Source organism: Culex quinquefasciatus, chromosome 1, assembly GCF_015732765.1.
Source record: "Culex quinquefasciatus strain JHB chromosome 1, VPISU_Cqui_1.0_pri_paternal, whole genome shotgun sequence".
Classification (NCBI taxonomy): Eukaryota; Metazoa; Arthropoda; class Insecta; order Diptera; family Culicidae; genus Culex; species Culex quinquefasciatus.
The window spans coordinates 100,725,056-100,860,726 of NC_051861.1; the positions used below are offsets into that span (position 1 = coordinate 100,725,056).

Consider the following 135,671-nt stretch of genomic DNA (forward strand, 5'->3'; position numbering starts at 1 on the left):
ATGGTGAATTATGAGATCGTTCTCGGGTGTGTGTGAAGCTACCAATTCTAATATTGTTGATGAAAATTTGAGGCTTGGATTTGTTACAGTTAGAATTTGTAGTTGTTGTAAAAGATGGTGAACATTAGCTTCTAACAAGTAATGAATATATTTTTCTCATAACAAGTGATACAAAAGGTGAATGGACATATGGTTGTTTTGGCTCTTGTTAAGAGTGTTGCCACAAGAGCAGTGAATTTTAGTGTAACAAGCGGAACAGTATATAGTAGAGTCTTATCAGACGGAATGAGACACAATTAAGTCATCGCTCTCTAGCAATGTTAAACATCTTGCAATATATTTAATTTAAATTTGATCATTTAGCTCAGACGATGTTACATAGTTTTTAATGGTTGAATCCTGTGTGAATGTCAAACATACCTGCCTGCCATACCTAGATAATCTGACTACATTATTTGAGTATATGTGAGTGTATCTCTTTCGAGGTCATGTTAATTATTATCGTAGTTAGCGAATTAATTGTTAAATGTTTATTGTTTAAGTAGAGTGGCACAAATGTTCATGTAATGTTATGTTACATTAGTTTGGAGTAAGGTGGAAGATTTGGGAAGACATTTTAGTCAAACGAATCTGTTGTTAAGAGGTTTTGAGAGCTCTCGTTGGTTTATCTTGGAGTGTTGGACTGATATTAGACGATATTGCGTTACACTTGATCAACACACCAACAGTTGTGTGAGTGTTCTTTATACACACTTTGTTAGGACTCTTGTAAGAATGGCCAAACACTCAACTTCTCGAAGGTTAACTATTTGATCGGATTATACTGTGTGGTCCTTATTATACTGATAAAAGTGAACGGATTAGTTTATTGTTGGTTGTCTATTAGACATCCCATACATATTGATTTATTTGATGTGTCTTAAGGTGTAGGTTGTATGATTGAGTAAAATTAATAGAATTGGAAATATTATGTTTGCAAAAAGAAGGTGGATTTATTGGTTATTGAATTCATTCGAAGTTGAGATGAACTGAAATCAACAGTATCCAGTAGTCATTCCTACTACTAGAAGACACGCTAGTGGGTTTAATTAGAGAGTTTAAATGATTACTGTTACTTCATGCATCGTTATGTTTTTTAACAATTTACTAAAATTTTGAACAACCTAGATTTAAGTTAAAACTGGTGTTAAGCAATGATAAATATTATTGATTATTGTTAGGTACACATGAAATTGCAAGTTGGGTACTTAGCAGATCCGTCCATTGTTAAAGATTAGGAAAAGTTTTTAGGATAAATTTTAATGCTTCGAAAGGTACCAATTCAAGTCGACCAATTGGCGGTCATGCTTTTCAGAAGACAACATCAAAATCTTGATTCAGAATTATTGACAGTAATTGCTCCAAGAATGAATGACATCAACTGCGATCTTGAACAATTTAAGGTAGCCATATTTTCAGAAGAGTCAATCATAATGGATTTGTGTAAGAGTTTAACCTAATGTGTACCGTCCCATTAAGGCAAAAGCATTATTTAGTTTGGCAGTAACCATTTACAAAACGTAAGTGTGAAGCTGCTATACGCTGTGGATTCACAATACACATAATTTTTGCAGAAAATCGCGGTAGTTTGGAAGTACAATATTATGGTAGTTTTTAAGTGTTTTTAAAAATCTATTTTATTGTTGTTAGATTGCTAGCGTAGCTTAAACTTTCTTAATGATTGTTCTCAGAATAAAACGTAAAGTTAGGAAAAAAAAATGAATGAAATAATAAACTTTTTACTTTTGAATTAATGTAGTAGCTTCAGGATGTTATGTTAAATGAATAGACAAAATTGATAAGGGACTCAGTTAATACATGAAAATGTTCTGGTTCAAGCTTCCTTGTTTTGAGATAAGTTAAATGTTATTTAATTATATTTAAAATATCATTCATTTGCACTTTAGAGATCAAAAGGAATACAAAAGGTCTCAAACATCGAGGTAACGTCGATGTGACATGACTATATTGTTAAGTAAATTCAAAATTTCGTGTTCATTGAATTGTGTCGTTGTTTGTTACAATATAAATGAATTATTATTTCACTAGCTTCTCCTCTGTATTGTTGTGTAGCTGGAATGTAAATAGCAATTAAATCACTTACAGCTAATGTGTTGTTTTGAAAATACTCTAGAAACCATAAAAAAAAGCTTTGTTAGTTGTAATTTATGTATTAAAGATTATGTTAAAGGATTAGTATTTATTAGAACAACAAGCTGAGAAGATGAATTTAAAATTCGGGCGAGCATATCGAATTGATATTGAAGTAAGGTAACAAGACAGAACTCTTATAAAATCAAGACGCATTAGGATATATTTGCGATTGTTAAGTCATAAACAAAAAGGACTCAAAGCTTAGATTCATGACGAATGTTAAAATCGTGAATTAAAAAAAAAAGTGAAAAGGGAGGAAGAGGTATCGAAGCTAAATATTGGTGTTCTACCAAGTATAGCGGTCTACGCACTTCGGAAGGAATCGGTCAAGAAAATTCAAATGGGCAACAGCGGCAGAGTAAGCAAACCAGAGAGGGTAAAGAAAAGCCCCAAGAAGTCGCTCCTCTCTTTGTTCTGCTGTTCGTAAAGCTGTTCCTTGACCCCTTCCTTCCGGTCAGCGTACTAGCCTTATTCGGTAAAACGATATTTATGAGTTTGTCTCAAGTCACCGCAATGCAAGTTAAGTTAACAAAAACCTAAATCATCTTGAGACCAAGGATAATCGATCAGAGTAGCAGTTATTCAATTTTTAGGATTGAAAAGATTGTATATTTTATTCTAGGTCCTAAATTAAATCCATCTAGGAGAAAATAACTTTAATTGCTAAAGGATGAATACCGGGCACATATTTCAAAATAAAACCAAGGGGGGATTGTAGGGTCTGACCCTTTCCGAGTGTGCCGCCCGTTGGCACAAGTGTAGCGGTGTGAAAGGAACGACGGTAAGAGCAGGAAGATAGAACGGGAGAGGATCAGTCTGGTAGGGACAGTGAGCGAGGACACGTGAAGTGACGCGAGTGGTTCGAGAGGCGCTGGAGATATGGTCCGGAGCGACCGGCGGAGGCTCGGCAACGGACACCAGGTCAGAGGGCGGTCGGGAGGATGACCGGCAGCTACCGAGCTGCCTCCGTTGCGCCGAGACCCTACAGTGACCAACCACCGGGGGTTGAGTGAATAGTGAATCGATGTTTTAATAGATTAATTTGCGTGTACGTACACGAAATTAAAGTGAGGTCAATTGGGTCCTAAAATGAAGCTTAGATTGCTGATATTATTGTTTACAGCGATAAAGCTTATTTTTCTGAGTACAATGACCCTTTGTACGACCACAAAGAGTTTAAAATGGATTTTTAAATCAATTTTGAAAAATTAACCTCGCGGTCCTTCTTGACAGAAAAGCTCCTACTTGACAGCTCTTTCCAAGGGGACCATAGTTGATCCATCGAAAAAATGTTGTCTTGTCAAAAAAAATTTTTGCATTAAAATGAAAAATAGTGATTAGAAATGGTTTTTAATCGTGTTTTTTACCGTTGTACATAAAAATTTACATAGGGCTTTAGTACCCAATTTTGTCAGCCAGCAAAATCAAATGTCATAAAGCTATATTATTATTCAAACATTAATTCGTGTAATGGCTTCTGATTTTACTCAATTTCTCCACCAAACACCACGTGCTCCATTCCGCATTCCAAAACTACCGTGCACCTCCACAGCTTTGGCACGGTTTCTGCAAACACGCCAATCCCGCACAACTCAGCACAGTTCCGCAAACAATCCCACACTTGCGGCCGTCCGACGTTCTCTCGTTCCAGAACCGTCGTCGTCGTTCCCTTTCATCAATCGCGGCCGTTTCGTACTTGCTGCCTGCATGCCTAAGCAAAAGTTTCAAATTACTAAAAAGACCCGCGTGCGGTTGTATTGGTCGGTTAGTTGCTCGATTCAACTCCACCACACTAAGCTCGGGGGTCTCCACCAACCAACACTGATTTGCCTTGGGACGCCTGTATTGGTGAGCAGGTCTCCGCCGCGGTGTTCATTCCGCGACCTGTGAGTGGGGCCGTTACTCGCCGCTCGTCGTAGATTTCTCTCTCGGGGCGGTAGTTGCTTTCCGATCGCCGCCTGGTGAAGAATGTGTCAAGTTTGCCGTTTACCTCGTCCACGTCCACGCGCCGCGCAAACGAATCTCGCCGTCAACCGTGTTGTTGCTAAAGTGTGTTGTGGTGTCGTAGTTGTTGCTGAATAGCGCTGAAAACGTCGTGTCCGTAGTCAGCAAAACGGAGTCGTTCGCGGGATTGCTGCAAGAGTTGTTGCTTGAAAGTGGACTGCGGCCTCTCCTTAATCAAGTGGTGCAGGGTTGACCAAGATCCGCCGTCCCCCTTCCTCTCACGGCGCTGGATCCAGCAGTGACCGTCCAGCAGTCGGAATTGTTGCGGTGTTGCAGTGCTGTTGTTGTTGGTGTGTATTAGAGTTGTTGTTGCAGGGGGGAGTTGTGTGCCTCCTAACCAGTTGACGACGGCGACAGCGATCAAGAGCCGAGAGAACCGTGTTTGAAAACTCCAACTTTAGCCAGTCGAAGAAAGAAAACGGCGAAGGTTTCTTCGACGCGGGCAAACTCCACGCGGCACAGTGGGGAAAGGTGGTGGGAAACGGGTGGTCAAAATTGAAGTTTCAATTCGCGTATTTTTAATATTGTATTAGAAGCTTTTTTGCAAGCCAAATCCTGAGGGCAGATTCAGATTCGGCGGACAAAATTACGCAGAAAAACATATAGTTGGACGATTTTTGAGGTGTCTTTGAAAAAAATAAACATACAAAGAAGTTACGGTTATTTAGAAAAACGTAGCTTCTAAGACCTGCCTGGCCAAGACCTTTTATCAGGCACCCACTTTCGACAGCGCCATTGACGCCATCGTGTCACACACGAGAAAAAAAAAACGGGTGTCAACATGTGCCATGTGAAACTCCCCTTTAAAAGTTGCGAAACTAGCCACCGATAACGCCAGGCAGCAGCCAGCTCTGTGCTATCGAACTCCAAAAACACACACGTCTATCTCCAAACTCCACCAACCCCAACTCTCTCTCTCCCTTCAAAACATCAGGCTCCTAATCGCGGTATGTAGTACAACTAGCGGGCGCCAAGAGGGATAAACACTGAAACACTTTGTCCACACTCCCCGTCGTTGAGCGCGACGACGACAACTTCGAAGTGAGCCGGAGGAAAAAGAGGGAGAGAGAGAGAAAAACTCGAAAGTATGCAAAAGCCTGGGCCCTGGGTCTGAGCCCGGGCATGAAAGAAAACTAGTTTCCTCCTAAATATGCAGCAGCCAGCAAAAGCAACAGCAGTGGGCACCCCCTCGGCAACTCCCCCGGCTCCACCGCGGTTCCTGACCTTCTCTGTTGGTGTGGAGGTGCCGTGGGGATAGTGGGGAAAAGTGGGAGGTCAAAAAACCAATATACTGCTCATTTTAATTAAATTTGCCTTCGATTCCCCGCCGCGCACGATTTTTTTTAAAGATTTAACTTAAATTATGGGAAATTGGATGAGCTTTCCGGTAAAAACAGATACTAAAAAATCTAGAGTAAATTTTCAAAACAACCTATGAGTCATGGGTGTCCTATGCAGAAAGGACCTTTTGAACATTAAACGCTCAAATTTCAAAATTTTCATAATTTTTTTTTTTAAATAAAATTTTCCAAATTTTTCAGAATTTTGAAACTCTCTAAATTCTACACTTTCTCCAAAATTCAAAATTCTGATGCTCTTCAAATTCCCAAGTTTTCTTTTCAAAATTATCATAAATCCCCAGATTTTCAAAATTTCAGTTTTCTTAAAGTTAAACTCTCCAAACTATCCAAATTCACCAAATTTTCCAAATTCTTAATATTTACAAATAAAGTAAAACTTTTCAGTTTTTTAAAACAATTCAAAATTCTCTAAATATACAAAATTTAAAAAAATCTAGATTTTCATATTTCCAAAATATCAAAACATGAATCATTTTCAAATTTTTAAAATTCTTTAAATTTTGTAAAATTCTCAAAGTTTTCCAGATTTTCAAAAATTCTACAAATATTCAAAGTTCTAAAAAAAAAATTAAATTCTCAAATAAAAAAAACTTTTTTGGAGAGATATACCATCCTGAATTTGTCGTGAGCCTTTTTGTAACACCTTAATATATTTCCTCATTTTTTTCATGGCGTGTTTTTTATTTCAGTGTTTTTTGTTGAAAGCCCGTCCAATTTCCTGCAAGCTTGTCTTTGACCACTATTTGACACGATGCAGCGGTTTCGAGATACACTAATATTAAAAATTCCAAAATACAAAAATATTTAAATAACTTACGCCCTTCTCAAATGTCATTTTCGAGTGGCCAATTCTCCATATACCCAAAAATGGTTCATATTAGCCTAGGATAACAAAAAAAAACTAAGAATAAAAGTTTCCTCAATTTTTAGATTTTTGGAAACTAGTGATTGCAAAACAACTGGACTGGTAACTATACAATCAATTTTAAAACACTTTTTTCATTGAAATTGTGAAACTTTGATATAGTGTACCGTTTTCGAGTTATATTTTTTTAGGTATCATTTCTATTAAAAAATATCTCAACAAAAAATACTTTAAGGTTCTTTCAACTGGTGAGAATTATTTTTTTCAAATGGCTTGCAAAATTATCTGCAATTTTCGTTTTCACTTTGTTGATTCAACTTTTTGTAGCTTACATAAGACATATTTTAAAGTTAGAAAAAAAGTGTTTCTATGTTTTAACCCAATAAGCTCTCATTTTTAAATCAGCTCTATCTTGAAAACTATTCATCTATTAAAAAAAAAATTGCGGCTTCAAAAATCAGGAGTAATTTGTTCATTAGCAATGTTTGTTTTGATTTTGAAATTCCTGTAATTTTTTTATTTATTTTACAATTTTCGGAATTTCTGCAAATACATATTTTTTAAATTGGCTCAATAAAACACATAAAAAAAAACAGTGGACGTAAAGTTAATCAAAATCGAGATTTTGCAATAAAATGTGCAAAGTGGTCTGGTTAATCGACGTGCATTTGTAGCATTTTTAATATTTTAGAAACCAAATTTAACCATTTGGAAATTGCAGTAAATTTCATCTATTGAAAATGTTGGAAATCACACAAAACTCTGCACAGTTCTAGACTTTTTAAAAAAAAAAAAAATAGGACCTTTTTTTTTAAAAAAAAACGATATAATTATACTAACTCCAAACCCAAAGGTGGTAAAAATACGACCAAAGTTGACTCCTCTATAAATGTTGCCGCAATTTACGTTGAAAATGTATTTTTGAGGTGGTTTTTCTCTATTTAACTACTGTGAAATTTAAATTTTAATACAGTTTTTCTGAATTTATGATACACAAAAAATAATTAAAATAAAAAAAAAATAGTTTTAATATGCGCAGTTTGCGCGTGATTTCAATCTCAACTTCAAAAGATGTCTGCACCCTCTGTTTTTGACGTTCAGAGAAAAATGCGTTTCAATATTTGACCTTGAATAAACCTTAACTAGAGCGCGCAATGTAAACAATAACAATCACGTTTTGTTGGGCTGACCATTTGGTGCATTGTCAAATGCATCGTAGTTTGGTTAGATTTATTCGCCGAAATCCCGAGTTACAATTCGGACATGTACGTGTGTCAAACGCGTTCTGACGTGAAATCCCTTTGGCCAGTTGTCGCACCCACAGTAATTTTCAAGGTGTTTTTAGACAGCACGACAAGATTGAAACTGCTTTTTTCTTCTTATTATGAAGAGTGACAACAATGCAAGGTTTTTTTCGGGTTTTATTGAAAATCTCAGAACTTTCAATTTTTGATGATCTGTGAGGTGTACAAAATGGCGTTCTTAACTTAATTTGGCCTTTATTAAACTCAATGCATTTTTTAATGTTTTTCATCTGATTCCACCCATTTGATCGCCAAGCCTGTCCAAAACGTCCAAGGTGGCAAACACCTCCGACTCTGGGCCAACTTGGCCTCTGTTGCAGACTATTTGGGCAAGGTATGGCTATATCTTCTCTGCCGCGCACGGCGAGAAGCAGCAGCAAAAAAAGAAGGTTGGAATGTTCAACATTCTTCTCGTCGTCTATATGTCAATCGAACGAGGGGGGCGTCATTTACAGGCCAGCAGAGGTGGGTGGGGCACACCCCCTCGCCCTGAGAGTTGGTTCATGCGAGCCAAGAATTGCAACAAACATGGCAAAAATATAATCTGCAGCGGTTAAGCCACAAACACACACTCACTCAGCCCGACTGGCTACTCAGTGAGCGCGTAGAAAGGAGAGAGAAAGGGTGAGCGCGAAAGAACGAACAAGAAAGAGAGAAAGGGAAGAAAAAAAAACGAGTATAAAATGCCATGAAATGCTGATTATAAAATAGCTGTAAATAATTTAAATATTTTCTACAATTTTACGCCGTTGTCGCAGGCCGTAGGAGAGTGGGCGAGCGAAAGAGATAGAGAACGGGAGAGAGTGTGTCAGAGCAAGAAAGAGCCGATGTGGTGTGTTGTTGGGCATACGGAGATTGCGAGTTGGAAAAAGTGTCTGGTGAGATTGTATGCAAAAATGTACGTCGCGGTTTCTGTGTGTCATTTTGAAAATTCTTTTCAAGTTTCAAAAGAAACAAATCAACATTTGGAGAACTACTTAGTAGTAATCTAGATTTGAAAGTTAATTTTGAGTATAGTAAACATATTTTTGAATAAAAAAACCTGGCTACGTTCTGATTTAAATTATAAAACGCTGGTAAACAATATGAAAGGAGGATTAAACCAACGAAATTTTCTACATAAAAAATCAATTTTTAGCTGTTTAGCCTGAGCCCCGAGTTTCCTTAAGAAATGTAAACAATAGATTGCACGCCAAATTGTCAAACTGTATCTGACTAAAATTTCCACAGAAATGTCACTTTTGATCGCAAAATATGGTCGAAACTACATTTTATATGAAGTGTGTCAATATTGCGCAAAATGTTTAGGGGCCGTCCATAAACCACGTGGTCACATTTTAGAAATTTAAAAATTTTGATCAAGAGTGTTAATTGTGAGCAATTTTCTTTGAACTTTTTATGACGGTTCGGTTATCTGAGCAAGAAATCCATATTTTATCCTACAGTTGCCAAGGGGGTCTACGCGCGCGCGGCTGGAATTTAAATAAATGTGTTCTCAGTACCGTCCGACAAAAAAAGCAAACAAACACAAACACCAGAATCTCTTCGTCGATGGAATTCTACCACCAACCGCGCCGCACGCCATAGTAAATAAATAAACAAATCAAGCTTCGCCGAGTCGTGATTTGCTGGCTGGCCAAAACGACTTTCGACCCGGTTGGCGAGGTTCGATCCTGCTCTGCTGTTGAGCAATGTTTGTGTGTGAAATCGCCAAATCGCGCCGATTAATGCCGCAAGAATGTCAACCACCACACACGTTTGGAATTTGGCACACGCTGTCAAAGCTCTGACTTTTGACAGACAGACGACGACGGGAGGTGGTCATTTCCCATAAAATTTTTCGAAACCATAAAATGTTCAGTGAATTAGGTCTACAATGCTTTTGTTTACAAGAAAAGTTAAAACTGAAGAAAATTTGAAACTTTTGACAGCTGGAAATGCAAAACAAACTTTCGGTGAAATGACCCAACCGTGCTCACACTTTGCATGCGCCACTGTGACTTAAGTCGCCGTCACCACTACAGCAACAGGGCGCAGTTGCGCAAACGCAAACACCAATACCAACTTAAGCCGATGCGCCTGTATTAGTGGCGCGCGCCGTGCGTATTAAGTCGCTTAAGTCGGACTCACACAAGCGCCTGGCCTAGTCGGAGTCAGAGTCAGAGTCAGTCAGTCAGCAGTCAGCAAAAGAGTGTGTAGCACGACGACGACGGTTCGCCAGAAAGAAGGAAAAAACATTGGAATTTCAATTTAATTCAATATGGCTACGCCACTGAAATAGTTTTCACCGTGCGCTGTGCACTGATTGCGAGCGAGTGAGTGCGTGAGTGAGCGAGAATTATCACGAGTGAGCGCGCTTCAGGGGAAGAAGATCGTTCGCGTCAACTTGGTACGCCAGAAGTCACGAATTGGTGCAGTTTTCAGGCGAAAAAATGTCTCTAATTTTCTTCTTCTTCTTTCTCTTTCTTTTCATTAAATCGCAGCAGGCAGAGAACGTGAAAAAGATCGGCCCGAGTTTTCAAACGTGAAAGAATCAACGATCAGTGAGTGAGAAAGAGATCGAATCGCGGGTGAGAGGAAAAAAAAGGAAAAGTTACAACCGTCAAGGGGCATAGTGTTGTGTGTGTGTGCGGATGCGTCTCTGATTGGAAAATCAAAGTTATTAAGGTGAAACAGAAGCAACTTGTGAGCACAAAAAAAAGAATAGTGAAAAGAATCAAATGCTGGAAATGTGAGCGCTCGCAGAGCCGTGAAGCGTCGTGAGTGAAAAGTGTGAGCGCCAAGTGAGCATGAGCACCGTGAGCGCACCTTAAAGGCAAACCAGTCAAGTCCAGGCATTGTCACTGACCGGAAGTGAAGATTGTCTGGCAGAAAAAGAAGAGTGTAGAGTGAAGAAAGTGCAGGCCATGCACGCCGGCAAAGCGGGCGGTTCTCAAAAGTGAAATCTCGTGAGTGAGCGCAAGTGTGAGCAGCTCGAAGAGTCACCCTGGAGCAGCGGACCACCGGAAGCAGAAGGGCCGAATTATGCCAAAAATTTCCAGCAATGCAGACTTACCACTCGGCTGGGAGATTAACACCGACTTTGATGGGAAGGTTTATTTTATTGATCATATTAACAAGAAGACCACATGGATCGATCCCCGTGACAAGTGAGTGTGCACCTTTGCTACCTATTACCGTCTAAGAAAAGATAAAAAATAGTATTGTAAGGAATTTCAACCTTCCGTTATCAGGAGCCGGTTGGCAAATATTTACGCAGTTTTGTGCTCCGAGGCGTAGCTAATGGAATGTGATAAGGGTCGGGTAAAGATTGTTTAGTGTCAGCTGTTTCTGATATATGGCATCGGTAATCTTTTCGAAATAAGTGTACAAAAGAACATGTTTACGATCGGAGATTATCGCTGATCAAGCGATAATACAATTGGAGCAAGCTTTATAAATTTGGAAGACTTTGCCAAACAACAACTTAATCTTTGCCTTTATGAATCTCAAAAACCGAGTTTAGTCGAACCAGATCATACACCCAAAGCACCGCAGTACTCATTCGAGAGGAAAATTTCTTCTAACCGGGAGTAAAAATATTCAGCGAATGGAGTGAGAGAGAGTCTGACAATTTCACTGCCAATCTCTTAAAAAAGTTTACTAATTCAAAAAAAAATATCGAAAAATGACAATCAATCCCCAGACCTTCTCAACAAGTCAGTGCCCAAACAGTATCTTCCTTGACTCGATAAGATAACGAGAGCCATGCGTCGGTACAGGTGTAATGCCGAGAGCGTTATCCTCTCACAATTACCATTTTCCTCTCAGTCAAATCTGAGGCCGTTTTGCTCTCGATAGTCTGTTGTGACTGTTTTCTCCTAACGTCCTTTTAATCTAAAATCACTCATAATTCGTATAAAACCGAACTTTCTCAAAAATGAGTTTTGATTCAATATTGTTTTTGTTGATGTAAATTTCACATAAATTATATTAAATTTAGTTGATTTTTCTTTCCATTTTTTGGTTTATATTTAACGAGAAACTCATTTACTTGAAAACTTTCAAATGCTATATTTTTCAGCAGTTAAATTCCTTTTTATTTAATTAGAATCCATTTAAAATAAAAATAACTTACCCAAGTTACGATTTTAAACTAGCTAGCCACCGCCTAGTTTTATTGAGGTTTTATTGTAGCATCTTGATTGCTAGTAAGTTTTATGTTGGCTTTCACAGCAACCAATAAGCATGAGCTGATCTAAAGGTTCTAAGAAGGTTTTATGCCTCGGACATAAAACCAGGTGGCAATCAAAGCCAAATGGCTGTTAATAAGGTCTTATGAAAGTTTTAAGAGAGTCTTGAAATCCCGATGACAATGTCATCATGCCTAATTGTTTCATGTCATGTAGTTGTCAATTTTCTCTAGGCATGCAAAAATTTTACTTAAAACCATAAGCTCCCAAAAAAGCATTTAATGCGGCCAAATAGCATTGCATAAATATGGCGCTAAACGCGTGGTTTGATTGATTGTGATTGACCGTCATCATGATAGAAAAAGTTGAAAAGGCAGTAAATTTGATTAGCATTTTATGAAAACACACAATTATGATGAATTTCTGACATAACATAACTAGTATAACCATCGACGTTCAAAAATGTGTTGAACATTGTTTGAAAAAAACTGCAAAAAATATTTTTTTTAAATTAAGAAATGTAATTACAAAATATTTTATTATGAAACGAGTTGATTTTTCCACATTTATCGATAAAATGTTAACCGCACCCGAAATTAAGTCACCAACTACGAGAAATATTCTTTCAAATTTTTATAAATACCTTCTATATATATTAATTTATCATCGCCATTTTTGCAAACCATCTCCATCATTTGGCAAAACAAAGACTATTTTTTGCCAGAATAAAATCTGTCTGGCATAAGACGTTTGAAGACGTATCAAATGTAATTTTTCCATAACTCCTGACTGGGTTTTAACGAAGGTTTTATTATGGCTTTGAGGAAGTTGTTAGGATTCAATTTTAAAGCCTTGAACTCCTATGTAGGTTTTATAAATAGGCCGTGCCAACCTTTTGCGGAGGTCCTTTTGGGTTTTATCAGAGCTTTATCAGGGTTCTGGGGAGGCTGTTACGACTAAGTAGTGTTAATGCTGGTTTTGGCTGATAGGTTTTATAGCGGTTGTGACAGCTTCGATAAAGCTTCAAATGTTACTTGGGTAGTTTTGTGTCATCGTAGATTTCTTTAAAAGATTTAACCCATTTAATTAACAATTAATGAAAAAAAAGTTGATGAAGTTCATCGAATGCTTTTGAACCCCTTAGAACCCTTTGAAACTTCGAAAGAGAATTTGAATATTAATCAATGGTTTTGAGTTCTTTTTTTAGCTTTTTTTAGCTTTATTATAGCTGTTTTGTTCATTGAAATATATTGCACAGTTTGCCATTTCTTGAATTTTATTGAATCTCTTTTTATCTGAACTCTATCTTTTTGAGAATGTTAATATATTTCGTTTTCGAAAATCTTAAAAGTTATGGGATTCCCAGGGCCCCAGGGTCTGAAATTAGCTACCGAACAACATTGACAATATGGCGTCATTTGTTTACAAACATGAGCCATGTGCAACAATTTCCACTTCACCCGTGCGGAAAACCGATAAAGGAGTAATTCATGTGTCCGTGGTGAATAATCAAAATACCTTCCCAACGCGTCCAAATGATAGAAGATCTGATAATCCAATCAAGTTACCATAATTAATTTGATAAAAATCTGAAATACTACCATTGGATAGAATTTTAAAAGACCTGGTCAATGAGCTAGAAATATTGAAGGTCTGAAACCCCTATTAAAAGTAATGAGTGATAGAGTTAATTTGCTACACATGTTTATGAGGGATAGTGAATACAAGGAAGGCAAGAAAGGTGGTATAAGGAAGGCACCAATCACATAAACATGGATTAAGTAACGTTTTTAAACTCTAACTTTAAAATGCACTAATTCATTGATTCAGAAACGAAAATTTGAATCTGATTTATGTAGTCTAATTTAATGAATAACTGGATTTTTATTTTTGTTCATCTGGATTCGGAGTTTCTTTTGGCTATTTTTGAATTCTTTTGAAATTGAATTCCGTTGTAAATATTTTTTGAAGTTTATGTCCCTCGGCTCTGGCTAAAGTTGAGGGGAGGAGGCAAAAAAAATACAAATTGCAATTACAAGGTCCAGATTTTCAGTTCGAAAATCAAAAATCACTCACTCAACGCCGAACGAATCTTTGCCGACTCGACTCGAGTGCGCAACCATTCGCGAGCGAACACGACAGGCTGGCGGCTCGCAGGCTTGCTCAATTGCTTCACTCCGCGTATGCTCAGAAAAGATAGAGCCAAACATAACTAGCGCGGTGCTCATTTGGCATGCACTACCACAGTTTGCCGTCAATTGGAATTTTGTATGGTGGAAATTGCTATTTCTTAAATGATTAAAGCAAAGCCGATCGCAAACTATTCTCAGTCAGCTTTGAGCGACTTAACGGAATCGGTCTCTCTGAAGCATACGCTGTACTACCCGTTTGGAGTGAGAGTGAGAGCAAAGAGAGCGTGTTCAGTAGCGATTGGTGTGGAAGTGACAAAAGATAGGAATACATCTGAGCAGTTTTTCGTCGCTCTAGATTTGTGCTCGCGAATGACTGAGACTTTTTGGAGCAATCAGGACCCTTGAATTATAATTAGTCCATCCAAATTTATTTTATTGGTGATAACAGAAAATTAAAACTTTTTAGAAAATAATTCAAAGAGTTAAATTTAGACAAAGGAATTGTATTTTGCTGCGATAAAAAATAACGTATGCCTATTTAAATTTTCAAAAATTTTCAGAATAATGTTTTTTTATTTGAAAACATTAATTGCAAAATTGCTCAGATAGATTTCAAAAGATTTTCAAAAGAACATTCTCATGTTTGGAAAATTTGTTCGACTTGATTTGTGATATTAAAACTTTTTTTGTCAAAACATGAAAAGAGTTATACGCTCATATTAACTAGTTATTCCCAGTAATTTACAAATTTTCGTTGCTTGAAACATCCGAGATAATGGTGACTTTGAGTTTGACTCTTTGAATGTGATTTTTTTAGAATCTTTTCTGTAAAATATTCTAGTAATTGAATTCAAACCGGTTAAAAGATTCTCATTTTAATCGAATTTTAAATTTTTAAATCCCACAAACTTAACTTACAACATTAGCAACGTTTAGCGTTGCATCATCCCAAGTTGTATTTCCTCCACATTCCGCTGATAACAATAGAGAAAGTGCGATATAAATAAAGGCCCAGTATGAGTCAGTGGTGATTGGCTAAACATCCTGCGCACAAAAGAGTCCATTAAAACAGCGTTAGTACAAATTGCACCCATCTAATGTGACGGAGGTCGTTATTATCGTTGCTGAGTGAGTGCGTACTTCTACACAAAAGAAAATTTTGTCGGTTGTTGCTCGGGCACTTTTTTTTTGATAACAACAACAATATCAAATTTGCTACAAAGTTTTTTTTTAATGCTTGAATTTGCCAAATTACATTTTAAAATATTTTTAACGATTTGCTCAAAATGTACGCCATGTGCGCGCAAACATTTGTCTGATTTCATGCTTTGCAAAAGTCACGGCACATATTTTCATATCGCCAGCTAATCACCTGAGGAATTTTTATTATCTTTGCAAATAAGCGTTGCGCCACCAGGCACCATCACCACCACCTTGGTTGGTTGGTACCTTTCAGTTCAGTTTGGTTTGTGGTACTGTTTGCCGAAAGGTGTTTACAGGGTACTTGAATGTGTGTGAGTGTTACGTGTAAGTGTACTATGAACATTCTAATGTTGTGACCCAGGTGGAATTCACTTTCTCAATGAATGATGATGCATTAAGTGTTAGTGAATCATTGCTTTACTTGTGTGGTTTGTGGTTACTTTTTTGTTTGAGAAAGGTGACTTTTCAAACAAATGTCTGCTTGTGGTAGTAGAACTACATCGTACTATTGATTGGCGAATTGTGGAGGTCTCCCCGTTATGGACTAAAGAGTTTGATGTTTGATTTAATTCTGTGTTTTTTTTTTCTTCTTTTTGTTAAGGATTATTTTAAACTATTTAGATTCATTTCACACCCCTCGTCGTCTAGGTTATGGCATAACCCAATTTTGACCACTATTTCGTGCCGATGTTGGCAACACCAGTTTTTTTTCGTATGCTGGTTCTTATGTATGATGATTCAATTTAACCAATATGTTGAAAAATATTTTTGTCATTGAAAGAATTTCGAGAACCACTTTAAATATTGTAAAAAGTAATTGGAAAGAATATTATGTTGTAAAATATAAATCAAAAGTTACAAGAAAAATGTTAGGCCGTTGCAAACTTTGAAAAATATTCGAGATTTTCATTGAAAAAAAAAAAAAAAAAAACAAACAAACAAACAAAAACTTGTGCAATCGATTGTAGTGGAAATATACCCTTTCTAATCAAACACCTATCTTCGTCATATGGAGAGTTTGATGCTCGATTAAAGCTCCAAAAATACTATTTAGGCTGTAAACTTACCAGCAACAGCACCGCCTCGAGTAAGCACGCAAGTTTATGCCACTCACTGGCCAAAAAGATCAAATTTAATGCACTTTTGATCATAATTTCTATTTCTCATCATTTTGGTGGCACACACATCCACACGCAAGATCAGAGGTTGACTGCTTAACGAAAGTCGCCATCAATATCATTTCACTTGCGCTAACGATTTTAAAGCGCTTAAAATATAAAATTGCTTTCAACTACCGGCAACATGTTCCTTTCACCATTACTTAGTCACTAACTTGAAAAATAATCCCGAAAAATGTGAATAATTAGCAAGCACCATCAAAAAAACAAACGCGCTATGTCTTTTGACGTTTCAATTTTGACCACCCATTCCAAACGAAGGCTGAAGAAAACCGAGCGAGAAGCGAAGGCAAATAAAGAACAAGGGTGGCCACCAACACCACCAGCAGCGCTTGTGGTGTTGCCAGAAACTTTCTCTATAAATGCTACTTTTCGTGAGAGTTCGCTCAAAATTTCATCAATTTTGGCAGCACGAAGCAGACCCAAACGAGCGTTGGAAGAAAAAAAGAACTAAGCTGAAAATACAAAAATGGGCGTGGTCTAATGCACACGACTGATTAGAATGCGTTTTTGAAATATTTTTTTAAAATGCTTGTAAAAGGAATAGCATAACTTTTAATAAAAGTGAAAATAAACAGAAATGTTCACAAAAAGTTGCTCTACTCGTTGGTGTACTTGGTTTTACTGAATTTCAAGGAACACTCCAGATTATCCAGCATCATTCAAACAGGACCGCTTATTAGGCTTAAAATGGGTTTATTTCCCCTAGTTTACTAGAATACATTAGAAAACTTTCAGCCTCTTTAAGTTTTGAATTAAATTATAAATTAAATAATTAAAATACAGTTGTCTCAGCAGCCGCTTCCGATGGCTTAGCTTGAGAATAAAATCAGAAACCATTTAATATGCAAATAATATTTACATTTAAACGCGAACTATCTCAACAGCAGCATCCGATTACGTGGCTTGAGAATAACTCTTCAAAACATTAAAAATTTTAATTTTAAAATTAACTAAACAAGAATTTTCTCGACATAAGCGTTGAAAAATATTTGCAACGGCCTTACTATTTAGGAACCATATACATAGTTTTGAAAAAAAAATCATGGTAATATTACATCATTTATGTCAGAAAAAATGTGTAATTTTACCTTTGAAAAAGTGTAATTTTACCACTTTTCTGGTATAATGTCACATTTCAGTCTAAATTGAGGTAAAATTACATCATAGTTGAGGTAATATTCAACCTTTAAATTTTACACAGTTTTTACTGTGTATAAATATGACTTAACCCTCGACAACCTAATCGCCTTTAGACGGGCTCCGATTTAAAGAAAGCGGCGAAAATCCATTTTTCAACCAATTTTTGATCATTAAAAAGCAGTGGAAAGAAGAACCCTTAAAATTTTAGAAAATTTAGAAAGTTTTATGTTACTTTGCCAAAGTTTTAAAAAAAATAATTTTTTAGAGGTCAACTAACATTTCCTATATTTTAAGTAAAAAGAAGTATGAAGTATTTTTTCTAGTGTCCAGGACATGAAAAAATAAATAGGCAAAATGTAATGATAGGACGTGGTAGAATAGACCAAATACTACCAAAAATAATCATTAACTAAACAAGATAAATACAAATTAAAATACTAAAAATGAAACAAGAAAGACATAAAACAAAGGAAGTAAAGTTTTTAGTAAAACAAAAGTTGTTCAAAATGACCTCCTGAACACGGGATTAATAAAAAATTTCGAAAAAAAAAATTGGGCAGTAGAAGGTTAAACAATAATTAAATTTTCCACTCTCTTTTGTTTTGTGTGAAATCATCGTGATGAAACTGTAATGGATCACAGTTTAAAAAATGTGCAAATGAAGAAGGATTAAATAATAAGGTGAAATATTATCTATATTTTAATGAAAATTAACTTGGATTTAAATTGGATTTTGGATTTAAAATTTGCATTACATCGAAAAAGAGTTAAATTTAAACATTTTTAGAGGTAAAATTTGGGTAAAATAAGACTTTAAAAATGTACTCAATCAGGTTTAAGATTACCATGATTTTATTTAGTGTGCATTTTTTTTAAATTAAATTCGTTTGCGTTTTTTTTTTAGATTTTTTTCTCAATATAAAAAAATCAACCTTTATTGTTTACGAAAAAATGAAGGTTGGAATTGGAATTAGGAACTTTTGCAAGCGATTACATGTTTACTTAATGGGAACAACACTGTTTTTTGCTTTTTTATTGAATGGAAACATAAAGTTTTTTTATGGTTTATGAATGATCTCTAAACCAGTCTAAATTAATACATATATTTTATATTTTTAAAACTGATTAAATAAACCCCTTTGATGTGATGGTTTTTTTTTCAAATAATATTTGAAACAAACATAACCAAATGAACCTTAAAGTTTTTTTTCTAAACTGATCTCTTGATTTTTTTTTCGTTTTCGTAAATAGCAATGGTGAACTTAATGAATAAAAAAAAAGATTTTATATACGTTCAAAGGAAATTTTGTGAAAAGTTCATTATTGAGAACAATTTCATGTTAAATTTGCTGGGTGAAGTACACTACTTCGGAAGTAATTCGGAAATCGTGAAAATCGTACTATTTGAACTATGCATTTCGGGCACGAATAATCCAGGAACTGTGAATAAATATGCATGATTAGGTATGGTAGAATACATTTGTAAACGAAAATTAATTTCATGATTTGATAAATTTGTTTCATCAGTTCATGAAATTTATTCATGATTTCATGAATTTTATTTACCCTTTCAAAAATTAATCATATAAACCCGATTTAATATTACCAGAGGTGAAATAGAGCCTTTCTTACAAAATTAAGAAACTCCGACAAATATATTGGTGCAAAATTCTGAATTCTTTTAATTGAATTTTGTTATCTGTAAAATAGTTCAAAAATACCTCTAAAAATGTCTTTGACCACATTTACTGGTCGAAAATAGTGAATCGAAAAATAAAATGTTCGTCTCCGACCCCACGGCTACAAATCTGAAATATAAAAATTTTTAAGAGCGGATACAGACATCGCACAAGTATTTCAGAAAAAAAACTCTCAAAAATCAGGCTTTGAGATCCGAGTTTCGGGTTAAAATTCAATCGAAAGAGCGCATCAAAACCTTCAAATTAGTAATAGGATTTTTTTCTGGGACGATTCCCCGCCGTGCACGTTTTTTTTATGATTTCTGAGAAAGGCGTTTTTCCAAAAGCAAACCTTAAACCTTTCTTTTGTAAGAAAGGCAAAAAATATTCCAGAATTCATGAACTTCATGCACGAATTCGTGAATAAAAATTCATGATTTCATGAATTAAAAATATCGTGAAAAATCGTATGCGAGTGAAATCGGCCATGGAAAGTCATGAATATTCATTCTCTGCTCCTTTATAATTTGTTACTTTTTTCATAGTTCAAAAATTCGTTAATGAAAATCGCGTAAATAATAATTTATTTTGTTTGATAACCCAATCATGAAAAGCATATATTGCTCTCAAATGTCCAAAATTGACTTGTAAATTGATACTTTAAGAATAGTACAGAGCTCTAGTTACTTTCGATTGATTTGCCCTGCAATAAATTGCCTCTTCGCCAACATTAATCTTAACATGATATTATTTTTCTTCAATTCGCGTGAGAAGAATCAAAATACCTGGAGGAGGTTTAACAGAGCAGTTCGTGAGGGAGATGGGGAAGAGACAGAGGAGATACTCTTTCCCATTGCAAGTGTTGCATATATGCATCGCACACAAACACACACTTCGAAGGCACCCATCATCCGGCGAAAACCGTTCGAAACTCTTCACTGAGGGAATTGTTGCATGTTCTTGTTTTATTTTGTACTGCTCCCCTTACTGTGATGCAGTTTGTTGCAGTTTTTTTCGTATTTTCTGCTTACGTTGGCTCTGGGCTTTTCGAGGTAAGGCCCTTAACGGGGTCTCTCCTTCCTTGCTTGCTTGCGAGCCTCTCTCACTCTGTTTATGCACTAGTCTTGGCTGGCGAGCGTGGAAATTGTTACATGTTGCAACTTGGCAGCATCTATGCCGCAGGCGGGGGACTTCTCACCCCAACAACTTCTTTGTCGATGATGACGTTGGGTGAATGTAACTTTGCGGGATTGAGTTGTTATGAATGGAGACTGGGTTTGGAATAAGATGTGAAAATATATCAATGGATTGCGAAATCTTGGGAAGAAACGAGCCTCAGAGCAACAACCAACAACCAACAACCAACAACCAACAATCAACAATCAACAACCAACAACCAACAACCAACAACCAACAACCAACAACCAACAACCAACAACCAACAACCAACAACCAACAACCAACAACCAACAACCAACAACCAACAACCAACAACCAACAACCAACAACCAACAACCAACAACCAACAACCAACAACCAACAACCAACAACCAACAACCAACAACCAACAACCAACAACCAACAACCAACAACCAACAACCAACAACCAACAACCAACAACCAACAACCAACAACCAACAACCAACAACCAACAACCAACAACCAACAACCAACAACCAACAACCAACAACCAACAACCAACAACCAACAACCAACAACCAACAACCAACAACCAACAACCAACAACCAACAACCAACAACCAACAACCAACAATCAACAACCAACAACCAACAACCAACAACCAACAACCCACAACCAACAACCAACAACCAACAACTTGACTCTTCGACTTCAACCAACTAGCCAAAAAACTCATAAACAACCTTAGAACATAAACAACCCTGCAACACAAAACAAAGTTCCACACACTTTCATTCATCTTACCCACATGACATAACTTTCAACTTTACTCGAAACAAGTCGGCTTCGACCCTTTTTTTGTTCCTTGTGAGTGTGTGAATGTGCCAATGTCGGGCCGGCCTTTGTCCAAACGAATGTTTATTTCACCACTGGTATTATTTTTATCCTGTTTTTTTGTTCTTCTTCTCTCATCTGTCACCGCTCTCCTCCTCTCTTTTCACACACATATCTTGCAATTTAAAAAATTTCTTCTTTTTCGCCTATCCTCGTGCGGTTGTTGTTTGTTTGTCTTGCGGAATATCGTCCGGTTCGGTGTGTCATCGTCTCCGGCGGGATGTTCAGCCGAGCGTGGAGTGTGCGACAGAGAGAGAGAGAGAAAAAAAGCGGAGAACACACCACGCGGGAAAGGAAGTATAAATTCCTCGCAAGTTATTGAACCCCGCCGCCGCTTGTTTGGAATAGTTCTTTGGGGTTCTGTTCGTTCGGCGTGTAGCCGCCCTACAGGTAGTTGCGCGCTTCGGTTGGGTTGACGGAACGGAACTCCTTGTTATGATGGTGGGAGTTATTTCGAATGTTCCTACATTTTGGCAAACAACAAGAGGAGAGTGGGTAAACCAACATTTTTTGGGTTCAGTTCTTTTGAGAAGCATTCAACAATTCAAAAGAAAAAATGTAATAACAGTTTTTTTTTACAGCTGTAGTCGACTCTCTGGCTGTCGATCTTCTTGATATAAATATTGCCCCAGCTATCAATAATTTGTTCAGTCTCTGCAAGCAGCATGCTTTGATTTTTCGTTCTATAATTTGATAACTCCCGCTCTCGACAACGAGAGAGTTCACTTTAGCAATATCTTAATGCTTGTTTAACTGATAAACTGGAAGTTTTAAACTTTCTTTTATAAATTTATTGGATATAACCATTTCTAATCTTAAAATTTTGAGAATTCTACAATACCTATTTTTTGCTATTTTTTATTTTTCATTTTTCGACTTGGATGAAAGTTTGTCCATGCATTTCCTTTGGCAAAAGAAACAATTTTGCGTTATTCGTTTTCCCATACAAGTCTCCATACATACATACATTCAAAATGAGTAAGGAAGGGTATTTCTGATAGCCGAAGATAACAAGCTAAGTTGTAGGTTATGATTAGGACATTTAGAAAGAAAAAAAAAACAGACACAAGGAAAAAAATCATTTTTATATTGAACTTTTCAGCACTAAAAGTAAAATTTCCAAAATACGTTGTTTTTAACAGAGCATTTGCACCAACATTTTTGTTACACACACTTTGGTATCTTCAAAACTACGGGAACTATCGATATGATTTTGCCTATCAGATTTTTGCAGGATTTGGTCCGTAAGTCTAGCAATTTTGGAATAAGAAGACAACAACTTCCTTGGCTGCTCTGCACCCTTAAGTTTCGATTTTTTTATTGAAGAGATTTGAAAATTTCGCAAAGCTTATCTTTTTTAGCACTGTTTCCTGTTGAAAATTACAGGCTAATTAAGGCCGCACATAAAAAAAATACATTTTCAATTTCTACCGGATTCTTTGTGAGGCTGTATCTTTTTCACTAATTGCCCAATTTTCAAAGTTTCAAAGAGAAAATTGTTGAAAATTGTTGAAAAATTTTCAAAAATGCTTTTCTTTTAAAAAGTTTTTGTAAAATGCAAAAAAAAAACATGGAAGCGGTAATCAAACAATTAAAAGTTATTTTCGATTGCAAATTTTGGCTCAAAAAAAATTTTTTAATAAGTTTTTTGTCCAGGTTTTTGATACATATATTCCAAAAAAGGACGATTATTTTCAAAAATTCATATCTCCTAAGCCAGATTTTTCAGTCCCCTAAAACATGTAAAAAAAGTTGATAATTAATGAATACCTATTTTGGGATTTTATTGGGATTTTAACTTTTAGTGATAAAAGTTGAATAAAAACGGATTTTTCCGTGTACCGTCAATTGGAGCAAATTGGGACAGCAGTTTTAACCATGTAAGAGCAAAATATTTTTATTTTTATGATTGGTTTCGGATAGAACAGATTCAGACCAACAAAACGTGTACATCCATTTCCAAATTTAAAACCTTTAAGTGCTCTAAACACTGCTGTCCCTATTCAGACTGTAGTCCCGATTCGCCCCAGATGACGGTATCTTTTTTGTTTAGTCCTAATCATAACATACTACTTTGCCGAAGACACAAAATCGATCAGAAATCAGAATCAGAAAGCGTGAAACTTATGCATAGAGAATTTTATAATACTTTTTGTTTCAAAATTAAAAAAAATATGGTTGATATTTTATTACAAGTTTTTTTTTTTATGTTTTTGTTAAAATAAGCTTGAATTTAATATAATTGAAGGTTTCAAAACTTTTAAAGACTTTTTTCATCATCACCATTATTGTTTAAATTTACTTAAACACATATACAAAAAGTAAATATCTCTTCATTTATTAATGGGTTACAAACATGTAGAAAATCGCAAAATTTCATATTACAGAAAAATCATATAATTCACTAAAAAGATGATTTTCAATCACTCCTGAAAGTTTCATGATGATATTTCGTGACTGAACTGAGTAAAAGACGAATTAAGTTCATAATTTTGCCATGCGCAAAGCGAACTGTCAAACTTTGTAAACGGTTTTCTCTAAACACCGAGTTGATTTACGGGTGCCACGATATCTCGAGATGGGATGGACCAAATTGGCTGAAATTTGGGGTGAAGACTCTAAAGACATATTCCGTGTGCATAACGAAGTCCGAGTTTGAAATTTTGCTTTTTTTAAATACAAAAATCAAAAACTGACGATTTTTTATATGAAAAAAACAATAATTTTTTTATCTTTTTTTAAGAATTGAGTTTTTGAAAATCGGTTTTCGTCATGCACCCAGGACCGGTTCAACGAGTCTTCACCAAAATTTTGAACCTATTTGGTGAAAGCAGTTTTGAGATATAGTGGCACCCGTTTTTTGAAACAGCTAACTTAAAATAGTTATATCTCGGCAAAGGTATATCCAAATGTCTTCATATTTATTTTGTTAATAGATGAAAATATGTATTTTAATGCCCTGCGAAATGATTTAAAAATAGTTTGAATGTGTGCTCATACCAATCTCTGACATTTTTGACGATTTACATGTATGTAATCCCTTAATCAAAATTTTTAAATGCGAAATTCTTCGCCAACTCACACTAAATCGGAAAAAGTTGCCTCGACACCTCTTAGGTTTGCGTAAAATTTTGTCCTGAGGGGTAACTTTGGTCCCTGATCACGAATCCGAGCTCCATTTTTCGTTATCTCGTGGCGTAGGGGCGGTACGACCCCTTCCATTTTCGAACATTCGCAAAAAGAGCTGTTTTTCAATAATTTGCAGTCTGAAATGGTGAAGGTTTGAAAATTTGGTGCCAAAGAAATTTTTATGTAAAGTTGGACGCTCGATTTGGTGGCGTACTCAGAATTCCGAAAAACACTTTTTTTTCAACGAAAAAATACATAAATAGTATCGAAAGTTCTGACATTTTTTTTGTAATTTATCTGTATAAAATGTTGACACGTGTCATTTGAAACATAATGCATCTAATCAGCAATAACCAGAAGGGAATTTTTTTAATTTTGAACCTATTTTTCATTTTAAAATTTCGTGTTTTTTTCTAACATTGCAGGGTTATTTTTTAGAGTGTAACAATGTTCTACAAAATTAAAGAGTAGACAATTACAAAAAAATCGGCTTAAATACTTTAAAGTATTCAAGGGGTATATAGGAAGTATATTATAAAATACGTTTTACTTAAAAACTGTCAAAAATCAGGATCGGAGCGTTTTGCATCTAATCTAATCTATCTAATCGAACACAAGCGCAGCCAGTCCGAAGAAAGCATCCTGGAAGAACTTGTGGTAAGATTACGCCTCAAGTCCTTTCTTGTCAATATTAATGATTACAGTACATCCGAGTTATCCCGAAAATGTATAGCAAAAATTAAAGCGGCCAGGCCTACTGCGTTGCATTAACCGCAGAGACAGATTCTGTGAACGGATCACATTTCATAGAATCATCAGGGGAGGAAGGATGCGTGGACATACCGTACCAAACGCTTAGGATCGGAGCGTTTTGCATCCTTCGACAAAGTTGTAGGGGACTGAATTTCCTGCAAGAATCTTCAATTCCTCAGGATCCTCATAACCCTCAACGATCTATCCATAACCGAAAACAAAAACATTTTCCATGTTTCGAATGTTTGCATTAAAATTAGATTATGGAGATAATTCTAACAACTCGCTTCGAAATACATAGTTTGACATAAGTTTTCATAGTTTCCTCATGACCAGCTCTTTATGCAAAATCGTACCACCTTCTCCTACGATCATCCTAAGAAACGGAAAATTTACACCCCCGGTAATATTCCCATTAATTACCGGCTGGGATGGCATAAATTTTGCACGTCAAAAGTGGCGCAAAACTAATACAGCAAACGATTCTCCACTTCTCGGCGAATTTGTGATTCTTTGTAAGTTTTTTTTCCAGTTTTGTGTTTTCTCATTAGTACAATCCATTTTCTGACCAGGGGGGGGTGGGAGGGAAGTACAAGTTCCCACCATTCAAAGAGAGTGTCTTTTATATCAAGTTGAAGGAACGAAAGAAGAAAAACGTTATCATTTCCCTCATTGAAATGCGCTTGGCAGAAGAAATGAATCACTTTTGTGTAGGAAATTCTTGCACTCATTAAGCTGCCAGTGAACTCTCTCTCTCTCTCTCTGTCGAGAGTTTGTTCCCGGCAAGTTCTTCAGCTCAAGTTTAACTGTCACAGTCAAGTCAGCGTGGAGGAGTGCTGATTAAAAGTGCCGTTGGACACATCAGGAGGTCGTCGCTTGTTTCTTTTTCGGCATGATGCCTTAATGAAGTTTTGTCATTTTTGTGGCTATTAAAAGCTAGGATTAAACTTTGCAACCACGCGAATAGTTTGAAGCAGTTGGACTTGTTCCATTTTCAATAGCACTTCAGAGTTTCCAAGAGTCTCTTGTAGGATTAACAGACAACCCTATTGCGTCATACTTCCGTCGTTTCTCCACGCTATCTATCGGAATCTTAATGAAGGAGTTGGTGGAAAGATTCTTGTTCGAAGAATTTCCAGTTAGCAATGGATACCCGGGATACCCTCGCACTAGATCGAACCAGATTTCTGTTCCGGTGAAACCCGTTTACATCAGACCGGCGGGAGTTGATTGCACTGCACACACTGCCATGGACCGGTTATGGGTTGAAGTGGAGGTTGCTGTAGCTGTTGTTGAATGGTTGCGATAGGAAATACCTATCGGGGCACAGATATCCCGGTACCTGTTCCATTTTCCAGATAACTGGCTGGCTTGACAGGAATGTTGTCTGGTAACTTGTGAAAAAGTTAGTTGAGAAATGTTTTGTTGGCGGTATTTAAAGCAAACTAAATGAAAAAAACTTCATTTCATGTCGTTAAATAAATCGCGAATTTATTAGCTGTATGTCTATTTGGTACTTTCAGTTTTTGAGGTAATTTCAAAGAAAGCTGGAAATCAAACAAATTTGGTTTCCTAAACATGTTAATTGTGGTCGAATATTGTAGAAATATGTTATAACGAGTCTCTCAAAGCATATTCTGATTCTGATTCATGATTCTTTCGTTTTAAGTGACATTGAAATATCCTTCAAATTCTATGAAGAAATCTTCCAGAAACAGTTATTTTTTAGCTCCAAAATTGTCTTTTTTAATTCTCTTCATCGATATTTGTTTTTGCTGAAATAAATAAATGAGTTTTTTTAGAGTGTAACTTATTTTTCCTCGATGACACCAAGTTCATCACGAATTGCGTTCACAATGTACAGGTTCTAAAATTTTCAGTTACCACTGCTGTCAAATTTGCATGAAAACTAAAAAAAACTTGATATCAAACTTCAAGCATAATTTTCAAAAAAAACATGTTTTCGCCCAAAACGCGTTATTTATTTATACAGTTATGGTACCGTTGACAAATATTTAGAATATGAATTTGTTAATTCTAAAAAAATCCAGGGCTGCAGAGTTGGGTCATATTTCAAACGACTCCGACTCCAACTCCGGCTTTCTCAGATTAGCCGACTCCGACTCCGACTCCACATATTTTTAAATGTTTCAAAAGTTAGCTATTTAACTATTAATAGTTAATTATTTTTAAAACATTGATAAATAGAATTATATAAATACTCTCTAAGCGTCATGTTTTTCTCAAGAAAAATAAGTTAAGTAAATATAAAGTACAGTAAATAAACGGAAAAAAGTTTCTAGGTTACAAGTTTTATACGTTATGGAAACAGAAATCAAAAAATATCTTCAGTTTTAGAGGCATTTTGAGAAGAACAGTTTTGTAAGTAAATTTGGATTTATTAGCTTAACTTCAAATTTGAAAACATTTTTTTCAAAGCTAATAAATTTAAATGTTAAATTGTTATTTTTGAATGAATAACTAAAAGAAACCTGGCCTTAATGATCTATTGAACATTAAAATTCAATTAGCTCACTTTCAGGCTGACATTTGTAAGAAGAACAGTGACAGGCACCTTGTTTTTTAAATGACAATTTTAAACGAAACATTTGTTTCAATTAGATTATTATTGCAAATCAATGTATCTAAACAATTTCTTCGTGGAAATGACGCTTAAGATGTCCTTTTCAAATATCTGGGACTTGGAAAATATTTTACTCAGGAAATTTTTAATTTATTTTAATTTTAAAATTTTATATACTTTAAAAAGGAGGCGCACGATACTTCGTGGATCTTCAACTAAAACGAAGCTTTATGGATGATCTTGCGCCTCCATCAAAATATATGAAAAAACTTAAAATATAATAAAAAAAAACAAATATCCACAAGTAAAATATTTTCTAGTTCACAAATATTTCTTTTTTTTTAAGGTACATTGATTTGCAATCATAATCACCTTCAATCATAATGGCGTGGGACATACAGTTTGAGAAAATTCGTACCAGTTGATAATATTATGATTCTATTTTTATTTGTAATATTTGAAAAATAAATTAAAATCCTATATTTTGTTCCAAACATATTTTTATTAGTTCATTTTTGTACTGAATTCTTGAGATTTGTTCAACGATAATTTGCAATGATTTAAAAATAGTTTACCTAGAATCAACATCAACATCAACAATCAATGATTATTTCAAATTTGTTGCAACTTCATTTTTTGTTAGTTTCAATTATTTTAAATGCAACAATTCGAATCCCGCGGCGGGCGCTCTAAAATTCTTTGTGTAAATATGGGTATTCGGCGCCGTCGCTCCGTGCCATACTTTCATACACTTAGAAGCCCAGGGCGGCGAAGTCCTTGTAGATAAAAAGGAAGACACTAGTGGTTGGTACTAGCAATGGTGGCCGACAGCTATAAAGTCAACTTCGTTTTCATTTGATTTTCTTGTACTCAGTTATAAACAAAATGCGCATGTTGAGTTCCAAATAAGAGATTGTTATTATCGTTGATTATTTGTTGCAAAAGTTAAACTGTCAGTGACTCTTTTTCGATCTGCAAAAACAGTGATTACTGTTTATAATCTTTTTATGTACCTCGTATTTTTTTTCCTAAAAAATGATTTAACTTAAAACCTCTAAGACATTCGCTATCGGGGTAAAAGATGACTGTGTGTGTACTTTTTGCAGAAATAACTGGATGAAATTTGGTCAAATTTGAATTGAAAGGGCACATAAATATAGGTAAAAAGAAGCAGTCAAGAATCAATTAGATATGTCTGACTAGGGGAAGGTGGGGCAAGACGACCATATGGGGCAAGAGGAACAATCGCTCGTACGGCCGTAATTTTTACAATTTTGATTATTTTCAGTATGAAGAATTGTTGCTAGCAATGCAATTAGCTGATTCTACTACCACATAAGCGTCAAAACGACGTAAACGCCACGGGGCATGAGATTTAATGAAGTTTTTTTCAAAACCTTTGTTTTCTTATAATATTAGGAAAGGCTTAGGATTCGTTTTAAGGCTCATTTTATCAAAATGCTATTTTTCCTAGAGCAGTAATGTCCCTACCAATGACTTGCACCTATTACAAAGTATGATTTAACTTTTGGTTATTTTTGTTGAGAGTTTTAAAAAAATCTTGTTCAGGTGGGGCAAGTGTACCATATAGATTTTTAGTATGGAAAAAAATACGAATTGATGCAACTACATATTTTATTGGGAAAGAAATGCTTAAAAGTACTTAAAAACTGATAAATAATTGTTAACAAAAAATTTCCAAACAAAATATAGTGATATCATGAAAATTTAATATTTATCATCTCAGTAATAATTTTTTTTTTGTAAAAACGATAATTTTTTTAGTAAAATATTATTTTTTAATCTAAAACTGAAAGAAACGTTTCAAATACATTGTAATCTGATGTATCTAAGTGATAACAGTTCAATTGTTAGCAAATTAGCATGTTGTTTCATGCATTGTTCCTCTTGCCCCAACGGGTTGTTCGTCTTGCCCCACTAGTTGAGTAGAACGCACGGAAAATCAAAAATTTTAAAATCAGTTTTTTACAGTCAAAAACAGGATTTTTTAAAAACCTATTCTATCAAAGTCTTAGTCAAGACCTGGAATAAGATGATTATAAAAAATCCGACAAATTTTTCACGTTTTTAATGGGTTATAACGAGCATTTCCTTAGCTTGGTACACTTGCCCCACTTTCCCCTACATAACCAATATTTTTTATTATTATTTTTTGAATTATGATACTACATACTTGGGTAAGAGGTTATCATTTTGTGATTATAGTCACAGACTGTGTTATAGTGTAATAACACAATTAGAGCTTTTCAATCACAATGAAAAGCTTCAAAAACATAATGGCATCTGATAAATCAATTAAAAATATAAGTTGTTTTGTAAATTAAGCTGCTATATAGGAAATACTGAACAATAAAAAAACATATTTTTTGTTGAATTTAAGATAACGCCGGCTCCGACTCCGACTCTGGGTTATCAGAAATCTTCGGCTCCGACTCCAACTCCGACTCCAGCTCTTAAAATTAAGCCGACTTCGGCTCCGACTCCGACTCCAGCTGTTCGAGTTATGACGAATCCGACTCCGACTTCGACTCCAGGTCCCCAAAAAGACCCGACTCTACCGACTCCGGCTCCGACTCCGACTCCGACTCCACAGCCCTGAAAAAATCCCTGAAAATCCACATTTTTCTGATCTGTGTTTCATAAATTCAAACTTTGTATTGTCAAATTTTTGCAATGAAAATTTAAAATTTTATTATTTTTTTTGTGGGAAATTGTGAAGGAATAAAATTTGCATTTGCCTCAATTTTAACCTTATCATTATTTCCTTGCAATTATTTTCAAATTTGAGTCTTGTAACTCCATTTTAGTAAAATTTGAATGATTACAAGTAATTTTTTCTCCAAAGCTTTCGGATACACAGCAAAAAAAGTAATAAACCTGCTGCGTATCGAGAAATTAAAAAGAGAGGTGTGAGCCGGTAACATGGAGTGAAACTTTCTCAGCTGTCATGGAATCCCGGAATGTTGCACTTTTAATTTCTCGATAAAAGGCCTCGGTGTTAAATAAAGTTTGCATTATTTTATGAAATTCTATGTAATATTACACCCTGAAATATGTAGCACATCAGTATGGGAATCTGACTTGACCGAATTGGGTCCTAAAATGAAGCTCAGATTGCTGATATTATTGTTTACAGCGATAAAGCTTATTTTTCTGAGTAAAATGACCCTTTGTACTACCACAAAGAGTTTAAAATTGATTTTTAAATCAATTTAGAAAAATTAACCTCGCAGTCCTTCTTGACAGCAAAGCTCCTACTTGACAGCTCGTTCCAAGGGGACCATAGTTGATCCACCGAAAAAATGTTGTCTTGTCAAAAAAAAAATTTGCATTAAAATGAAAAAAAGTGATCAGAAATGGTTTTAAATCGTGTTTTTTACCGTTGTACATACAAATTTACATAGGGCTTTAGTACCCAATTGTCAAGCTCATATATACGTTTATTCTTATCATTCATCATGGCTGAGCGGGCTAATGCACCAGTCCTTACTATTGGTGCTGGGTTTGATTCCCGTCGGTTGCAACTTTATTTTGTGTTTACAAAAATCTTACATGCAGTGTGTAATATTAAGTGTCTTTTTTGACGAATGTGATGTGCATGCATGCGATTTTACCATCGGAATTTTTGCTGTGTAGTCGAGTCTGGACTGTATTACAACCCCTACTTTAATTTAATATTCAAGTGCTCATTATAAGTTTCCTATCGATGGATTTAGATTCCTACGCATGGGTTTTCACGTCATTTTTCGTAAAATGTTCTGTTCTGTTTCAAATTTTCTTAGAAATACTATCAAACTGACCCGCCAAGTAAACCCATGTATTTCAAAAGTCAACATACTCAAACCACCGTTAACGCAACGCACGCAGTCAAAGAGATTCGACCAAATCCGTTGCAATCTCTCTACTTTGTATGTGTGCGTGAAGGCGTGCGGCACAAGTGTGGCACGTGGAGCATTGCAGGAAAAATACGAGCAAAAAGAAGAAGGGGGTCGATTTTTTTGGAAGCTTCAACTCGAGATTGTTGGGGCAAAAGCACACACATACACGCGCATGTAAGTCAAAGACGAGTGCAACCAAATCAAAGAAGAAGAAGAATCTAAAGGGGATGAAAAACGAAGAATAAAAAAAAGATGCTGTGGTATGCCAAGGTCATTAGCAAATATATTTTGACTGACGTGAGCTCGCCTTCTTTATGCTGTTGTTTGTGCCGATCTCATCATTAATGAGGATGAGAAGGTGGAGGAGGAGGAGGAGACGGAGGCAACGCCGAGTGGTCATATTTTTTGTAAACATTGCCGGCTTGGACCTCGCAAACATTCGCCGTGCGCTGAATGACTTGTGGTGCGCGTGGCACACCCGGTCAAAAGTCGCAATGGTGGTGCCGTTGGAAGACTTGTCACTGGGATCAGATTTTTTTTCCTATTTTACAGTTGAAAATAATTAGGACAGATTAGGAAGAATGGACAATCTTTTTTCGGCAAACAATTTGATTAGTTTTTTTTTAATTTTATTACATTGGGCTCCTAATGCCGATACGTGCGTTTTCAACTGAAATTATGTTATAAATAGCTTCAAACGAAGGGAGCAAGTTATCCCAGTCAGCAGGATTCCAGCAGGATGCTCACAAAGCTTTGTATCGTTACAACATTCTAGCAGGTACTGGCAGAACCAGCTCTGCAAGAATATTTCGTGAATGAGATTTAGCAGACAAAGTTTTGGGAAAAAATGTTTAAATTTTTTTAGGCAAACCGAACGGAAATTGAACCAATTCCTGAACCTGCTAAAAGTAGGGGAAATATACCCATTTTAATCACACTAAGCCGTTCGATCAATTCTCATCACTTTTGCCGTTTTCCGCTAATAAATCAACATTTTCAGGTGTATCAACAATGATTAGTTGCTTGCTCGCTTTTATTTGATCTATTTAACACTTTAGTTAAGCTGTGTAACAAACACTTTATTTAAGCTGTAATTCATGATCAAAGTGCTGATAGGCCGATCATAGAAATAGGCTGAGAAAGGGTATAGTTCTCCTGCCCATTTTTTTTTAAAATATACAGTCCAGACCAGCCTGGGAGCATGTTAACAGCTCCTTAAAATCGTCTAAAACGTGATTTTCGAACAAAAAACATGTTTTAGACGAGTTTCGAATACGATGTATCTTTTTTTAGGGGCAAGCTAGCACCATACTCTCTTCAGGAAAGTTGTAGAGCACATTCCAGAGCATCCGAATATGAGTCCGGTTTGGATATAGCATGAAACGTGGATTTTATAAATATCAAATTCCAAAAAATGGTTATCTCCATACAAATTTATATGGAAAATTGAATCGCTTTGCGCAAAGTGAGGACTAAACCAATCGGTCCCAAACTTTGGGGAGTTGTTTAGAACCCTAAAAGGAACTGAAAAAGTGCTGTGCTCACTAAATTTGGACAACTTTATTTTTTCCATACAACCATATTACACCATAATGAGTCATGGCTTTCATATGCAGATAGGAACTTTTGAAAAATTAAATGGAAATTTGATAAGCAAACAACTATTCAAATTTGGCTAAAATGTGGTCGCAGAACTCAAATTCGATTATCTGAAGTACCATACAAACCTTCGGATAATCGAGTCTGTACTGTATTAGGCCGTTGCAAATATTTTTTGAAATATGCTCGAATCAGGGGGATTTTTTTTCAAGAAAACTTAAAAATTTCATTGGATACGGAATGGACGTGCAATTAATTAAAAATGTTGATTAAATTGCTTGCAATTTCAATTTATAATTTTGTTTTTTGCTCAGGTTTTTTTCAAAAGGTTCTTTGATGATGTCATATTTTTTGACATAGGACTATGTCTCTACTTACTATATTGGGGGGCCAGTTCAGAAATTCGATCCAAAGCGTCACTTTCAAGCGTTAAAAAAGGGGACATTTTGAACGCTTATATCCTTTTTCCCTGTGAATCAATACAGACGGTTGGACCACCAATCGAAAGAGGAAGACTTCAGCTATTGTTTAACTACATAGATAGTTTGACTAAACATAGTTAAAGCACTTAAAACATGCAATCAAAATGAGTAATTTTTCAGTACAAATCGGACAGATGACTAATCAGAGCGAGCGTATGCATTCGAGACCGCGCCCCTTTTGTGCAGTTCTCCGGCTCTGCCGCTATTTAAGCAGAAAATTTCGCAAAACAAGTCACTTTGGAACGAGCACTCGAACTGTGCACGTCGGGCTGGCGCGGAGCAGCAGCAGCAGCAGCGGCCAATAGAAGAAGAGGACCAGCAACCAGAAGGATGAAATTCGAGCGAAGCGGACCGCGTTGAAGCCACTATGATGCGGCGGTTCTCATGAAAAATTTCGAATCGGTGGTGGAAAAAACCTGGAGTGGCCGGTGCCCTCAAAGAAGGTTCCCCCGGGGCCTGGGGGGACATTTACAGAACCATACGAGTTGTGGCAATATGGGTAAGCAGTAAATGTGTTTAAATTTGAAGATTTTAGATAATTTTAAATATTTTCTTCTGTTCGCATTCCATTTCAACATGATTGATTTATGTTGAGTTTTTTTTTTTAAATTTCTTCCAGATTGCCTCAAATTTTGAAAATTTTGTGAAAATTTTTTTTGTCATACTACCTCAAAAATTTGTTAAGCAGTAAATGTGTTTAAATTTGAAGATTTTAGATAATTTTAAATATTTTTTTCTGTTCGCATTCCATTTCAACATGATTGATTTATGTTGAGTTTTTTTTTTAAATTTCTTCCAGGTTGCCTCAAATTTTGAAAAATTTGTGCTGCACCCTATTTAAATTTTAATAACGTTTGAATGACTCTCGCTTTCAAACAAATTCTTACAATATTAAGAAACTTTCTCCACACAGAAATATAGACAAATTACTAGTTTTTATTCCACATACCAAAATAATGAAGAAAGAACAAAGAAAATTATTTATAAATTTTCGTTAAAAATGAAACTTTAAAAAAGTTTTGCATTTCATTCGGAACAAAATAAGACATATTGGAATACTTTTACTGTTTGCTATAACATTTTAGACTTTATATTTTTACTCATTACCGTGAATATCCATATTTCAGCATCAAATTTAGTACATTACCTGCTTCATTCATGAGTAAATTACATTCAAAAAGGTTCAAAACAAAACCATTACGCGCCGACAAGTTGTCTACACCAGCTCAACACTTTGTTTCGTATCAATTACATCAATCAGCCCAGTTGATTCACGAGGTCGTGAATCATGGGGCACCTTCTGCACTGCACCTTCGTAATTGCCCTGGGTAGATTGAAAACAGCCCCGTAATTTGAAGTTTACCCTTGGTTGAGTAAAAATAGATTCCTCCACACGCACCAGTCCCGTTCCAAACTCGTTCCCGGAGTGTCTTACGACGACTGTGGTGACTAAGGCCCACTTGAATGGGAACTCTCTCTCTCTAGTACCTTTCAATTCCATCGTTATCGATTTCCGCGTAATAAAATAGTATAACTGTTATGATGAAATGTATTTCAATTGTGATGTTAACCCTGAACTGTCAATTTTTTAAACTTTTCTTCATGCTTTTCATCTTTTGCATTATTTTCACATTTTGAACCTTCAATATCCGGAAGTGATATCTGCCTTATCTCACGACAAACTCAAGCAACTAGTGTGAGCTGAAATGAGAAGGGGCCGGCTGTGGGGACTACTTTTAATCTTCCTCCCGGCAAGCGCTTAAAACCGTTATCATCACCAAGACGACGGTGGTATTGAGGAAAGTGGCCCCACAAAGAATTTGCGTTATCGCGCGTGAACCGGTAATGAGAGCGGCGTAAGGTTGTGAAACGTGTGGACGGCGTGGAACTGGGGAAGAAAGACGAGTTGAAGATATTGAAATCCAAGTTCGAGAGATGACGCCTCTTGAAGTAAGAAAAGAAAAAAACGTCTCAAGTGTCTTATCAGAAGACAGTATTGAGTGCAGTTTAGGGGCAGGGTTGTTACAAAAGTTGCAAGTATTATGAAATCTTAAAATTGACTTGTTTTAAAGACGAATGTTTCATAAAACTCAAATTTATATATGATAATATTTGGCCTTCCATGTGTTTGGTCAACTCAAAAACCAAACCAGTGTTCAAAAGTATTTTGCGTGCTGAATTTTTCAGCACTGTTATTTTTGACAAATTTCAACAACCCTGCCCATCTCTCTCTACCCTTCTTTGGCGCATGCCTGCCTGCATTGTATCACGTAGGACCTCGAATTCCTGCGCTGCTCCTCCTCGAGGGGTGCCCCACTTGACGTAAATCACTTTTGCGACGTGGATTAGCTGTAAATGCAGCCCCAGTAGTCGATGGCGGATTATTATCTGCCGGTGGGGGAGGAGGAGGGCGTCTTCAAGCTTAATTTTGTTGAGGTTTTTATTGGCACGGTGAAAAATGATGTTGCGATTTATTTTTCAATTTTCAATTCGGTTTTATTGGTGAATAATCAAGATACAATGAGTTATTTTGAAGTGCATAACAGAGTTTTGGAGTTCCTTACAGCTGTGTGTTGCATCATAATCCATTTAGGAACAATTATTTCTTTAACTAAGGCACTAGCAAGAGTAAGAAAAAACTATAAAAAAAACTTACAAAAATTGCAAAGGAAAGGGGATAGAGGAAGAGAAAGCTTATATCTAGATCACAGGTAATTTATCCTTTGTAGATGTGTTTGATCATCAGTTCCCCAAGGGCCAGGAATTGTTCTGCCTTGTTCCGGCAGCTCCGAAACCGCGTCATCATCTCCCCCGCGAGAGCAAAGAACTCCGGCAGGGTGAAGAGATCTTCCCCGGTGACTTCTTGCTGGGCCGTGCTGTCGCTACCGGCAGCGACTACGCTGGCGAACGAACGCCCCCAACCAGGAGGGAACGCTGAGTTTTCAGCAGGAACCGTACGCTGTCCAGCTGCAGGAACAGCTGCGCTCGTACTTCGCTGAGGAGGGTGGGACGCTTTCTTCTTCCTCTTTTCCTGCTCCTCGAGGTAGGCCTTGCGCGCAACGCATCCGCGGTAATTGCCGGTATGGTTGCCGTCACAGTTCGCGCACTTTACGCGCGGCTTGGTTTGTTCTGCCTTGTCCCCCAAGTCCGCCTTTCGTGGCAGTGCGCACGCCTCCGAGAGGTGTGACTCACCGCACTTCACGCAGCGGGGCCGGAGGTTGCAGTTCCGCGAGCCGTGGCCGAATTTCTGGCAACGGTGGCATTGCGCTACGTCCGTCGGGTTCTTGGTGTAAAACCGCCAGTTTACCCAAAAACCGTCCAACGTTTTAGTCCGCCGCAGGTCTTGGATCTTGACGGTGCCGCGGTCGAAGTACAACAGGTACAGTGTGTGTGTACCTGTCACCGTTGTCTTGCGCGAGAGCACTTTAATCTCCCGCGGTTTTATTCCGGCGTCCGAAAGGTGACCCTTCAGGTCGGAGATCGGACGGTCTTGATAACCCTGCAAGACGACCTTAACAGGGGGCTTCTCGGGGTTGAAAGTGTAGAAGTTGAAGTTGCTACGCTTCAGTTCTTCAAACACCAGGTCGAAATTCTTTTTGGTCAGTGTGATCACTTGCACTGCCGACTTACTGATTTTCAGACAATATCCGAGGCCTTCCAGCAACTCGTCAACATCGTCCGCTAACGTGTCCAAAACAAAAATTGGAGGTGGTCTACGTTCCGCTGGAGAGTTGTTCTTTTTGACGTCGGCACTTTTTCCGTGCACGACCATCATCGTCGTCGTCGTCGTCGGTAGTGCTGCTACCGTCAGAGTTGTTATTTTCTTCGTCGTCGCTCAGCATCTGGAACTCGTTCCTGATGGGGATGTTGGCGGATGTTGATGTGCCACTGGTCGTGGCACCAGAAGTACCGGAACGGGTTCGCACTGGTGATCTTGGGACATATCCAGGATGTAGTAACTTTTGTCGATGCCTTCTGCGTTCACGCTCCCTGCGCGATGGCGGTCGACACGGCGTTGGTTTGTTTACCTTTTTGCACACGGCCGGTAGACGAACTTCGCGGGTTTTCGAGGCCGCACTCGAACTGCCACGGCCACGGCCGGCCTTTGGCATGCTGGAGAAGCAAACTCGCGGGTAACCACAATCAATTACGGCGAAAAAAATCGAAAAAACGATGGAGCACTGAACACTAGCTGCATGCTCTCGTGCGTACACGGAGGGAGCTGGTGTTGCGATTTACTTTCAGATTTTTCCGTGAATTCGTGAACTATTTAGCATGACCGTTGATCTCAACATGTTACCTTCAGAATTTTTCACGGTCAATATTCACGGCCAAAATTCACGGTTTGATCAAATTGGGTTTTTTTGCGTGCAAATTTTCAAAAGTGATCAGAAGCGCGTCAAACTGGACTTGAGGTCGTGACAAACTGTAACGTATGAAGAGGAGGGAATGGTTTGACGGTGAGGTTCCCCTTCATCGTATCGCACAACGCTAATTGTATTCTGTTTATTGAGTGATAAGAGTGGAATGTGGAGATTGTGTGTACATTTGTTTGCTTCCAGCGAATTCCCACTCGTTTGAGACACTTGGTTTCAGACTTAGATTCAGTTGTTACTGGCGTAGACGTCGGGGTTCTTTGGGTGTTTTCGTAACAAATTTCGTTCGGGCGTCATCTGGCAATCGTGACAATATTTAAATTCCGCACAAATGTTTGACGTGCGTCGTCACTTGTTGTTATCGGGAAGCTGGTTGATGCTGGGAAATTAATTTTATGATAACAGTCTTTCCTAAGAAGCACACTTTGAAACTAAGCAAACTAAGCAAACTATGAAACTAAGAAACTAAGAAACTAAGAAACTAAGAAAGCAAGAAACTAAGAAACGAAGAAACTAAGAAACTAAGAAACTAAGAAACTAAGAAACTAAGGAACTAAGGAACTAAGAAACTAAGAAACTAAGAAACTAAGAAATTAAGAAACTAAGAAACTAAGAAACTAAGAAACTAAGAAACTAAGAAACTAAGAAACTAAGAAACTAAGAAACTAAGAAACTAAGAAACTAAGAAACTAAGAAACTAAGAAACTAAGAAACTAAGAAACTAAGAAACTAAGAAACTAAGAAACTAAGAAACTAAGAAACTAAGAAACTAAGAAACTAAGAAACTAAGAAACTAAGAAACTAAGAAACTAAGAAACTAAGAAACCAAGAAACTAAGCAAGACGCGCGTGGGTGGCACGGTTACCGCTGCGTGAAGGGCCCCTCCCTCCTCTGGAATGCATGACATTTTATGCATCACAGACCTATCGGTATCGAACCGGGGCATGGAATGGAATGTTGGCACATATTTTACCTCCCGCGCGAAAAACGTGTTTTACGGTGGTGGTTGTAACTCACTACGCTGTTGTTGTTGTTGTTGTTCACCGCAGCAATTACTCTCTGCCAGGCCAGACCTGACCTGCAGTGAGAGGTACTGTGGTTGAATGTGTTAGTTTCGCATGTGTCCATTTTTAAGTTACTTATTTTCACCATACCGGTCTGGCAGCGGGGGGGGCTGGTTTGGCGCGTTAAAAGCGTGATTTAGGTGAACGAATAATTGCACACATCACATTCCATTCTCGCGGGGGTAGAATCGAAAACTGGGGTGAAATTTATTGGTAACTACTACTAGTTGTTACTAGTCTACTAGTCATTGACTGCTCCAAATTTTTTGCGAAATTTAAAATTTCTGTTTTGGCCCAATCTGAATCACACTGGCAACACTGGCTTGAGTTCTGCAAGTGAATTTTACAAAAGTTTTCCGTGCTGGATGCCTAAAATTTTGAATGAACCTAGGACTTTCTTTCTGTGCTTTGTTAGGAAATATATTTCCGATAAGTTTGGCAACACTGGAGTAGTCAACCGCTACTTATGTGGGAATTTCAAAACTTATTGAGTTAACTGAATAATTATGTAAAATTTCGCAATCGAATAAAAAACGTACTTTTCGACTTTCAATTCAATTTTAAACCCAAAAAATGGTTTGGTCAAAAACAAAACGTTCATCATACCCTATGGCTCAAAATTTGGCACTTCTAAATCTTCTAAAACATATAAAAAAATGAAAAAAAAAAAATCGAAGAAGGTAAAGTTTGCCAAAATCGAGTTTTTGCGATCGAAAGTTTGTCCATTTTTTGAGTGAGTAATGTTGCTTTAGATTGCAGTTTTTTTCTTCTGTACACTCTAAAAAATGCATTTTCCTTTATTTTACATTTAATAAAAAAAAATAATGGTGAGGCTCTTATCCGAACAAATTAACCTGCAAAACGAGTATGTTTATGGAACCGTGCATGGGTGGAAAACAAACAGCTGTCACTTCCAAAAAACACCCAGTTCACTGTATAATGGGAGCATTCTTTTATTACCTAACGCAAAAATTAGGATTTTTGGACCTCCTCTCCTCACCTCCTCGTAAAATTTTGTTTATACAAATAAAAAAAAATTATGGAGCTTAACACGGCCATCGGCCATAACATTTCAAAAAGAGACATAAACATAGGTTTTGCGTAAGACATACACAGAAAAAAATATGTAAATTTACACAGCACGTAATTACTGTTTCTTATGTAAACTCACTCAATGTAATGTTGAAATATGATGTAAAGAGTAAAAAGTCATGGAAATTACTCCAATGTAAATCTAAATCTAATGTAAATCATGAATCTAATGGAAACGTTGAGCATGGATACTCAAATCTGATGAATTTCTACCCGTGTTCAGCTTCCTGTAAATTCCTATTTAATGTAAATCATATATCCAATGTATTTCTGCCAAACGTTGACTTCAAAACTACCCGAACTAAAAATAGTAATATTTGGTTCTCTTTCTATCGCTCTCATACTTCGTTGGCCCACTGCCTGAGCCTCGCACTGAACAAGTTGATGCTTTAGCCGCTCGTTTATAAAATGCGAAGATGGCTCAGTCGGCAGCGGGTAGCAGCAGTAACACCGAACATTCTACCCGTCGTCCGTTCGATTCCAGTCCAGCGTTATTCTACTAGGCCGTCGACGAGAAAGCGTCCCCTACCTGCGAAACAACTTTTTAAAATCATAATTTCCTTTTGCTGCCCGTTTCACTCATTTTAAAATAGAACATAGGCCACACCCTTTTCCTACTGCAATCCAAGTCGAGGTTCTCATTCCCATTGGCCAATCAGAATTAGTTGATTTGAACTAATGTAAATTTTCAAAACTAATGTAAATATCCAATGAACCTAATGTGAATATACATCATTTATCATGATACCTTTTGGCAAGGGTCCTGATGGCTCAAAATCAACCACTCCATTCGCGAGCACAAATAGCAGGCGACGCGATACTGCCCTGATGAATTCCTACTGTTTGTCACTGTGAAATCATTCGCTCCCGAACACTCTCTTTTCTACTCTCCTTCTCTCTCTGATCGGTTCAGTCTCCGAACGGCTCAAGCAGGCCGAACGTCGCCGATCACTCTGAACTGAAAACATTTTTTCTCTGATGCGCTGCGTTACACTCATTGATTTGGGTTGCCTAAAAGCAATGTTATCAATTAAATTGTGCATTTATTTTGATTTCATAACATTATAGACACCATTCAAAGAAACATCCACCAAGAAAAAATCAAATTGATTACAAACTGAGGGCGGGAAAACAAAAAGACTGCCGCGCTGGCGTTTTGTGAGAATGGCTCATCGCTGAGCATGGTGGTGTGTGAGTGTCGTCGAGCGACGGAGTAGGCAAAAAATTTCACGATGTATTTGTTTGCTGAGTGAACAGTTCGGGCCACTCGCTGACTGCTTGCGAGTATCATTCGCTCATGAATGCTAGCGGGTTAGAATAGGCGACGAATGGATAGGCGATGAGTGAGTGGTTTCTGTTCATTGAACCGAAAATCAGGACCCTTGCCTTTTGGTACATGATAAATAATGTAAATTTACAGAAATATTTTTTTCTGTGTAGCGATTATAGTGGCAGTGCGTGGCCGAATGGTTACGCTGTCCGCTATGTAAGCGGATGATTCTGGGTTCGATTCCCATCTGCTGCAACCTTCCATCGGATGAGGAAGTAAAATGTCGGTCGCGGCCTTGGTTGTTAGGCCGTTAAGTCATTCCAGGTGTAGGAGTCGTCTCCATGCCATAAGTACAAACAACACACCAAACCAAGCCTACTCCGGTGGAATCGCTGGCGGCGGTTGGACTCGCAATCCAAAGGTCGTCAGTTCAAACACTGGGGTGGAAGGTTCCTTGGAGTAAAAAGAGGTTTGGGTGCTCTCCCCATTCAAGCCTTCGGACTCCTAGGTTCGAGCAGAAACTTGCAATAGAGACCTTAAAAGACCCGGGGGTTGTTAATGTGGATGGTTTGATAGCGATTATAAAAATGTTAACGACGAATTATGCCAATCTCGATTTCAACCCTCTTCTTAAGATTTGTTGACTTAGAAAACCTCAAAAGCTCAACGCCATCGACTTTTTTTTATTCCTGACAAAATAAATTATAGCACGATTACAATACTTGTCAATTCTTAGAATCATTTTTCAAACAGTAAATTGGTTCCGCTTTGACAGCTCTTAATTGAAGCCGCTTTGCGAACCACTATTCTGCACCCAGGTTAGAAAGCTTTACGTGCTCAAAAATATTATTTTGTAAATTTAAATTTTTTGTTCTATTTAGAGGGTCAAACAAGACACCCAGCAAGGGCACAAATATTTGGCAGTTTTGCCAATTTAAACAAAATCCCAATGTTTGCAAACAATTTCACTTCACTTTTAGATGCTATTTTTTCGAAATCGGCATAAAATGCTAAAAACTACGGAATCTTTAATCTTCCTTAAGATTTTCTGTAATTTTTTGTTTGTTTTGACTTGCTTTTGCCGGTATAACGGAAATCACCAAGAAGATTGGTGAACTGTTTTTGATCATGGTAATTTTTTTTTAAATAATTCTTTGGTTTCGAACTGTCAAAAATGTGACTTTTCCACCACATTTTTTTGTTTAATCAATGATTTGGTAGATTTGAACAGTTCGATATTAAAGAATTATTTTATCCACCACGGCTTTGAAAGCGTTCTTTTATTATGTAACCCAATAAATTGGGTTTTCAGGTTTCTATGGAGCACAACACAGCCTTCAACCTTTATCGCTGTGAACAATAATATCACACATTTAAGCTTAATTTTAGGACCGAATCCTCGTTATCGTGAATTTTTGTTCATGTTTTTGAGAATCACGAAGAATGTTTTTCATGAGATTGGTATATTTGCACTATAAACGTGAATATATCCCGCCGTGGTTTTCAAATTCATGAACATAATTTGTCTTTTCTCCGTGTAAGTTGGCGATCCATCCCAGTTAACTCAATCCGAATTCTGAAACGGAATCTAATTAGAATCGTATACGAATTCCGTTTCAAACGCAACAACCGATTCTGTGTTCGAACCGGTTGTTGCGTGTGTGATTCTAATTAGATTCCGTTTCAGAATTCGGATTGATTTGACTGGGATTCCTTGTAAAAGGAATGCATTTAATGTTTACATTGGTGCTTTAGACGGTACTAAAAAACGTTTAGACTTGCCAAAACATTCAATTTGGAATTATTACCTTGCAAAAACATTTTAAAAATACACTCAAACCCCGATGGTTTGACACCGACTGTTGTCAAACGAACGGGGTCACGTTTTAGTTTGACACCCCTTTTACACGGAGTTCACACACACTACCAAACGCTTGTTTTGATAGTGTGCGTGAGCGCCGTGTAAAAAGTGACAGTTCGTCACTTTTTAGTTTGACTTTGACCAACCAACGGGGTACAAACTAAAAAAGTGTCAAACGAAAAAGTGGCCAACCACCGGGGGTTGAGTGTACATAGAAACGTGTGCGAATCATCGCCATTATGGTACCGTGACAGTTTTCATCTGTCAAACCGCCATTATGGCACAAACCGCCATTATGGCAAAATTCATGCTGATCGCGTACTGCCTCTCATTGCGTGCGTGTTTACCAACACGATGTCATCCGGGGCCACATACATTTTCCCTGCTTCGAAGAGCGAGTGATGATTCACCGGCCAAGATTCCGCCGCTGCTAATGACCGGCGCGGGGGCCCTCGCCTGAGAGTTGGGGCCCGTTAATTGCCACAATGACCGCACCGCCTCCCCCCCTCCCCAGCACACACGATACATGAAACACGGTGCGAAGTGAAAATATTTGTTTAAAGTTCGAGGAAATATTTCGCATTCCAAGAATATCTCGCCGCGCGAAAGAGTTCGTGATGATCTTCTGGCACCCGTGACTCTTTCGTGAGAAATTTTCCGATGCGGTTATTTAGTGCAGACGAGACTATTTATAAAACTTTTTCCTTGAAACGATGTTTCCATTTCGCTTCCTCCTTCGCCAGCTGTGGCTGGCCGTTCCAAGAAGACGATCTTGGTCCGGTTTGGCGCTGTGGACATTACTGGCACGTACTGGAAGTGACCCTATTCGGGATGGGTTTTGATTCACTGGAAAAGGTTGTTCTACAAAACTAACGCATCTTCTTCTCTATCCTTTCTCGCCAGACTCACCAAGCCGGAAACGTTCGCCGACTGCGTCGGCAATGAGCTCCCGTTCGGCTGGGAGGAGGTGTACGATCCCCAGATCGGCACCTACTACGTCAACCACAACACGCAGTCGACCCAGCTCGAGGACCCGCGGCTGGAGTGGAAGAGCAAGCAGGAGGAGATGCTGCGCGAGTATCTCTGCTCCGCACAGGACACACTGGAGGCAAAGAAGGAGATCTTCAACGTGAAAACGCAGCGGCTCCATCTGGCCCAGGAGGAGTACAACCACCTGAACGCGCTGGCCGCCAGCAGGACTAGTTGTGAGTACCAACTTGGAGGAGTGTTGAGCCGAACTAACCGTCTCGTTTCTTCGATTTTCAGTATGTTCTTCCACAAGTTCATGTAGTACAAAGTTCGATCCCGAACTGCTGCGAGCAGACCTCGCACTAGCCAAGGAGCGCGTGTTCCGACTCAAGAAGGAGCTCTCGCGGATACAGAAAGAAATGCACAATACTCAGAAGGGGGTGGACACTCTGTCGGGGTGAGTTTTTCTAAGATGCAAGGTTTAGAGTGATTGACTAACGGTCTTTTTTTCCAGTGTCGAGCAAAAGTTGAACTCTCACATCAACGGCTGCTACAACATTACCGAGGCCCAAGCCATACTGGAGGAGGTGAAGAAGATCCAGAAGTCGCTCATCACGGGCGAACGAGAGAAGAAGGAACTGATGAAGAGCCTGGCCCAGGTCAAGGACGACCTGACGCGGTTGCAGCTGCGCCAGGAGAGTCCGGACGCGTCCACGTTCAACCTGGCCCAGGACCGGGTGTGTGCGGCCTCGCAGACCGACCTATCGTCGGAGAACTTCCCGATGGGGGCGCGGGAGATGGCCAAGATGCGCCAGCGGTACGACGAGTGGCGCAAGCGGGTCAAGGAGATACAGGAGAAGCTGGCGGCGCTGGAGGAGAAGATCCGACCGGGCGAGGTCGAGTCCGACCAGGACCGGTTGCTACTCTTCCAGGAGAAGAAGCAACTGCTGCTGGAGTACCGAAGTATCACTCCCAAGTCGCGTTCGCAAACGGAGATGAAGCGGATACAGAGCGTGTGCAAGCAGCTTGAAGCGGATCTGAACATGGCGTACGAAGAGTCCAATCAGTGCATAGCGAACCGGCTCAAGCTGCACGAAGAGAAGCAGGCACTGTTACAGAAACTGCTGGAAGCACTCAAAGAGTTCACGCACCTGGAGAACCAGCTCAAGTCCCTGTCCGCGAGCACCCTCTCGATCAGCAGCAGTTCGAGTCTCGGATCGCTTTCGACGGCAAGCAGCAAGGGTTCGCTAAGCGGACTCAGCTTCACGGACATCTACGGTGATCCGCTGTCGACGGAGCCACAGATCGACATGGTTGACATCAACCGGAGGGTACAGCGATTATTCCATCCCAGCTCGGAAGTGTCGTTATCCCCCAGAAGCAGCCTTTCACTTGAAACACCACCCGCCTCTCCCATGAAGCTTGAATGGAACGGTGGAACGGAAGGTCCACCGTACAAGCCTTCCGCTCCGTACAACGTGCCCGCTCCCAGCTACAGCTCCGACTACAATCTGGACAAACAGAAGCTGGAGGAGCAGCTGCAGGATCTGAAGATCCGACAGCTCGGCATCGCCCCGCTCTCGCCAATCTACGAGAAACCCTCGTACCTGGACATCCCACCTGCCGTCATCCTGAGCCGATCCTCGTCCACGTCGAACACCCGGTCCGTGTCGACCACCGTGAGTGACGAGTCGGTAGCCGGCGATTCCGGCGTGTTCGAAGCGTCTCGAGCGCTGTTGACCAGCAAAGAGTGCGCCCAGATCCAGATCAGCATCCGGTACACCTCCACCGACAGTACGCTCTGCATTACCATTGAACGGGGTCGCAACCTGGCGGCCCTGTGCCTGCCCGAGGGTTGCCAGCTGTTTGTGCGCGCAATCCTACTCCCCGGGACGGCCACACCCTTCATCCGCACCAACGCCGTCACGGACTTTGTGAAGCCGGTCTTCAAAACGATGCTGGTGGCGCAGATGCCGCTGGAGAAGGTGTACACGAAATCGCTGCACGTCAAGGTTATGATCATCGTCGGTCAGCGCGAGGACTGGGTCGGCAGCGCGCAGATCAGCCTGGCGGAGTTCAACGCGGCGGACGCGAGCAACAAGTGGTACAATATCATCAGCCGGAAGTCGATGACCGAGCTGGACGGGCTGGAGGGCTGCTCCAATATCCGGGAGGAATCCTCGGACGAATCGACCATCATTTCGTCCCAGACGTCGACGCTGACGCGCAACCAAGGCCAAGAGGAACTGCAGGCAGTGCTGGAGATGGTCTACGACGAGCTGGCGAACGACGACGAGGACGAGGAGGACGAGGAAGACGACGATGAGGAGGAAGAAGAGGTTGACGAGGAAGCTAAAAACCAAGGTGAGTTTGACATAAAACCAACAAACTACTCAAATTCTAACCCTTGTCGATTCTAATTTTTCAGCGGCCACCCAGCTGATGCTGGAAGAGTACATGAACAGCGTCAAGGGGACGATCGCGACTGAGGATGAGCTGGACGAAACGGCGGCGACGGCTGCGATACCGGTGGAGAAGGCGGACAAGGAAACCAACACCGAGTGTGCTTTCCTGCCGGAGAAGGGTCGCCGGAGGTTGAACGATCCGGCAATACGGGCTGGCGGCGCCAGCAGCACGATCGAGGAGAACTCCGTCGTGGACGACAGGCTGGTGAAGCGGTCGCAGACATTTTCGCCGAGGTAGGTTACGCAGGGGGTTTGACGTTTGCTGAGGGTGCCGAAAAGTTTGGTTATGAGACCGATTGCGAACGAATTTCCATAGAATTTCAATTGCTTCGAACGACACGACACACGACTGATTTAATTCTCGTTTACTCACGCACACATTCTCAACTTCTCTCCTGGCTGGCCTGCTCTCGCATTACACTACATAAACTCTCTCTTCTCTGACACACTAATTCACTACCTACAGGACGAAGAGATTTGTTAATATTTTTTCGACTCTCATCGCAAACGTTAAGCCATACACAATTGCTGCTGGACCGGACCTTTTCCGGAAGAGATCCGGAAAAGGTTCGGCTGCAATTTCTGCTGATTTGACGTTTGCTGAAAAGTTTGTTTGATTCGATTTTGACGACAAAACATTTTTTTGAACTTGCTTTTTCTTTTGAAATTCTATTTGTTTAAACTTTTGATCGCAAAAACTGACAAGACTGAGTTGTTCGCCAAGGATGTCAACAATACACACTAAAGTGGGTTTAGTTATTTTTGGGTAACACTCAGCTGAGGGTACTCAATTTTAAGTTGATCAAACGCGCGCGATTCAACATACTTTCTACTCTCATCGACAGCGCCGTCGCGAGCAAGGCCCGCTACATCTGCCGGCTTAACCGCAGCGACTCGGATTCGGCGATGCACTTCAACAACCCGGTCACGCCGCATCCGTTCAGGCGTGGTGCCGTCGAGCGGCGATCGCTGCGGTACAGCAGCCGGACGCCCAAGGTCTACCACAGTAAGTTACGTTACGGGAAGTTGTAGTCACGCCGCTAACGGTTAAATGTCTTCCAGAAATGCATCCCGCCGTGCCGCGAACTAGTCTGGACCTGGAATTGGATCTGCAGGCGCAACAAACCAAGCTGGAGACGCTCACGGATGAGATCAGCCGGTTACGGGACCTCAAGAAGCGGCTGGAGCTTGCGCGGGACAACAACAACGTGAAGGTGGCGGCGTGGGCGCTGGAGAACGAAGACTTCCTGAAGCTGATCAAGGGCGCGGGCAGCGCCACCACGACGGAGGAGAAGCACATGGCCAAGCTGCTGCACAAGACTTCGAAGGAGATTTACAAGCTGCGCAAAACGAAGGCCGGCAAGGGCAAGCTGGACCTGATTTCGTTCAAGTGAGTTCAATACCCTGCAGTTTGAAGCGCAAATTCTAACCTCAACCCTCTTTGCAGAGAAAAGATGGCCTTCTTCACGCGGCGTGGCGTGTCCGTGCCGGAACTTCCGGCGGACATTCTGCAGCTGGACGCGGACTGCGGAGACTGTGGGGAGCAGCTGTCGGCGTGCAACTCGCCGACCAAGTGCCCGGAGGAACCCGTGGCCGGTCCGTCGAAGCCGTTCGATCCGTCGGAGCCGTCGACGTCGCGAGCGGGACAAGGCAGCGCCAAGCTGGAGTTTTCGTACAACGAGGTGGACCGGACGTACGGGGTGGAGGTGTGAGAACGGTAGGGACGGACGGGCGGGAACAACCGAATCGAACATGACAATTTGCGTACAGGAGGTAGTGGTCAAGGGGGGAACTTCCGGGTTAAACCGGAAGTCATTTTTTATTACGTTTACAACTTTTGTTTTTTTTTTTATGATTTTTATTTTTTGTTTCTAAATGGAAGCCAACTCTGTGCTTTGTTCTGCGAACCAAAGCTCTACGTGCATTTACAGATTAAGATTTTTTAAACAACACGGAAAGTTTGCGCGGTACCGTTGCGAGGTTATGTTTGAGGTTGTACAAAAGAGCGCACGCGCGCAAGCGGTTTGGCCGATGAGTTTAGGAAAGCAGCAATGTCGGAACTTTGCGAAATGTTGTGAAAAATCCGGCACAAAGATTCATTTCTCAACGTTTCCTCAACTCATCGATGCCATACCATGCGGCGAACCAGTGAGAGTGTGAGTTTTATTTTACCGCGATCGAGTGAGAATGTTTAGGAGTGTTTGCAGGAGGTCGTGACACAAAACACACACGCACTACAAAAAGGGAGTGTAGTATTTACTGTTGAAAAGAAAAGAGTTTGTTGAAAGATTATTTTGTCGCCTTGTTTAGAGAGTCAGGTTAAACGTGCAATAACATTGTAAATATATTTAAAAAGAACCGGATGAAAGAAGGAAGAAAACCATACTTTAACTCTAAAACAAGTCTTACAAACTGATCGCTTGACAGTGGAGGAAAGTTGTGACGGACAGGTTGGGTTGAGGAAAGGAGTTTTCATTTACAAAAATTCTTAAATTCTAAAAATCCTCAATTTTTTAATTCTTAATTTGTTGAATTCTTGAATTCCTCAATTTTTATTTTTCAAATAAGGAACATTTTTTCTGTTTTTTTAGGTTAGAGACCCACAGTTTGTGAAAAATTCAAATTTAGTTGATAATCGAATCAATCCGGTGTGCAATTTTGTTGATGACTTTGGACAATCGAGTACGAACTATTTTTTTTAGTTTTTTTTAATCCCAAGACTTTTAATTTTTGAAACTTCAGTTTTTTTAATTTTTGAGGTGCCGAGTTCAATTTCTGAATTTTAATTTAGAATTACAAATTGGTTTTATTGGTGAATAATCAAGATACTATAAGTTCTTTTGCAGTCCATAACAGAGTCTTGGAGTTTTTTAAAGCTGTGTGTTGCATCATAATCTATTTTCGAACAATTTTTTCTTTAACTAAGCCACAAAAAAAAAAAACTTACCAAACATTGTTCAGAAAAAGGGATAAAAACGGAGAAAGCTTACATCTAGATCAAATATTTTTTATCCTTTGTAGATGTGCTTGATCATCAGCTCCCCGAGAGCCAAAAACGGCTCCGCCTTGTTAAGGCAGCTCAGAATCCGCGTCATCATCTTCCCCGAGAGAAAAAAGAACTCTTGCAGGGTAAAGCGATTTCCCCCGGTAACTTCTTGATGGGCCGCATTGGTGTCAAACGATCACCCCCAGCCAGGAGGGACAGCTGGGTGTCCGTTGGCACCGTATGCTGCCCAGCTGCCGGCACGGTTAAGCTCGTACTTCGCTAAGGAGGGTGGGACGCTGCTGCTTTCTTCTTCCTCTTCCTCAAGGTAGGACATGCACGCGACGCATCCGCGGTAATTACCGGTATGGTTGCCGTCACAGTTTGCACACTTGACGCGCGACTTGTTGTCCTCTAAATACGCCTTTCGTGGCAGTTCATACGCCTCCGAGGTTGCAGTTCCGTGAGCCGTGGTCGAATTTCTGGCAACGGTAGCATTAGTCCGCCGCAGGTCTTGAATTTTGACTTTGCTTCGCGGGTCTTCGTGGCCGCACTCTATCTGCCACGGCCACGGCCGACATTTCGCATGCTGAAGGAGCAAACTCGCGAGTAATTATAGTCAATTACGGCAAAAAAAAAAATCCGGAAAACAATAAGGCTTTTTAGTCGAAAAAATCTCCATCAGATCTGCTTGGCTGACAGATTGGAATGACTGACAACTGTCAAAAGCACGCAACCACGTGATCGGAAAACGACCAACAAAGGGGTCAAAATGTAAACATTAGTTTGACAATTCCATTTTGAAGCGGTATATGCACTTCGGAAGGAACCGGTCAAGAAAAAAATCAAATGAGCAGCAGCGGCAGCTAAAGCAAGCCAGAGAGGGTGAAGAAAAGCCCCAAGAAATCGCTCCCTTTCCTTTGTTCTGCTGTTCGTAAAGCTGTTTCTTGACCCTTTTCCTTCCGATCTGCGTACTAGCCTTGACGCTTGAATGCTTTTTAATAGAGTTATCTACGTGCGCATGTATTGCGTATACGTACACGAAAAAGATTGAGGTTAAATTTTGTACCGGCCAGCAAAACAAATGGTGCGCTAGTGTGTGTGAGGTTGGGCTTAGATAACTCTATTCGAATAGGTAGTATGTTGTATCTTTTGAAAATAATTGAATTTCTTTTATTGTAATGAAAACAACAGCATCACAATTGCAAGATCATTTATTAATGCGTAACTTAAAGGAAAAAAACCAGTCTTCTTCATAAAATAATAAAACACTCTTCACCCAAGGGTGGGCAAGCCCGCCCACCTCACACCATCACACTATCCTTGCGCAGCATCACCGCCAGCTTCATGTCCTTGGGCATCAGCGTGAGCCGGTCGCGGTGCAGCGTGCACCGGTACGCGTCCTCCATCAGCTGCACCGCAAACACCTCCGCCGACTCCTGCAGACACTGCAAGCTCTCCGGCGTGATGCGCAGCTCCCGGTGGCTGTACTCCATCAGGATCTCCCGGATGAGCCGCGCGAAGGGCAACTTCGGGATGACGGGGTTCGTGGTGCGCTGCAGCTTGGCGATCTCCTTGAGGGCCGCCGTTTGGCTCTTTTTGGGGGCGGGGGCCTTGCGGCGGTGCGGCGGCTGCTGCTGGCGGGATCTGTCGGGGTTCGCTTCCGACAGGGAGCTGTCGTCGCTGGCGACGGCTCCGGCGCCGGCGCCATCCTGGAAGCGAGGTGACTTGCGTTTGGAAGGGAGTGCAACCCGGGGCGGGGCTTCCTGACTAGAGTTGTCACTGCTGATCTCCGAGCCCATCATTTCGTCGAATACGTCCCGCTGGGAGACGGGCTGCTGGTGAGATTGTGCCGGCGGTGGTGGTGGGGGCGGGGGAGGAGGTGGCACACGAGGGGACACTGGCGATTTGGTTCTGGTATTTTTGGGGGCTGGTCCGCCCCGTTTGGGGCCCGCCTTTTTCGGTGCAGGTCCGCGGCGAGGCATTGTGGAGGCAATGGGGTGGCGGCGGGAAGGTGTTGACAGAGGCTACAAAAACACAAGAAACGTTGAGACGAAGTTAGGACACAACAAACTTAACAGATATTCTAACTACGTCCACTGCACATCTGAGTTTGTTTGTATACACACAGAATTATGAAAATGTCATTCTGACTAAATTATGACAATGAGATTACGTCACCTCTTCTATTTTGACATTTGTTGTTTTGATTTAAGGAGGGTATGCAGTTCACATGAAATTCCTTCCATGCATTTGAAGGGCAATTAACAGATCTACATTTTGTTCCGATGTTCGTAAAGCCAAAACAATGCTATTTCTGATCTCATTTCTTGAAAGTCGGCCAAACGCCTTTTTTGTATTTTAAATGATATTAAATTTCATTGAAAAGTTGCATGCAAATTCGCAAAACGTAAACAAAAGTAATCGATAATTTTTGTTTTTCTTTTTATTGTGTTGAGTGAGATAACCAAACTTATAAGCACCCTCAGCAAAGGACACTTTAGACAACAATGTTGTATGGTTTGACGTTTGCGGGAAACGATGAAAACAAATCAAGCAAAACGATGTAAATGCGCTAAAAACGAAAGTGTAAACAAAGAGGCTATCCTGCTCACGTCAGTTGACGTTTACTTTAGTAACGAGCAGGACAGACTCTTTGTTTACCTTTCGACATTGGCTGAACTACATTGTTCTGCTAGAAATAACAGAAAAAATATCATGAAAATATCTTTTACTCTTTGATGTTCTATTGAGAGTTCGGAAAGTTTGTTCGAGAAGAATGATTTTTTTTATTACAGCAAAGAGTTTTTTTTAAATATCTTATTCAATAAAAACTGTTTTTTACTGATATAAAATCTTTAAAATCAAGACAAAGCTAAAGAAACGTGAAAATTCTACCCTGGATGTCCGGAGCATTTTAAACCACTTCAAGTTATAAAGATCAAACCACTGCCCGTAAGTCGTACACAAAAAAAGATGATGATTGAAGATTGAAGCGACTTTGACTTTTATTTGTTATTCAAAAAAGAATTAAAAAAATAACTTTTCACTAAATTTACAACATACGTAATCGCTTCATGTTGTTTGTAGATTATGGAAACAGAGAATCAAAACTGTTCTGGTTGTTGAAACTTAAAAATTTGTTGAATTTAGACAAACTAAAAAAAACTGCTTGCGCAAAACGTTACAAATGTGTAAAAGGAGATTTAGTGTTGAGTTTGCCGCGTAAAATTCACGTTTTACGTTTTTATTTATTGCTTACTGATAAAACTGTGTAAAAATGTGCCTTATGTAACAGAATTACAAACCAACTTTTTTTATGAAATGGTAAATATTAATATTTAAACGAGACACGCGCGCGTTGAGCAGGCAAAAACACAAACAAACAAAAACACAAACACACAGTCATGGAAGCAACAAAGTGGATAACGTAATTTAACTAGAAGCTTAGTAATTTAACAGTGAATGTTCGATTAAAAAAAAACTAAGAAAACAAGTGAAGAGGAAAAACACAAAACAGCAATTTAGTAGATAGAATAGAAGCAAATTTACTGTACAGAAGCAAAATATATCCCAACACGTATAGAAAGAAAGAAAGTGCTAATCGCCAAGTTTAGTGAGTAGAGCAACAAAAAAGCGTCATATTATGAGAACTGTAAAAATAGTATTTTTAAACCGAAACGGGACAAGCTGCAGGCAAAGGATGCAGCGAAGTGGGTCCAACAGAACCCACGACTTTTGTAATATATTAGAAAGATGAATTTAGAAGCAAGTCGGAGGGATTTTAGCAAGCCAATTTAGAAAAGAAACAAACTAACAAAAAAATGGAAATAAAAACTGCAAGCAATCTGCGCAAAAAGCTTAATTATACATATATTTTTAAGAGTTGCACGTAAGGGTGGGAAAGAGTGAGTGAAAGAGAGAAAGAGAGAATCAGTAGCGATAAATATATGATTGCCAATAAATCGTGGTTAGCGTCACACACAAAAACAACAAAAATCGTAAACTGTAGAGAGAGAAACTTTTAGACACGGGCAAACGTTTTGAATATTACATTTGTTATTTAATTTTTATATTTGTAGCTATTACTATATATTTACATAGATTTTATAAAAAAAATATCTAATAAACGGAAAAGATCTGAGAATTGAAAATTCATTGGTTTTTTACTGTTGAATATCCGAAAATTATTCCTTTTTCTTAAATCAGCCTCTTTCCACAAATATACTTAAGCTATAAAGGAACGTAATAAAATATGTTTTGTTCAGATTTTTTAGCATTACTTGTGAGAAGTTACTATCCTAAGCAGAGATGTGGACTACCTTTTAACAGCTGATAAATTCAAAGTTGGGAACAGAGTTTGCGGGTGCTTAAAGAATCGAGTACAGTTATCCCTCATATTCGGAACAGTTTACAGATCGGCCAATGTTCGAAAAATCATAGAAAATCGATAATTGAACATAATGACTTGTTTCTACCTGCATGTGAAAGCTTTTCTTGCGATCTTTCGATTGATGTATTGACCGGCTGTACATTTTTACGTTTTATATCAAGTTTTCAAAGAAAAACATTGACCCTTGAAATCCACAAATTCGGAACACTTTTTTCTTGCGGATTCGCAATTCGCAATTCGCAATTTTCAGTGTAAGAACGGGCCTTGACCGATCTTATGCACTAGGTTCCCGACGAACACGCACTGCCCTTACACCTACATCTCACCCTTGCTCTGAGTCAGTACGAGCAGCACGCTAGAACACGCTTTGAGTGTTCGTGCCAGGCATGCACACCTTCTTTTCCGGTTACGCATTTTAACTCGGCCGGGGTGGTACATTACGTAGGGTTTGATGTAAGTATAAGCGCCTAACCATTTAAAGTGTGCCTATCAACTTTCATTAAAGCAAAAACTGTTTTATTTTTAGTTTGAATTCAAAAACTAGTTGTTATTTTACTGTGTAATGTTTTCTCCTGAAACCTTTCTTAGTGTTGAGTCGTGTTTATCTGTTGCTATTTCTTTTGTCGCGGTGTTTTGTTACAATTTTTAGTCCTAAGCATGTTGTAAAAGTTTACCAAAAATACAATAATAATATTTGTGTTAATCCTTTAACCGCTTTAACCATTCCATAAATTGAGTAAGGGCTCAAACCTCACTTGTTTGAAAAAGGGTGAAGATTGAAAACAATTGACAGTAAAAGAGAATTTATTTTATAAAAATCAAGTATCAATAGTAAGAGAATGATGAGCGTCAATAGTAAGAGAATGATGAGCGTATTTTGAAGAATAAAAATGAGAAGCTAGATGTATTAGATGTAAAATTAGACAAAAGTTAATAAATAGAGATACAAAACAAGCTTAGATTATAGTAATGATAATTTATAGGACAGAAAAAGAATTATTCAAATAAATAAATTCGCAATAAAATCAAAAAAAGATTAGGCGAATGTTAAATAGACTTGATATTACTAGTACATTAAGGAAAAAAGTATATAAAAAACAAAACTAAGTTTGTTACAGCAGCATCAATTGATAGAAAAGAGTGGAAAGCTTTGAGAGATAAGAGAATCAAAAGTTAGTAAAATTAAAATCAAATGTTGGATATTAAATAGAAGAATCAGTGAAGAATTGGGAATCAGAAGAGCAAAATAAAAGAAGGAGATAGGTGGTAGCTGCGAATGAAGATAAGAGAAACCCCATTGTGCGATGTTTCAGGTACATCCACAGCAGTTGACTCAACATACTGCGAATCAAAACAATACCGTCTACAATCACAAATTACTTCCCTTTCCCACATTGTCGCGCCCCTTTCTTTTAGCCGTCTCGACTCTGACCCGCGGTGGTCAAAGGTTTACGATCCGTTTCCACAGGCCACCAGCTAGGTCATCATGAAAACCAAGCCAACGTGGAGGTAAGAAAATTGGACACTCGCAAGGAACCAGAGCTATACTGTTCTGATCAAGATAATTCGGATGATCTAACAGAACTACGGATGTAGTTAGTTACGCTCCTTCCAGGATGTTCCTTACGTGGACGTCAACCGAAGAGCACGCAACAAGGTCAGTGCCATTGCATGCTCTTAGGTATCAATCCTTGGCCTGCAAACACTTTTCTTGCGGATGTAAACAAACTTTGACTCTCTCCAGGAGTACATATTTTCTACAAAATAATGACTTCACACACTGTAACCAGTGAAGCTCAAGCTTAGTAATGTTTTATGAATGGTCTGATAACTTTTTTGTGAAAATATCTGTTAAATTCAGGTGTTCCACAATTGTGGGGGGCACAATAACATCCCACAGTTATGGAACAGGCAATTTGGAGGCAGTGTTTTGCAGCTCTGAATAAAATAGTCTCAAAATGCAGTTTTTGTTCAAAAAGAACTACTTTTGCTAGAGAATTTGTGTGTATTCCGAATTTGTGGGTTTTCCGAATATGTGGGATGACTGTATATCTACTAAAAGAAAAAAGTTAGAAACCCAAGCAGACGGAAAAAAACTTGGAAATAAACATTTTTGATGTTTGAAAATACTACTACAAGTTTTTTTTATTCATCGTTATGATTTTTTTGTTATTGGAATGTTATTGTAATAACAGACTAATAACATTTTTAGTTATTCTTCGAAACAAATTTTGTTATTTTTTTGTAATTTTAACAACTAATTCGATCATTCCAATAACAGGTGGAGGTATTCTTCCATAACAAAAAATGTTATTCCAAAGTTGTTTTGGCTTTTAAACAATATCAGACCAATAACAAATTTTGTTATGATAACATAAACTGTTATTAAACCCTTATGCAAAAATGGACTTTTCAATCCCGGGCAGACGGTAATAACAAAATTCATGCTATTTCAATAACAAATACTGTTAAAATAACAAAAAATGTTATGGAATATTCTTGCAAAATCCATTTTTGCATAAGAGTCTAATAACAGTTTATGTTATCATAACCAAATTTGTTATTGGTCAGATAATGGTTGAAAGTCAAAACAACTTGGGAATAACATTTTTTGTTATGGAAGAATAACTCCAACTGTTATTGGGATGATCGGATTAGTTGTTAAAATAACAAAAAAGAATAACAAATATTTGTTCGAAGAATAACGCAAAATGTTATTAGTCTGTTATTACAATAACAATCCAATAACAAAAAAATCATAACGGTGAATAACAAATCTTGTTATAAATAACATAAAATGTTATTGGCCTAGTATTTTTTCAAATAACAAAAAATGTTATTCCCACGTTATTTCCGTCTGCTCGGGAAGAAGATTCCATAACACTTTCTTTGCTATTATTTTGTTATTTTGTTATTACCAACTGCCCGAGAAATTACCTTCGAAATATCTAATAGATGGGGGATAGTTAGAGGAAAGGAGATTTTCTAATATTTAGAACTTTACAAAATTCAAAAATATATGATAAAATTCGTTCAAAGTTTAAACACTTTTCAAAATAACCTACCAATTTTCCATTGTTCTTCCTGTGAAGACTTTTTGAAAATGTAAGCGAGAATAATGAATAGCTGAGACTGGCAGTGTGCGTTCATCAGGGTAGGTAAACCATCACCATCGCACTATCATTGATGCATTTTTCGGTGCGTTCTTCGTCTCTTAAAATTTCTCTACTCTTTCGCAGCCGAGTGATGGCTTGCTATCGCGAATATCGAAAGCCCATCACATCGACGAGAAATACACTCTCGCTGGCTCCGATGGAACTATCGTTCCAACCGGAGAGGCACGCACACGAAATTGCTGTATACATACACTGGAGCTCACGCACACAAATGAACTCATTTCTACAGGGCTTACGGGCGAGAGAATTTCACGATTGCTCTTTCTCTTGCTTTTTGAGCGAGGGGACTGGCTGTGTGAGAGATTTTTTCCGTCTTGCGCATCGGTTTGTTCGTTGCTCGCTATTTCATCGGCGTCGTTTTCGCTTCGCTCTCTTGATGCAGTTTTGGGAGAACGCCGAAAATTTGATGATTTGAGCGAGGGATGATATCTAAAAGCCCTCGCCATCGGCGAGGAAACGAGAAAATACCATCCCTGGCGTTCATACAGTTTTAGGAAACTGTCAATCGCTTTTAAAATTTGCAGGGATCAATTCAAAACGGTCGTGTTGAATATATAAAAAAAAAATAATGATAGCCCAATAGTATGTTCGAGTTAAAAGAATTATTTGTTATTATTAGACAAAAATATTAAACGGTAAAACAGTTTTGAAAATCTTTGGATTGTCTTTAATTTTTTTAAACTTTATAAATTTTTTCAATATGATTGTTAAAATTTCCAGATTTTTTTTAAATTAAGAGTTTTTAAAATGCCTTATTATTTTAAATTTCCTGTTTACTGTAATTTTTTGTAAATTTCTTTACTTGTAAAATTTTCTGAAAATCGGTTTTTTATATAACGAATTCCCTAAAATTTTCGTATTTTTTTTAATTTTTAAATTTTCTGTTTTTTTTAAATGCTTAAGTTTTTTGATTTTATTTTTGAATTTTCCAACTTTTAACAAATTTAAAATTATCTTATTTGTTAAATTGATTGAATTCGTCGTTTTTTCTTTTTTTGTGATTAGTTTTCTTGAACTTTTCTATATTTTGTGTTGTTTGATTTCTTTATAATATCTTCTCCTTATTGCATTTACTGAATATATTATTTTTTTCTTTTCTCGAATTTCCTAAACTTCTCGAATTTCCTGAATATTTTTAAATTTGTTGAAATTCATGATTTTCAAAACTTTTTAAACTTCAAAATCTCTTAGTTTCCGAAAGAAAATTATAAAAAAATCTCAACTTTTTAAATCTGCTGAATTTTTGAATTTTTAGAGCTTTATAAATTTCCAAAATATTTTGTTTTTGTTTTCCATTTCTTGGGCTTCAACTTCGTTAATTCCAAGATTTTTTAAGATCGTCTTTTCAATTCTTGGAATTTTTAAATTTTTAAAGGAAAATTCAGATTCCTGAATATGTTCGTTATATTTTTTTATTTTTTTTGTGTTCTCTGAATTTCTTTGTTTTTGTTTCTTAAACATAAATTGAAATTTCCTAATCTTCTTGAATTTCTTTAATATCATCTAATTTCTTGAATTTCTTGCATTTCTTAAACATCTTGAATTCACTGAATATTTTATTTTGTTTTGATTATGAACTTCACTGCCGCTCGAAGCAAGTCCGTCCCATATGTATTTTTATCGATTTTAAGATAAACCCGACAAAAGTCTTGTTTTAACACCTACTTCAAGCCTATTAAATAAAAAAGTCATGTTTGTTCTAGAAATTCCAAAATAAAAATGACTTGTGTGCTGTCCCATATGCAAAATAAAGGCAAGTCAGTTCTTGTTTAGAAATGTCTCACAAATCGATAAAAAATGTGTATTTTTTTAAACAACTCACAGATTATGTCTCTAAGAGCCTGTTGAACTTAAAAATACTGTAGTTGTTGATATTTAATTAATATTCATAGATTTTTAAGAGTAATACTTGATACCCATTCTGCCTTTTTCCTCATGCAAGTGACAACCACGGTTAGAATATAAACTACATACCATTGTAACAATTTAAGAAAAAAATCAGTTATGTTCCTTATTGGTTGGTTGGTCCTGGTTCTGGATGAGGTTTATCTTCCAACGCAGATTTTAAGGGTCCATATGCTGAGACGTGCATTCATATATCTCCTCTCACGGCAGCGAAAGAAATTGACTGTCTTGTCCCGGGTAAAGTTTCATACTCAGGAATTTTACTAAAACTATTCGTCATATAAGATTAACCTGAAATCAACATACTTTTAGATATTTAATATAAAATATTTCAAAAATTACCACAACAAACCAACAAATGACAGGTAAATTTCTGTTGTAAATGTTTAAGCCTACCTTGATAACCTGACAGACTTGCCTTTATTGGTGGACAAATAAAGTCAGGTCAGTCCCAGCACGAAAATTTACCAAATTAACCTGTAAATTTTAGCTTTTTAAAGTTAAATTTGGGGTAGGTGTATTTTTTGAACCAGTATTGAATTAATTGTTGAAAACACTATTGAAAATTTGTTGATTAAAAATGTAAAAAAGGTGTAACATTTTTTGAGCTTCACATGGCGTTATCGCAGCACTCACTTTTTACATATGGGACGGACTAGATTCGAGCGGCAGTTCAGAAGTTTCTAGAATATCTTTTAAATTGTTTCTATTTTTTTTTATTTTTCATGAACTTCATAAGTTTCTTGAATGTCTTTTTAATTGGTTTTTTTTTATTTTTAAAATTTATATTTTTTTTTATTTTAGCTACTTTGTTGATTTTAAGAAAAATTTCAAAACTTCTTAAATCTTCGAATATCTTGATTTTTTTAAATTGATGTTTTGAATTCTTAGATCTTCTTAAATTTGTTGAATTTCTAGAATTCTTAAATTCTTTTAATATTTGAAGTTATAATTTTTTTTTGATGATTTGTTTCTATTTTCTCAAATGTAGCACCCGATTTGTGTGGAAGTTTGACAGTTCGCTCCAAATGAAACACATTGTGTACCACTAATTGCGTCGGTTACTCCACTTCTTGAAATACATGCTTTTTTTAATAGACAAATCCAGCAAAAGCTCCACGCTGCTTATTGATGGTGAGAGATTTGACAGCTCCCATACTAAATGTCTGGATTTTCATACTTTTTGTTAATTTTCTTTTAAAATAAAACACTTAACATATGAAAACTATATAGTTTTGGTGCCCAAAATTCCTGCTGAATCGAATGATGTACTTATCTCGATTGCAAATTTTTCGAACAGTTTTTATTTTGATATTATTCTAGACACATTTTGTGCACCTAATCAATCAATACTTTTATCATAAATAATCATTTTATTGCTTAAAAATTGAGTTTTCCTGAGCTCCCATATTAAAATACATGGAAGCTGTCATTTCTAACACCATTGGCCACCTAGCGGCCATTTCAAATTGGATTCGTCTATTCCTTCTTTAATTTTTTTAATTTCCTATTTTTTCAGAAGTTTTTTTTTATTTTTAAAAATTTATGAATTTTTGGACCATGATTTTCTTGAAATTCTTGGTTTTTTTTCGACTTCTGACAGCCTGGATATTTTGCCACCGGAAGCGACCAATTGGGACAATTCCACCAAAAGTAAGAATATTTGTATGATAAAATAGGGTGAACATGACTGCCCGAACGCACGAGTGTTTAAATGTCAGCAAACTTTTTCTTTTTAACAAAATTCTACTTGTTTCCTTAAATGCTGCAAAAGTTTGGCTGTTTATAAAACGGCTTAAATCTCATTTAGCTCATGTTTAGGTTTCGGGCTCAGTTCGTCCAACGAAAACAAGCCCCTGAATTAAAGGTCAATAGGTAATTATACAAAATGGCACCCTTTACTCAATGTAACCAAAAAAGCACGTGTGACAAGATTGCATTATCACTTGATTAAGATCAGTATTTCGAATCCAAAACTTTACGCGACACTTCTTTGCTTATTTTTTTTTGCAAAAGGATAAAATTTGCAATCGGATTTGACCTGAAATAATGAATGTAATCGGTCTTCAACATAGGATTGAATTCAGGTTTTTTTGAATGATACATATTTCTTCAAAGGAGAAATTTTAACGTTATAGATTTTTAAAGAATCTAAAGCTTCCTTGCCTTGGAATACACTGTAAACAAGCAAGATTTCGTTGAGTAAACTCATAATTACAGTTACAACAACACAACGTCGACAAAACATCTCTGTTTACATTTACTGAAAAAAGATGCAACTTACCTCTTAGGTTTGCACACAATAAGGAACTTTTCGAAACAACACACTTAGTACACGAAAGTATTTTTTTGTGCTAATAAGTTACTAACTAAAAATCTAACTTACAAAACATTACAAAGCACATGATTAAACAATAGTTATTCTCTCTATTCGTCCAACTTCCAACCGAAACAAACCTCACCGCTATGGTAACAATACTGGCTGCGTCCGTCCGTCCGTTACACAGATTCATAGAAAGACCCATGCAGCAAAAGTGTCAGGAGTGCAATGACTGTCATACTGCTGCGATGATTTTTAAGGAGCATCAGCTGTCAAGAAAACATGAAACAGCAAAACACTGGAGCGCTGGAATAATAACAAGCGAAATAAACTCTTCCAAAACATTCCTACCACCTTGCAGTGGGGGACCTTGAGTCAGTCAGTGTCTATGGTCAAGGTGTTTCGGTTCGCGTTTTTAAAGTTCTGAAAGTGGTGCGGAAGTTTTGATGTAATATTTTTTTAACTACGAATCTCAGTCCAAATTTAGCATTATTCATAAGGAATATTTTGTGTACAAGGCTTGTCAAAAGGGTTAAAAACATTGATTAAATAAATAAACCCACGGATTTCATAACCACATGTCATGAGTCAGCAAAAGGGTGAATATGATACCATTGATTCAGCAGATTTATTAATACGTGGTCGGAGAACCTAACAAATTGTCTCAGTCATGCATTTAATGAAGGAAAACTCTACTATTTCAACCAATAATAAACATCATCAACATCACGTTACGGTATTAAATATTAAAAATCAGATCAGATCTCAAGAAGCCCTACAATTCGGCTCTAGAAATGAACTTTTTCAGTAAAATCGTCGTAGACCCACCCTGATGTGTGTGGTTCGACTCAAAATCGAAAACGTCGACTCAAAATCGAAAACGTGGGTGTATTTTTTTTATGTATTTTGTCATAAGTACAGGTAAAATTACATAAAAAGAGGAATTCCGTAAAATGTTATCCTTTAAGGTGAGCTTTTTTTTCAGCGTAAATTTCAATCAAAGAAACCAATTGGGTCCCAAAATTAAGCTTAAATTGGTAGTATTATTGTTTACAACGTTGAAGATTATTTTTCTGAATACAATAACCCTTTGTACGACCGCATAGGATCTAAAATGATTTTTTTATCGATTCAAAAAAAAATCGAAGCCCTTCTTGACAGAAAGCATCCTACTTGACAGCTCGTTCCAAGGGGACCATAGTTGACCCATCTTAAGATGTTGTCTTGTCAAAAAAGTGATCAGAAATGTTTTTTAATCGTGTTTTTTACCGTTGTACATAAAATTTGTACATAAAAGCCCATATTTTCGGACACTATGAGCCAGTGTGGATTTGTTACGAAGCAGTCTGTTCTGCTGACAGTGAGTGTTAGCTTTTTTTCAAAAAGCACGATAGACTGCTGCCTTTATAGCAAATTTTCTGAACCTTAGAAAAAATCAGAAATGGTCACAAACTTTTTTTAAAAATTGAATAACTTCAAACAGAGCGTAATTATATATAAACCGAACAGTACATTTAATTGAACAAAATCTTGTTGAGTTTGTTCATTTATTATTTTTTCAGAGCAATTTCAAAAAATAGTTCCAAAAATTTAGGAAAATGTATATTTCCGCTTGAATTTCGGGAATTCCTGGGAAGTTTAGAAATTTCCCGGGAAACGGGAAATATTTTTTTTTTCAGGAAATACCCGGAATTTTTTCCCGGGACGGGAAATTGGACGCTCTAACTTCAAATATTACGCTGAAATCGAATTTACAGTGACTATACCTTGAAAACGAAACAATTTATGAAAATATCTGATTAATTAAAAAAATTAGGTCAAAAGATTGTACATATGTATGAATTTTTTTTCCCAGAAATCACTATATCACACAGCAAAATATTTGACGATATTTCTCTATGACTTTAAAGTGAGTAGTTTTTGTCCCCTAAAACACATAAAAATTTCAAAAAATAAACAGATATTGGGAAAATAAGCTTTTGTGAAAAAATGGCAACCGTCCATACAAAAATGATTTATAAAAATACTAAAATTTAATCTTTGGAAGGAATTTTTTGATCGATTTGGTGACTTCGGAAAAATTGTAGGAATTGATAAGGACTACACCGAAAAAAAATGATACATGGTATTTTTTTGTGATTTAAAATTTAGCTTTTTGTTATTAAAACTTGATTTGCAAAAAATCACTATTTTTATTTTGTATATATGTTTTATGGGCCATAAAATGCCAACTATTCTGAAATTTCCAGGTTGTGCAAAAATCTTTGACCGAGTTATAAATTTTGGAATCAATCCAGATTTTTTTGGAAAATCGAAATTTTTAACTGAATTTTTCGATGTAAATTTGAATTTGCAATCAAAAAGTACCATAGTGAAATTTTGATAAAGTGCACCGTTTTCAAGTTAAAGCAATTCTTAGGTAACTTTTATGAAAATTGTAGCAGTTTTTAATTTTTTTAAATCAGTGCACATGTTTGCCCACTTTTGAAAAAATATTTTCTCAGTCGATATCTCAGCAACTATAGGTCCGATTTACAATGTTAAAATATGAAAAATTCGTGAAATTTTCCGATCTTTTCGAAAAAAATACATTCAAAATTTTTGAACCAAGACTAATATTTTAAAAGGGCGTAACATTGAATATTTGGCCCTTTTGAAATGTTAGTTTCGATTTAAAAATTTGGAAATATTGTTTTCGAAAAGATCGGAAAATTTCACGAATGTTTCATATTTTAATATTGTAAATCGGACCATTGGTTGCTGAGGTATCGACGTTAGAAAATGATGGGTTGTTTGGGTAAGACTTAGATAACATAAATTTTCATGTTTTTAAAGCTTTGCATGGCAATATCTCAGCAACTTAGAGAATTTTTTCAGCTACTCAAAAATATTTTTTTCAAAAGTGTGCAAAAATGTGTACTAATTTAAAAACATGAAAAAACTGCGACTATTTTCTAAAAAGTTACCTAAGAATGGCTTTAACTTGAAAACGGTGCCTCTTACCAAAATTTCACTTCCAGTACTTTTTGATTGCAAATTTGATTTTACAACAAAAATGAAGTTGAAAATTTTTTGCGACCAATATTTTGATTTTTTTTAAGAAATCAGTATTGATTAAAAAAATTATAACTCGGTCAAAGATTTTTTGCACAACCTGGAAATTTCTGAAATGTTGGCATTTGATCAAGTCAAGTTTGATCAAGTTTGAGTGACAAAGAGTTAAATAAAAAATCACCTATTTTTTACCGTGTTTTATTTTTTTCAGTGTAGTCCGTATCTATACCTACAGTTTTGCCCAAAACAACAAATCGGTTAAAAAATTCATTCAAAAGATACAGATTTTTGAATTTTCATACATCGTTTTTGTATGACCAGCTGCCAAATTTGTATGGAAAATTAAATGAATAAACTAATGATGCAAAATGGCTTCTTTGGGCAAACCGAAGGCACCAAAAAAGTTTCAGTCGGATTAAAAAATACAAAAAAATAAAAAAAAAATAATACTGATTTCGTAGAGAATTGCTCTAGTTGAAGTTTCAGTTGACAAAATTGCCGGATTAAACTTTTTTGGTGCCTTCGGTATACCCAAAGAATCCATTTAGCTTCATTAGTTTTTCCATATAATTTTCCATACAAATTTGGCAGCCGTCCATACAAAAATAATACACTCAACCCCCGGTGGTTGGTCACTGTTTCGTTTGACACTTTTTTAGTTTGTACCCCGTTGGTTGGTCAAAGTCAAACTAAAAAGTGACGAACTGTCACTTTTTACACAGCGCTCACGCACACTATCAAAACAAACGTTTGGTAGTGTGTGTGAACTTCGTGTAAAAGGGGTGTCAAACTAAAACGTGACCCCGTTCGTTTGACAACAGTTGGTGTCAAACCATCGGGGTTTGAGTGTATATAAAAATTAAAAATCAGTATCTTTTGAAGGAATTTTTTGATCGATCCGGCAAAGTTGTAGATAATATTTTTTGGTGATTTTTAATTTCGCTTTTTGTTACTAAAACTTGATTTGCAAAAATCACTATTTTTATTATACATAAAATGCCAACGTTTCAGAAATTTCCAGAATGTTCAAAAAATCTTCGACCGAGTTATAAACTTTTGAATCAATACTGATTTTTTCAAAAAATCGAAATTTTGGTCGCAAAAAGTTTTCAACTTCATTTTTGATGTAAAATCGAATTTGCAATTAAAAAGTACTTATGTGAAATTTTGATAAAGTGCATCGTCTTTAGGTTATAGCCATTTTTAGGTATTTTTTTTTTGAAAATAGTCGCAGTTATTAATTTTTTAAATTAGATATTGCCATGCAAAGATATTAAAACAGGAAAATTGAGGTTTTCAAAGTTTCACCCAAACAATCCACCATTTTCTAATGTCGATATCTCAGCATCTAATGGTCCGATTTACAATGTTAAAATATGAAATTCACTGACGTGAACAGGATACACACTTTGTATACAAACTCGTTTTGACCGCTACAAAATTGTTTTGATTTACTTATAACTTTTGACGGTGTTGTCAGATTTCAAATACTCACTTCCATTTGAAAATATTACGGTAATTATGTTGAAAAGCATTTGTACACATAACGACAAAGTACGAAATAACGTAATCACTTGGGGGAAATATGTCTATTTTTATCACATATCTATTTTTGGTCTTCACAAGAACTTTCACCATGATATTAGTTGAAATAACGGAATGTCAGTTCAACTCTAATATCTGTCAGTCGAAGTGACTGTCTTAATAAAAAGCAAAATTGTGATTAAAAAAAAAAAAGATTTCATAAACATACCTTAAAATTCACCAAGCTGATGGAGAAGCTACGCTAGTCGCTGCTAGTAGACTGTGAGAGTAAAAATATGTCTTTTTTATGCTGACCGCACCTTGGGCCAAACATTCTCTCGCTCTCTCTCTAAGCCGGTTGACAGAATAGGGTTGGTTACCACACTTTATAAAATTATGTTTTATTATTAATTTAGTTTTTTTAGTTGATTATTACATTTCCAAATTATTATTTTTTTGGTCAATGATCAAGTTAGCATTGGTTTTGTCAAAGGTCACGATTTTCCTAATATTTGGCCTTGTTTAGCCCCTTTCAAAATCACGGTTAAGCAGCCGTTGGCGCCGTAATTAGCAAAAAACGGTTGGCGCCCCCCTTCGGCTCATCAGTAAATTTTCTCCCGAGTTTTCCGCCCAAGCCAGATGAATTTTCCGCGAGAATTATTTGAGCAGTGTTGTGGCCCCAGGTGCCGCGTCCTCGTGTGAGAAAACTTGGTGAGCCAGAGTTCAGTATTCTTGTTGTCCGTGAATGAAGCAAGAGACACGGCATAAACGGCTGCACTTTTGGCGCAAGAAATGAGACTAAGTTCATGTTACTAGAAGGAGGAGAGCGTTTAGTCAGTTGGGTTCGTTTGAGCAATCAGGACGTGGCGAGGGAAAAATTCTGATTGAAATTGAGATAGAAACATTTCCAATTCGCAAATCGCGATAATCTGCTGAATCAGAGTGGTACAAAGATCACCGGCGGCGTGACTCAGCCTGAAGCGGCGACGAAAGTGATATAATCCGTGAAAAAAACTGTGATTTTTTCGTCGCCCCGACATTGTGTTACATTATCGTGAATTATTAGCCATTGAAACGTGAAGAAGAGAACGCGGTGAATTGCAGACGAAACAAAACAAAAATTAAAAAAAAGAAGCAAAAATGGATGAGAGCAGCGAAGTTGTGTTGTACATCTACGACTTGACCCAGGGTATGGCCGCAATGATGTCTCAGATGCTGCTAGGTAAGTTGGATCCCAACGGACGGCGTTGAGCTAAATTTGAACATTTGCCCGAGGACATAAAGTGCAAAACATAAACATGCATCAGGTGCAGAATGGTGCTGGCTTTTTTGGTTGTGATTATGTAAAGTTTGGTCCAGGCCATTCTGAAGAGATAGTTTTTGTTCAAATTTCTTTTACCCAGTTTAAACATTTAAGCGAGATTAACTAACAATCTAAAAAGATTAATTTGAGATCTCTGTCCTCTTTATCAGTTTAATCTGAGTTTTGTCTAAGTTTTCCTAATTCTGATTAATGTTTATTTTCTATCGCGAAATCATGAATTTATTTACATTCGTAGTTTAAAAAATATCTTCTAATTTGTATTTTATCTATTGAATCAATGTTCACACAAAAAGCGCATATTGAAAATAAACCACTCCTGATCAAGCTCAAAATTTTCGAAAGGATCGGAAAATTTCACGAATGTTTCATATTTTAACATTGTAAATCGGACCATTAGTTGCTGAGATATCGACATTAGAAAATGGTGTGTTGTTTGGGTGGGATTTAGAAAACATAAATTTTCCTGTTTTTAAACCTTTGCATGGCAATATCTCAGCAACTAAGGATCGTATCAACAAAGTTCAAAAGCGCAAAATATTGAATTTTCTCAGCTTTTCAAAAATATGTTTTTCAAGGGTGGGCAAACATGTGCACTAATTTTAAAAAATGAAAAACTGCGACTATTTTTAAAAAAGTCACCTAAAAATGGATTTAACTTGAAAACGGTGCACTTTATCAAAATTTCACTACAGTAGTTTTTGATTGCAAATTTGATTTAACATCGAAAAATGAGGTTGAAAAATTTTTGCGACCAATTTTTTAATTTTTTGAAAAAATCAGTATTGATTTAAGAATTCAAAACTCGGTCAAAGATTTTTGGCACAACCTGGAAATTTCTGAAAAGTTGGCATTTCATGTCCTCTAAAACAAAAATTAAAAAAAAATAGTGTTTTTTTGCAAACCAATTTTTACTGAAAAAAAGTTAAATAAAAAATCACCAAAATTTTTTTACCGTGTATCATTTTGTTTCCAGTGTAGTCCATATCCATACCTAAAACTTTGCCCAAGACACCAAATCGATCAAAAAATTCCTTCAAAAGATACAGATTTTTGAATTTTTATACATCATTTTTGTATATTCCAAATTTTCACAAAACTACGTCTTTTCAAAAAAATACTCAAAATTTCAATTTTCACAATATGGGTATCAAACGATCGGGATTTTTTCATACATTTCGAATGTAATAACAACATTTTTAGAAAATACTCAAAATTTTCACAAAACTACGTATTGTTGAAAAAAATACTCAAAATTTCCGTTTTTACAATGTTAATTTCAAACAATTAGGATTTTTCATACATTTCCAATGTAATAACAACATTTTTTTTAAATACTCCAAATTTTCACAAAACTACGTATTTTCGAAAAAAAATACTCAAAATTTCCGTTTTTACAATGTGAGTATCAAACGATCAGGATGTTTTCATACAATTCTAATTTAATACAGTCGACTCTCTGGCTGTCGATCTTCTCGATATCAATATTGCTCCATCTATCGATGAATTCTTCAGTCCCTTCAAACTGCATACTTCGATTGATTTTATTCCTCGATATTCTCTCTTGCTTGAAGGATCTCTTCCTCGACGGTCCCTTGGATTCTGTTTGCTTTAAAAATCTCTTCCGGTTGTCAATATTGTCACTATCTCATGGCTTGCATAGACATTTTTCTTTACGAAACGAAGCTTTGAAGGGTGTTTGACATTAGTTTGTTTTTGTTTGCTGGACGTTGCCATGATTCTCTCCCATAGCTGGGTACCAAGAAAAACATATTTTCAATCGAGTCTTCATTTTGCATCGTTCTGTAAACTGATGATTCTCTTCCTCGACGGTCCTTTGGATATTGACAACCAGAGAGTTGACTGTAACAATATTCTTTGAAAATACTCAAAATTTTCACAAAACTACGTATTTTTGAAAAAAAATACTCAAAATTTCCGTTTTTACAATCTATGTATGTATGTATGGGTATCAAACAATCGGGATTTTTTCATACATTTCAAAAGTTATAAAAAAATGAAAATACTCAAAATTTTCACAAAACTATGTTTTTTGAAAAAAAAAAAAATGATTTGATTATTTGATACCCATAATTTAAAAACTGAAATTTTGAAAAGTTTTACAAAAATACGTAGTTTTGGGAAAATTTTGATTATTTTAAAAAATATTGTTATTACATTCGAAATGTATGAAAAAATCCCGATCGTTTGAAATCCACTTCGTAAAAACGGAAATTTTGAGTATTTTTTTCGAAATTGTAAAAACGGAAATTTTGAGCATTTTTTTCGAAAATACGTAGTTTTGTGAAAATTTGGAGTATTTTCAAAGAATTTTGTTATTATATTCAACATTTTTGAGTAATTCCCGATCGTTCGATACCTACATTGTAAAAATGGAAATTTTGATTATTTTTTCGAAAATACGTAGTTTTGTAAAAATTTTGAGTATTTTCTAAAATTGTTGTTATTACATTCGAAATTTATGAAAAACTCCCGATCGTTTGATACCCATATTGTTAAAATTGAAATTTTGAGTACTTTTTTTCGAAAAAACGTAGTTTTGTGAAAATTTGGAGTATTTTCTAAAAATGTTGTTAATACATCCGAAATGTATGAATAAAACCTGATTATTTGATACCCATATTGCAATAACAATATATATTTGGATTCTTCGAAATACAGGAAAAATACGTATTTTTGTGAAAATTTTCATGAAATAATAATTTTAATGGATAACTGACATCATCCCCATTCCTAAACACTATATTTTTTTGATGTTTGCATGATTTTTCAAACGATTAAAGCCAATGTCTCCCATATAGCCAAAATCCCATAAGCTCTGTGTTTCAGTTAAGCACTGGGTCGTGCTTAACCGAGGCAGCTGAACGGTGCAAAACCGGGGCAGTGCAAAACCAAGGCATGACTGTAATTTGATTTATTTTTTTGTAGATTTTTTGATTAAAAATTGTTTTCAAGGTGTGGTGTGATGTGTTCTTTTTTAATTTTATGATTTGATCTCAGCATTGTGTTTTTTTTTTACAAAATTTCAGAATTCCATTTCAATTTTGGTTTGGGTTTGTTTTAGTGTGTGGGGTATTCAATTTTTAAGATGATTATTGAATAATTACTTGGGCTACATTAAGATTTCATGGTATTCTTAAAACTGTTTGTGGAGTATCCATAAACCATTTGGACACCTTTGGGGGGCGGGGGATCGATTTGTCCACGAGGGGGCGTCGGGAGTGTCCTGGTGGTTTTTAAATGGTCCCTTGAAATAAAGACGAAAAACTTTGTTTTCAAAGAACTAGTGAAGAGGATAAATTTTGTGAAAAAATGCAGCACTCCAAGCCAGAAAATAATTACTTTAAGTAAAGTAGTAAAAGCTGATTTTTTTTTAGAATTTTACAGGATTTTTGTAAGCTTAATTTTCCGTAACGTTTCTAAATTTTACTTTAAACTTTAATATCAGAATATCATTATTTTTTCATAGACAAACTTCTTTAAAAATCAATAAGTCAATAATTCAATGGTCAATTTGATTGATGGGAAACTCACCACGGCAATTTTAAATTCACCACCGCTTATTTGCACGTGTTTGACAACTGTATGCACTCATACTGTCAAAGACCTCGAGCGATGTGAATTTTCACAAACAGATGACCCACTAGAGTCATGGTGTCGATGATTCTTGGTAAAAATGTTCAAAAGTTTACATCTTTTTGTCTTTGTTTTGATATCTTTTATGATTTTATTTTACCTGTTTTCTTTTGTGCTTGATTTTCGTAGAGACATTGCCTCGAAATTATGAAGTTGAATAACATTGTTTTATTAAAAAATATCGTTACAAATGTCGAATTCAGTTTGAGGCTTTTAAAGTAATCGTTGAAATTGAAAACAATCCTTAGTGATATTTTTTTGAAAACATTCTTTTGTTTTAATTTAAGTCACCTCAAACATTCACTTAAATTAATTTTGATAATTCTATTGGGGATCACAGACGTAAAACCTTACAAAAATAAAATTGTTCAAAGTTGAAAGATAAAAACAAGGTTGTTTGAAAAAAATTATTTGAGTTTGCTTCATTTTTTGCGATAAACGTGTTTACAAACGAGATCATTCCTGAACTCTCCGTCCACGTGCCGTTCAGACAACAAGGAAATTATATTTTTGTTTGACCAACCAAAGTGACCACCCATACTGTTCGTGTACTAACTGCAGTTAATACAACGCAAAAGCCCCAAACGTGTTCCCACACACAGCTCTGAAGTCTCACCGAATGTTTCCCGGTTTTTTTTTTCTCAATTTTCCAGGTCGTCAAATCGAAGGAATTTGGCACACGGCGGTCGTCGTGTTTGGCCGGGAGTACTTCTTCGGCTCACAGGGCATCACCAGCTGCGCACCGGTAAGTAAATTTAACTGCAAAATTTGGTAATGGGAAATTTTCCGGAAAAAAATAAATGTAAAAAATAATGTAATTTGCATATTGAAAGTGTGAATTTATAACAAAAAGTTTTTTTTCGAAATTTAAATTTCGTCAACAGTAAAATGTTGAAATCAGTACCTTTTTTCACTGTGTAACTCCAAAACGACGCAAATTTGAACGTCTAGCCTAGGTGTTTTCAGGCAATTAATCATGCAACATTTTGTCGACACGGTTGGCTGCCGGATAAAAATACGACAGAGTTTAATTGATGGGGAATTTTGCGTGGAAAAATTGGTGTTCGTGGCAATGTTTAGTAAATGTTGTGATTTTTCAAATTGAAGTAGAGTTCATTTGACATGAATTTGCAGTTCAAATTATAACGTATCAAAATCAACCCTCCGGAATGCAAATCAAGCCAGTGTCATTTTCCCGCCACCAAGAACGGGAGGAATTTCGGGAAAATTGCACGTATTTACGTAAATGCTACCCACGCGGCGTAGAAGAGAGAGAGAGAGGTTCGTTAGGGGAAATGACTCTCTCAAATCACAGTGGAATAGCCGCTGGCAGTGATGCCAGCAGCAGCAATAGTGGGCGTTCAAAGTGTGTTTCATCGGGGACCCAAATAGACCGTTAGCCAGAATAACAAGAATAAAGATGATACTTGTCACGTGGTGATTTGATTGTGGAAAACAAGATGGTTAACAATATGTGTCTTTGAGTAAGATTGTGACACTTATAATACAAAACAGTCAAGTGAAACGCTCTGAAAATTTTCTATAAATGTGTTTATTACTTTGAAGATTGATCATCTAGTCGCTGAAATCCGCCACAAACAAAATGTGTTTTTTCGTTTAAAAGGGGCCTAGTTTTTATCTAAAACCCTTTTCAAAAGTTAGCCTTGAGTTTAAAATTCTGACACAATTTAATTTGGTAAGGTCAAAAATTTCACAAAGGTTTCACAATTTGACATTGAATATCGGATCAAAAGTTGCTGAAATATCGGCATTTCGTCGGCATTTGATCGTTTTATCTTGTTGCACGTCGATTTTTGACAAAATTTAGTTTAGGACGCCATTTTGGCAGCTTTCGATGCCTCGCCTTTTGAAATTCACGGATCCCCAAAGCTCGGTTTCAATCCTAAGATATTTAACAAAACCTGGAAAAACTCCGTGCATTGTTGTCACTCTTCATATGGAAGAAGTTTTGATCTTATCGTGCTATCTTAACACACCCTGAAAATTGCTGTAAGTGCGACAACTGGCCAAAGGGATTTCAAGTCAGAACGCGTTTGACACACGTACAACAGGGTGGTTCACGGATATATGAAAAAGACAAAAGTGTTCAATTTCGTTTGCATCAACCGGAATTTTTAAGTTCTTTGACCCCAGAAGCTACCCTGAAAATTTGAGCTTATTTGGTTAAGGTTTAGTTGCTCCAGTTTTGATCGGAAGTTAGAATGGAATTTCAATAAATTTAATTGATTTATTTTTCACTTTTTAACTCTTCTTCTAGAAAGTTTTCCTTTACCCGATAAAATATTATCTATCTAAAAGATTTCTTATAGGTTTTGATCCGGGGAACAGCTTAGTAGAACATCGCAAAGCGCTAAGAATTGATCCCGAAAAGATACAGATTAATTTTTTGAGTCAGTTTTGAATTTTTGCCGAAAAAAGTAAACTCCAAAAAAACATCCTGAATCTTTTCGGGAACAATTCCTAGCACTTTGCGATGTTCTACTAAGTTGTTCCCCGGATCAAAACCTATAAGAAACTTAAGAATAGGAAAATTTGAAAGGATTTTGGAGAATTTTCTATAAGAAGATGTAAAAAGTTACAAATCTCCATAGTAAATTGATTAATGTTCCATACTAACTTCAGATCAAAACTGGAGCAACTAAACCATAACCAAATAAGCTCAAATTTTCAGGCTAGCTTCTGGGGTCATTGTAGGGTAGAGTAGTCATCAATGAGACACGGGGAACAATGATAAAATGGCTCTCACAAGTCGTAGTTTCAACCAATCAGGCTCATATTTGGGGAAAAGGTGTATCTACTGGATACACGTCTGCTATAATAGTGGTTTTGGTTATGGACGCTCCCTTGAAAAGTTATTCATAAATGTTTGATTCTGGGGTCTAAAAGTAAATTATGGACATAAAATATTTTTTCGCTCGTAGGCTGCCATTTACACCAAAACTAATATTTCTTCAAATTTCTTTCGACGTTCTATAGGGATTGAGTTGGGCTACAATGTCCTTTCATTAGGTTTGACCAAAATTAAGAATATACCCAGAATCCAGGGCTGTCTCATTGTTCCCCACTAATTTTAGCCCATGGGTAACAATGAGACACTTTGATTTTTCTTCATTAAACATTTCAAAATCCATGTAAATCTTTCAAAACATGAATTGAAAGTGATTTATGGCATATTTATAGAGTTTTAACTTCATTGAATAAAATATACAAAGTTATTAAGTATAAATTTACGGATTTTACAAAATTTATATACATTTTAGTATAACTTTTGTTAATTAAAGTTTCATGTTGGCAAAATTGCCCTAAAATGTTCAAGGCAAGTCACCTGTAATGGAACAATACAAAAACATGATGTTTTACTAGAAAAATCTTGATTTTCGTAGTGTGTCTCATTGTTCCCCAGCTGTCTCATTGTTCCTGCCAAGTGCGTCTACAATGAGACAGTTGAATAACTCTGGCTGTAGATGTCGGATCGATCTCATATTTTGGTCAATGCTAGAACACACTAAAAGAAAGAAAATGCAACAAAAAAGCTCATTAAAACATGCTGATGAAAAAATTAGAAAAACCGTTAAAAGTTGAAAACCAAAAGTGTCTCATTGATGACTACCCTACCCTACTTTGAAATTCGGGTTGATGCAAACGAAATTGAACACTTTTGTCTTTTTCATATAACCGTGAACCACGCTAACGTACAAGCCCGACCTTTGTAAATATTTTTAATTATAACTCGGGACTCCGGACACCAAATTCAACCCAACTTTGGGACAGTGCTCACAAGATAGCACGATCACGTTGATTTGAAAGTTGAATGATAATATGAGCACATAGGGTTAAAACCGCGCCCAGATTCGCGTTACTTTTGATCAAGCTTACATCATATGAGGCCCAAAGTGATCCCATGCGACATTATCGGTACATGTCGCATGGGATCACTTTGGGCCTCATATGATGTAAGCTTGATCAAAAGTAACGCGAATCTGGGCGCGGTTTTAACCCTATGTGCTCATATGTGTGTGGGATAGCAAATGATCTCAATACCCTAAATGGAAGCTGCAATCTGAGTGAAAGACAAAAGGACTCTACACAGGATTTTGTAAGAGCGCCTTGAGATGAAGTAAGAGAGGAACGGATGGGCATACACGGAAGTAGAGTTAGATCAAAGGACACTCTCAATAATAGACGATAGAATTATCGAAAGATATCTGCTCGTAATCCTTCCATGCTACAAAAACTGTGTATGGGTAAGAGGTGGGCCATCCAAGGAAATAAAAAAAAAAAAAAAAAAAAAATAACTTGAAAATCTCATGTTTTCTATTTATTTTTTTCTGCTTGTACCAGAACTTCAACAACCAGAGGTGCAATCTTCAAAGTTTCTTAGTCAAATTTAATTAAATTTTCTGAACTGTCAGAAAAAAAATTCAGGCACAAAAACAAAAAAACAAAAAATTCTTTACATATGCATGTCAAAATTTGTTTGACCTTTTTTCCGAATTTTCAAAAAATAATGAATTTACATGTTTTGTCCTTGCTGGGTCCTAGCTCTAAAGCTGCATCTTTTTATCCCTTGACAAGATAAAACTTCTAGAATATTAGATACCATTTTTGTTTGGACAGCTGACAATTTTGTTTTGAAACTTGTATGGAAAACAATGATTTAAGCCCTTTTAAAATAAAAATCGCAATAAAAGAAAATGTTTTTCAAGGGATTGCGAAAATTTAACATTAGTTTTACTTTTTAATCGAATTTTTTCAATCGTTTCAAGATATCATCCATTGGTCAAAACATAAAAAATAAAATTTTTGGTAATTTTTATTCTTTGTAAGGCCATATCACAGCCAGGCCTGCAAAATGTTTCCAACCCAGCGTACACATGAAGCAAACCAAAATGTCAGTTCACTGCTAGCATGTGACTGTAAGCCTACTGTGTCCGTTCAACCACTGCCGCCTGACTCGTGCCGGTCGGCTGCTGGAGAATGAGAGACGTGAAAAAATGAGCTACACTCACTCAATTCATGTCGTATGACTGACTCGTAAAATCCTCTCTAATCACTATTTTGACTATTTTTAAACAATTGAGTGGTTCTAGACTGTGAAAAACACTTAAAACAACCATAACTTATATTCAAAAATACATTTCTACGCATAAATACCAACTTTTTGGGTAAAAACTTGTTTCTTTATGTGTGTTCGTGCAACGTCGAATGAGCGTTGGTCGACTACTGCCTCGCATAGCAGCTGCTCAGTGAGCTAGGGCACTCACGTCTGAGTAGGGTTTGCTTATGTCAAGGTTTTGCGGTTCAGTGAATGGATCTGAAAAAATCGTGTTTGCGTCGCCGATTTTCGCGTCAGGACCCCTGACATTTTCAGCTCTGATCACAGCAACCAAAGGTCGGATCTACAATGTCCAAAAAAGCGAACATTAGAGAAATTGACAATGAACACATTTTTCTTATAAAAAAATAGTAATCAAAAATCAAACCATCCACATTAACGACCCCCTGGTCTTTTGTGGTCTCTATTGCATGTTTCTGCTCGAACCTAGGAGTCCGAAGGCTTGAATGGGGAGAGCACCCAAACCTCTTTCTACTCCAAGGAACCTTCCACCGCAGTGTTTGAACTGACGACCTTTGGATTGCGAGTCCAACCACCGCCAGCGATTCCCCCGGAGTAGGCTTGGTTTGGTGTGCTGTTTGTACTTATGGCATGGAGACGACTTCTACACCTGGAATGACTTAACGGCCTAACAACAACCAAGGCCAGGACCGACATTTTACTTCCTCATCCGATGAAAGGTTGCAGCAGATGGGAATCAAACCCAGAATCATCCGCTTACAAAGCGGACAAAAAATAGTAATTTACCCTAAAAATAGCTTTAACTCAAAACCGTTGTACATTATCAAAATATTACAATAATATTTTCGATTCAGAATTCAATTTACCATCTAAAAAACTTTTTGTTTTATTTATTGTGTGTGCATTTTCAATACTTACCAAAAAAACATCATTTTAAAAAACAATCATAACTTGGCCAAAAACAAAACGTCCGTCTCGACGTCCGTCATACTTAATAACTCATAAGTTGGATTTTTTGCCTACTAAAACATATAACCTGGACTTCGCACTAAATTATTGCTATCGATCGCACTATTGCGACTTGTCAAACTAGCTTGGAAAAATTAAATATTCGCAAAAAAGGTCAAAGCGAGCCGCGGTTGCTGATCGTTTTTCAGCTGTCAATCGCAATTTAAAAGTGCGAAACGTCCAGTTTGGTGGAAACTGCGATTGAAAATGTAAATAAACAAAAGTTGGTTGCCTAGTTTTCTTGAAATGTTGTTGTCAATAGTGCGAGAAATAACTGCGGCCAAAATCCAAGTTACAATGAAAGTATCAATAAATTTTCCCAGAATATTTTTTTTTGTAATACACTGCCGCTCGAATCTAGTCCACCCCATATGTAAAAACAGCAAGCCGAAAAAAACGCACTTCAAATTTGTCCCGCGCATAAGCTTACGTGTTAGAATTTATCGAAAAAGGGAATTTTCTACGGTTTTCTGGAACAAAGTACTAAATTTTATTGGTTTTTCTGATAGGTCACAAGATTTCGAATCGAACTATATCATTACTTAAAAATTGACGAAATTACATATGGGACGGACTTGCTTCGAGCGGCAGTACAGTCATATTCGGAACAGTTTACAGATCGGCCTAACAATCGGTTCAAACAATCATAGCCAATCGATAAATTGAACATAATGATTCGCTTTTACCTTCATGTGAAAGCTTTTCTTGTGATCTTTCGATTGATGTATTGACCAGCTGTATTTTTTTACGTTTTATATCAAGTTTTTAAAGAAAAACATTGACCTTTGAAATCCACAAACTCGAGACACTTTTTTCTTACGGATGTAAACAAACTTTGATTCTCTCGAGTAGTACATATTTTCTACAAAATGACTTCACACTCTGGAACCAATGAAACTTAAGCTAATAATGTTTATAGTCTGATAACTTTTTGTGTGAATATATCTGTTAAGGCACAATAACATCCCACAATTATGGAACAGGCAATTTGAAGGCAGTGTTTTGCAGCTCTGGAAAAAATAGTCTTGAAATGCAGTTTTTGTTTAAAAAGTACTACTTTTTCTAGTGAAATATCACGAAAAGGTCCTAAAAATAGCAGGGACGACAGAAAAGTTGCAATTTGCATCCTATTGACAAATTACCACAAAAGTGTTCCAACTTTGTGGGTGTTCTGAATATGTGGGATGACTGTATTGTGGTTTTGGCTGGAAATCTCAGTATTGAAATCGTGTTTTTGCAATCTTTTTCATCAACAAGGGGAGGCAACTAAATTTAGCCTCCATTCCAGAGAAACCTCTTTTTACGCGGTGGCGTTACGCTTTTTGTTTCGTCGATTTCTCTAAAACAATACAATATTTTTGCAAGCTTCAAAAAGCGTTTGGCAGATCTGAACAAAACCTGCTTTTAAAAGATTGCAAAAATGTTGCGTCGTTCCAGAGAAATCAAAAATATATAAAAACGTAACGCATCGCGTAAAAAGAGGTTTCTCTGTATAACCCTATAACGCTCTGTTACAATTACGTTCATTGTCCCCTGACTTTACTTGCACAGGTGGCTCATCGCACTTCGGTGAACCAAACCAAACCGGAGTCAAGCAGGTTCAAGATCTTTCCCAACTGAAAAGATCATTTTTCTTTTCGTCAGTTTCGCGCTCGTGACATTCGTGAGAGGAAGCGATCACACGGGTGACGGAAGTTTACGACATTAGAAGCACGCACGTTAAAAATAACATAAACAACAATATCGACAAGGTCGGGTCATCAATCGACCATGCGTCATTTTTTTTCTCTTTGTTTTGGGTGTTTTAAGGATGTTAAAATGGGGTAATTAGTGGTTCAATGGTGGTCAGGATGTCTACTTTTTCTTTCATCTTCATTTGGTCGCCAAAAAGAAAAAGAAGAAGTAAAAAAACGTTCGCACGTGAACCCATCTCACGAAATTATGGGTCGTAAAAGTAAATGTCGCTCGCAAAAATTTAAAAAAGGGAACACCACGCGTCCCCTTAATGGTCGTCCCGAAATGTGAACGTCACAGATCAGAATGCACACCGCCATTCCCGGTTGGTATTTTAAAAATAACACATTCCTCATCCCATCGCGGCCGGAGTTAATAATAATTTGCCATCCTAGGGGCGGCAAATGTGTAGATAGATGCTTGTGATGCATTTTCCGAGGGAAGCAGAATGATGGCAAAATGGTACTGTTTGGGAATAAAATGTGACAGCGATTGCGAGTGTCTTAAGAGGTGCCCTATAGAGGTTAATCCCACACTCACTCGGTGTGCAGACCTTAAGTCAGTTACGTTTCAAACAAAGAAATCGTGGCGCAGGATACACCTCGTTAGTGGCCACCCAGCTGTCAGCTTACGGGTGGTTGCCTAATTGACGGAAGTGTTTTGCCTTTTGAGAAGGTATTGTTTATGGGCTTTAAGGGACAAAGGATTCTGGTGGGAGAGTGTTTTTTGAACTATATTGTGCACTTAATTGAATCTTCATGGAGAAACATGGTGCTTCTTTCAACCAATTAAACTGAGTTTGTATTTAAAATCAGTTTCATCCGAGGTTTCATCCAAAATTTTTGCAATAAAGTTGAAGTTATAACACAGACTGTGGTTATAGCCAACGCCACTAAAAGAGGTAGGACATATTGGATTTATGACAAACAAACAAATTTCATTTTTACAGTTTGGCAGTTTGCCTGCTTTGTTTTTGCCTGCATTTGTTTGCAGAAACGTCAGACTGCTTACATTTTGCTTTGCTTGCGAGTCTGGCAAACTGTCAAACACGAAAAAGTGCGAGATTATTTGTTTGTTTGACATAGTCTAAATGTCCTTTACTGCTAGAGTTTGAGTTGTCCGCCGTGGGATTCGAACTGACAATCTCTGGTGTGTAAATCCAGTGTGCGGTCCGATTGATCTTTACAGGTGGGATGAATTCAGCCTACTATTATACTTTGAAGCTTTTTAAATTTCACAACAAATCATTTTTTTAACATTGTTTTTATACGTAAAACAGCAAAAGAATATATAGCAATAACATTTGAAAAGGGCACAAACCGAAAAAAAAGTTATCTGATCGGGCTCAAAATTTTTGTTGGGGTTGCCACGCCAAAATAATTAGATCCGTATTTTTTTGTTTGACCGTTAGGGTGACCTGTACCGTGCTAGGGTGGTCACAAAAATTGCTATTTTCGTGAATTTTCGCAAAAACCATTTTTTTCATAAAATCAGCCGATTTTAGCTGTCTTAGATGCAAATGAAAGGGGGTTAAGGGAGCGTTCTTTTATAACGTTACTCAAAAAATGGGATGTTTTGACCCCCTCCCCCCCCTCGTAACAAAATTTCCATACAATTTTTTTAAAAAAATGTATGTAGTGTAACACGGCCTCCGACCCCCTCCCCCCCTACTGCGTTACGTAATAAAAGAACGCTCCCTTAGTTGGCTTTTCAAGGAAAAATAATTTGAGGACCGAAAAAACTAGCAAAATATTTGAAAAAGTCGTATGAAAACTTTAAATGGCGTTTTGACCGTGTCTGGACCAAAGAGCCTATGTCTGAAAATATTTTTATCGGATTACTCGAGCAATTTTACGTAACATGCTCAAAAACTAAAGGTGTTCATTTACAGGATTCCGATATATGATTTTTAAAATAAAACCAGGTGTTCGGCGCGCGCAGAATCGAGAAAAAATGACGAAATCGGCAAAAAGTGATGACCTATACATGTTTGGAAACCAAAATTTTCGTAATTAAAAGACGCAACTTTTGATACCCAAACATGTATAGGTCAACGATAAAATATTAAAGTTATCTCAGTTTTAATTAAAAAGTAGTTTTTCCCGTTTACGTCATTTTTCCGTTACTGTGCGCGGCGCGCCGTAAACCCAGTTTTTATTCAAAAACAATCATATCTCGGAATCCTGTAAATGAACACCTCCAGTTTGTAACGTAAAATTATTCGAGTAATCCGATAAAAATATTTTCAGACATAGGCTCTTTGGCCCAGACACGGTCAAAAAGCCATTTAAAGTTTTCATACGACTTTTTCAAAGATTTTGCTAGTTTTTTCGGTCCTCAAGTTATTTTTCCTTGAAAGGCCAACTAACCTTTCATTTCCATCTAAGACAGCTAAAATCGGTTGGTGCGGAGTTATGCTTTTGAAAAATTTGGTTTTGCGAAAACTGACGAAAATGCCCATTTTGGGACCAGCCTAGCACGGTGTAGGTCACCCTAATGGCCAAACAAAAAATAATACAGGTCTAAATATTTTGGCCAGGGAACCCCACAAAATTTTTGAACCTATTTGGAGAACTTTTTTTTAGGTTTGTGCCCTTTTCAAATGGAATTGCTGATTTGATTTTTTACCTGAAACAATCTTTCGGAAATTTTTAGTTTATAGAAACAATTCACTGAATGTTCATCAAGAATCAACTCGATAAAACATTTTCAATAAAATATTTTAGGTTTTATGATTTTGGTAAACTTTACGTCAGAATTTGAAATTATAGGCAAGTTACAGATTTTTCACGTTAAATTGTTTGAAATATAAATAATATTTCAATTATTTAAAAAGACCCCTGCAAAAATATTTCCGAAAGGCTGGAAAAAAAAATCTTAACATTTTCTCTTTATGACTTTGTTGTTCAGACTGCTGGTTTCTTACATACAGCAAGTTTTAATTTAGTTAAAAATGTGTTTTTCTAGAGTCATCTAACAAGCAATTATATTTCAACTACCTCGGAAACTATTGTTTCGATTTTCAATGACAAAAAAAATCAATCATTTGTGAAATTTTCTGCAATTATATTTTTTAAATGATTTCGAAATTTTGTAATCATGAGTAACCTTTTAAAAAAGGCTAAAGTCACTTATTTTTATCATTTTCAAGTTTTGAACTGGATTTTATAATTTCAAAAAAGTTTTTAATAAAAAAAAGAAAAAAAATGCATGTGTTAATTGTAGGAAACTGTCTCAACTTTTCGAGTTTTTTTTGTAGGGGTTGTCCTTCGTGAAGCATTTTCAAACTGCAAAAAAATAAACTAAGAAATTCGAAAATTGACACTGAAATAAGCTAATAACTTGAATACGATGCACATTATAAAAAAATGTGTCAAGTCATTTTCAATTTGGTTATAATCTACACATCATTATTGGACACATTCCGCCGTGACGTTGCAACGCTTTGACTTTTCTTTTTTCAGTATTTCGGCTGTAACTCAAAAAATACATTAGAAAGGTACATATGTTATTACAGATTCGGAAAGTACATTAAATTTCCTATGAGATACAATGTTGAAACATTATTTTAAGCGAATATTCTATTTTTGAGAGGGGGATATGTAGCGTGACGTTGCAACGCGTGACTTTTTCTCAATCCTGACCCAATTCATGTTTCGCCATTAACTCTGCTCTGTTAAACGGCAAATTTGGAGTTCTTCTTCCATTTTTAGTGTAAAATTGGCCAACAAATCGAATGCAATCATTAGTTTTTCGAAAAAATTAAACCTCAATTTTTGAAGACCGCTTACATTTCGTGACGTTGCAACGCTCTGTTTTTGAAAACAGGGGTTTTCGTTGCGTTGCAACGTCACGAAATTATAGTTTCAAAATAAATCATAGTTTTTGTTAGGCTGAACAACTGTAGGTGAAGATTTGATTATAAGACATTAATAGACAGTACAAGGACATGTGAATTGATTGGCCTGCCCATGTTAGACCCCCCCCCCCCTATTCTGCTTTCACAGTTGCAGTACGATTTACGAAGTTTTCCAAAGGGTTTTCAAAATATTTTTTTTTTGTATTATTCCATTATCACGAAGGAACCCCCCTCTCCCGTCCTCTATCCATGTAACGGGACGTCCATGCATTACGTAACGGCGTAATATCAAGGGGGAGGGAGGAGGGTTCGAGGATTTATACAAAAAAAGTGTATCGGAAATGTATTTCCAGGGGTGGAGGGGGTCTAAAAATATAAATGTTTTGTTACGTAATGCAAGAACGCTCCCTTAATATTTTAATGGTTTTGGGCAACTTACAAAACACGTGGAAGTTTTAGAAGGGAGGTGAGGAGCTTCAAGTTTTCAGGAGGGCTTATTTTGAATTTACAAATAAAGTGCCCATATCGTTTGTTCATGGCCCTTAAGGGGTGATCTGCAAACAACGTAACTTATTTTGTTGACTTTTGTGCTTTTAAAATTAAATTTGAGGAAATAATATAACTGTTTAACTGCGCAACATAACATTTTTAATTGTGAACAACAAAACGTTGCATACAACTTATTTAAGTAAGGGTTCGTCCAACAACAGAGTGACAAAAGTTTGTGAAAAAAAACAATCGAACCACGTGATTTTTATTGTTTAATGAATTTTACTGTAATTTGACTTACATAAGGGTGTGGGATAAAAAAATCATTGCGTTGTATTAGAATGAACCCTCACGTAAATCAGTTTATCATAAAGGGGCCATCCAGTAACCACGTGATTACTTTTTTGAAAGTTTTAGAATTTTCCCCCCTTGTGAACATCGGTCTATTTTGATTTGTTCAACAAGTTTCATAAAATACTTTTTTTCGAGTTGCATCAAACTTAAATGACGGAATTTGTGAATGACCCATGTACAATTCTTTTGTAAATATGCTCGGAAACATTATATAACAAATATATAATATTTAGTACCCTTTTATCTTCAACAACCAACTACGCATACACCTTTTTTGCCATGTGACCAATGTGATTTAAAATTTCGTGACGTTGCAACGCAAACTTAAACCTGTTGTAACTTTGGATCTAGACAACCAATTAAGTCGCTCTAGATTGCATTTGAAAGCTCTTTCCAAGTACAAAGAGCATCCGAAATATCAAAATGATTGAATGTTTAGTTTTTTGTTGACATAAACAAATGTCCCTTTATCGTGACGTTGCAACGCAGTAAAATGGTAAACTTACACTAGTTTGAAAAAATACTTAACTTAAGATAAACCGCAAACCCATGACATTTCCATTTAGTACAACTAAAAACCTACAAAATGCAATCAAAAGAATATTTTTTGGATTTTATTTCGCTGAAAACCAGGAGTTTTTAGAAAAATGTTTTAAAACGATGATTTTATCACGAATTGATGCATAACCTAACCAACTTGTACAAAATGATATTCAAAAGATCAATTAATGAAAACCATGATTTTTGAAGTTTCAAGTAGTCTAGAATCGAGGAAAAATATCCAAATAGCTAATACACGCTTTTCAAAATTTCATCCTAAGGTGTACATTGCCGGAGAATGTGTCATTGACATTTTTTATGATGATATATCTTTTCAAGTAAAAAATATTTTTTTTGCAAAAACTCATAATTCCGGTACCAGATTTTGCACCATCCTAAAACTCTAGCGCAAAATATGCCTTTTCTATTCTATTCTAAAAAAAAACAGAAATAAGTATTTTGGGAATTCTAGTGAGTGATACAAAAGTGTAATACAAAAATCGGCTTCTAATCTAATCTAATCGAACACAAGCGCAGCCAGTCCGAAGAAAACATCCTGGAAGAACTTGTGGTTAGATTTCGCCCCAAGTCCTTTCTTGTCAATATTAATGATTGCATTACATCCAAGTAACCCCGAACATGTATTGCAAAAATTAAAGCGGCCAGGCCTACTGCGTTGCATTAACCGCAGAGACAGATTCTGAGAACGGATTACATTTCTGTTGCTGTTGCCTCACTAGAACATCATCGAATCCAGGCATCCGCAGGTTGTGAACAGCTTCTGGCCTTGCCGGAACGGCTGGAACAAAACGAAAATCCTTTCCGTTACGCCACACGAAAAAAAAATCAAGCAGAGCTTCACTTTTGTCTTCAGCATGTAGTTTCACTTACAGTAGAGTAATTCTCTACGAAATCGGTCTTTTTTCTTCAATTTTAATTTTTGTATTTTTTAATCCGACTGAAACTTTTTTGGTGCCTTCGGTATGCCCAAAGAAGCCATTTTGCATCATTAGTTTGTCCATTTAATTTTCCATACAAATTTGGCAGCTGTCCATACAAAAATGATGCATGAAAATTCAAAAATCTGTATCTTTTGAAGGAATTTTTTATCGATTTGGTGTCTTGGGCAAAGTTGTAGGTATGGATATGGACTACACTGGAAAAAATGATGCACATTAAAAAAAAATTGTGATTTTTTACTTAACTTTTTATCACTAAAACTTGATTTGCAAAAAACACGATTTTTTTATATGTTTTAGAGGACATAAAATGCCAACTTTTCAGAAATTTCCAGGTTGTGCAAAAAATCATTGAGCGAGTTATGAATTTTTGAATCAATACTGATTTAAAAAAAAAATCGAAATATTGGTCGCAAAAATTTTTCAACTATATTTTCCGTTGTAAAATTGTATTTGCAATCAAAAAGTACTTTAGTGAAAATTTGATAAAGTGCACCGTTTTCAAGTTAAATCCATATTTAGGTGACTTTTTTGAAAATAGTCGCAGTTTTTCATTTTTTATAATTGGTGCACATGTTTGCACACCTTTAGAAAAAATATTTTTGAAAGTCTGAAAAAATTCTCTATATTTTGCTTTTTCGGACTTTGTTGATACGACCTTTAGTTGCTGAGATATTGCAATGCAAAGGTTTAAAAACAGGAAAATTTATTGATGTTTTCTTAGTCTGACTCAAACAACTCACCATTTTGTAATGTCGATATCTCAGCAACTAATGGTCTGATTTTGAATGTTTATATATGAAACATTTGTGAAATTCCGATCTTTTCGAAAACTATATTTTCAAAATTTTCAAATCAAGACTAACATTTTAAAAGGGCCAAACACTCAATATTACGCCCTTTAAAATGTTAGTCTTAATTTGAAAATTTTGAAAATATTGTTTTCGAAAAGATTTCACAAATGTTTCATATATTAACATTGAAAATCGGACCATTAGTTGCTGAGATATCGAAATTGAAAAATGGTGGATTGTTTGGGTGAGACTTAGAAAACATCAATTTTCCTGTTTTTAAGCCTTTGCATTGCACTATCTCAGCAACCAAAGGTCGTATGTCGTATCAACAAAGTCCGAAGAAGCCAAATATAGAGAATTTTCTCAGACTTTCAAAAATATTTTTTCTAAAAGTGTGCAAACATGTTCCTTCAAATGATACAGATTTTTGAATTTTCATACATCATTTTTGTGTGGACAGCTGCCAAATTTGTATGGAAAATTATATGGACAAACTAATGATGCAAAATGGCTTCTTTGGGCATACCGAAGGCACCAACAAAGTTTCAGTCGGATTAAAAAATACAAAAAAAAATCGAATGACCGAAATCCTAGAGAACTGCTCAGTACAAACAATTAATCTAAAAAACTCATCAGAAACTTTCTCGGAATTTGCCAATGAAAAACAAATCTAAACCGAAGAAAAACGTCAAATTTTCGGCACCGAACAAATTCCACGTCCGAACTCACAAATGGCTAATTCTATCCTAAAAAAATCGGCTTTTTTTCCTATTTTAATTTTTAAAATACAGAAAAAAAACTTTTTGGAAAAATGCAAATTTTAGCCATTGAATATTTTTGATTGGTTCTTGTGTTTAATGGCCAAAGTGTCTCGAAAAATTGTAATTTTTGAAAAAAAAAAAATTACGAGTTTAATCCCATTGGAAATTCAAATGCAAGGCACGAATTCCTGTTACGTCCAGTTCAGCTCATATTTTGAGATTTAGCCCATCGAAACAAGCCTCTGAATTCCCGCCGAAAATACATTTTTGTTACATCCTAGTTTGTATCCCCTTAATCTGCTGAACACTTGACGTCCTCAAACATTCGTTAGTCCCTGTAGTATGCCGGCGCGCAATTTTTACGCATCCCACGCACACCCCCATGTCTTGAGAAGCCGTCGAAGGGATTTTCCTCACCCAAGTCAGCGGTTTTTGGTGAAAAACACGATCACTCTCACGCCTGACTTACCATCAAGTGTTTGTGTGTGTGTGTGAGTAATGAGAGAGAATCACACTCACACTCAAACTCTAAGGAAAATTCTACCCATTCAAGCCGGAAAAACTCTCTGCCAGCAGTCGTCAGACAGTCAGTCGGTTCGGTTGATCGTCGCCCCGTTCTAGAGTGGATCGTTTTCGCCGGCAAATTTTCCCTTTTTTGGTTGAAATAATTTCACTTTGATTAGGCCATTTTCGGAGTGATCGCTTAATTGTTATTGAAAGTGAGTGTTCCTTTGGGTCTGTTTTTTTTTTGTGGTTGTTTGTCACAATTTTGCGTGAGAATCCCAACTCGTGAGGAATTTCAAGCATGTGACCAATTTTCCACGAGTTATTAATGGAAAATTTTCCTAATTTTCACTCACTCTCTCTTTCTCTCTTTTTAGGGAACGACAGTGCTCGGTCAGCCGCTGCGGAAGGAAGTGATCGGTCAGACGTTTATTCCCCACTCGGTGTTTACGGATTACGTGCGTGGCCTGGCGGAAAGTACCTTCAGGTGAGTGAACTGACCCACATTGGGCCACCCTGCACACTTATTTTTTTCCCTCTAACCTAATTTGAAGTAAATGCTAAGAAAAAAAAAGAGACGTTGAGCCGATCGCCGCCGCACATTTGCCGGCATATTTTAAAAATAGCTCTCTCTTTATTTTTGAGTAGAGAACATTGTATCGGAAATATGAGTTAGTATTGGTGCTCTTGCATGTGTTGGTGCATTTAGTTAGAAATATTGTTAATTAATTTAAAAAATACTGATGGAGAAATCTAGTTAATTTCTGACATCTTAATTATTTTCACAAATTTAACTAAACATAGTCAGATGTTTTGTTAAAAATCATTTTGAACACAATTTTTTCACAGTGTAATTTCCACAAGAACAAGTGAAGCTAGATTTTTGGGTGCAAATTGGGCAAGAGTTTTTAGGCCGGCTCTAAAAATAAGTAGCCAAGAAAAAGTGTGTGGCGCAGATTTTGGTGGGACGGCCTCTTCATTGTGTGATACTTTTCCTTCCAAGTGTGGTGGGATTTTTTGTTTGATTTGTTGTGTCGCGTTCAGTTTTTACCTTTCGATCAGGTGCATTTGTGGTGCAATTCAAGCGGAATGAAAGCTGGTGAAGAGCGCATCTTTATTTTTGGATTGTGATCTGTGTATATTTTTTTCTGTTTATATCGTAAATTTGAGCAAATAATAGTGTTTAGATTCATTTGCTAGGTATCGTAAAAAAAACAAACTCAAACTAATTTTTTTTTCATTTAAATTTAAATTGGTTTTGGTTTTGTATGGTTATTTGGTTACACAAACATAATATAAAGTTTTTTCTTCTCAACAAGATTAAAAAAATTGCTCTGAAAATTCGATGAAAGAAAATTAATTTAGAAAATTTCTGCAGCCCTTATGTTTAGTACGAAAAATGTTCGAAAATTTGTACAATTCAATCAGGCAAACTATTTCCTGATCGTATTAGACCCAAAAACAATCCTCTAAATGCAAACCCTTTTAATTTTGTTTGGGAAGTCCAAAGTTTTGTTGATTGATTTTTGTATTTTTTGGTCAATTGTTACGAACAGGATTATAATTATGTGTATTCAAATGATAAATATGTTTTAGCAATTTCTGTTCAATAACTTTCTAATTTTCAATTCACTTTAAAAGAATGTAACCTTCTTGAAGTTTTCAATAAACTTTTTACAAAAAAAAGAAAAATTAACACAATTGCGTTGATAAAATTTTCTAAAAATCACGTTTAACGTTAAGTTTCAAAAATGTTTGCAACGGTCTTAGGGACCATCCATAAACCACGTGGACACTTTTTGGGAATCTTAACCTCAACCTCAACAATTTTTTTTTTTTGTTATGGAGCATGGACAAATTGTGGAAATCTCAATTTTTGTGTAAAATTTGACGCCCGAATTGATGACGCACTCAAAATTACGAAAACACGTATTTTTCATCAAAAGCAATGCATGAGCCACTACAAACGTCTGAAAAAAACCCGGAAAGTAACATAAACACGTAATTTTCAAATGTAAAAATTCTTGATGTAAAAATGACCCATTTGGGTTGTTTCACATTTGAAAAATACACTGAATTTCCCATAAAAGTGACATGTCGCACAATTTTAATAGTTCATTAACGGGAAAATGCAACGATTTTAAAACTATTTTTTGATTTTTTTGATGAAAAATACGTTTTTTGGAATTTTTTAGTACGTCATCAAATCGGGCGTCCAATTTTACACAAAAGTCCCTTTGACGTCGAATTTCTATCTCTTCGCGGTTTCGAGCTAGAAATTACTGAAAAACGTTTATTAGTAAAAATCACGAAAAACGTATCGCCCCACCGTCACGAGAAATCTTAAAAATGGACCTCAGATCATGGATCATGGACCAAAATTACCCCTTAGAGTAATGTTTAATAGAAACTGAATTTTCCAATTTCGTTCGAGTTGATGGAGGATTACCCAAATTTAGGAAAGTTAAAAAAAAAAAACAAAAATTGATAAAATTTCGTCAAAATTATGAAAAAAGTATGGAAACTCCTAATATTTGTAAACTTCTAAATGAAAATACTGATATTTTTTGTCACACAACCAGGGATAGAATAATCGCAAAAAAAAAACATTTTCGCTTGCAAACTTTCTTCACCCGCGAAAGAAAGAGGAGGCAAATCCCGCAAAAGAAAATCGCTTCCGAACTTCTCCAAAAAATTAATCTGTTGATTTTTTCATATAAAATTTCTAGTCAGCACCACTTAAAATTATTTGTTTCGCTTTGTTTACACAAATTGTACATCTACAAAAAGTGACAGGTCATTTTTCGAAGAGTGACGTTACACTTCCAAGTGTAGTAGTGAAACAGATATTCCGCCGAATGATCAAGGTGATGATTTTTTTTTAGATTCCTTTTACCGATCTCACGTGCGCGAGAGAGGAGAGCCATGTTCTCTTCGATTTTTTTTTTCTCTTGTTTAACGTTCAAAGATTTTCTTTTGATGATGATTCTTCCATCGTTACACACAACTAGTGAGTCTTTTGTATCGTTACACTTTGGATCAGAGAAAAAACTGTATACTTGTGACTTTAACTCGAAGCAGTGAAGTAAACGAGTGATAGAAAAAAACTATCATTTCGCGATTCGTGTACCAAAAAATCAGACACTATCGAGAATTTAAAAAGAGAGATGTGAACCGGTAACATGGAGTGAAACTTTAGCAGCTGTCATGGAAAACTTCACAGCAGCTTGACAGAAAGTTTAACTCCATGTTGCACAATTTCTCTTCCTTTGTCCCGTTCCCTTTTTTAATCACGCGCTCTCACCACTGAGCATATGGTTATCACACAAAACCGCAATGAAAGAACGTGAGAGGTGGAAGAGCGTAAATGTGAAATTTCGAAAGAAAATGGGAATATCTGACAGAATTGTGTAAACACTTGATAGAACCCACCGTTTTTGTTGCTGAGAATCTCGCGATGGAAAGAAAGTCTGTGATAGTTAATGTATGAGTTTTCTGGCATTATAGTTGTAGACGCTGAGAACTGAATGTTTGATATTTTTGTAACCCTAATCCTAACTTTAGATAATCGAACCATGAACGAACAATAATTCGTTTTTTATATATTTTTTCACTTTTATCAAAAAATTGAAGTTTCGCAACCCAATTTTAGTTAAATTTTAATAAATTCAATAGTTAATTCAACAAATGCATTTTTTTTAAATATTTCACCATCGCTATCTAGGGATTTCAAATCATTTAAGTGCAGTTTTCGGTCATATTTGAGCTTAATGACCACAACAAGACTACTATTTTTTTTATTTAACCCTATCACCATAGGGTGTTATGTAATTATTATTTGTAAACAAACTTTCTGATTTTCAGAAAATACCAACGCGTCAAACAAATTACTTGAAAACAATCACTAGAATTTCGCAAAAAAATAATAACCTTGTTCATCGATTCTTTAGGTCCAAATAAGCCATTTCGCACATTGGTTTCTTCATACAAATATCAAAGATAGAAAGGTTCTATGCAAATATTCGAAAATCTGTATCTTGAGAAGTGATTTTCGGATCGATTTTGTGTCTTGTAGGTCATGATTAGAACCATTCGGAAAATAATGGTACTTGAAAAGTTACATTTATTATTAACTTTTTATAACAAAAGCTCCGTTTTCCAAACTTTGCCCCCTTTGAGCTTATTTTTAATTTTTTATATGTTTTGTCGACAAAAAGATCTAAATTTCATCGTCCTCGTCCATCTCGTAGGAAAATATATTTGAAAAGTTGTTTCTCTACAAATTTCTTTATTGAACATTGTTGATCCGATCTTTGGGTGAGATATGGCCTTGCAAAGAACTAAAATTACAAGATTAGTTTTTCTAAGTACCGTCAACTGGGGCGAATTGGGACAGCAGTTTTAACCATGTTAGAGCACAATATTTTTATTTTGGTTTTGGTTTTGGATAAAACAGACTCAGACCAACAAAATGTGCACATTAGCGTGGTTCACGTTTCTATGAAAAAGACAAAAGTTGTTATTTTGTCTTGCATCAACCGGAATTTCGTTCTTTTATGTCCCCAGAAGCACTCCTGAAAATTTGAGCCCATTTGGTAAGGTCTAGGAGCTCCAGTTTTTATTTGAAATTTATATGGGATTTTGATTTATTTTCCATGGAAACTATCTTTTTACATTTTATTAGGATTTTTTATAAATCGATGAAATGACTTGATTCTTATAGTAGGAGATAGGTTTTGAACTGGGGAACAACTTTGTAGAACATACCAACAAGCTAGGTGACCCTTTAAAGATACAGATACTTTTAGATGGTGGCTGGCCTTTCAAAACCACCATCTAAAAGTATCTGTATCTTTAAAGGGTCACTTCTAGCTTGTTGGTATTCTACAAAGTTGTTCCCAGTTCAAACCTATCTCCTACTATAAGAATCAAGTCATTTCATCGATTTATAAAAAATCTAATAAAATGTAAAAGATAGTTTCCATGGAAAATAAATCAAAATCAAATAAACTGGAGCTCTAGACCTGCAAATGGGCTCAAATTTTCAGGAGTGCTGGACATAAAGAACGAAATCCGGTTGATGCAAGACAAAACAACTTTGTCTTTTCAAAAACGTAACCACGCTAGTGCATTAGCACGGATATATGAAAAGACAAAAGTGTTCAATTTCGTTTGCATCAACCGGAATTTTGAAGTACTATGACCCAAAAAGCTAGCCTGAAAATTTTAGCTTATTTGGTTATGGTTTAGTTGCTCCAGTTTTGATATGAAGTTAGAATGGAGTTTCAATAAATTTAATTGATTTATTTTTCACTTTTTAACTCTTCTTCTAGAAAGTTTTCCTCAACCCGATAAAACTTTATCATGTAAGAGTTTTCTTATAGGTTTTGATTCGGGGAACAACTTTGTAGAACATCGCAAAGTGCTAGAAAATGATCCCGAAAAGATACAGATTAATTTTTATAGCATATTTTGAAATTTTGCCGAAAAAAGTAAACTCTAAAAAACATACTGTATCTTTCCAGGATCAATTCTTAGCACTTTGCGATGTTCTACAAAGTTGTTCCCCGGATCAAAACCTATATGAAACCTATGAATAGGAAAATTTGATAGGGTTTTGGGAAATTTTCTATAAGAACATGTAAAAAGTTACAATTCTCCATATTAAATTGAATCAAATTCCATACTAACTTAAGATCAAAACTGGAGCAACTTAACCTTAACCAAATGAGCTCAAATTTTCAGGCTAGCTTCTGGGGTCATAGAACTTTGAAATTCCGGTTGATGCAAACGAAATAGAACACTTTTGTCTTTTTCATATATCCATGAACCACCCTAGTGCACATCCATTCCCCAGATGCGGTACTACCCATTCGGCCATCAATTTTCAATCGATAATATCTTGGAACTTAATGATGAGATTTTTAATGTTATCAAGTAATACTCGTGTTGAAGTTTCGCAACCATTAGAAAAATATATTTTCAGACTAATAAAATCACGACTTACATTCCAAAAGGTCCAAATAATTCGATTTGTATTTTATTAAACTCGCATTATGTAGAGGGTTTCTTCATGACACATATTATTTTATTATTCTATTTTTCGTAAACATATCAAATGATCCAACTTATTACAACAGCAAATCCTTTTCCCTCCCTCCCTCTTCCAGAGGCTCCAACTACAGCCTGCTCAAGCACAACTGCAACAGCTTCAGCGAGGACCTGTGCCAGTTCCTGTGCGGCGTCGGCATCCCCAAGTACATCCTCGATCTTCCCCAGGAGTTTCTCGCGACGCCGTTGGGCCAAACGCTTGGACCGCTCATCGAGAGTCTCGGCGCGGGTGGCGATCCGACCGGCAACTTCCAGTACGAGTCGGAGTTTCTCAACGGTGGTCCTCGGGCGGCCAGTCCGGGCCTTGAGCAGCTCAACAGCCAGATCGAGGCGGCGCGGCAACAGTCGCAGGAGCTAAACGAGCGACGTAGCAAGATCAAGGACAAGATCGACAAGAAGAACCGCAAAAAGGAGAAGAAAGCGAAGCGGGACGGAACGCGGAGCTCACCGGGGGACAGCAGCGATCAGAACTCGTCGGCCGGAATGTCCGAGGGAGAGCAGGCACCGGAGGCGCTGAATGGCGTCAATGGTGGGGAAAACGGTGCTAACGGCATTCCGCCGGAGATGTTGCCGTCGGAGAAGGTTCTGAAGGAGGAGGAAGCGGAACGGTTGGCCGAGGAGGAGCGCAAGAAGAACCGCGAGCAGCCGATCATCTTCAAGGAAGTCGATGTGAGTTGGGTTGATTGGTGCGTTTGGAACTGTGTTTTGGTGACCTTTTGTCTCGTTACAGCCCAAACTGGAGCTCGAATGTCTGGTCAACCTGGTGGACGGGAAGCTCTCCGAAGAGGAACAGGTCGCGGTCGATGAGCTTCACCAGTATCTTCTGCTTGGCGATGGAGCTTGGGCGCTCGGGGATGGCTTCCTCGTCTTCGTGGGTCGCATGTTCCGCGATCAGTCACTGTCGACGGAGGTGCGAGTGCATTTGCTGAGGGCACTGGCGAACGCGGCCCTCAAGGACGACATCATCCTGCTGCTGCACCAGGACCGACGGGAGCACGTGCTGATGAACTTTGCCCAGGACATTGACAAGCACCCGCCGGAGGAGCAGCAAGCGATGGCGCTGTTTGTGAGTATCGATTCGTACGGAATGAAATATTTCAGAAATGTTTCAACGTTTCTTATTTTTACAGATGTGCAACCTGTTCGAGAACGACAACGCGTCCGAGTGGCTGCTGTACATCTCGGGTGGTCGTACCTGAACCAGACCACGTCCAACATCCGCGCCACGACCAAGGTGGCGGTCCACTGTCTGCTGGCCGCCTGTCCCCGACTGAAGGAAATTGGCACAGCGCTGGTCCACAATCTAGCCTGTAAGGAAGTCAAAACTGTGGTATTCGACGACGTTGCGGTGGAAATCTCGATGGCCCTGCTGCAGTTCTTCAACTCGGAACCCACCGAGGAGCACCTGTTCCGGACGATGAAAGCGCTGGCCAAGTTCACGATGGTTTCGCCGGACGTGCCGCAGTTCATCCAGATGATTGGACCCCACCCGAAGACGATGCGAGGCAAGAGCGAGCGAATCAACGAGCTGATTGACCAGATTTCCAAGAAAGTTCGCTAACCTAATTTGCTAACGTTTAATTTATTTAAATTTATCAGACTAGTAACATGTAACGGAAATTTTTAACTCAAACCTTGAAAGAAGCGGTGGCCATCGTGAAGAGCCATACCGTTCCGATCAGCGCGTTGTCCTGCAAATTGGAACTGCATTTTCCGGAACTGCAATTACCTAACCTTACCTTAGCCCTCTAATGAATACCAAATTATAAACAACACCTGAATAACACACACTTACAACACTTTTAATCACACAACAACACGCAGACACCCATACTACACACATAAACACTAGACGGCGTAATTTGAACTACTCAATTGTTGATTAAAATGTAGCAACGAAAAGAAAAGGCGTTTTTGTTTTAAACAACGGTCTGGAATAATTAAACTTGTCCAAGGTCAAGGCATTATACAAATAAATGATATTTTCAAAAAAGGTGAATAATTTTGTTTTATTCGGCAGAGAAAATAGTGTTTACCTGTGATTAGTCATATGAGTTAGCTCCTCTAGCTTTCCAAGGGCCGGCCAAAAAAGATAAACAAGCCAACAAAAATTACCCTCCTTTGTCCTATATCAAATGCGCGAACTGTGGAGGCAACCATACCGGAAATTAACTGACATTAATATTGCTGGAAACTCTTTTACTAAAATTGCGCCACGAGGCCAAAAAAAGCAAAGTAGTCCACTTTAACGACCCCCGGGTCTTTTGTGGTCTCTGTTGCAAGTTTCTGCTCATTTCTAGGCGTCCGAAGGTTATGTGTGGTGAGTCACTCAAAACCTCTTTTACGCAAATGGACCGACGTTTTACTTCCCCAACCGATAGAAGGCCAGGAGGATAAGGCGAGAATCGAACCCGCGCCCCATAGCAACTTGGGGATCGGCAGCCGAAGCCGCTAACCACCGCGCCATGAGGCGCACCACGAGGCCGTAACAGGCAAAAAAAAACTTTTTTTTCCAAATGGCTATTTTTCTGCTCAAAAACATAGAATTGTGTTGTTGTTCGAACACTCCGTGCTCAAACTCAACCCACTTCAAACGAATCATGTCTCTGCGATACGACTTTACGCAGTAGGCCTGGCCGCTTTAACACTTGTGATGCTTCAATGCATTCTAATGCAATGGCGCACTACAAATGTTAATGAATGACAAGAAGAGTGCTAGGCGTTATCTATTTTGAATTTGTTAATAATTAAAAACATTACTGGCTATATTTTTGAAAACTTGAAAATTAAATTTTCTCTGCACGAATGATCGTTTTTTTTTTGCATTCAGTCACCAGCAAGCGACAAGTTAAGACGTGTTTTGCTCGTGTTGTCATCTCGCGTGCTTGGAAGCTTTTTACAGATGGAGGTGGAGGAATCCTCCGAGGAGGAAGATTTTCGTCCCGTCCGCGGGAATCGGAAGCGGAAGAAGTCCAGCGAGGTCACTGGAATCGGCATCGAAGGAGAAAAAGTTGAGAAGACCCTGCTCAACAACAACAAGTTCAGCCCGCTAGCGGATAACAAAAACAACAACAATGCCAGCCCAGCAGGAGGAGGGGTCGCCCCGGCAGTTCCACCACCCGGCCAGTCGGCAGGTAAACAAAAGCAACCGCCTTTGGTGGTGAAGAACACCACGGATTTTTACAAGCTCGTGGCGATAGTGGAAAGGTGTAAACTTGGTTTCAAACCGATTTACAAACTAACCCGATTTGGAATCAAGGTGACCTGCTTCTCTGTCAAAGATTTTGACAAGTTGCAAGAGCTACTCAAGAAGAAGAAAGTGGAATTCTACACCCACGATCGGCGGAGCGAACGAAATCATCGGGTGGTTCTTCGTGGTTTTCCTGATGAACTGAAACCGGACGAGGTCAAGTACCTTCTGAAGAGGGATCTCAAGCTGGACGCGCAGGAGGTGCATATCATCAAGCCGAAGGAAAAGTCCACCGTGGACGAAACTCCGTACATTGTGGTCTTCCCCAAGGGATACACCAATCTGAAGAAGCTCTCTGCAATGAAAGTTGTGGCAAGCACTATCATCCGGTGGGAGGCCTACCGGAACAAGCGGCCGAACGTGACCCAGTGCAGGAACTGCTTGCAGCTGGGTCATGGAACCAGGAACTGTCACCTGAAAGGCAGGTGCAACAACTGTGGGGGTCCTCACAAGACGGACGAGTGCAAAGTCCAAGAAGCCGAGCTGAAGCGGTGTGCCAACTGCTCTGGAGCCCACGAAGCCACGGACCGCAGCTGCCCTAAGCGTGCGGACTTCATCCGGAGGCGCCAGCAGGCGTCGAAACCGAAACCGCCGGCAAGGAAGGCGGAGAAGCAGAGTCCAGCAGTTCCAGCGTTTACGCCGGCGGAGTTCCCTCCGCTGCCGGGCGCAGTTCCGGACGGAAAATCCAAGGATCGTCCTCGTCCCGCAGGAAGCAGCCAAGGTGGCCCCCGAGACGGTGGAGCCACGGAGAAGGAAGCCGGGGAGGTACTCTACAGTTCGGCTGAGCTGTGGGGGATTTTCTCCGAGTACATCGGCAGATTCAAGACCTGCAAGACCCGCTTGGACCAAGTAACCCTCGTCAGTTACATGATCTCCAAGTATGGAATTTAAGGAGTTTTTTTTTTGTTATTATATATTTTTTTACTGATCCTCGGTCCCAACCTGGTCACAGCACCTAAAAGGACCTAATAAAAATAAGCTAAGAAAAAAAAAATGATCGTTTTTTTATAAACTTCAATCACCTAACCACATACTCAGGACAAAATATGCTCGGTAATCCTGACGAAGACTTAAAAATATTTCCACTGTTGGCTGACAAACTCATACACATTATTGACGCTCCTAAAATAAGCCGTTGTTTACCGTTGGCATCATGCTTAGTGGGTGCTCTTTAAGATTACTTTACAATTATTGCCAGTAATTAAACAATTCCATGGTCACAGCGTTGGTCCAGACATTGAGGTCATCACAAGAATACATCCCAGAAAACGTGGAAGACGACTCCTTTGCATAAAGGTTAAAAATAGACGATTGATTAATCACCCCAACCGTAATTTGATCCACGTTCCACGACCTTTTGCCAGCTTCCTCCTCCAGCGCTGCTCGTGTGCAATATTGGATTAGCAGTCAACCACACTGGCAAACTGCACCTACCTACAAGTGAGCAATTTATGGCTGATTGTGACAATGTTTGAGGGACCGCAAGATACGTTCTGCAAATACATGCCAGGACGGGAGCGTTGATAAGCTCGCCCGAGAGTTTCCAAGATCAGGCGGCGCTAGTTATCTCCGCGTTGAAGGCGGCGGATAGTTGCCATATTAGATGAATTGCGTGTCGTGCAGCTTCTCGGGCAGACGCTGAAAAGATTCGACACCGTAACGAGGTCACAATCTCGCCTAATTTCGGGGTTTATTCAGCTGGCAGTTTGGTACTTGTAACAGTCCGTAATTTGGAGGACAGTTCTTTGAAGTGTCGAGCTCAAGTGAGTTGCTTCTTTGAATCGAGGATTCGAAATCAGTGAGCCAGTGGTTTCGGCTTCGAATGGTCATGTGTGACGAAAAGGATAAGGATTTGCAGGAGCAGAGGTGTTTGGAGCCTAAGAACTGGACTCCCAAAGGTGGTCGGAAGAGAAGAACTTTTGGATCTGCTGTTGATGAAGGTGTGTCACAGTTACTGAGGAGGATTAGTATTCTTAATTGGATCAAGGTTTACGACAAGGAAGATCTGATATCGGACTTTATTGCGGGAATTACGCTTGGATTGACTATCATCCCGCAGAGTATTGCGTACGCGGCACTGGCAGGACTTCCGTCGCAGTATGGGTTATACTCGGCTTTTGCGGGTGAGTTTGAAACAAAACATTTTACAACAAAACACTTTTTGTGATTATCAATTGACAAAAATGCCAGAATCGAACCCAGGCCGACTGGGTTAGAGGCAACCACGCTTACCCCTACACCACGGTCCCCTTATTTTTTTTAGTTTTTTTAGTTTCCATTTTCTAAATAAATGTCTTTAGGGGTCGAACATAAATTTGTTGAAAATGTTGGCAAATCAACTCTTTAACTAAAAAATATGAATTTTGAACAAAATTCTATCATAAAATTGCATTTTTCTACAAAAACTTTATTTCACATAAAAAAATTACAAATTAACGAATAACGGCATCTTTTTTACCATAGTGTTTGAAGATATTTTGGTAAGAGCATTAAAAAATTTATGAAGTGTACATCTATTTTAAAATAGTTTTTTTTTTCAAAAATATGTTTTGAATGCGCACTCACTAACACAAAAAAAAATTCTTAATTTGACAAGCTTTACTCCCTTTGATTTTATTTATTTAATGTTTTTGGATAAATGTGCCTTAATTTGAGCTTTAATACTTGTTATGTTAGCTTAGATAATTTTTTATTCAATAATTTTTGAAAAATTTAATAAACAATCACAAAAAATCCAAAACAATATTTTAAGATGTTAAGTTTAATTTGCAAACTAGAAATATTTGGGTAAAATATTGATAATCGTATAATCGATGATTTTTTATTTGGGTACACTAAAAAAAATGAGTTCGCGTAAACGTGAACAGAGTTCATGTCACCGGGAACCAGGAAGAAAGCTGTTCAACTTTTATAGTGCATTGCACCATGAAAGTGAACAGTTTTCTTCCTGGTTCCCGTTAGCATGAACTCTGTTCACGTTTACGCGAACTCATTTTTTTGAGTGTAACATTTTGAGTTATAACCATTTCCAGGTTAAAGTTTTTGGAAAAATACGTTTTAATATTCAAAGTACTAAGAAAAGACTTCGTTCAATTCTGAAACCATGTTACGAAAGGAAGATTATTTTTTATGTTCTATTTGTACATTTATCCAATGAGATTTGCCGAGTTGGATAAATACAACGAGACATTTTATGCAATTCTGAAAAATGTTATTTAAATGGAATTTTGTGTCAAACATTCATGTGTTTAGTAAATTCACCGTTTAAAACAAAAAATACTGAAAAATGTTACTTTTTGATACAAGTGTTGAAAATTTGACCTTTTCAGTACTGGTATTGAAAGGTACTAACCCTCTACAACCCAACCCCGCCTCTAGGCGGGCTTCAATCTGAAAATTCACCAAAAAATCATTTTTCAAACAATTTATAATGTACAAAAAGCATTGGAAAGAAGAACTCTTAAAATTTTAGAATATTCTAAGGTTGGAACTCATTTTTTCTTGAGTCAACTTTGGCTCTTACTAAAATTTCACGGAATTGCAAAAAAAATAAATAAAATCTGTTTTAAGCCTTGTTGATCCGACTCTAGGATGCTTTTATTGGATGTCAATTTAGAAAAATGAGTATTTCTAAGTCATACTCAATTTGCTTTTATTTTGAAATCGACGACGTCTTTGAAGCCAGATAGTACGCTTTCAGTGCTTTTGAAATGTTTGTTGTGAATTCGAAATTCCTTAACTCGATTATCCGAGGATTTGTATGGGACTTCGGATAGTCGAATCATGAACAACAACAAAATTTTTTTGTCGTGTTTATTTATTTTCATATTTTTAACATCGAATTCGAATGATTTGTCCAGGGTTGCCAGGTTGCCAGATGAATCTGGGAATGCCAGATTTTTCTAGTGTCTGCCAGAATAATGATTCACCCTTCTCTGTGCCAGATATTGATAGGTGTTGACAGATTTTTAACTTTCTGTGCATTTTGAACAACTTTTTGATTAAAATGAACAAATTTTATTAAAAAATAAACATGCTTCTTGGAGAGAAATTTTATTAAAAAATTTATTAAAAATAAAAATTAAAAGAATATATTTTCCTTTCGAAAAATGCAAATTCAACATTTTAGAGACCATTAAATAAGAAAAACCATCTGAATTCTACAACCTTTTGAATTAATTTATATTTTCCAGATTTTTTACAGATTTTTCCAAATTTTTATTCGATACTTCAACTTCATACTTCGATACTTCAACTTCAAGATTTTTCAAATTTTTATCTGGTAATCTTAGATTTGACCCCATTTTATCCGAATTTGAATGGTTGATTGCCTTTAAAATTACAGTCGACTCTCTGGCTGTCAATCTTCTTGATTTCAATATAGCTGTCAACACATTTATCAGTCCCTTCAAGAAGCATGCTTTGATTTTTCGTTCTATAATTAGATACCTCCTGCTCTCGACGTCCCCTTCAACATCGACAACGAGAGAGCCCACTGTATTTAGTGCATTTTTTCCATATTTGATCACCGTCATTTTGGCCATGTATGTAAAAAAACCTAAATAATTCTAGAGTAGTTTTGGGTTAATACTTAAGCTTAACAATAAACAAATAAGTCAACGAAAAAACATTTTTTCATGATTCCACTAACCGATGTTTCTATTATCCGAAGTAATTTTTTTCCAAGGCCTTCGGATAATCGAGTCTGGACTGTAATATCCTTTAAAAATAAATAATGGTTATAATTGAATAAGAGTGTACTTTACAAAAATTTCACGTTTTTTGTTTGCGAAAAAATTATCTATGAAAGTTTCGTCAAACTTGTCAGCTTATTGAAATTTGAAAGCCTTTCGGCCTTAAAGAAATTAATTTATTCTGAGGACCTTCAAGTGTAAGGTAGAGTAGTCATCAATGAGACTCGGGGAACAATGATAAAATGGATCTCAAAATTCGTAGTTTCAATCAATCATTCTCATATTTGGGGGAAAGGTGTGTCTAGTAGATATACGTCTGCCATAATAGTGGCTTTGCTTATGGACGCTCCCTTGCAAAGTTATTCATAAATGTTTGATTCTGGGGTGTAAAAGTAAATTATGGACAAAAATTACTTTTTCGCTCGTAGGCTGACCATTAACACCAAAACTTATATTTCTTCAGATTTCTTTCGACTTCTCATAGGCAATGAGTTGGGCTGCAACGTCCTTTCATTGGATTTGACCAAAATTAAGAATATACCCAGAACCCAGGACTGTCTCATTGTTCCCCACTCTTTTCAGCCCATGGGTAACAATGAGACACTTTGACTTTTCTTCATTAAACTTTTCAAAATCTATGAAAATCTTTCAAAACATGAATTTAATGTGATTTTCGGCATATTTATTGAGTTTTAGCTCTATTTAAATTTAATGCTATTTGGTATAAAGAAATGGATTTTACAAAATTTAAATACGTTTTAGTATAAATATTGTTAATTAAAGTTTCAAGTTGACAAAATTACTTTGAAATGTTCTTCACAAGATCCATGCAATGGAACAATGCAAAAAACATGATGTTTTACTAGAAAAGTATTGATTTTCGTACAGTGTCTCATTGTTTCCCAGCTGTCTCATTCTTCCTGCCAAGTGCGTCTACAATGAGATATTTGTATATCTCTGGCTGTAGACGCCAGATCGATCTCATATTTTAGTCAATGTTAGATCACATTAAAAGAATGAAAATGCAACAAAAAGCTCATTAAAACATGCTGATGAAAAAAAAAATCCAAAAATCGCAGAAAGTTGAAAACCAAAAGTGGCTCATTGATGACTACCCTACCCTATGCTTTCTCTTAAATTTAGATAGCACTGATAGATGTTTATTTTCTAGCAAAAGAGGTAATTTTCATATGTGCACTGTATAGGAAAGATCTCAAAAACACAAGAACGCACCTACCAATTTATCATCACACGATACAAATTCAGCCTTAATTGACAAAGAAATGCGCCCCCTTCGAAGACAAAAAAAAAAAAACAATTCTCCAGACACGCGACCCAACCGGCCATAAAACCGGATTTTGCCACTAAACTCGAAAAAACTGCCAAGTCATGCTGTTTGCAAATTTTTCCGTTGGCCTAGGTTAAAGCGATTCGGTTTGTGCTTCCCCGAATCCACCACGTGGAGACAATCTGATTGATCATTCTTCGCGCGCATCTTATTATCTAATATCAGCTCAACACAAGAACGAAAGAACTGGTTTTTGTGGAAGTCTTGGGGAAGAAGAGAATGTCGGTTGATTTTAATTTTTTTCTATTCAAATTTTCAAAAATCACGCTGATTTTTGCCAATAAGTAATGGGAGAACTTTACTGAGAAAAGAATGATGAGTTTTCTAGTAAAGTTGTTCCGTAAAAATTCTGCATGCGTAACCATGATTGGGCACTTGATATTTAGGTCCAGTTGAAGCACAGATAACTGACTTTAATAGAGGGAAAAAGACCTTTTCTCATCGCATTTCTACTATCGGAACTTTGACTGTTACGTAGGTGTGGATTTTCGAGACCTAATTTTAATTCTTGTGAGAGTATTTTACCTTTGCACAGACGCATGTTTAATCAGTGTAGATATTTACAATGTTGATGAACAAACAGTAAAAAATATATGTAAGTCATAGACCATTGGCTTAGATAACGAATGCTTAATTGATTCCGATCAAGTTTCGAAGAACTGATAAGAACTCCTCAAAAGCATTTTTCATTAAAAAATTTACTAGTTTTACGTGTTGCGTCTTATTGTCTGTGACAGGTCAATAAGTTTGGCTGTTTTTTTGCGCTTTTTTTTTGTACCCGTTTCACCAATCCCGCATGCGGGAGTTTGCGTTCGCCATGCGAATGCCAAAATCCGCTGATCAGGTCATCCCGCGCGAGATATTCACCGAATTTGTGGGAGAGACTTTAGTCGCGATTTGTCGGCCGGTTGATTCGAACGTGAGTTTTTTTTTCGGGGGTCCAGCCCAAAGCCCCTGTTGAAGTAGTGAAAGTGACGAGCCTCCAACGTGATGGTACTTAAGGATGTCAACCTGCGCAAGCGCCTCAAACAGCAAGCGGCCAAATGTAGCCCCGAACAGGTTGTGGAGGGGGTTCGCCGGAGGATCAGTATCCTGAACTGGATAACGACGTACGATCGGGAAGCCATGGTGACGGATTTCATCGCTGGAGTGACGCTCGGGTTGACGATCATTCCGCAGAGCTTGGCGTATGCGCCGTTGGCGGGACTTCCGTCGCACTATGGGCTGTATGCGGCGTTTATGGGTAATACTGGGGGATTTGGTGGAAATACGGTATGGGACCAGGAGATTTTACTATTATTTTTTTAAAAAATCTCTAAGCGTATTTTGTTATTTGTGATTTGAAAAACAAAAATGCATAATTACACCCAGAACTGGACATCGGCATACAAGAGGATAAAGAGTCCGGTTCGGTAGTAAAATGGTACTGTGTGCGGACGGAGAGGATAAATCCCGAAATTAGCGAGGAACTTTTCTCATGGGTTCATTTTCCAATAAAGTTCATCTATAAAATAAAGTACCGGTACCGAGACTAGAACCTAAGACCTTCGGCATTTTGAACCGTGCCTTTGCCGTATGTTCCTCTATTGTTCGGTAACTAAGTGGCGGTCATTTATCCATAAAAGCCACTCAATAGGATGAACTGTTTCAATGAACGAATGAACACGCGAGAGGTCTTTACTCTCGCAAAATATTACTTTCCTCATGTTTCTTTTCAGGAGGGCTATCCCCTCGGTCTTTAACTTTGGGTGTAGTGTTTGGCGAAAATGCAGCGTTTAATTAGTTCGATAGAATATGTCAAATATAATCGATTCTTATAATTTCTCGATAGGAACCTTTTATATCTTATGAAAAGACTCTCGGCTCTCGGCTAGAGCATCAGTTATTCATCCATGATTAAAAACCAAATTCAAATTTTCCGAAACTCTGTGCTGTTTGCGGAAGAGTTTGTTCAAATGAAAAAAAAAAAAAAACAGGTTTTGGCTTTGTTGAAAATAAGAGTGGTTTTGGATTAAGGTATTTCAAAAAATCTAACTTTTCAAGAATATTTTTGGCATACCAATGCAAGACATCACATTTTATTTCGCAATCCGGAATACCCAGAAAATTCAATTTTGAATGCAATTCAGGGTAATGACAAAAGTGATATACTGAGAACTTTGAGAACTCTGAAAAACACACATTTTATTTCATGAAAAAATTATTTGGAATCATCGATATAAATCAAAAGATCAAATTTGAAAACTGAATAACTCAGATAAGCTTGCAAAACGTGTAAGCCAATTTTAATGAACCAGCTGCTTTAGAAAAAGGAGATGTTGGCCACGGAATCTGAATATACCCTCAGAATAGAGCCAATATGTGAAAATATGGATTGATAAATGAATTGATAAATCCATAAAAATCCCTTTTTTAGAATCATCCTAACTTAAATCATGAACATGATTCTTAAAGCTTCCCGTTTGAATATAAAGCTATATGATAAAATGTAAACAATTAAAATTAAAATTTGAAGATGTTCTATGAGCAGTTTATTTAGAATGCTTTTCTTCTTCATGGCGCGTACGTCACACAGTTAAATCAATTAAAACTATTGATTTTGCGTGTCAATTGCTGTTACAAAACAATGCAAAAGGTACACTAAAAAAAATAAATGAACCGAATTCCTAAATTCTAGGAATTTTGGCTCCTTTCCTTATTAAGTAATCCAAAAAACCCTATTACTAAATAAGGAAAAGAGGCAAAATTCCTAGAATAAAGGAATTTGGTACTATTTTTTTTATTTCAGTGTATGGAAACATAAACATGCTGGCAGTAGCTGAAATAGTATTGTAAGTGGCAAATATAATTTTTCATAAGGAATTTTGAAAAATTCGCCATTTTTATTTTGTTAAAATGACTGTAGTGACAAAAACACTGAAGTGCAAAACTAATTATTCAAGCAAAACTGTTCAGAAAGAAGTTATTGCCCACGAGATGATGGTATTGGTGATGGCCAGAGTGTCCAATTTCCCGGGAAAAGAAATTTCATCAAATTTCTCGGGAAAGTTCTTGTCCTGTTGCACCAGTGTTCCTAAATTTTTTTAATTTAATTTGTAATTTCTTGAATACTAGGTATCAAACGAATTGAAGTTATTCTTCTTGCACAAAATTATCTGAAATTGGTGTTTTTTGCCATCCTCACTGAGGTAAGCCTCTGAAAGTGAACTTTTTATTAAAAGCTCGAAGACCCACCTTAATATTTACATATCGACTCAGAATCGAAAACTGAACAACTGTCTGTCTGTGTGTATGTATGTGTATGAACAAATTTGTTGCTTGGTTTTCTCAGCACTGGCTTAACCGATTTTGATCAAACCGGTCTCATTCGACTTGGTTTAGGGTCCTATACTGCGCAATTGAATTGTTTGAAGTTTTTATAAGTTCAAAAGTTATGTATAAAAATGTGTTTTCAAAAATATCCAGATGCCATTGATGATTTGGAAACTCTGTCTCACGTTCTGACCACTTATGTGATATTTGTGTATTTTTTATTGCAGAACTTACATAAATGTTATGAAATTCTTCGCCAAACCCATCATATCACTAATTCGCTTCGCTAGGAGACGGTGATTTTAGCGGATTGCAGACTGGATTTTCGCCATGTGATGTGATGATTGTCAAAGCCCAAGTTGCCTAGGAATCGATAATTGGGAATAGAACCAATTCCACCTGAACCAGATTCTCACCACCATGGCAGCCGTCCATTGCCGGCCGCTCCCATCTCCACCGCGCACCAGGGACAAGGAAAGGGAATTGGAAGACAGGAAGTGTTGATGCTCCACTTTTTTAAGAGTATTAAGGGAAAATCTCCACGATATCCTCAAGTAAGTTTAGCAGCTTGGAGTTGGACGGTTTTTGGGAAGGTGAATGGTCTGAGGAGCCACCCTAGGCGAGTGGTAACGACCTTTGACATTGTTGTTCGAATTCTTCGTGTGTTCTCATTTCTAATGGGAATGCTTTCAATTCTTCTCATCTCTTATTGGATGAATCGCCCAAGCTATTTATAGCGAGGTATTTTTAGATTCAATTTCAACTGCGCTTGCAATCTTGTTTAAGTTCTGATGTTCAACTTGCATTCAATGTGACTCTTTGTCCGATTCTTGGATTCAACTATACCAGTCTAATTCCTCCTCAAGCTACCAATGCTCCACGGTTAAGTGGAAAGCATTTTGCTTGCCAATCCTAAGGACAGGGGATCGAACCCCGCCGTGAGCTTCAAGTTTTTTCATTAATTCCAAATTCAATGAGTCCAGAACTTTCTCGTTGGGAGCAGATGGGTATCGAACCCAGAACCATTCGCTTATAAAGCGAACATCGTAACCATTCAGCCACGACCGCTCCCGCCAAACCCATCATATCACTAATTGTTGATAAATAGTGAAGAAGGCATTAACCACAGAGGTGGATTATGTTAGTTTTTAAATGAAACAACACCAATTTTTCTTTCAAAAGCTTAAGACTTGAAAGGGGAAATATACCCTTTCTAATCAAACACCTATCTGCGTCATATGGAGAGTTAGATGCTCGATTAAAGCTCCAAAAATACTATTTAGGCTATAAACTTACCAGCAACACCACCGCCTCGAGTAAGCACCCAAATTTATGCCATTTACTGGCCAAAAAGATCAAATTTAACACCAACATGCTGGTGCAGCGCCTGTTAGAGTGAGCAAGTGCTGCCAGGAAACTTTCGCTACAATTGCTACTTTTCGTGAGTGTTCGCTTAAAATTTCATCAATTTTGGCAGCACTAAGCAGACTCAAAAGAGCGCAGAAAGAAAAAAGAACTAAGCTTAAAATAGAAAAAACGAACGTTGCCCAATGCACTCGACTGATTAGAATGCATTTTTGAAATATTTTTTTAAATGCTTGTAAAAGGAATAGCATAATTTATAATTAAAGTGAAAATAAACGGAAATGTTCACAAAAAGTTGCTCTACTCGTTGGTGTACTTGGTTTTAATGAATTTCAAGGAACAATCCAGATTATCCAGCATCATTCAAACACGACCGCTTATTAGGCTTAAAATGGGCATATTTCCCCTAAATTAACAATATTCCCGGGAAACTGGAAATATTTTTTTTTTGGGAAATCCCGGAAATTTCCGGAAATGCTTAAAAATTGAACCACCCCAATGTTCACCATTTCAAAAGATTCCCCTCTAAATCCAAGCTCTAAATCCAAGCTTGCGACTACAATTTTCTCACGTAAGATTTTAGTTTCGACCCACATGCATTGACCAGAGTAGCCATTTCTCGTCAATATTTCATACAAATTTGACATCTGCTTTTTGAAATTTGTAGCTGAATATGATGAAATCTGTTGCTTAAGATCGAAATTTAAAATCAATCAATCAATCAATGTCTTGTGTGTTTTGTCGTAGGCAGTGTTGCAAAGTTCAAACTCTCAGTAATCATCTACAGTCATCACACATATTCGGAACACTCACAAACTCGGAACACTTTTGTGATAATTTGTCAATAGCATGCCAAATGCAGCTTATCTGTTGACCCTACTATTGTTAGGACCTTCATTTGGGTATTCTCTTGCTATTTCACTAGTAAAAGTAGTAATTTTTAGACAAAAAACTTCATTCCAAGACTATTTTATCCAGAGCAGCAAAACACTGCTACCAAATCGCCTGTTCCATAATTGTGAAATGTTATTGTGCCTCCCACAATTGTGGAACACCTGAAATTAACTGATATTTTCACAAAAAAAGTTATCAGACCATGTATAAAACATCACTAAGCTTGAGTTTCATTGATTTTAGTGTGTAAAGTCATTATTTTTTTTACAAATATGTACTACTGGAAAGATTCAAAGTTTGTTTACATCCGTAAGAAAAAGGTTGTGGTTTTCATTGGTCAATGTTTTTCTTCAAAAAAATATATATATAAAACGTAAAAAATTACAGTCGGTCATTCATCAATCGAAAGATCCCAAGAAAAGCTTCCATATGAAGGTAAAAGCAAATCGTTATGTTAAACTTTCGATTTTCTATGATTTTTTGACCATCGGCCGATCTGTAAACCGTTCCGAATATGTGAGATGACTGTACTACAATTATTACGCCTGAAAAAAATGCCCCAAATATCACTTACCACCAAGACTTGCTGATCTCTTTCTAAGCTTGCCATAAATACCGTTTTTTTGCACAGACCAAACACTCAATCGAGTATAAACATGCCAAAAGCTGCTAATAATGTATATTTTGTTGGTGAACTTTATAAAAACAGCTTAGTGTGAGTCCTGTCTCTATGACGCGTTTACACACTCATTTTTAATATTCACTTTGCTCCCGCATTCTCGTTTTCTCAATAATCTTCACTCAACAGTGTACCACAAAACCGGAGTAATGCATGGTCGCCCCTGTCGCGATCTTCTAGTGTGGTTTTCTGAGAGAACAAAAAAATCAGTGGAGAGAGCGCGTGGACGAGGAAAAGAGGAAGAGTGATAGCAAGAGAAGGTCCTTGTTTGGAATCACGAGACGAAAGAAGAGAGCTCGCAAGTTTTAGTCGATATATTTTCTGATATTTTGGTGCAGGAATCTGCAAAAGATAGTTTTTGTTCCATTACTCAAGCACAACACTGGTTTTCACTCTTATGTTATAGCCATTCTGGCCATTCATCAGTGCTGAGATATCGTAGCATCGGTGAGAATCAGTCATTTTTTTTTTTGAATTAAATATACTTTATTGAATCTTTCTTATAATAATTACATTTGGTTTACATAATAAGTGGTCAGCTGTGGCTCTTCAGCTTTAGTTTGCTTTTCGTGATTTAAACACTGTTCATTTTCTTAACTTTAAAAGTATATGATTTATCATTTTTGTAACACTAGGTACAATGAGGAAAAAAAAATATGAAAACATAACCTAACCTAAAACTAACTTAATCTTACCATAAACTAAACCAATCCTTGAATCAAGGGGTATTCAGATATAGCACATTTTTCCCTGAATTTCAAACATTTTTCTTGAATCTTCTGATCCAACATTTTTACTTCTGCTAATTCATGAACCTCACTTGATCTTGTCCAGCCAGGAACATTCAAAACCATTTTGAGTACCTTGTTTTGGACACGCTGGAGCTTCAATTTATGAGTTCTAGCGCAACACTCCCAAACAGGTACTGCATACTCAATAACGGGGTAAATTATTTGTTTGTATACTGCTAACTTATTTTTCAAAGAAAGCTTTGATTTTCTGTTAATTAAAGGGTACAAGCACCTGATGAGAATGCTGCACTTGTTCAATATTTTGTCTACATGCTGTCGAAACAAAAGTTTCGAGTCAAGTATGAGACCTAAATAGACAACTTCCTTTGACCAGGGTATCGAAACATCATTCATTTTTATCAAAACATCATCCTTTGGGGCAAATCTGGCAGATTTGGAAAGTGGAAAAATGATGGTTTGAGTTTTGGCTGCATTTATGCGAATTTTCCAGTCACCAAAGTATTCGGAAAGAACGTCAAGACCCTTCTGAAGACGGTCAACTAAATATCTGGTTATTTTACCTTTATAAATAACGGCAGTGTCATCAGCAAAAAGTGACAACACACCATTACCAGGAAGAGTAGGCAAATCAGATGTAAAAATATTGTACAGAAGTGGGCCAAGAATACTTCCTTGGGGAACCCCAGCATCAATGTTGAATAATCCAGAAGCAATCCCATTCAGAAAAACCCTGAACGATCTCTCCGAAAGATAGTGCTGGATAATTTTGATAAGATACATTGGAAAACCGCATAAATACAGTTTATGTATCAAACCATCATGCCAAACATTGTCAAAAGCCTTCTCAACATCCAACAAAGCCATAGCAGTTGATTTAGACTCAAGCTTGTTCTGCTTGATGATTTTAGTTACTCTCGTAAGCTGATGAGCAGTATTATGCCCTTTCGGAAGCCAAACTGCTCATTCAAAATTATATTATTATCGTTGGTAAAATCCAAAAGCCTTGAATAGATGACCTTCTCAAAGAGTTTGGACAGACTACTCAAAAGACTAATGGGACGATAACTTGTTGGCGATGTTGGATCTTTTTGAGGCTTCAAAATTGGTATGACTTTGCCCAGCTTCCAATTGGTGGGGAAGTAACCAAGTTGCAAACATTTATTGAATATATTGGCTAGAAGTTGAAAGAACTGATCACTCTGTTTTTTCAACACCAGATTAAAAATGTTATCAAAGCCAGGAGCTTTCATATTTTTCATTTGTTTAACTGCAACTTTGACTTCCTCACCAGAAACATGGGAATCTGCAGGAAATTCAAAGGTAGAGTCATTGATTGTTGAAATACTATTGGCAACTGATGTTTCTTTACGGCTGGTCATGGAAGCGCCAAGATTATGTGAACTAACAAAATGAAGCCCAAGTGCATTTGCCTTTTCCTCGGATGTAATCAAACGAGAATCCTCAACAATAAGAGGAGGAATCGGCTTTGGTTTGTTTTTAAGAACTTTTGAAAGTTTCCAAAATGGTTTTGAATAATTGCCCAGTTGGCTTACATGTTTTGAGAATTCTTGATTTCTGATATTGTCAAGTCGGTCTTGTATGATTTTGTTCAAATTGTTAACTGAAATCATTTTGTCATAGTCCCCAGTCCGTTGATATTGTCTCCTATAAACATTCCTAAGTCTAATCAAGTGTTTAGTATCTACGTCAATATCAGTTACCTTAAAATTAACAGGAACCTCCCGAACGTTGGCAGCCTCTGCTTGGTTGATAGCCTGCTGGATCATATCCAGCGAACGATCAATATCAGCAGAAGTTTCCGGGTGTTGATCATAGTCGATGTTGCTGTCTACCACTTGCTGAAACTGCTGCCAGTCAACGTTGCGGTAATCTTTCCGGGTTGGTTGCCGCTGCGGAGTAACGGAAGCTCCAACCTCCACAACCACCGGATAGTGATCAGAACTCAACTCTTCAAACACCTCAGGATGAGCCACGTTCTCAGCCATATTGGTAATGAAGAAGTCGATGATTGAGTGATTCCCAGACCGAGCCACCCTCGTTGGACGATCCGGACTCACAACGTTGTAGTATCCGTTTTGCAGATCGTTGTGCAGAATCACTCCGTTCCGATTCCTCCTGCTGTTGCCCCAAACTTCATGCTTCGCGTTGAGGTCACCAGCGATGATGTACTTTGCGCTCCGCCGTGTCAGCTTCTGGATATCGCTCTTCAGTTTTGCTGCTGAACCATCTCTGGAATTCACCTGACGTGGGCAGTATGCAGCAATGAAGAGTACTGGGCCAACCGAAGTGGGAATTTCCACCCCAACGGCCTCGATGATTTCCAGCTTGAAGTGTGGCAGCCGGCGTGGCTTGAGGTCACGATGAACAGCGACAAGCACACCTCCTCCTCCAGAGGTGGTCCTGTCGAGCTGCGTCGCGATCTTGTAGTTTTGCAGATAAACTTTTTCACCGGGCTTCAGATGAGTTTCCGTGATGGCGGCTACGTCGATCTCCTTCTCGCGAAGAAAATCCACCAGCTCTAAATTCTTCCTCCTAATGGAGCAAGCGTTCCAATTCAGCAGCTTGAGGGACCTACGATCCATACTGGATGACGAACGAGGTCAGCACTTCAATCTGCTGGGTCTTGGTTTTGCATCCACGCAGTGCAGCGGACATCTGTTTGAAAATATTGAGGAGTTCGGTTGAGGTGTAAAGATCATTACCATTTTCCTCAACTGCTGGTTCTTGGGTTGGTCTTGGCTCCTGGCTGAAGCCCGGTGGTGGCGGTCTCGGCTCCTGGCTGGAACCCGGCCGTGGATGATTCATCTCAGCTCTCTTCCTGGGATCCAACGGCAACGGTGCCAAGTTCGGGACCTGGCGTCGCGGTTGAAGAGGTGGAAAATTTTGCTCCACCAGGGCTGGAGGAGTTCTACGACGCTGAGGCTGATTCTTCGTCGATGCTTGCTGCCGAATTTTCACGAACTCAGCTCTCTTGGGGCACTTTCGGTCGGTTGACGAGTGCTCACCGTTGCAGTTGAGGCACTTCACCAGCGAATCTTGGATGCACTGGGATGTGATGTGCGCATCGGTACCACATTTGGCGCAACGACGCTTTAGGTGGCAGTTCTTACCTCCGTGCCCAAAACCCAGGCAGTTGAAGCATTGTGTGACGTCACGATGCACTGGTCGATATCGCTCCCACGACACGATAATGTTGAAAACCGCTCGAATTGCCTTCAGCTCAGGAAGCGTCGTCGATCCCTTAGCCAAATGCAGCAGGTAGAGCTGGTCACGGTACTTGATGTCTTTGTTGCGTCGGCTCATTTTGTGCACGGCCAACACATCCAGTTTCAAAACTTTTAGCTCGGCAGCTAATTCCTCCACTGGCATGTCGTACAGACCTCTGACGACGATTTTGTACGGCTTATCCATGACGACATCATGGGTAAAGTACTCCGCCTCGTTTTCGGTCAAGTAATCCTTGACCAGTTGATAGTGCTGCCTGGATTGCACCAGCACCTTAAATCCGTCCTGACACAGACGAATGTTGCCTAGGACTTTCCCAGACTTGATGAGTTCAACAAGCCCCGCACGAAAGTCGATCGTTGCTGCTGATTGCCTCACATAAAAAGGAGGCAGTTTCTCCTTTCGCTGTTTCACTTCATTCTCCTTTGCTTCCGCTACCTGGTCCTCGTCAGGCAGTCCAGCAAACTTGTTGTTCTTCAAAAGCTGCTCCTCGTGCGATGAAGAGTTCTCCTCCTCCTCATCCATCGGTACAGTACCGTCGCTCTTTTTCGTCTTTTTGCTGTTCGATGTCACTTCCAAAAGCACCTTCCTTTTGGAAATCCCCGGTTTTTGGCCATCAGTTGAGGCCTCAACCTTTCTTTTGGAAATTCCCACTTTTTTGCCTGCTTGAGCCGCAGGTAGGGCAATATTGCCGGCGTTTTGCGCCGGGACGCGACGAGTCATGTTGATTCAGACAACCTTCACCAACGAATGCTCGGATAACAATGAGAATCAGTCAGAATTTCGTTTTTCCGTAAAAAAGTGTTGCCAAGATATAGCCTTTGCAAAATTTTCGAGCTAAAATCGTCTGTACTTCGCCCATATCTTTGGGTATCTTGATGGGAATCTGAAAGGAGAAATAGAAATACCAATTGGGTACTAAAGCCCTATGTCAATTTTTATGTACAACGGTAAAAAACACGATAAAAAACCATTTCTGATCACTTTTTTTCATTTTAATGCAAAATTTTTTTCTGACAAGACAACATTTTTTCGATGGATCAACTATGGTCCCCTTGGAACGAGCTGTCAAGTAGGAGCTTTTCTGTCAAGAAGGACCGCGAGGTTAAGTTTTCAAAATTGATTTAAAAATCCATTTTAAACTCTTTGTGGTTGTACAAAGGGTCATTGTACTCAGAAAAATAACCTTTATCGCTGTAAACAATAAAACCAGCAATCTAAGCTTCATTTTAGGACCCAATTGCCTGTAACTACTGAAGCCATTTTTGAAAATTTGAATTTTCGATGATTTTTAAACTCAAGTGTTTATTTTCGAATTGCATGTTTTTTTTTCAACATCAATCGATTCCAAATTGTAAACATTCTACTCATTTCCTTTCAGGTTCCCTGGTGTACGTCATCTTCGGCACCGTCAAGGAGGTCTCCGTGGGTCCCACCAGCTTGATGGCCCTGCTGGCGGTCCAGTACACCGTGGACAAACCGATCGACTACATGATAATGCTAGCCTTCCTGGCCGGCGTCGTCGAGCTGCTGATGGGCATCTTCAAGCTGGGCTTCCTCGTCAGCTTCATTCCGATTCCGGTGACATCCGCGTTCACGTCGGCAACCTCGATCATCATCATTGGGACTCAGCTGAAGCACCTGTTTGGGATTCCGTCGAACGCTCGGGGTTTCTTCCAGACGGTGTACAGTTTGAGCGCTAAAATAACGCAATTTAGTGCTGGGGATTTGGTGTTGGGCGGGATTGCGATCTGCTTTTTATTGGCCCTGCGTCAGATCACGAAGATTCCGGTTAAGGAGGACACCGCTGGAGGACGGTTCTTGAAGAAGTTCCTTTGGTATGTCAGTTTGTCCCGGAATGCGTTGATCGTGCTGATAACTTCGACGGTTGCCTACCGGTGGAGCAACTCCGGTGAGGATGAGGTGCCGTTTAAGCTGTCCGGACATGTGAAGGCCGGAATTCCTGGATTTGAGCTGCCAATTCATAACGTCCACGTTGGGAATGAAACCATTCCGTATTTCGAGGTTGTCAAGGATTTGGGAAGCAGTTTGATTTTGGTCCCACTGGTGGCAATTTTGGCAAACGTCTCCATCGCTAAGGCTTTCAGTAAGTCATTACAATAATAATCTAAAATTTCAAACTTCTAATCAGAAATTTAACCTTTTCAGCCGCCGGAAAGATCGTGGACGCGTCGCAGGAAATGATCGCCCTGGGGCTGTGCAACATCTTCGGGTCGTGTTTCAGTGCGATGCCCACGTGTGGTGCGTTCACGCGGTCGGCCGTTAGTCACTCCAGCGGGGTGAGGACGCCACTGGCCGGGATGTATTCAGCCATAATGACGCTGCTGGCGCTGAGTCTGCTGACGCCGTATTTTTACTTTATCCCCAAAACCACACTGGCTGCGGTTCTCATTGTGTCGGTGGCATTCATGGTGAGTAATTTGTGGAGAATGATACATCATTGGAACTCTACAACTCCTTTGTAAACCAACTTACATTTCCACAGATCGATTTCAGCATCGTGGACACCCTGCGGAAAGCGTCCAAGATGGACACCCTGGCGTGGTTCTGCTGTTTCAGCGTTAGTCTCTTCGCCGGCGTTGAGGTTGGTCTGCTGTTTGGAATCTTCATCAGCGTGGTGGGTCTGCTCAGGACCTGGGTCCGGCCGGAAATCGCCCAAAACTCGATGGAACGTGCCGGAACGCGGTACGTGAAGTTGAGCCCCGAAACGGGTCTGTTCTTCCCGGCGGTGGACTTTTTGCGCACCAAGGTGATCCAGGTGGCCACCGAGCAGCAGGTTCCGGTCGTGGTTGACTGTTCGACCGTGATTGGGCTGGACCACACGTCTGCGAAGGGACTTAAGATGCTGGCCGATGAGTTGGGCAAGATTAAGCAGCAGTTGGTGCTGTTGAACTTGAAGCCCGGACTGCGGAAGTTGTTGGTCGATGGAGCAAAGACGGCGGACAGTACGATTACGTTTTGGGAGGACGAAGCTGCGGCGTCGGTGGCGGCACCGGCTGGAACGGTACAAATGATAGCTTAAGGAAATCAGTGTGATTAATTGTGTAAGGAAAATGAGATGTTCCAGTATTATATGCATCATTAAATGTGTACTAAATAAACATGGTAAATGTTCGATGTTCAGATTTTTTTTGTGTTTCATATAAAATATATTAAGAATAGAAACCTTCTACAATAAGTGAAATAATATGCGCAAAAATCTTTTAAAAGGATGAAGATACAACTTATGGCATCTGTATCTAGGCTCATTTTTAACCGATTTCGATTATTCTTGTTACATTTGATCCAGAGAGATTTCCAGAAAAAGAGATTATAGCAGCGATGGAAGAATCTTTATCGAAAAAAGAAATCTTTTGACGCTCATCCACCTTATCCCTCGCCTTGTCCAGACCAAAATTCAGCATAGAGTTGTCAGACCAAAACTGTCAGACCAAAGAGTAAAAAGTAAACAATCTTGGATTTTTAAACACGTGCACACAAATCAACGAAAGGATATCTGAAACAAAAATTATTTCTTCAATTCAAAAACTGATTTTGGGCTGCAACATTATTTTTACGCCACAAAATTATTCAATAATTTGACATCCTTGACATCCAGGGATGGAATAATTGTTAGAAAATCATTTTCGCTTGCAAACTTACTACAACCGCGAAAGAGAGAGGAGGTGAAACACGCAATAGAAAATCGCTCCCGATCTTCACGAAGAAAATCAATCATTAGGAGACTCTTTGTCAATCTAGTTGTTTGTATAAATTAATTTAATTTGATGTTCCACCGAATAATCAAAATGATGTTTTTTTGTGAGATTTTTTTCCCGAATTTTGGTGCTTGAGAGAGGAGATCCACGTTCCGTTCCATTTTTTTCTCTTTATGAGCGTCAAAAGATTGTCTTTTTATGATGATTCTTCCATTGGCCTATACACAAATATTTCAATAAAACAGTTAAGAGCCTTTTTCGTACACTTTAATTTTTGGTCGCGTTTTTGATGACCACCTGAATAATCTTGAAATTAGTTATGCAGATTCAAAATTCCTGTCGTTCCATCATTCCCTTGCGCTCATCAAGAGATATAATCTGACTTTCTTTATTACACTCATCATCGTCCTTATTATTCGACTATACGCCGATTTCACTACTACACTTGCAGGTGAGCGTCACACGTAGAACAATGACTTGTAGTTAACTTTTCGTAGGTGATTTAATTGGTGCTTAGAACGAGATTTACAAAACATCTTCTACTGATTGATTCTCTTCGAGAGGTTCGAGAGCGACTTCTTTTACTTGTTTCGCCACCACTTTCTTTTACGGGTCAAGAAAATTCGCTAGCGAAAATGGTTTTTCTATCCCTGCCAGTCACAATAAATGTTTTGAGCAGTAAATTAAAACTTTAATACATGTCGTTGAAAAACGACTCACTTAATTCTTAAATGTATCGTCAAATGATTAAGATTAATTTACTGTTGTCTATAAGAATCAGGATGTTGCTTGAAAATAGAATTTAATATTTGTAAACTTTTTGCCCCCCTCCCCCTTCAAATATGTCCACCAAAAACGGGAAAATTGAAATAATCAATTACTAGAATTAGAACTTTAAAGAATACTAAGTGTAACGTTTATTTACGCATTTTAAATCAATCAAAGACTTTTAAATCTCTTTCAAATTTTAAATTTCTTCTAATTATTTGATAGTAGCATTACTATAGTGTAAAGCATTTTGTGCTGCATCTTGAAATTTCGGAAATCAAGCTTGTAATTAGAAATTAAAAAATTGGCGGCAGCTTGAAATACTGCCAAAGAAAAAAATGTGAGAAATTGGACGAGTTTTGCGGTAAAAATATTTACGAGACTCTAAAATCAAGTCGGCCATAGAGAACTGTTTTTATTTTTGATACTGCTGTATCTTCACAAGGATTAGACTTAGGACAACTGTCAATATGGAGACTTATATTTATTATTGTCTGGAAAATCGATTAACGCTATCGGATTTTTTTTTAATTTTGACGTTCAGACCAATTAAAAAAACTGTTTTTGTCACGTCGATTACGACCGCGCTCCTACCGTCCGACATGTCACGGTGTTTTTGCAAACCCTTTGGCATGTTGACATCGAACCCCCCCACAGCAGGTCGGGTTCTACACCGATGTCCAAGCAGTCTTCAGAAGCTGCTGTCAAAACTCGAATATCCCCGAAAGCGACGAGTCACGCAGAAGACGAGTGTAGTAAATTTTAAATTAAGGCATTTTGGATAGTTGTGAAATTCGCGAATTTGTGAGGTAGGAAATTTATTAATAAGCCTGATCTAATTTGTGCCTAGTGTTGCTTCCTAGCCGAAGCGACGTCCTATCCTAAAACTTAATCTAAACCTAACCTCAATTACAGCTGGAACGTTGTGCGAGAGAAATTCTTGGTTGGCTAGATTAGTAACGAGTGTTAGAAATAACACTGCAGTAAGTTTGCGTTTAGTTAAAATGAATTGGAACTTAAATCTAACTTAAACATAATTGAATTACAGTCTGACTACCTGAACGTAGTTATCGGTTGATTAGAATCTACACAAGGGCTAAAAGAACACTAAACGAAATAAAAATCTACACCCAGAACAACCTGGTGTTTATTCGTGTTTCGGAAAACGCACCCTAGCCGTCAACTCAATTCAACAACTTTTTATTTCGTTTACGGACGAGAGTGGACATTCAACCAACCCGGGACCGGGCCGAGAAACGGAACGTTGGCGCCTAAATTCCTGCTTGGAAGATGTCCGAAAAATCAACCGATCCTGCGACAGGTGAGACAGATGGACTGGTTAAGTCAGACGCCCAGAAGGCCGGTGAAGATCAACTGACCGATGCAAATAAAGACAAAACCCCCTTTGTTGGCAACCCTCTTACCCTTGACGGGGATCCCCTCCTCCTCAAACACACATTGGTTTCCTATGTCAAACCGTCTTGTTGTTCCTGTCGGAAGGTTGACGACAGCCTAATGGTCCAGTGTGATACGTGTGACGCGTGGCATCACAACATCTGTGTTGGAGTATCCGATGAGGTCATGTACGATGGTTGGCTCTGCCCGAAATGCGAGTCCGCGAAGGCAGCCCAAACAAAGAAGAAGACGAAGAAGGATGCTCAGCAGAAGAAGACCAGCAGCACGAAGGATAAGAAGCCCAAAAAAGAGGACAAAATCTCCAAGGACCAGAAGAAGGTGGCAAAATCGGATAGGCAAACGAGAGGGCGCAAGAAGGCAGACGAAACTAAGCCAGCAAAAGTAGAAAAGTGCACAAAGCACCAGAAATCAGCGGTGGAAAAAAGATCGCCGATCGATGCAAGGTCGATTGTGTCCGGCACATCGCGCCGGTCAGAGATGACTGTTTTGGAACTGCAGTTAAAGAAGCTGGAAGCGGAGCAGACACTGGTTGAAGAAGAGATGCGGAGGAAGAAGGAGATTTTGCAGAAGAAGTTTAGCGTGCTGGAACAGATAGCCGAAGCAGAAGAACGTCGAAGCGAACGCGAGAGTATCGGTGGGAAGCAGCTAGATTCAGTGTCCAAAGTGACATCGTGGCTTGGTGGGCATGCATCGGGTAGCCAGCGTTTGAGCAAGTCAACGAGCATCCGATCGCGTAAGAAGTCAATGAGTAATTCCAGCAGTTCGAGTTCGTCGAAGTCCGAAAGCTTAACAACAAGCAGTTCGGAATCGAGCTCGCAATCCACCGCGTCAGAAACCAGTAGTGCTGAGTCGACCAGTTCGGAAGAGGAAAGCGGGCAAAAGAGTCCGTCGGACGGCAGCTCGAGCTTGGGAAAATTGGAAAGATTCAAACCAAAGAAGAAGTCCACTCCGAAGAAGAAAGCAACATCAAAGAAGAAATCGGCAAAATTTAGCTCAAGGCGTCAGTCCAAAACATCCAGAAACCCCAGTAGCCTCACACGTGACCAGATAGCTGCCCGGCAAGTTGTCCCGCGTGATCTGCCGAAATTCACGGGAAACCCCGAGGACTGGCCGATGTTTTTGTCAACGTATGAAAGTACGACGAAGATGTGCGGCTATACAGATGAGGAGAACATGATACGGCTGCGGAATTGTTTACGAGACGACGCACTCAACACCGCTCAGAACTCGTTGATGCATCCTTCGACTGTGTCGAAGGCGATTGGGATACTGAAGCTGCGATTCGGACAGCCCCAAATGATCATCAACTCCCTGAAGGCGAAGGTGTTGGGAATGCCGGCGATCCAAGCGGATGCGATGGACAAGCTGATCGAACATGCGCTGGCGGTACAGAATCTGTGTGGCACAATCGAAGCATGTGGAAAGAACGAGTACAAGCGAGACGTGACATTGCTTAGTGACCTGGTGGGTAAACTGCCACCCACGCTCAAACTTGATTGGGCGAGGTACCAGAGAGGAGCAAAGAAGGTGAACCTGTTCGTCTACAGCGACTGGATCTACGCAATTGCCGAGGACGCTTGCCTAGTCTACAACGCACCGGGAACCAGCAAGAAAAACGATCCCAGTGGAAACGTTAGAAGCAAAGCATTCGTGAACACGCACTCCGATCATTCGTCGCCGGAAGTACCCAAACAGACGACGCTCGACCCTAACCGCAGGGTTAACAGGAGCGAAGGGAGTTCTTCTGGATTGAACAAATGCTGCCCGATTTGCCAGGGTGAATGCAAGAGTGCTGCTAAATGTTCAAGATTTCTTGAGCTGTCATACGACGCAAGGTGGTCGGCAGTGCGAGAGCTGAAGATGTGTCGCAAATGTCTCAGACAACATTACGGAAGCTGTGACGCCAAACCTTGCGGGAAAAACGGCTGTACCTTCAAGCACCATGAGCTTCTACACAAGGACCTGAGAAGTACGGATGAACCAAAACAAAGCTCTAGTGGGCCCACTAGAGAGGAAAGTAACGTTAACACTCACCTGTCAAGTTCTGGCGCTAGAATGTTTCGCTACCTACCGGTGACGTTGCATGGACAAGAGAGGAAAGTTGACTGCTACGCATTCCTCGACGATGGCTCGGAGCTGACCTTGATTGATCAGGATCTGGTGGAGGAATTGGGAGTGTCGGGAACCTCAAAGCCGCTTTGCCTAAAGTGGACCGGAGGAACACATCGCTACGAAGCCGATTCGCGCAGCGTTGACGTCGTAGTCAGCGGTCACTCAAACCAAAAGTTTAACCTGGACGGCGTTCGCACAGTCAAGGAACTGAAGTTACCTATTCAATCGCTGGACGCAGCTAAATGGAAGTCAAGTTTCCCACATCTTCGCGATATCCCTGTAGCCTCGTACGAGAATGCCCAACCACGCTTGTTGATTGGCCTGAAACACGCCAGTGTTGCGCTCGTCCGCAAAAGTCGCGAAGGCAAAGAAGGCGAACCGATTGCCGTCAAAACACGCCTTGGATGGACGGTCTACGGCGGTAGCAGCAATCCAGTTCGGGAGGACAACGCGTATCCAACGTATCACGTCTGCGAGTGCAATCCGCCGTTTGACGAAAGTTTGCATCAAGCTGTAAAAAACTTTTTTAGTATCGAAAGTTTGGGCATCTACAAGCCGGACAAGTTGAAAGTTTCAAAACAGGAAGAGCGGGCGCAAACACTTCTGCGGAAGCTGACACGGCTCGATGGCGAACGGTACGAGACGGGGTTGTTATGGCGCTACGACAATGCTCGCCTACCAGACAGCAAACCGATGGCGATGCAACGATTGAAGTGTCTGGAAAGGCGACTGGAGCGCGACCCGGAATTAGCTCAAGTGCTTCACGAAAAAATGTTGGATTACAAGGAGAAAGGTTACATTAGAAAGCTGTCAGCTGAAGAACTCGCAGAACAGCGGCAACGGAAGTGGTACCTACCTATCTTCCCTGTGGTTAACCCTAACAAGCCTGGTAAGGTACGCATAGTCTGGGACGCAGCAGCGACCGCACACGGCATCTCCTTGAATTCAATGCTACTAACGGGCCCGGACGAGCTGACTTCCCTACCTGCGGTTCTATGCCAGTTTCGTGAGCGACGAGTTGCCATCTGCGGAGATATTCGCGAGATGTTTCATCAGGTACGCATTCGTCCGGATGACCAGCACTGCTTGCGTTTCCTGTGGCGAGAACGACCCGACGAAGAACCCAGCACTTTCGTGATGCAGGTTATGACCTTCGGCGCCTGCTGTTCGCCGAGCAGCGCACAGTTCGCTAAGAACCAGAACGCAGAAAGGTTTCGTGAGCAGTACCCTAAAGCGACAGAAGCTATTATCAAGAACCATTACGTGGACGACATGTTAGCGAGTGAGGAAACAGAGGAAGCTGCAATCGAGCTGGCGGAGGCTGTGCGGCACGTGCACGCAGAAGGAGGGTTTGAAATAAGAAACTGGCTGTCCAACTCACCCCGTGTCCTGACTGCGTTGCAGGGAGAAAACGTTGTGCAAAAGGATCTCAACTTGGCACCAGAGTTGGCAACGGAAAAAGTGCTGGGAATGTGGTGGGACACGTCCAAGGACTGCTTCACGTTCAAGGTGTCCAGGTTACGATTCGATGAAGCTCTGCTTAACGGAACTCGTCGCCCTACGAAAAATGAGGTGCTGAGCGTGCTGATGTCAATATTTGATCCGCTGGGGCTGATTTCCAACTACCTGATGCAGCTGAAAATCATTTTGCAGGACGTTTGGCGCTCTGGGGTCAAGTGGGGCGAGCAGATCAAAGACAAACAGTTCGAAGCATGGAAAAGTTGGGTCAAATTGTTACCCCTTTTGGAAAAAGTCAGCGTTCCACGTTGCTTCCGTCAAGAAATTTCCGCAAAACCAGAAGTCGATGTTCAATTGCACTGTTTTGTCGATGCAAGCGAGAACGGAATGTCTGCAAACGTCTATCTACGATTCGAGGAGGAAGGCAAGGTTGAGTGTGCAATGTTTTGCGCCAAGACACGGGTCGCACCGCTGAAATTCCTGTCAATCCCAAGGCTGGAACTCATGGCTGCCGTCATTGGAGTACGACTGGTCAATAGTTTGGCGTCGCAATTGACAATTCCGATCTCTAAGCGCTACTTCTGGTCAGATTCTCGAAATGTTCTTGCGTGGCTTCGATCAGATCACCGCCGGTACAGCCCATTCGTAGCCGCCAGAGTTAGTGAAATCCTCGAAACTACCGAAGAGTGCGACTGGAGGTGGGTGCCAACCAAGCTCAATGTAGCAGACGAAGGAACAAAGTGGCAGCGGCAACCTGACTTCAGTCCAAACAGCAGATGGTTTCGTGGACCGGAGTTCTTGTTGAAAGCGGAAGGTTGCTGGCCCCAGCAACCATGCAAGAGCGGAGCAACAGACGAAGAACTGCGTCCCAGTTTTCTTTTTCACGGCCGAGCGTTCGAATGGTTGGTACCAGTTACAAAATTCTCAAGCTGGAAACGGTTGGTGCGCGTGACAGCGTACGCGAAACGCTTTATTGTTAACTTCCAACGTCGAGTGAGCAAAGCAGCAGGAGTTTCCGGTGCACTGAGCAGTGCTGAATTACGTAACGCCGAGGAATATCTCTTTCGAGGAGCACAGCGCGACGCCTATGCGGATGAAGTGTGTTTACTTGAACAAGAAAAAGAGCAACCACGAAAGCAGATCCCGAAGACCAGCAGAATCTACAAGCTGAGTCCATTTTTAGATGATCGCGGCGTGTTACGTATGAGAGGACGAGTCGATGCGTGCGAATTCCTGCTGGAAGATGCCAAAAACCCCATAATCTTGCCAAAAGACCATCCCGTCACTACACTGATACTAACACACTACCACGAAGAATACCACCATCGAAACTATGCTACAGTACAGAACGAGGTACGACAACGCTTCTACATCTCACATTTACGCGCAGCCTTAAGACAAACACGAAGTAAATGCCAGGAATGTGAAAATCGGGACTCCGTGCCAAAGCCACCAAGAATGTCCGATCTTCCGCACGCCAGGCTGGCGGCCTTTGAGGCACCATTTTCCCACGTTGGAGTGGACTACTTTGGTCCAATTGAGGTCATACTTGGGAGGAGGGTTGAAAAGAGGTGGGGGGTTTTACTGACTTGTCTTACTACACGAGCGGTTCATCTGGAAATTGCTCACTCCTTGAGCACCGGTTCATGCATAATGGCGCTTCGCAACTTCATGGTTCGCCGAGGAATCCCGAGAACCTTCTACAGCGACAACGGAACTAACTTCATCGGGTCGAATCGAGAGCTGCGAGAAGCATACAAAACGGTGGATCAAGAGAAGTTGATGCAGGAGTTTACGACCGTCGAGACGGAGTGGCGCTTCATTCCTCCTGCAGCGCCGCACATGGGCGGCAGTTGGGAGCGCTTGATCCAAACGGTGAAACGGAACTTGGAGGAGATCGTCGGCAATCGCCGACCGAACGAGGAAGAGCTGAGGAATGCATTGATAGAGGTGGAAGGAGTACTCAACGCCCGACCGCTTACACACGTACCAGTAGATGCTGAAAGTGCACCGGCACTTACGCCGAATCATTTTCTCCTGGGATCCTCCAACGGAACAAAACCGCTGACTCTGTTAGACAACAGTGCTGCGGCGGTGCGGCGTGGCACACTATCCCAAGTGATGGCAAATCAGTTCTGGCGACGCTGGATTCGAGATTACCTCCGGAGATAACTAGACGCTCGAAGTGGTACCAGAATGTAAAACCGATCGAGGTCGGTGACATCGTTGTAATTGCTGACTCAAATCACCCCAGGAACTGCTGGCCTAAGGGCCGTGTCATTGGAACCGTCAACCGGGATGGACAAGTGCGCAGAGCAACGGTGCAGACGGCGAAGGGGATCTACGAGAGGCCGGCGGTGAAGTTGGCGGTTTTAGACGTTCGGAGCGAAAAGGAGTAAACTGCATCAATGGTGCAGCATACTGGGGGGGAGTGTCACGTCGATTACGACCGCGCTCCTACCGTCCGACATGTCACGGTGTTTTTGCAAACCCTTTGGCATGTTGACATCGAACCCCCCCACAGCAGGTCGGGTTCTACACCGATGTCCAAGCAGTCTTCAGAAGCTGCTGTCAAAACTCGAATATCCCCGAAAGCGACGAGTCACGCAGAAGACGAGTGTAGTAAATTTTAAATTAAGGCATTTTGGATAGTTGTGAAATTCGCGAATTTGTGAGGTAGGAAATTTATTAATAAGCCTGATCTAATTTGTGCCTAGTGTTGCTTCCTAGCCGAAGCGACGTCCTATCCTAAAACTTAATCTAAACCTAACCTCAATTACAGCTGGAACGTTGTGCGAGAGAAATTCTTGGTTGGCTAGATTAGTAACGAGTGTTAGAAATAACACTGCAGTAAGTTTGCGTTTAGTTAAAATGAATTGGAACTTAAATCTAACTTAAACATAATTGAATTACAGTCTGACTACCTGAACGTAGTTATCGGTTGATTAGAATCTACACAAGGGCTAAAAGAACACTAAACGAAATAAAAATCTACACCCAGAACAACCTGGTGTTTATTCGTGTTTCGGAAAACGCACCCTAGCCGTCAACTCAATTCAACAGTTTTAATGAATGACTTTTGTGTTTTTGGTGAGGCTTTTTGCATCATCTTAAGCTATTTTCACAAAAAATAAACGAAAAAAATCTTTGCATTACCTTTAAATTATACTTTTAAACTAAACAAAGTTCTTTGTCTAAAATTACAAGGTTCTCACAGAAGTGGAGTATTTTTTTATTTTAGTGTATTTTTTTTTCAGAAAGCCCGTCCAATTTCCTACAGGTTTGTCCTGGACGTTCGAGTTACAGCCGATATACAAAATTATTCTAATAATTTAGGCTCTTCTCAAATGTCATTCTCGAGAGCAACTGACTCCATAGACACTAGGGTGACAAGAAAAAATGAAAATTTTGGAAAATCGTAATTCTTGAGTTAAAAATAAGTAACTGTGTCAATTTTGAGCCAAATCGGTTAATATCGCTTTTAATCGTTGAAGTTTGTATGGAAAAATTCGAAAAAATGTATGAGTAAATGCAAAAATTGCAAAATTCCGCCAAAAGGTGGCGTTAAATGTGTCGGATTGTCAAGTGTGAGATTCTTATGTACAATTTTATGACTAACAACTTTGTCGAAGACGGTCCGAGCTGACCCTAACGAGTTATTAACGATTTAAAGAAGACGTTTTTGCGACGATTAAGAGATACCCTAAACCCTTAATCGATTTCGCTCAAAATTTTCACAGTTACTTATCTTTGGCTAAGGAATCGAATCAGTGGGTATCCCTGATGTTGTTGTTTTACTGTCACGCTAATATACACAAAAATTTCTAACATAAGCTTAGTATTACATGTCTACAAAGCTTCATTGAAATCGGAGAGGGTCGAGTTAAAAAATAAAAAAATAAAAAATAAAAATCCTGTATTGGGAAGGAAGGAAATCAAAAAAGTCTCTAGAAATAATAATTGATAAATTATGCTGATTGGAAGTAGAAAGATACAAAACAATTAGCTAGGCTTGGAAATGTAAATTAGGTGAATTTGTATTAACACAGTTTTAGGAGGCATTCAATGTAGAAACCATTTGATGAGCCATCCTAATAAATTACACAGTCCAACAAGATTTTGTCTCTGAGACGAGTATATGTGTTCCTAGTAGAATTTTGCCTGCTGAATCCGAATCCGGGTCCAGAATTGCTCCAAATTGGTCCCAATTTTGAGATACACCCGTTTGAAATGTTAGTTTAGGCCAAAATTAGCTACTTTGTTGACTATTTTACAAAAGAACTATTGAATATACAATAGCGTGGTTCACGTTTCTATGAAAAAGACAAAAGTTGTTATTTTGTCTTGCATCAACCGGAATTTCGTTCTTTTATGTCCCCAGAAGCATTCCTGAAAATTTGAGCCCATTTGGTAAGGTCTAGGAGCTCCAGTTTTAATTTGAAATTTATATGGGATTTTGATTTATTTTCCATGGAAACTACCTTTTTACATTGTATTAGGATTTTTTTATAAATCGACTTGATTCTTATAATAGGAGATAGGTTTTGGGAACAACTTTGTAGAACATACCAACATGCTAGGAAGTGACCCTTTAAAGATACAGATACTTTTAGATGGTGGCTGGCCTCCAAAGCCACCATCTAAAAGTATCTGTATCTTTAAAGGGTCACTTCCTAGCATGTTGGTATGTTCTACAAAGTTGTTCCCCAGTTCAAAACCTATCTCCTACTATAAGAATCAAGTCGTTTCATCGATTTATAAAAAAATCCTAATACAATATAAAAAAAGATAGTTTCCCATGGAAAATAAATCAAAATCCCATAAAATTTCAAATTAAAACTGAGCTCCTAGACCTTACCAAATGGGCTCAAATTTTCAGGAGTGCTTCTGGGGACATAAAAGAACGAAATTCCGGTTGATGCAAGACAAAACAACAACTTTTGTCTTTTTCATAGAAACGTGAACCACGCTAATATACAACTAAACCAATACATGTATCTTAAAGTTCACGTTTTCCCCTTTCTGAAACACCCCTGGTTTTTAAAAATGTGATTGTTTCTACGCATATTTATAGCCATTTCAAAATTATATTTTCAGTTGGTTCTCATTCAAGTTTTTCCAACTTGCATGCAAGTCAAATTCTAATTTTAAAATGGCTATAAATATGCGTAGAAACAATCAAATTTAAAAAAACCAGGGGTGTTTCAGAAAGGGGAAAACGTGAACTTTAAGATACATGTACTGGTTTAGTTGTTTATTCAATAGTTCTTTTGTAAAATAGTCGACAAAGTAGCTAATTTTTGCCTAAACTAACATTTCAAACGGGTGTATCTCAAAATTGGGATCATTTTGAGCAATTCGGGATCTGGATTCGGATTCAGCAGGCAAAAATCTACTAGAAACACATATTCTCGTCTCAGAGACAAGAAACATTTGATTTTTTGTTGAACTGTGTTATAATGATTACATTTTATTCCACTTAACACCCGCTTCCACTTTCACTGTACCATTTTCCGTTCAATCACACCTGTCTGCCCAGAAACCAGCACATATCACATTCTGTCATCTTCAGCCATTAATTAAGCATCAATGTATTGAAGACCGATACTAATTTATATATGTAACCTGGATGCAATTGGCGGCGCCATGGCCTACAAACGCCACCATGCATGCCACTGACTGCAGTGGCACTGCACTAAATATGCATTGAAATAGGCCTTTCTCAGGCTGCATGCATAGAGGTGCAATTGGTCACGTGTGCAAAAAGTGCTTCGTTTATCGGTTTGTTTACAACTGCATCTTTCATCCAGTTTTTGCTATTTATCTTTTTATTTTAAATCAAAAATGTTTAAAAGATAAAATAAATTCTTCCATAACAAAAAAAGAATTTGAAACAAAATACAACGAGTTGACTTCTTCCCTCCGTGCACTGCAGGTCTACAAGGTGCAGGTGCAGTTGCACTCGCCGCAAAGAAAAACGAAACTGTTATACGTCTCTGCACATAGGGGCAGGTTAGAGACCCTAAATAGGGAGACTGGTCTAAGCTTGCTAAATCGATCTGGCAACGTATGTTTTGAGCTTGGCAACACTGATAAGTTTTGCTGGGCGTAAAGGCAAATGCTCGTTTGGGTACGTCAAACTCGCGTCTGTTTGGGTACGTCAAATTCACTTCGTCCAGTCTCCCTATTTAGGATCTCTAGGGCAGGTATCTTATCCGTGCACTCAAAAAAATATTCACATTGAAGTTACGTGAAAATCTATGTGGTATTTTTCCACTAAAGTTTTCACGTAACTTCTATGAGGTGACGCTAGTAGAAATGAAATTTGCTTGGCCAGATCATTTCACGTTGATTCTACGTGTTTCACACGTAAAAGCTAAATGAATCAAACGATGATTTCTATATATTTGTTGTAGTAAATGTTATGTTTTTTTTTAGTTTTAGGAGATTATTTCTTTCACTTTTTTTTAATATAAATAAGAAGAAATTGAGTTCAGTTTTTATAACTTATTTTATTTATCAATCAATAATTTTCTTCTGAGCGGTCTAATCCGTTTCAACGCGCAATACTTCTTGTTCTTCCCAACAATTGTTAATAATTGCCCCGATGATGAGCTTGACCGAGGATCAACGATTAGTCGAGTCCTTTGCCTTGTCCACCGACCACGTTTAGCTGCTGCTCCTGTCATGACCGGCATAAGAGTGACCGCAGAGCACCCGGTGTAGACGATTGGATCAAGCTGGACACCAGGCCCATGACCTGGAACGGGTACTAGCACTTCTCCAGAACACACTCGGCGTTGACCACGTCCGTTACATTTCTTGTGACGTCACCTCAGTTGCACCGGTCTTGATAACTATTCCAACCGAAGAAACCGGGATCGCCTTCTAGCGGTCCTTCGGGATACAGCCAATGTTGGCAGCGGCCACCATTCCAGAGGCCACAGGGAAAAGAAATGCGCCTGCCAGAGACCGGTCTCTGAAATAAGAAAAAAAAAATCAAATAGGCAAGAAGAAACCATTTAAACTTAATATTACTTACCAACTTTTTCATTTTTAAAGAAATTTTTTGAGCACAGTCCGGCAGCAGGTCTTCACTGTGCGCCGTAAATTTTCATACTAAAATAGTCACGTAGAAATTTGGCGAACTCGAGAAAAAAAAGGTGCGTTGAAGTTACATTTCAAAACACATAAAAGCTACATGAAAAAACCTAGTGGAAAAATACTATAAGGTTTTTCACGTAACTTCAACGTGCAAATCTTTTTTTTTCCAGAACACTTTCACATTATTTTCACGTGTGTCACGTAAAACGAGCCTAGCGAGGGGAAAATCGGGGTTACGTGATTTTTCAGGTAGCATCAACGTGTGGATTATTTTGAGTGTGGTAAGTAATTCTTCTGAGTTTTCCTTTCAACTTTCTTCGTGCAGACTGGTTTAGCTGTAGCGAAACGATAATACATCGTCCAGTTTGATACATGTCGGCGCGATAGTAAGTAACTATGGGCAGTCAATGGGCTAGCCGCAAGCCGTAAAATATAAGGAAAGTTCCTTTGCAAACTGGCTCGGTTAAATACAATGATTTACTTATTAATAAAACTAATATTTATGTGCTGTTTAGAGCCGACGATTATGTTGGTAAGTTTATCTTTTTACGTTACTTATTGAACATGGCCGTTCAACTTCATTTCCAACAATCGATGCGTCGTTTCAAATTTAATATAAACAATTACCTTTTTCATCTGAAAAGAAAATAATGGCATTTGACGAATCCATTTTTTCCAGTAGGTGGATCGATCCTTTGCACTGTAGGGTGATGAGTTCGAAAGGTATGTAAGCGCAGCAAAGTCGGTGAAAAACTGGTATTTTCTTTATTCAATTTTTCAAACGGTCCTCCAGCGCCGCTCGGAAAAACTAAGCCGACCGGGTGTAGGGATGGCCGGTGTTTGTCGGTGAAACGAGTGGAAAGAGATTTTTATAAATAACACTCTTAGTGTAAATCTAGGTATCCTGCGCCGTCGCTCCGTGCCGTACTCAAACACTTTGGAGCCCAGTTTGGGTTGAAATAGTATGCTTTTAGATTTTTCGGAAAAATATGTAATTTTAAAAGTGCGTGGATTGAATCTGAAATCTCTTCAAAATGTATGTATTCCTAATGTTGATATTGCCGGAAGTGACCATAATTTATTGAAAATTTATTGAAACCAAAACACACCGATTTTACGGGCGCCAGGGGAGCGTTCTTTTATTACGTAACGCGAAAAATCGGACTTTTAGACCCCCTCCCCCCCCCCCTCGTAACAAAATTTCCATACAAATTTTAAAAATTTTGTATGGAGCGTAACACGGCCTCCGACCCCCTCCCCCTACTGCGTTACGTAATAAAAGAACGCTCCCCAGGTCCTGTCGCAACCATCAAGCTCATATTTGGGATTCGGGCTCAGTACACCTAGGGGATTGAGTGGCAGTGCGTGGCCGAATGGTTACGCTGTCCGCTTTGTAAGCGGATGATTCTGGGTTCCATTCCCATCTGCTGCAACCTTCCATCGGATGAGGAAGTAAAATGTTTTTCCCGGCCTTGGTTGTTAGGCCGTCAAGTCATTCCAGGTGTAGGAGTTGTCTCCATGCCATAAGTACAAACAACACACCAAACCAAGCCTACTCCGGTGGAATCGCTGGCGGCGGTTGGACTCGCAATCCAAAGGTCGCAGTTCAAACACTGGGGTGGAAGGTTCCTTGGAGTAAAAAGAGGTTTGGGTGCTCTCCCCATTCAAGCCTTCGGACTCCTAGGTTCGAGCAGAAACTTGCAATAGAGACCACAAAAGACCCGGGGGTCGTTAATGTGGATGGTTTGATTTTTTTGATTTTGACACCTAGGGGACCATGCCCTGAAATGCCCGCAAAGTTGATCCGTTTTGTTACATCCTATTAAATATGCTAGGGGAAATATGCCCATATTAAGCCTTATAAGCGGTCGTGTTTGAATGATGCTGGATAATCTGGAGTGTACCTTAAAATTTACTAAAACCAAGTACACCAACGAGTAGAGCTACTTTTTGTGAACATTTCTGTTTATTTTCCCTTTTACTAAAAGTTATTCTATTCTAAAAAATATTTCCCAAATGTATTCTAATCAGATGAGAATGCATTGGGCCACGCCCATTTTTCTATTTTCAGCTTAGTTCCTTTTTCTACCAGCGCTCTTTTGGTGTTATTGCTTGGTGCTTAGTGCTGTCAAAATTGAAGAAATTTTAAGCGAACACTCACGAAAAATAGCATTTATAGAGAAAATGTCCTGGCATCACTGGCTCACTCCAACAGGCACTGCTGGTGGTGTTGGTGGCCACCCTTTGTTCTTTATTTGCGTTTGCTTCTCGATCGGTTTTCTTCAGCCTTCGATTTGAATAGGTATAAACGTGAAGTGACTCGGCGCGTTTGTTTTGTTTATAGCGCTTGCAAATTAGGGGAACTTAACCCTTTCTCAGCCTATTTCTATTATCGGCCTATCAGCACTTTGATCATGAATTACAGCTTTCATAAAGTGTTTTTGACTGTTCCAAAGTAATAAATAGCTCAAATAATAGTGAGCAAGCAACTCTCGGTTGTTGATACATCTGAAAATATTGATTTAATAGCGGAAAACGGCAAAAGTGATGAGAATTGGTCGAACGGCTTAGAGTGATTAAAATGGGTATATTTCCCCTAGTTACACGTTTTGGGATTATTTTTCAAGTGAGTGCCTAACTAATGTTCAAAAGAACATGTTGCCGGTAGTTGGAAGCAATTTCATATCTTAAGCGCTTTCGTCACTTTCGTTAAGCAGTTAAGCTCTCATCTTGCGGGTGAGAAATGGTCTCGCAAAATAGAAATTATGATCAAAAGTGCATTGAATTTGATCTTTTTGGCCAGTAAGTGGCATACATTTGCGTGCTTACTTGAGGCGGTGCTGTTGCTGGTAAGTTTATTGCCTCGAAGGTATTTTTGGAGCTTTAATCGAGCATAAGATTCTCCATATGACCAAGATAGGTGATTGATAAGAAAGGGTATACCTTATACAATTGTGAAACATACCAAACAATAGTCACAAAATAAAATAAAAACAATATTTCCTGTAAAACCAAACACCCCAGTTACAATAACTTTCTAGACATTTAAGTGCTTCCTATCGACCGGATCACAAATGTCTAGGTTAGGTTTTCGGCTTTTCTGTCTTGGCAGGAAAATTCGAAACAACTCTTATTTTCTCGTATCCAACGTTTCAACCCTCTATGGGGTCTTCTTCTGGGAATTAAGAAGGGTTGTTTCTCGTCTAATGTAGTTTTAGTCAAAGTGTTAACTGTCGTTAGAGTCGTTTGTTGTTTCTGATTGGTATTCATCCGGGTATTCTGGATAAAACCAACGGTCAATTTGGACAGTGGAACCCGAGCTTGTTTACGCGTTACTTTTTCGTGTTGTACAACTGCCCAAATTGACCGTTGGTTTTATCCAGAATACCCGGATGAATACCAATCAGAAACAACAAACGACTCTAACGACAGTTAACACTTTGACTAAAACTACATTAGACGAGAAACAATCCTTCTTTATTCCCTGAAGAAGGCCCCATAGAGGGTTGAAACATTGGATACGAAAAAATAAGCGTTGTTTCGAATATTTCGGCCAAGACCGAAAAGCCGAAAACCTAACCTAGACATTTAAGAATGTGCCAGATTAGGGTGATTCGTTTTGCAAAAAAAAAAAATCAAGGATCGTTCTGAACATTTAGTGGTCGATTCTGTATTCAAAAATACGATCACTTTTGCGATTACAGAAATTTGAGCCAAAGCCACGCAGGGGAACCCATCAGACTAGGGGTTTTGGGTTTTGGAATCTTGTATGAAAATCGATGAAAACATTTTTTTTTTCATAAAATTATTTTTATTAGGTCCTTTTTGGAACTGGGACCTGGTGAGGACCGAGTCGGCTTTTGTTATTACATTTTTCTTAAATCTACGAGTAATTGGGTACTAAAGCCCTATGTCAATTTTTATGTACAACGGTAAAAAACACGATTAAAAACCATTTCTGATCACTTTTTTTCATTTTAATGCAAACATTTTTTTTGACAAGACAACATTTTTTCGATGGATTAACTATGGTCCCCTTGGAACGAGCTGTCAAGTAGGAGCTTTTCTGTCAAGAAGGACCGCGAGGTTAATTTTTCAAAATTGATTTAAAAATCCATTTTAAACTCTTAGTGGTCGTACAAAGGGTCATTGTGCTCAGAAAAATAAGCTTTATTGCTGTAAACAATAATATCAGCAATCTAAGCTTCATTTTAGGACCCAATTACAGAGGATCTTGTGTGTAAATGTTAGTGGGAAGGGAGCGATGAAAACATTTCCGAGTGTTAAATTCTCAATCAAAGTAGGCATTATAGCCCTTGTGAAATTTTCACCAAAATTTGTTCAGATTTGGTGATTTTGTTAAACAAAAACGTTTTTTTTATTTCTATTAAAATAAGTGCCAATTTGATGACATTTTCAACAAGACTATGTTTTTGTCCACAAAGATGATCAATTTATCGATTTTTATACAAAGTCAAAATCTAAACTCCTCTGGGATGTATGGTTCTCATGCATGGATTCGGCTCAAATTTCGGCCATCGCGATGCATCGGCATATTTTTGCATGCAGAATCGAACCATGCTCAGAAAGATTCTTAATTTTTAGAAAAATACGAGTGATGAAAAATATGAAATTTTACAACAAGTTTTTTTTTGCGATTTGAAAAAATACCTTTTGAATGGGATTGTAGGTTACCATTCAAATCGAAATTATGTTGAAAAGTATTACTTTTCAATACAAGTGCTGAAAACTTCAACTTGAAGCACTCATATTCGAAAAGATCTTATAATAGTAGTTTATGCAACAAGTTTCAAAAAGAGGATTTTTTCAGCACGAGTCGTACATTTATCCAACGAGGTTTACCGAGTTGGATAAATACGAAGAGTGCTGAAAAATTCAAGTTTTGCAACGAGTTCCATACAACATCTTTGCAATTCCAAAAAACACGCACTGAGTGAAATTTTAAGTCAAATTTTCATGTATTTTGTCAATAAATCGTTGAAATCAAAAAAAAAGTTGAAAAGTGTTACTTTTCGAAACAAGTGCTGAAAAGTTCAACTTTTCAGCACCCATTTGAGTGCTGAAAAGTAGAACTTTTCAGCATTCATTTTGAAAAGTGTTGCTATTCGATTCTGTTATTTTTGGTACAGAAAAGTAGGCTATTTCGTCGTTCAAGAATGACAGGAAAAGTGAGTAGTTTCACGACGGAATTCCAAAAAAATGTTTTAATTTACTGCAAAGACGCTGAAGATTTGATCAATGGTTGCAATATACAGTATGTAAAAAAAGTATTTACACCCCTTGGGCACTATGCACATGTTGTGATGAAACATCTAAACAATTTAATGTTGACAGAAACCTAGTACTACGTTTTGTTCAGAAACTCATGCCAGACATTTTGCTACAAAAAACTCATGAAAAGATGATTTCTATAAAAAGTTATATAACAAATACTATTACGAAACTAAAAAGGTGCAAAAAAGTTTGTACACCTTTCGAAAAATTAACATAAATAATGTTATTTGTTGACAAATCACCATAAATCCAGTCTCCCAACTTCAAATAGGCATCCTTGACTGATTAAAAAATAATTTGGATTGAATATAAAGTTTACTAACTACTTAGTATAAAAGTTTATATAACTCTGGAAATTCTATATAAAACTTATCTAAACTTAATTTTGCAAACTTTTAATTCAACTAAATGTCAATATATTACCATAGAATTGCTAAATAAACATTTTGGAGTGGGTATAACACCGTTTTGGGGGTATTTGTATCGATAGAATAGATTTTTCGTTGGAATTTCGTACCAACCCGGAATTACGTTGTCGGAAAATCCGCCGGCATCCGAACCGGTCCACAATTCTTAAGTCAACCTATGTGGCATCGGAAAGGGCATAACATTTCCGATCTTTTGATACCCATACATCTAGGTTTTCAATAAAACCGACGACGTAATTCCGGGTTGGTACGAAATTCCAACGAAAAATCTATTCTATCGATACAAATACCCCCAAAACGGTGTTATACCCACTCCAAAATGATTATTTAGCAATTCTATGGTAATATATTGACATTTAGTTAAATTGAAAGTTTGCAAAATTAAGTTTAGATAAGTTTTATATAGAATTTCCAGAGTTTTATAAACTTTTATACTAAGTAGTTAGTAAACTTTATATTCAATCCAAATTATTTT

At 38.1% G+C, this 135,671-nt stretch overlaps 5 protein-coding genes across 10 annotated transcripts; 4 read left to right on the forward strand and 1 right to left on the reverse strand.

Moving 5' to 3' along the window:
* Nucleotides 1–4,121: 4,121 nt before the first annotated feature.
* LOC6052939 (protein kibra) lies at nucleotides 4,122–49,366 on the forward strand. 5 transcript variants are annotated; one of them, XM_038249797.1, is made up of 10 exons: nucleotides 4,122–4,487; nucleotides 8,224–8,226; nucleotides 10,211–10,876; nucleotides 44,282–44,583; nucleotides 44,645–44,804; nucleotides 44,862–46,711; nucleotides 46,776–47,046; nucleotides 47,658–47,818; nucleotides 47,875–48,202; nucleotides 48,260–49,366. In XM_038249797.1, the coding sequence occupies exons 3-10, from the start codon at nucleotides 10,752–10,754 to the stop codon at nucleotides 48,522–48,524; spliced, it is 3,462 nt and encodes a 1,153-aa protein (XP_038105725.1). In that variant the 5' UTR covers nucleotides 4,122–4,487; nucleotides 8,224–8,226; nucleotides 10,211–10,751; the 3' UTR covers nucleotides 48,525–49,366. The 5 variants fall into 5 exon arrangements, with proteins under 5 accessions (XP_038105725.1, XP_038105716.1, XP_038105739.1 ...); XM_038249788.1 differs by lacking the exon at nucleotides 8,224–8,226; XM_038249811.1 differs by lacking the exon at nucleotides 8,224–8,226 and having other exon boundaries at nucleotides 10,214–10,876.
* A 1,733-nt stretch (nucleotides 49,367–51,099) lies between these two features.
* Nucleotides 51,100–51,780, reverse strand: LOC6052938 (histone H3-like centromeric protein hH3v). Its single transcript, XM_001869078.2, has one exon. The coding sequence runs from the start codon at nucleotides 51,778–51,780 to the stop codon at nucleotides 51,100–51,102; it is 681 nt and encodes a 226-aa protein (XP_001869113.1).
* A 10,104-nt stretch (nucleotides 51,781–61,884) lies between these two features.
* On the forward strand, nucleotides 61,885–95,355 carry LOC6052936. The gene is given in 8 exon segments (XM_038266873.1): nucleotides 61,885–62,037; nucleotides 67,234–67,389; nucleotides 71,799–71,890; nucleotides 87,623–87,732; nucleotides 93,416–94,025; nucleotides 94,087–94,422; nucleotides 94,487–94,538; nucleotides 94,541–95,355. Coding segments are annotated over 7 exon segments (1,659 nt in total). The 5' UTR covers nucleotides 61,885–62,037; nucleotides 67,234–67,307; the 3' UTR covers nucleotides 94,918–95,355.
* A 2,800-nt stretch (nucleotides 95,356–98,155) lies between these two features.
* LOC6051001 (sodium-independent sulfate anion transporter) lies at nucleotides 98,156–116,042 on the forward strand. Of its 2 annotated transcripts, none has more exons than XM_038249148.1 (4): nucleotides 98,156–98,729; nucleotides 114,278–115,003; nucleotides 115,066–115,328; nucleotides 115,403–116,042. In XM_038249148.1, the coding sequence occupies exons 1-4, from the start codon at nucleotides 98,429–98,431 to the stop codon at nucleotides 115,937–115,939; spliced, it is 1,827 nt and encodes a 608-aa protein (XP_038105076.1). In that variant the 5' UTR covers nucleotides 98,156–98,428; the 3' UTR covers nucleotides 115,940–116,042. The 2 variants fall into 2 exon arrangements, with proteins under 2 accessions (XP_038105076.1, XP_001867496.2); XM_001867461.2 differs by lacking the exon at nucleotides 98,156–98,729 and adding an exon at nucleotides 103,562–103,891.
* Nucleotides 116,043–118,898: 2,856 nt separating this feature from the next.
* Nucleotides 118,899–123,018, forward strand: LOC119770823. Its single transcript, XM_038266385.1, has 2 exons — nucleotides 118,899–122,891; nucleotides 122,959–123,018. Exons 1-2 carry the CDS (start codon nucleotides 118,899–118,901, stop codon nucleotides 123,016–123,018), a joined length of 4,053 nt encoding a protein of 1,350 aa, XP_038122313.1.
* Nucleotides 123,019–135,671: the final 12,653 nt, after the last annotated feature.

Coding starts and splice junctions, on each gene's coding strand:
- LOC6052939 (XM_038249797.1), top strand. CDS start 10,752: ATGCCAAAAATTTCCAGCAATGCAGACTTACCACTCGGCTGGGAGATT. Junction 47,047..47,657: donor TCGCAGACATTTTCGCCGAG/GTAGGTTACGCA, acceptor TCTCATCGACAG/CGCCGTCGCGAGCAAGGCCC. Junction 47,819..47,874: donor GACGCCCAAGGTCTACCACA/GTAAGTTACGTT, acceptor AATGTCTTCCAG/AAATGCATCCCGCCGTGCCG.
- LOC6052938 (XM_001869078.2), bottom strand. CDS start 51,780: ATGCCTCGCCGCGGACCTGCACCGAAAAAGGCGGGCCCCAAACGGGGC.
- LOC6051001 (XM_038249148.1), top strand. CDS start 98,429: ATGGTCATGTGTGACGAAAAGGATAAGGATTTGCAGGAGCAGAGGTGT. Junction 98,730..114,277: donor GTTATACTCGGCTTTTGCGG/GTGAGTTTGAAA, acceptor ATTTCCTTTCAG/GTTCCCTGGTGTACGTCATC. Junction 115,329..115,402: donor TTGTGTCGGTGGCATTCATG/GTGAGTAATTTG, acceptor ACATTTCCACAG/ATCGATTTCAGCATCGTGGA.
- LOC119770823 (XM_038266385.1), top strand. CDS start 118,899: ATGGTCCAGTGTGATACGTGTGACGCGTGGCATCACAACATCTGTGTT. Junction 122,892..122,958: donor TCATGGCTGCCGTCATTGGA/GTACGACTGGTC, acceptor ACTTCTGGTCAG/ATTCTCGAAATGTTCTTGCG.